Source organism: Sciurus carolinensis, chromosome 11 (genome assembly GCF_902686445.1).
Source record: "Sciurus carolinensis chromosome 11, mSciCar1.2, whole genome shotgun sequence".
NCBI classification, from domain to species: Eukaryota; Metazoa; Chordata; class Mammalia; order Rodentia; family Sciuridae; genus Sciurus; species Sciurus carolinensis.
The window spans coordinates 89,682,767-89,826,945 of record NC_062223.1 but is presented as its reverse complement, the minus strand read 5'-3'; the positions used below and the strand labels follow the sequence as shown (position 1 = coordinate 89,826,945).

The 144,179-nt window shown below is 37.0% G+C and overlaps 1 protein-coding gene across 1 annotated transcript; it reads left to right on the top strand.

Moving 5' to 3' along the window:
* The first annotated feature begins 41,975 nt into the window (after positions 1–41,975).
* On the top strand, positions 41,976–98,549 carry Rab38 (RAB38, member RAS oncogene family). The gene is made up of 3 exons (XM_047517365.1): positions 41,976–42,280; positions 64,432–64,712; positions 96,741–98,549. Exons 1-3 carry the CDS (start codon positions 42,079–42,081, stop codon positions 96,891–96,893), a joined length of 636 nt encoding a protein of 211 aa, XP_047373321.1. The 5' UTR covers positions 41,976–42,078; the 3' UTR covers positions 96,894–98,549.
* Positions 98,550–144,179: the final 45,630 nt, after the last annotated feature.

The following is a 144,179-nucleotide window of genomic DNA, read 5'->3' as shown; positions in this document are numbered from 1 at the left end:
ATTTTAGAAATGATAATGTAAAATATGTAGAGATAGATGCTGCTAATCTTTCCTTCCAGGAAGCAACAATTATGATAGTAAATTGACACTCCCTAAAGGAAGCTTTGATTAGAATTTAGCAAATTCAATAGTGGGGTATTTTCTCTTTTTATATTTGCTTTGTAACAAATTCTAAAAAAGAAAAAAAGTGACTCTTGGGGGTTTTGTGCTTAAACTCTGAGACTTACAATGTATTAGTCATCTGATAAAGCCTTAATTTATCTAACAGATAGCAATCTCTGTTACAAATCCTGAAAACACCATAAATAAACTGCTAGTAAGTAATTAGTGCTTCTTTCTTGACTAGATTAAATTCAGATAGTCAATGGATTTGCAATAAAGAAATCCTTTTCTGCCTTCTGCATAGATAATAGATCTGATTTATCAGAGTTAATTTCCCCTGCATACTTGCATGAACTTTAGAATTATACCCGAGTAGATACATCTCAGACAGGTAGGATGATAATGGAAAACTATAACTAGTTGTCTTAAATTTTGTATATAAGTTAGGGTTTTCTTTAATGACTGAATCAAAAATGTTTCCAATCAAATACAACAGATCAATGTTAGTTCTGTGAAATGTGTTAAAGCAACACACCACAGTTATGCATTAGCATGTACAAACAAGAAAAATAGATTTGAAATTCAGTTCTTTATATTTATCCAGTTTTTTAGGCAAGTATTTCCTCTTCCCCACTTCTCATTTCTTCTTGTTTAATTCCTAGAGGATGCTCAGTTCAACATCCTCAGACCCTTTGAAGATTTTTTTTCCCACAGAGCATGAATATTAACTTTTGTTCTGTGGTAATTTGTACACATTTCCTGTATGAATAGCTTTTTTCATCACTCAAATATACAGATTTAATGGCAGTGATTACTTTTTAATGTATTTTTATAAGCTCAAGGAAGACTCACAGCATCTTCCATCTAGCAGGTGTTCAACGAATGCTTGGATGCTGAATAAACAAGAGGAACAGTAAGATACTTTGAGAAAAAAATACAATAGAAAGCAGAAATTAAAAAAAAAAAACAAAGTAGTCTTCAATTCTCTGTGGGAAAGTATTATTTTTCTTTTTTGCTATTCTGAAAAAAAGGTGCCAATGGAAATGAAAAAAGCCATTTGAGATGTACACACGATAAAATAAGTGGAGTAACAAGAATGGAAGACAATATTTTGTTTGCAAATTATTTTCAGGAAAAAAGGCAAATATTTTCTTTAACAAGTAATTTAGAAACAGTATTCACTTGTTAATCCACATTGTGAATGGTCTGTGACAAATATTTCATCTATAGATATCTTTTTGTTTTCATTACACTAGATATTCTAGATAAAAAGTAATTCCATTAGCTATCCCATCTATCCTTAGGAAAAGCTAACTTCTTTTCATTTAAGCCTAACCAAACACAATTGTATTGTGATCATTCCTTTCTGGATTCATTTCATCTTCCACAGCAAGCACTGGGGCTCTGCCTCACTTTATAGCTCTTTCTCACAAATATTATCCGCTTTTATAAACTCAGCTCACAAACTGTTATTTCTATATTTATCTCGAGCTCCAAACCTTTATCTGAAAGTATCATCAACAGTGCTACTTGCATACCCCACTATCACCACAAAATCAGAAATGGTTAAATAAAATATAATAAGTACTGAATATTTGCTAGGCACTTTCTAGTCATGCCCAACTCTATAATCTCATCTCAAAAAATAAAAATCTAAAATTTAAATTTATAATCTCTCCACCCAACAAATCACATTTTAGTACTATAAAACTTCTATGTATTTATTTTAATTATTTATGTATTTTTTTGTGGTGCAGGGGACTGAACCCAGGGCCTTGTGCATGTGAGGCAAGCACTAACCAACTGAGCTATATCCCCAGCCCAAAATTTGGGACAAACAATCTACTGAGATCTATGTAGTGTACAAGTTACTGTGTATGCTAAGGATCTCTTTAATTTGAAATAAATAAGTTTATCATTTTTTTAAAAAGGATATTTAAACTCAAAACATTTTATGTGTTTAAGATTTCCTATGATAAAGGACTGAAATTGAGGTTATTATACTTCCAAAGTTTAAACTCTTCCCTGAGTCACTCATTGCTTCCAAAGTCCTGTCATATATTCTTAAAATAGAGGATAGTGCTGTAGTGAATAGAATCAGTCAGAGTTCTAGATGTTACTTACACTTGTTATGCTTGTGTCCTGAGGTAAATATATTTTATTTCCCTTTGCTTCAGTTTTCTCATTTATTAAAAGACATACCTTCCTGGGTCATAATAAATGAAAGAAGAAGCACCTAGTACAGCAACTGACACATAATAGGCTCCCAATAGGAGTCATCTAATAGTGTCAGTTAGGATACCTTATCAACGTTTTATTTAAAATTTTACTGTATTCCTTTCCATCTTTTCAGACTTAAAGTCCATGGTATAATACAGGAATCCATCACCTTAAATGATTGTTTCATTTTCTACCCTAGTAACTATGGTTAACTGTGCACCTGCACTAAGATTTTTTGTTTGTTTTATGTAACACTTCCTTCCAAGAATACCCTCCCTGTCTTTCTCTTACTAATCTGATCCTACCCACCTCTTTGGGTGAAGCTCAAATTTGCCACAACCAAATCTTCCTCTGATTAACACAACCCAAATCTATACTTTCTTCTCCTTACTGAGAAACCAGGAGTTGACTCATATTTTAGGTTTGGGTCAAATCTAAAATCTTGGGCAGCCTTAATTATGACCGTGGAGTTCATATATACACTATTCTCCTCTCCACAAAACAGCCTTATGACATAGTTCTTTCCCTCTGTTGATTAAGGGACAGATTTCTTTGATTCTGTGACTATCCTGCAGCTTTCCAGAGAGATTTTTGTATATTTAATTCTTCAAGAAAATTATTATCTATGTTAATATTGTTTTATCATAATCAGTTGTAGGGATGAGACACATAATTGTTAATATTCTCAGAATTTTGTAGAAATAGAGATAGACTGTACATTCATTAGGTTAATTAACTCTAGCTTCTATGGAAAACAAACCAAATCACATTGAATTGAAATAGTAAAGGTTATCTTTTGAGTTTTTTGCTGAGGGTTTTGAGTAGTGCTGGCTTTCAAGCAATGATTCAGGGATATTGATTTCCCATCATACAGCTTTATAATCTCATAGTAATGCCTTTCTAGTAATAAGGTCAGGAGAAAATTACATCAGGAATCATTGAGGTGGATTATAACCATGCCCATATAGTAGTACATCTCCATTCACATTTTGTAGGTCAGATCTCAGTCACATGACTTCAGTTCAACTACAAAGGAAGTTGGGAAATTACTATTCCTGTATTTTCGGAGTGTAGGATCTTTATTTATTTATTTATTTATTTTTTATTATTTTTGTATACAAATGGGTACATGTTGTTTCTCTATTTGTCTATTTATACATGGAGTCAAGGCATACCATTTGTGTAATCATACGTTTACATAGGGCAATGATGTTTGATTCATTATTTTTTTCCCTTCCCCCCCACCCCTCCCACCCCTCTTTCCCCTCTATACAGTCCTTCTTTCCTTCATTCTTACCACACTCCTTATCCCTAAACCTAATGCTAACCCCTCCCAACCCCCATTATATGTCCTCATCCGCTTATCAGGAGATCATTCGTCCTTTAGTTTTTTGAGATTGGCTTATCTCACTTAGCATGATATTCTCCAATTTCATCCATTTGCCTGCAAATGCCATAATTTTATCATTCTTCATTGTGGAGTAATATTCCATTGTATATATATACCACATTTTCTTTATCCATTCATCAATTGAAGGGCATCTAGTTTGGTTCCACAATCTGGCTATGGTGAATTGAGCAGCTATGAACATTGATGTGGCTGTATCTCTGTAGTATGCTGATTTTAAGTCCTTTGGGTATAGGCCAAGGAGTGGGATAGCTGGGTCAAATGGTGTTTCCATTCCAAGCTTTCTGAGGAATCTCCATACTGCTTTCCAGAGTAGCTGCACTAATTTGCAACCCCACCAGCAATGTATGAGTGTTCCTTTTTCACCACATCCTCGCCAACACCTATTGTTGCCTGTGTTCTTGATAATCGCCATTCTAATTGGGGTGAGATGAAATCTTAGGGTAGTTTTGATTTGCATTTCCCTTATTACTAGGGATGTTGAACATTTTTTCATTTATCTGTTGATTGCTTGTAGATCTTCTTCTGTGAAGTGTCTGTTCATTTCCTTAGCCCATTTGTTGATTGGATTATTTGTATTCTTCGTGTAGAATTTTTTGAGTCCTTTATAGATTCTGGAAATTAGCGCTCTATCTGAAGTATGAGTGGCAAAGATATTCTCCCACTCTGTAGGCTCTCTCTTCACATTGCTGATAGTTTCCTTTGCTGAGAGAAAGCTTTTTAGTTTGAATCTATCCCAGTTATTGATTCCTGCTTTTATTTCTTGTGCTATGGGAGTCCTGTTAAGGAAGTCTGATCCTAAGCCAACAAGTTGAAGATTTGGACCTACTTTTTCTTCTATAAGATGCAGGGTCTCTGGTCTGATTCCGAGGTCCTTGATCCATTTTGAGTTGAGTTTTGTGCAGGGTGAGAGATAGGGGTTTAATTTCATTCTGTTGCATATGGTTTTCCAGTTTTCCCAGCACCATTTGTTGAAGAGGCTATCTTTTCTGCATTGCATATTTTTGTACCCTTTGTCTAGTATGAGAAAATTGTATTTATTTGGGTTCGTGTCCATGTCCTCTATTCTGTACCATTGATCTACCTGTCTATTTTGGTACCAATACCATGCCATTTTTGTTACTATTGCTTTGTAGTAGAGTTGAAGATCTGGTATTGCAATACCCCCTGCTTCACTCTTGCTACTGAGGATTGCTTTAGCTATTCTAGGTTTTTTATTCTTCCAGATGAATTTCATAATTGCTTGCTCTATTTCTGCAAGGTACATCATTTGGATTTTAATTGGAATTGCATTGAATCTGTATAGCACTTTTGGTAGTATGGCCATTTTGACAATATTAATTCTGCCTATCCAGGAACATGGGAGATCTTTCCATCTTCTAAGGTTTTCTTTAATTTCTTTCTTTAGTGTTCTGTAGTTCTCATTGTAGAGGTCTTTCACCTCTTTTGTGAGATTGATTCCCAAGTATTTTATTTTTTTCGATGCCATTGTGAATGGGGTAGTTTTCCTAATTTCTCTTTCTGAAGATTCATCACTTATGTATAAAAATGTATTGGATTTATGAGCATTGATCTTGTAACCTGCTACTTTACTGAATTCAGTTATGAGTTCTAAAAGTTATCTGGTGGAATTTCCAGGTTCCTCTAAATATATAATCATGTCGTCAGCGAACAGGGATAGTTTGAGTTCTTCTTTTCCTATTCGTATCCCTTTAATTTCTTTGGTTTGTCTAATTGCTCTGGCTAGAGTCTCAAGGACGATGTTGAATAGAAGTGGTGAAAGAGGGCATCCCTGCCTTGTTCCAGTTTTTAGGGGGAACGCTTTCAGTTTTTCACCATTTAGAATGATATTGGCCATGAGCTTAGCGTAGATGGCCTTTACAATGTTAAGGAATGTTCCCACTACACCAATTTTTTCTAGTGTTTTGAGCATGAAGGGTGCTGTATTTTATCGAATGCTTTTTCTGCATCTATTGAAATAATCATGTGATTCTTAACTTTAAGTCTGTTGATATGGTGAATGACATTTATTGATTTCCAAATGTTGAACCAACCTTGCATCCCTGGGATAAAACCCACTTGATCATGGTGCACTATCTTTTTAATATATATTTGTATGTGATTTGCTAAAATTTTGTTGAGAATTTTTGTGTCGATATTCATTAAGGATATTGGTCTGAAATTTTCTTTCCTCGATGTGTCTCTGTCTGGTTTAGGTATCAGGGTGATATTGGCTTCATAGAACGAGTTTGGGAGGGTTCCCTCCTCTTCTATTTCATGGAATACTTTGAGGAGTATTGGAATGAGCTCTTCTTTAAGGGTTTTGTAGAACTCGGCTGAGAACCCATCTGGTGCCGGACTTTTCTTTGTTGGTTGGCTTTTGATGACCTCTTCTATTTCATTGCTTGAAACTGGTTTATTTAAGTTGTGTATGTCCTCTGTTTTGTATTTCATTCGTGTCTGTTGTGATGTTTCCTTGTTCATTCCGAATTTTAGTAATTTGAGTTTTCTCCCTCTTTCTCTTTGTTAGTGTGGCTAAGGGTTTATCAATTTTATTTATTTTTTCAAAGAACCAACTGTTTATTTTGTTAATTTTCCCAATTGTTTCTTTTGTTTCAATTTTGTGGATTTCGGCTCTGATTTTAACTATTTCCTGTCTTCTACTAATTTTGGTATTGGTCTGCTCTTCTTTTTCTAGGGCTTTGAGCTGTAGTGTTAAGTCGTTTATTTGTTGATTTTTACTTCTCTTTTTGAATGCGCCCCATGAAATAAATCTTCCTCTAAGTACTGCTTTCATAGTGTCCCAGAGATTTTGATATGATGTGTCTTTGTTCTCGTTTACTTCTAAGAATTTTTTAATTTCCCTCCTGATGTAATCTGTTATCCATTCATCAAATAATAGTGTATATTTAATCTCCAGGTATTGGAGAAGTTTCTGTTTTTTATTCTGTCATTTATTTCTAATTTCGATCCATTATGATCTGATAGAGTACAAGGTAGTATCTCTATCTTCTTGTATTTGCTAACAGTAGCTTTGTGGCATAAAATATGGTCTATTTTAGAGAAGGATCTATGTGCTGCTGAGAAGAAAGTGAATTCATTCTTTGTTGGATGGTATATTCTATATATGTCCGTTAAGTCTAAATTTTTGATTGTGTTATTGAGATGTATGGTTTCTTTATTCAATTTTTGTTTGGACGATCTATCCAGCGGTGAGAGAGGTGTGTTAAATCGCCTAGTTTTATTGTGTTGTGGTCTATTTGATTACTGGAATTGAGAAGAATTTGTTTGACGTATGTGGATGAGCCAATGTTTGGGGCATAGATATTTATGATTGTTATGTCTTGCTGATTATGCTTCCCTTAAGCAGCATGTAATGTCCTTCTATACCCCTTCTGACTAGTTTTGTCTTGAAGTCCACATTATCTGAAATGAGGATGGATACTCCAGCTTTTTTGCTTTGTCCATGTGCATGGTATGGTTTTCCCCATCCTTTCACCTTTAATCTATGGGTATCTCTTTCTATGAGATGAGTCTCTTGCAGGCAGCATATTGTTGGATTTTTCTTTTTAATCCAATCTGCCAGTCTATGTCTTTTGATTGATGAGTTAAGGGCATTAACATTCAGGGTTATTACTGTGATATGATTTGTATTCCCAGGCATTTGACTCATATTTGTTTTTTGATATGATTTTGTTTCTCTTTTATTTGGCTATTCCTTTAGGTTAGCGCCTCTTATTGCTGATTTGCATCATTGTTTTTTATCTCTTCCTCATGGAATATTTTGCTGAGAATGTTCTGTAATGCTGGCTTTCTTTTTGTAAATTCCTTTAGCTTTTGTTTATCATGGAAGGATCTTATTTCATTGTCAAATTTGAAGGTAAGTTTTGCTGGGTATAAGATTCTTGGTTGGCATCCATTTTCTTTCAGGGCTTGAAAAATGTTGTTACAGGCCCTTCTAGCTTTTAGGGTCTGGATTGAAAAATCTGCTGATATTTTTATTGGTTTCCCTCTGAATGTAATTTGATTCTTTTCTCTCGCAGCCTTTAAAATTCTGTCTTTATTTTGTATGTTAGGTATTCTCATTATAATGTGCCTTGGTGTGGGTCTGTTGTAATTTTGTATATTTGGAGTTCTATAAGCCTCTTGTACTTGGTTTTCTATTTCATTCTTCAGATTTGGGAAATTTTCTGATATTATTTCACTGAATAGATTGTTCATTCCTTTGGTTTGTTTCTCTAAGCCTTCCTCAATCCCAATAATTCTTAAATTTGGTCTTTTCATGATATCCCATAATTCTTGTAGATTCTGTTCATGATTTCTTACCATCTTCTCTGTTTGGCCAACTTTGTTTTCGAGATTAAATAATTTGTCTTCAATGTCTGAGGTTCTGTCTTCCAGGTGCTCCATTCTATTGGTTATGCTTTCTATGGAGTTTTTAACTTGGTTTATTGTTTCCTTAATTTCAAGGATTTCTGTTTGTTTTTTTTTTCTGTATCTCTAACTCTTTATTGAAATGATCTCTTGCTTCCCGTATTTGGTCTTTTAACTGTTGATTGGTGTGATCATTTAATGCCTGCATTTGCTCTTTCATCTCCTCCTTCAATGCCTGCATTTGCTCTTTCATCTCCTCATTTGCTTCTCTGATTGTTTTAATTATGTACATTCTGAACTCCCTTTCTGACATTTCTTCTGCTGTGCTGTCATTGAGTTTTATTGATGTAGTATCTAGGTTTGTTTGGGACATTTTCTTCCCTTGTTTTCTCATATTGGTCAAATGTCAGTCGGAATCTGAGGTATTGCAGATTTCCTCTATTGGCTTATAGTGTCCCGGTATATTTCCAGTGTATCACCTCCAAGCCTTCAGTAGCCTGAAGTCTTGGAGGAACTTGATAATGCGGTGCTTCTGAAGAAAGCTGCCCCTAGCCCCCTACTGGTTCCAGGGCTTGGAGCTGGCTCTGTGCGGAAAGGCTCTCACTGGGGGCCTGCACTGTGCAGCTGGCCATGTGGGGGGAGCCCACCGCCAGAGTGTGGAAGGTTACCTTGGGAAGACTCTAGCTGCCCTGCCATGCTCTGATAAGCCACCCCTATCTGTGTCTGCTGCCCAGGCCAAGTTTCGCCCAGTGGGGGAGACTCACCCCATGACTATTTTTGTCCAAGTCTCTCAATGCCTACCCTTCTTGAGTCCTGAGTTCTGGAGCGACTGGAGATGCAGTCACCCTCTAGGCCACCATGTTGGATTGCCCCGTGGAAAGAGCCTGCGGCCGGAGTGGGCAGAGCTGCCTGGAGACATCTCTGGCTGCCCTGCCCTGATCCCAGAGGCTGCTTGTGGATCGAAGCTCTCCGTTGGCTCGGGGACTTGTGGCTGGCTCTATGTAGAAAGGCTCTCACTGGGTGGTCTGTTCTGAGAAGCTAGCCTTGAAAGGTGCCTCTCACTGCAGGGGGCCGGGCTGCTTGTGTAAGTCTCTGGCTGCCTTGTCCTGGTCCCTGAAGCTGCTTGCGGGCTGGAGTATGCCGTGCTGGCTTCGGGACTTGGAGCTTGTTCTGGTCAGAAAGGCTCTCACTAGGGGGCCCGCTCCGAGAACCTGGAGAAGCTGGCTGTGTGGGAGGGGCCCAGCGCCGGAGTGCACAGGGCTGCCTGTGGAAGACTCTAGCTGCCCTGCCCTGCTCCGATAAGCCACCTCTATCTGGGCCTGCCACCGGGGCTGAGCTTTACCCACTGGGCAGACTCACCCATGGCTCTATTTTGGTCCGAGTCTCTCAATACCTCCCCTTCTTAACTCCTGGGTTCTGGAGCGGCTGGGGATGCAGTCCCCCTCTAGTCTGCCATCTTGGATTGCCTCGGAGTGTAGGATCTTAATCAGTATCTAGGGAGTCTGAAAAGATACAATTGTCTCCCTTCACACTGACGTCCATTCATTTAACTACTATCAATGTGTTTCTTCCCTGCTATACCTTACAACTGGATCAATAATGACTATTTCAATGATCTCCAGTTTTAAAAAAATAAAAATCACTTTAGTTCTAAGAATAGTCTCGGTGTAGTAATTAAAATATTCATTTTGAATTATTAAATTATAAAATTAATTTGAACCCAAAGCGTCCTTTTCTACGAATTTCACCATGTTGGGAAGCCTGTGATGGGGTAGAAAGCATGATGAGATTCTTTGCAGCTGCAATTCCTGGCTCTCTGGGATTGGTGTAGGGAGAGGGCAAAGGGATTACATTTAGGCCATGTCATGTTTGCATTGTGTGGGGAACTGGTGCTTTCTGGGCATGATGGAACTTCAAAAGGATTATTCTTCCAAGTTTAGTCACATTTGTAGTTCTTTGACGATTTCTTAGTTGGAAACATCTGAATTCCATAGCTTTGAAATAACTTGGCAATTTTTTTCCCTTTGACTGTCCACTCACAGCCCACATACCATTCTTTATTAATCTGACAAAACTGTCAATAGGTTGACTCTTAGAAAGTTTCTTACAAATAACTCTAGATCATGTCGGCTTAGGACCATACTTCCTTAACAAGACTCCCAAAGCACAGGAAATAAAATCAAGAATCAATAAATGGGATGGATTCAAACTAAAAAGGTTTTTTCCTCAGCAAAGGAAACAATCAATAATGTGAAGAGAAAGCCTATAGAGCAAGAAAAAAATATTTACCACAAGTACTTCAGATAGAACACTAATCTCCAGAATTTATAAAAAACTCAACACCAAAAATACAAATAACCCAATCAATAAATGGGCTAAGGAACTGAGCAGACTCTTCACAGAAGATATACAATTATCAACAAATATATGAAAAAATGTTCAACATCTCTAGTAATTAGAGAAATGCAAATCAAAACTACTCTAAGATTTCATCTCACTCCAATTAGAATGGCAATTATCAAGAATATAAGCAACAATAAATATTGGTGAGGATACGGGCAAAAAGGTATGAGTACTAGTACATTGCTGGTGGGATTGCAAATCGGTGCAACCACTCTGGAAAGCAGTATGGAGATTCCTTAGAAAGCTTGGAATGGAACCACCATTTGACCCAGCCATCCCATTCCATGGCCTATACCCAAAGGACTTAAAAACAGCATACTACAGTGACATAGCTAATCAATGTTTATAGCAGCTCAATTCACAATAGTAAAATTATGGAACCAACCTAGATGTCCTTCAATAGATGAATGGATAACCGTGGTATATATACACAATGGAACGTCACTCAGCCTTAAAGAAGAATAAAATTATGGCATTTGCAGGTAAATGGATGGAGTTGGAGAATATCATGCTAAGTGAGATAAACTATTCCAAAAAACCAAAGGCCAAATGTTTTCTCTGATAAGTGGATGCTGATACATAATGGGGGGGTGTGGAGTAAGGGAGGATTGGAGGAACTTTGGATTGGGCAAAGGGGAATGGGTTGGGGCAGCAGGTGGGAAAGACAGTGGAATGAGACGGACATCATTACCCTATGTACATGTATGATTACACCACTGGTGTCACTCTACATTGTGTTCAACCAGACAAGTGAAGAATTGTACTCCATTTGTATACAATGAATCAGAATACAATCTGCTCTCATGTATAACTACATAGAACAAATAAAAAATATTAAAAAAATAACTCTAGTATGCCTATAATCCCCGTGGCTTGGGAGGCCGAGACAGTAGGATCTTGTGTTCAAAGCTAGTCTCAGCAATGATAAGGAACTAAGCAACTCAGTGAGACACTGACTCTAAAAATAATAACAGTAATAACAACTCTAGGCTGGTTGCCTACTACATAATCTACGTTGGGTCCTGGACAAATATGCATCTTCTGTCTGCCATCAGAGGAAAGTAGCTGGCTGTTGATGTAGGCAGCTTTCTTCATTCTGGCAGTAGGATATTTCAGAACAGCATTTTAAATTTAGATTTCACAAGTAGTAGTTCCCACACTCCAAGGGATATGCGTCAAGTCATCTAAGTGGTCCTTTTGAAAACTTTCTCAATGGGATAAAACAAGGAAAATACATCTTTTCCTTTGTTGGAAAGCAAGTAGAAGGGAAAAGTACTGTATCATTCTCCTTCAAAAATTTTCTCAACCTTCAACCTTATTTAGGGAGATAGCTTTATAGTTACATTCTTTGAAAAATCTACAGAGGTATCCTAGCATCCTTTTGGAATTTTGGCAGAGTAGGAATTTGTTTATATTGTTTTATTTCAGCTATGGGTCTGTCAAGGAAAACGGAGGATATTACAAATTTAATACGTTATTAGCTAAGTATTATTTAAAATTTCCAAGAAATAATATGCTTTGGAAAATCAGAATGAATTGACTCATGTCATGGCCTACTCATGTGTATTTTGACTGTGAAAGAAAGAGGAAGGGCTAGAGTCATGTGCTGAGAATTTCTAGGCACCATCACTTTGGGGTGCTTGTGGAATTACTTTGTGTGGGGGAGGATCATTGGTCATATGCATTTGTGCAAAATGGACATTGAGAGCATATGTTGAGGGGACATGAATGTTACAGCCAATGTCATGTCTTTCCCAGCACAGCCATCACATATATGCATATCGGATATGCCACGTAAAATGGAAGACTTTTTAACTCTTTAACAATATGAAAGTACTATACCATATGGTCAATATGAGGGATATTCCTGTGGCTGAAGGAGATGGGTATGTTTGTACTGACCTTAAACTGATCAGAAGAGTCAATGTGATATAATAGTAGCAGACAAAGTAGACACTAGAACATTGAGGTTATTCTTAACTCTGAAAGAACATGGACTATTACCAAAGATGAAGGGAGTCATCAAATAATAGTAAAGAGGACAGTTCACCAAGAACACATGGCAAAACTGACTCCTGGCACTTGAACTGAGTGTGTTTCAGGTCTTTGTTTCTTCAGCATGGAGAAACAGAGCCAAGCATGTCCTTCAAGGATTCCCACATAGCTTCTCAACTTCATACCTCACACAACTTCAAAATCTGGCAATGCATTGAGGAAGAGATTGAGTATGCACTTCATGTTGATCTCTAACCAGTGGTCTTGCTTTATATTTTCACCATCTGAGACTAAGGAAGTTTTTATTTTCCCTCATAGAATCTTTTGCCTAGTTCTCTGCTCCGGTGCAGTCCCAGAGTTTAGGAATTGTCCCACGAGGGCTCTTGAGGTCCTCCAAATTTCCAGTTTATATTATTGCAATCTTGCTTGACTGTCAACAGCTTTCAGATTTTCCTTTTCCAAGCAGAGGCACTAGACCTGGGTCAAGTCCAACCCTGAATGGTCTCAGAATGGATAAATAATTTCTGGGGAAAAAGAAACAAAATTATGAGCAAACTTTCCAAGGGAATTTTTTTCTCTGAAATTTTAATTTAGTGTTATTGTTTTCACATCTTCTCTTGATGTCTTTAAAATAAGGATTTGAATAATTTAACTTTTCTACCAGTGGGATGATAGGGTATGATCTACTCTCCTACATTTGAAAATAAAAATCCTTTCCTCTATTAACTTTACAAAAATTAAATTTTATTTGTTCTAATTAGTTGTACATGACAGCAGAATGCATTTATACATTTTGATAGATCACACATAAATGGAGTGTAATCTTTCATTTTTCTGAGTATACATAGTGTAGGATCACATCAGTCATGCAGTCATACATGTACCTGAGGTAATAAAAATGTCCGTTTCACTCTATTGATGTTTAAAGGTTAAACTTCATTTATTAAATGATCTTCCCTAATTTGATGAATAAGTGCTAGAATTTGGACATTTCTTTTATTTAGAATAATAACTATTAAATGTATTTTTCTAATAGGTTAATTTTATTGTGAAGCAGTGTGAAATTAAAATTACTTCTTTTAGCTTTGATCTCTTTATCTGTAAACATGAATTAACATTTGCAGAGTTGTGAAAATATTATAACATACCTGAAAGCAATTTGGATGATAGAAAAGAATATACAAATATGAAGAATTTTTAAAATTAAAATATGGAGGTAAAGGAACAATCTGAAAAGCAGGATCACCTCTATTTATACTTATTATGTTCATTGAAGCTACAGAGATATGGTGTCCAAAGTATAGTTACAAACACCCTTTCTCTAAACAAAAGCTTCTTAGGCATAAAAAACATTCAAATGGAGAGGAAAAATGTAATTTATTGAGTGTACAATTTTGTTCAGTCATTTTCATGTAAATTATCTCATTGTATTTTCACAAGAATTGGAAAGATATCATCTTCTCCAGTATAAAAATAAATATGGCAATTCAAGAAGAAGAAAAAGAAAACACAACCAGCTGTGTAGCATGGAAAACAATTGAAGTCCCAGCTATTCTGGAGGCTGAGGTAGGAGGAAGACTATTTGACCCCAAGAGTTCAAGACCAGTCTCTTGAGAAAAATAAGGCCCAACACTCCACCATGTTGGCAAAGGAATTGACTTCCTTAACAAGATACCTAAAACACAAGAAATAAAACAAAAAGACAATAATTGGGATGGTATTGGTTTAAAAAACTTCTGCATAGAAAAGAAAATGAGAGCAAGAAGAAAGAGTCTACAGAATGGAAAAAGATCTTTGCCAATCACAAAGGTAGGGCATTAAGATCCAGAATATACAAAGAACTCAAAAAACTTAACACCAAAAAAACAAATAACCCCATAAATAAATGGGTAAAAGAACTAAACTGATGCTTCTGAAAAGAAGGAATACAAATGGCCAATAAATATTTGAAAAAAAAAATCACCATCTCTAACAACTAGCAAAATGCAAATCAAAACTATACTGAAATCTCTTATCACCCCAACTGGAATGGCAATTATCAAGAATAAAAATGATAATAAGTGTTTGTGAGGATGTGCAAGAAAAAGGTACACTCATACATTGTTGATGAGACTGAGTTAGTTGTGACCACTCTGGAAAGCAGTATGGAGAATCCTCAAAAAACTAGAACTGGAATCATCATATAACTCAAGTATTCCACTTCTTGGTATATAACCAAAAGATACAAAGTCAGCATATTATAGGGAGATAGCCACATCAATATTTATAACAGCACAGTTTTATAAATGCCAAATCATGGAAGCAACCTAGGTGTTCTTCAACAGATGAATGGACAAAGAAAATGTTGTATATGTACACAATGGAGTATTACTTAGTTATGAAAAAGAATGAAATTATGGTATTTGCTAGTAAATGGGTGAAGTTGAAGACTATCATGCTAAGTGAAAAAAAAACAAACTCAGAAGTCAAAGGTTAATTGTTTTCTCTGATATGTAGAAGCTAGTTAAAAATTAAGGGTAAAAGAGAAAAATAGAATTGGTAAGGGGAATTCCATCAAAATAGAAGAACTATCAGTGGAGAAGAGGAAGGATATTGAAGGGAAGTAAAGAGGGATGGGATGAGGGAAGAACAGTGGAATGAATCTGATCTCACTTTCTTATGTATGTATATGAATATACCACAGTGAACCTCCCCTACTTTGGTAAATGTATATCCACCTAAGCTCATTTGCCTGGAGGTTGAAAAAAAATCATTTTTTTATATCCAAACTTTTTAAAATTGATTTGTTTTTTTTAATTGGTTCATTTTAGTTATACATGACAGTCCAAAAACAATCATTTTGAAAGCCTCACGTGGAGTGATCTTTTCTCAACTGCTAACTGTTCATTAAACCTAAAATTATACCTATATGCTAGAGAGCTAAAAGCAAGGTCTTAGTAAAGTCATTTTCCAGAATATGCAGATACTGTTCCACAAAGTTAAAGAAGTAGAGAATTTTGATGATGACAGACTGGATATGAGTTCTTGAGGACATAGTGCAAAGATTTCAAACGTTGAGGCCTGTTGGGGGAGGGGGAGTTAAGGCCTTGGTGAGAAATGGGATCAGGCTAGGAGATACAGCCCTTTAAATTGTTGAGGGTCCAGGAGGCAGTGAATGACCTGGGTGTTCTCAGCTTCTGGTGGTGAATGCTAGGAATCACAATAAAGGCACAATTGCAATAGTTTGGAAAGGCTTTAAGGAAGATGGCACTATTGAGACTGTGAATGGTGAGTGTAGGGAGGAGAGGCTAGCAGCTGAGAACTGGAAATAAGTAAAAACAGAGTGGTTCTCCCTTTGGGGAAGCTATCAGTGTTTGGTGATCACAACCATAGAAGAGTGGGAAAAAATGCAGTGAAAGAGTAAGGAACTTCCATGGACAGATCCAAGAAGCCTGAATCAGCAACGTGCCAATTCTTCAGCCAAGAACTCTTGATTATCACTTAAAGACTTTAAATTTAGCAATATATTGCAATTTTTCAGTTTCTTAGTTCTAGTTATTAAATCCAAAGAAATAGCACCAGCTGTCATATGATTAATTAAGTACAATACTTCTTAGGCATTACTCTTTAGGAAGACCCTCTTCTTTACTAAATGTCTATTAGAACATGTTCATCTCCATTTCCATGCAAGCAATCTGAGAATTTTCTGAGTAATTTCAAGGGCACCAAATCAAGGACTCAATTATTAGAAAGTTGGTTTGGTTTAACTGTATTTGCTAATAGTATATTTGAAGATCCATATCTTTGCGTTATTTGCAGTGAATCTATTTTATCACCCTAATTTTAGTGCGGGGTATAAGAATAAATATGATCAAAGTACCAATCAGGAAGTAACCAAATGAAGCATGAAAATGTATTTAATCACTTAATATTAACTTCATACCCCATATAAGAACATAGTGCTTTATAATTTTCCCTTTGATTTTACAAAGAAGGCAAATCTGTTTAAATTAAAGTCTAATATATTCAACTAGACAAATTCAAATATGATATCTATTTCCAGTAAACATATTACTTTTCTAGGTAATTTATTCTGTCACAAAATACAGAATGTATGCTTAGAGCTTTTAAGTCCAGTCCTTGCTTTCCTAGAGTATAGACTGTTTGTCTCTTCTGTCTAGAATGATATCCCTACCCGTACTATTTAGAAAAATCTTTCACCATTTAAAAGTGAATCCAATGTCTCCTCTATAAACGTTTCTCTGACCCTATAACCTCTGATGTTAATTTTTCTATTCTCTGAACAATTTCTGGATGTATATAAAATTATACATATATGTTTAAACATAAATATAAATGTGTATATATTTGTTTTATTTTTATCATACTGTTTTGCAACTTATTTGCATAACTGCTTCTCTTAGTGATTATTCATGGGAATATGCTATATTACTTTCACTGCATGTCCACAGTTTTATAACTGTTCTTAGTAAATGTTCAGTAAAGTTTGTTGAATTGAAATATGTGTGGCTTATGGACAGGTTTGCCACTTCCTTAGTTTTGGTTAATTTTCAAATGTGTTTGCCTAGGGAGGTTTCAAGATGGTGGACTAGAGGGTGGCTGCATTTCATGTTGCTCCAGGACTCAGGATTCAAGAAGAGGAGATATTGAGAGACTTGGGACCAACTCAAAGCCACCGGGTGAATCTTTCCCGTTGGGGAGTCATCCCGGATGGGGTGGTAGTCCCGGAAAGCAGGGAACTTTGCGAAGTAGAGTTGCCCAACGAGACACCACTCCCCCCTTCTGGAGCAGTGAACTCAGACAATTGGGAGCATTGTAGAGGAGGCTGCTCAGCACGATTCTGGGACTCGGAGTAACCCACCGAGTCTCCGGGTGGCTGCCCAGAGGAGGAGGCGTGGGGTGAGCTGTTTGGGCTCAGAGCAACCACTCCTGAACACCTGGGAGCTGCCCAGAGGAGGAGGAGGAGCATGGTGGGTTGCTTGGACTCGGAGTGACTGCAACAGGGCTACAGGTGGCTGTCAGGGGGAGGAGTGACCGTTCAGATCACCGGGTGGCTGCCCGGAGGAGGAGGTGTGTGGTGGGTCGCTGGGACTCGGAGCGACTATATGGGGCTCCAGGTGGCTATTCAGAGGAGGGGCCACATAGCCAGGCGATTAAGTGCAGAGAGGGTCCCAGGACCTAGGAGGTGTCTTGGTGGAAGAGCCGCACAGAGACAAGCTGAGGGGTGGAGTGAAAGTTCCAGGACTGTGGGCAGCTTCTCTGAGGAGAGGCAGCCTAAGGAGACTGGTCTGCGAAGGGTGAGGCTCCCAGGCCCAGGAGGTAAGTCCAGGCCCCTGGGAACATTGCAGAGGAAGGCAGCCCAGCACAGGTGGTAGTGGTGGATTGAGGGGAATCTCTAGGAGGGGAACCGTCCAGCGAGACATCCCCACCGGGTGAGTCTTCCCTGCCGGGTGAGGTTTCCCCACAAGGACGGTAAAACCAGAGACACAGGCCCAAACAGGCTTTGCCTCAGTCCGCAGCCTAGTTCCCCTTTGTATGACCATTGGTCAACAAGTGGAGGCACCTCTGCCCACTAGCAGGGAATATACCCCACCTGAAGGCCACCACCCCTAGAGAGACAGCTTCCTTGTGGAGCACTGCATTATCAACTTCCTCCAAGACTTCAGGCTACTGAAGGCTAAGAGCAGATATACTAGAAATCTTCAGAGACATTATAAGTCAATAGAGGAAATCTGCAATATCTCAGTGGTCCACTGATACCTGAACAATGTGAGAAAACAAGGAAAGAAAATGCCCCAACAAATCTAGATGTTACATCAATAAAATCCAACGACAGCATGGCAGAAGAAATGACAGAAAAGGAGTTCAGAATGTACATAATTAAAATGATCAGGGAAGCAAATGATGAGATAAAAGAGCAAATGCAGGCATTGAAGGAGGAGATGAAAGAGCAAATGCAGGCATTGAATGATCGCACCAATAGACAGTTAAAAGAGCAAATACAGGAAGCAAAAGATCATTTCAATAAAGAGTTAGAGATACAGAAAAAAAAAAACAGAAATCCTTGAAATGAAGGAAACAATAAACCAAATTAAGAACTCCATAGAAAGCATAATCAATAGGATAGAACACCTGGAAGACAGAAGCTCAGACATTGAAGAAAAAATATTTAACCTTGAAAACAAAGTTGACCAAACAGAGAAGATGGTAAGAAATCATTCAAATACTATGGGATATCATGAAAAGGCCAAATTTAAGAATTATTGGGATTGAGGAAGGCTTAGAGAAACAAACCAAAGGAATGAACAATCTATTCAATGAAATAATATCAGAAAATCTCCCAAATCCGAAGAATGAAATGGAAAAACAAGTTCAAGAGGCTTATAGGACTCCAAATACACAAAATTACAACAGACCCACACCAAGGCACATTATAATGAAAATACCTAACATACAAAATAAAGACAGAATTTTAAAGGCTGTGAGAGAAAAGAACCAAATTACATTCAGGGGGAAACCAATATGGATATCAGCGGACATTTCAATCTGCTAGAAGGGCCTGGAACAACATTTTTCAAGCCCTGAAAAAAAATGGATGCCAACCAAGAATCTTATACCCAGCAAAACTTACCATCAAATTTGACAATGAAATAAAATCCTTCCATGATAAACAAAAGCTAAAAGAATATACAAAAAGAAAGCCAGCATTACAGAATATTCTCAGCAAAATATTCCATGAGGAAGAGATAAAACACAAAGAAGCAAATCAGCAAAGGGAGGAATTATTCTAAAGGAATTGTCAAATAAAGGAGGAACCAAGTCGTGTCAAAAAAAATGAATAAATAAAATTTTAAAAAAATCAGTTAAATGACCGGGAATACAAATCATATCTCAATAATAACCCTGAATGTTAATGCCCTTAACACATCAATCAAAAGACATAGATTGGCAAATTGGATTAAAAAGAAAGATCCAACAATATCTTGCCTGCAAGAGACTCACCTCATAGAAAGAGATATCCATAAACTAAAGGTGAAAGGATGGGGAAAAACATACCATGCACATGGACTCAGCAAAAAAGCTGGGGTATATCCATCCTCATTTCAGATAATGTGGACTTCAAGCCAAAGTTAGTCAGAAGGGATAATGAAGGACATTTCATACTGCTCAAGGGAAGCATAAATCAGCAAGACATAACAATCATAAACATCTATGCCCCAAACAGTGGCTCATCCATGTATGTCAAACAAATCCTTCTCAATTTCAGAAACCAAATAGACCACAACACAATAATACTAGGTGAGTTTAACACGCCTTTCTCACCACTGGACAGATCTTCCAAACAAAAATTGAACAAAGAAACCATAGATCTCAATAACACAATCAATAATTTAGACCTAACTGACATTTATAGAATATACCATCCAACCAAGAGCGAATACACTTTCTTCTCAGCAGCACATAGATGCTTCTCTAAAATAGACCATATATTATGCCACAAAGCTAATGTTAGCAAATACAAGAAGATAGAGACACTACCTTGTATTATATCAGATCATAATGGATTGAAATTAGAAATAAATGAAAGAGTAAAAAACAGAAATTACTCCAACACCTGCAGATTAAACAATATGCTATTATATGATGAATGGATAACAGAAGACATTAGGAAGGATATTAAGAAATTCTTAGAGGTAAATGAGAACAAAGAAACATCATATCAAAATCTCTGGGACACTATGAAAGCAGTACTTAGAGGAAAATTTATTTCATGGAGCGCATTTAATAAAAGAAGTAAAACTCAACAAATAAATAACCTAACACTACAGCTCAAAGCCTGGAAAAGAAGAACAGACCAACACCAAAAGTGGTAGAAGACAGGAAATAGTTAAACTCAGAGCTGAAATCAATGAAATTGAAACAAAAGAAACAATACAACAAATTGACAAAATAAATAGTTGGTTCTTCGAAAAAATAAACAAAATTGATAAACCTTTAGCCACACTAACAAAGAGAAGATGAGAGAAAACCCAAATCACTAAAATTCGGAATGAACAAGGAAATATCACAACAGACACGATTGAAATACAAAACATAATTAGAAGTTATCTTGAAAATCTATTATCCAACAAAATAGAAAATTTTGAAGACATCAACAGGTTTCTAGAGACATATGAATTGCCTAAACTGAACGAGGAGGACATACACAATTTAAATAGACCATTTTCAAGTAATGAAATAGAAGAAGTCATCAAAAGCCTACCAACAAAGAAAAGTCCGGGACCAGATGAGTTCTCAGCCGAGTTCTACAAAACCTTTAAAGAAGAGTTCTTTCCAATACTTCTCAAAGTATTCCATGAAATAGAAGAGGAGGGAACCCTCCCAAACTCATTCTATGAAGCCAATATTACCCTGATACCTAAACCAGACAGAGACACATCGAGGAAAGAAAATTTCATACCAATATCCTTAATGAACATCGACACAAAGTTTCTCAAAATTTTAGCAAATCACATACAAAAACATATTAAAAATATAGTGTACCATGATCAAGTGGGTTTCATCCCAGGGTTGCAAGGTTGGTTCAACATCAGGAAATCAATAAATGTAATTCACCATATCAATAGACTTAAAGTCAAGAACCACATGATTATTTCGATAGATGCAGAAAAAGCATTTGATAAAATACAGCACCCTTCATGCTCAAAACACTAGAAAAAATTGGGATAGTGGGAACATTCCTTAACATTGTAAAGGCCACCTATGCTAATCCCATGGCTAATATCATTCTAAATGGTGTAAAACTGAAAGCATTCCCCCTAAAAACAGGAACAAGGCAGGGATGCCCTCTTTCACCACTTCTATTCAATATCGTCCATGAAACTCTAGCCAGAGCAATTAGACAGACCAAGGAAATTAAAGGGATACAAATAGGAAAAGAAGAACTCAAAATATCCCTATTTGCTAATGATATTATTATGTACTTAGAGGAACCAGGAAATTCCACCAGAAAACTTTTAGAACTCATAAGTGAATTCAGTAAAGTAGCGGGATATAAGATCAATGCACATAAATCTAATGCATTTTTATACATAAGTGATGAATCTTTGGAAAGAATAATTACGAAAACTACCCCATTCACAATAGCCTTGAAAAAAATAAAATACTTGGGAATCAATCTCACAAAAGAGGTGAAAGACCTGTACAATGAGAATTACAGAACACGATAGAAAAAATTAAAGAAAACCTTAGAAGATGGAAAGATCTCCCATGTTCTTGGATAGGAAGAATTAATATTGTCAAAATGGCCATACTACCTAAAGTGCTATACAGATTCAATGCAATTCCAATTAAAATCCCAAAGACGTACCATACAAAAATAGAGCAAGCAATTATGAAATTCATCTGGAAGAATAAGAAACCCAGAATAGCTAAAGCAATCCTTAGCAGAAAGAGCGAAGCAGGGGGTATCGCAATACCAGAACTTCAACTCTACTACAAAGCAATAGTAACAAAAACGGCATGGTATTGGTACCAAAGTAGAAAGATAGATCAATGTTAAAGAATAGAGGACACGGACACAAACCCAAATAAATACAGTTTTCTCATACCAGACAAAGGTGCCAAAAATATGCAATGGAGAAAAGATAGCCTCTTCAACAAATGGTGCTGGGAGAATTGGAAATCCATATGCAACAGAATGAAACTAAACCCATATCTCTCACCGTGCACGAAACTAAACTCAAAACGGATTAAGGACCTCGTAATCAGACCAGCAACCTTGCATCTTATAGAAGAAAAAGTAGGTCCAGAGCTTCAACATGTCGACTTAGGACCAGACTTCCTTAACAGGACTTCCATAGCACAAGAAATAAAAGCAAGAATCAACAACTGGGATAGATTCAAACTAAAAAGCTTTCTCTCAGCAAAGGAAACTATCAGCAATGAGAAGAAAGAGCTTACAGAGGGGGAGAAAATCTTTGCCAATCATACTTCAGATAGAGCACTAATCTTCAGAATCTATAAAGAACTCAAAAAGCTCTACACCAAGAATGCAAATAAACCAGTTGACAAATGGGCTAAGGAAATGAACAGACACTTCACAGAAGATCTACAAGCAATCAACAAACATATGGAAAAATGTTCAACATCTCTAGTAATAAGAGAAATGCAAATCAAAACTACCCTAAGATTCCATCTCACCCCAATTAGAATGGTGATTATCAAGAATACAAGCAACAACAGGTGTTGGCGAGGATGTGGGGCGAAAAGTACACTCATACATTGCTGGTGTGGCTGCAAATTAGTGCAGCCACTCTGGAAAGCAGTGTGGAGATTCCTTAGAAAACTTGGAATAGAACCACCATTTGACCCAGCTATCCCACTCCTTGGCCTATACCCAAAGGACTTAAAATCAGCATACTACAGAGATATAGCCACATCAATGTTCATAGCTGCTCAATTCACAATAGCCAGATTGTGGAACCAACCTAGATGCCCTTCAATTGATGAATGGATAAAGAAACTGTGGTATATATATACAATGGAATATTACTCAGCCATAAAGAATGATAAAATTATGGCATTTGCAGGCAAATGCATGAAACTGGAGAATATCATGCTAACTGAGATAAACCAATCTCAAAAAACTAAAGGACGAATGATCTCGCTGATAAGTGGATGTTGACACATAATAGGGGGTGGGAGGAGTTAGTGTTAGGGTTAGAGTTAGGGTTAGGGAGTGGGGCAAGAATGGAGGAAGGAAAGACTGTATAGAGAGGGAAAAGAGGGGTGGGAGGGGTGGGGGGAAGGGAAAAAATAACAGAATGAATCAAACAACATTACCCTATGTAAATTTATGATTACACAAATGGTATGCCTTACCCCACGTACAAACAGAGAAACAACATGTATCCAATTTGTTTACAATATAAAAAAATGTGTTTGCCTAAATGAATACACATTAAGTGAGGTGGAATACAAGATAATCAGAAAAGGAAAATTCCTTAAGACACTTAGAGTCAGAGGTAGAAAAAATAATATATCATGTCTAAAGTGTCTCCATTAATAGAATTTTTGAACATTAAGATTTAAAAAAAATTGTTCTTATTAATTATACATGACAATGCACTTTGATACATCATATGTATTGGAGTATAATTTATTATTCTTCTGGTTATACGTGTTGTAGAACTAAGAGTTTTTATAGTATAAGAATAGTTCCAGCCTCCTAACTTTTTTTTACCTGTTCCCTGGATCCCATTTATTTTGGCAATTTTCTCACCAATGTTTGGGAATTTCAGAAATGTCGAGCAAACTCTTTTACTACATAATTAATTAGGAAAAATGTTCTATGTAGGATCTAAAACTTGAAAATACTGACCTTCTTTAAAATGAAATATTTTCATGTGTTTCTAGTGTTTGCTTAAGTTATTTTTTATTACAATGTTACTGGCATATGTAGACTAAGACTAGGTAAAAGCTTAAAGTTCTTTTAGAACTATAAAATGCATACAACACGTGCATAGATTAAATTCAGAAATCTAGGACTTAATATTTATTTAAAATTAAAATATCCATAGAATATGATAGATATCATTTATGTTTAAATGTCAATATTAAAATTAATAACATGTTATACCTGAAGTATAAATATGCATTACCTTGTTTTGTTTTGCTTTTTGTGTACTTGATTTTGGCAGACTGTTCTTTGGCTGTTTTTTTATTATCACTATTATTTTAATCTCATTTTAATAGAAACATTTTTATAACTACCCAAACATTATTTTACTGTACAAATACAATTAATGGTGCATTATTAAATGCAACAGTGGAAGAATTAATGGCCCATTTAATAAAGACTCCTTCATTTTATATTTACTACTCTGGTGGAAAAAGACAGTGATTCTGTTATCATCAGGCATTGTTCCTTTTAGATCATTCCTTTTCCACCCGTGCTGATCTGTAACTGCTGAACACTCAAGGGGTACCTTCTGCATAACTCCCAACTTCTCTTGCTGAGCAGCTTTTTCCTTTCTGATATGCTGGCCTATGAACTCCAGCTGCCTTGCTTCCCCCAGACTTCCATCTCTGAGTCCTCAATTTAGAGTGTTCCGGCATCTGCCTGGCTCCCCCTTTCCGAGTCAGGTCTTGGAAACACTCCCAAGGCAGTAAGCTGGCACAAGCATAGAGCTCGACATGCTGATGGTTCCTCAGGGTTCACTATCATTCAATGCCTGCTATCTATGCCCAGTCCATAGAAAACAACTGTTTCAAACATTTTGTTGTGTTTATTGATTGTTTTAAGAAGGAAAGTAAATCTGGGCCCTTCAGACCATCTTAATTAGGGGCAGAAATGACCAAACTCCTTACATCCTGTGGCTCCTTCACTCTCAACACACAGTTTGCATAATCTCTGTGCTCTTCTTATCAACTCATGGAAAGAGAAAGAGCTTTAAAGTTCACATGTGGGTAGTCTTTATGAGTCAGGTCTGAAAATGGTTTCTCAGTTCTGTCGCACTTCTCTGGCCAGATATCAGTCACAAGATTGCACTTGACTGAAAGGCCAGTGGGAAATAATAGTCAAACTTCAATCCTAGAAAAAAGTAGGAAGTGGTTTTTATGGTCAGCTTATCTCTGCCACATTGCACCTTTATAGGTACCACACAGCTATTTTGTTCTTCTTCCCACATAATAAAAGATACTCATCCCACGTCAAGGAAGACAACCTGTAGTCCTATCACATTTATGATCTTCAGGTGCTACTCCTTCCTTTCCATCAAGTCTGAATATCATCTTTAATGGTTTTTCAGAACTGGAAGCAAAATAAAGTAATGTGTTTGCTCCTCCATATTCATTTGATAAATAGTATTGAAACAAGAATGGGATAACTTTCATTAAAACTTCCATTCACACAAAGAGTGGGATTTTACTTTAATCAGTAGCCCATAAAATGATGAAAATATTGCCAGGCAAGAATTGTAAAATCAGCATACTACAGTGACACAGCCACATCAATGTTCATAGCAGCTCAATTCACAATAGCTAAGCTATGGAACCAACCTAGATACCCATCAACAGATGAGTGGATAAAGAAATTGTGGTATATATGCACAATGAAATATTTCTCAGTCATAAAGAAGAATGACTTTATGGCATTTGCCAGTAAGTGGATGAATATGGAGACTATCCTGTTAAGTGAAATAAGCAAACCCCAAAAAACCAAAGGTTGAATGTTTTCACTGATACATGGAAGCTAAATCACAATAAAGTGGGGAGGGGAAGAAGAGAAGTTCAGTAGATTAGACAATGGGGAATGAAGGCAAGGGAGTGGGGATAGGAATAGGACAGAAGTTGAATAAATCTAACAATTTTCTTATGTACACATGAAAATACCTAAGTGAATCCCAAAATTGCGTCCACTCACAAGAATAGGGTACTAATTAGACTAAGATATATTCCATGCTTGTACAATTTTATCAAAATGTATTCTACTGTCATGTATAACTAAGAAGAACCAATAGAAAAGTAGGAAAAAAAGAATTGTATGGTCTCACTTTACTGAAAAAAAGAATATTTCATGATTAAACTTTTATTCCATGTTCTAAAAGGAACATTTTTGTCTTTTATTTTCTAAAGACTGACTACTCCTCTGAGAGCCATTTTCCTAATAATTATCCTCCATTACCTTGCATGATGACAGCTGAAGTTAGTTTTGGGGAATGGTAGCGTTTCAGGGGCTGCACAGATTTCATAGTTATTTTCTGCTCATGACATTTTTGGGCATCCAGATTTTAAAACAGGTAGTCTAGGTATTGTTTTTTGGTATTGATTGATTACTTAAGCAAATGAATTTCTTCAAAATGTAGTGGATCTATTTCCTTTCAGGTAGTTTCATCTGCCAGTAAAAATCCTTAAGTTCTTTTAAAAAAATTATTAAAGTATAATTCATATACAAAAATCTAGCCATATTTCACATATAAACCATTAAGTTGTCAGCTTAAAACAGGCCGCAAAAGATGTTTCATATAAGTCTCGTGGGAACCACACCAAAAAACAAACAAACAAACAACAACAAAAAAACTAGTTATATGAGAGGGAGAAAGGGAGAGAGGCAGAGAGAGAGAGAGAGAGAGACAATCAAACTATATTAATGAGAAAAAAATTGGCAAATCAAAAGACAGGAAGGAGCAAAGAAAGACCTGCAGAAAATAATTAATGGAATGAGCACTAGTAAATACCTATCTATCAATAATTACTTTAAATGTAAATGGATTAAGTTCCCTAATCAAAAAAATGTACAGCGATGAAATGTATAAGAAAATTCTATTTAATGATAAGAGGGTCAGTTCAACAGGATGATCTAACAATTATAAATACATAGGTACCCAACATCAGAGTACCTAAATATATAAAGCAAAAATTTAAAGATCTAAAGGAAGAGATAAATGGCAATACAATAAGAGTAGGAGATTTTCAATACCCTACTTCTAATAATAGAAGGTACATTCAAACAAAAAAATCAGTAAGTCAAAAAGAACAACTTTGAACAACACTATAGATCAAATAGACTTGACAGAAAAATAAAGAATTTTCCAACCAACAGCAGTGGAATATACGTTATTTTCAAGGGCACATGAAACTTTCTCCAGGATAAATTATTTTCTAAACACAATCTGGAAGTCTGATTTATTTAGTTTTGCATTATTATTTACATCTCTATCATTCTCAGTTTAAAAGACGGTTATCTGAAACCTTTTTAAAGAACCTGTGAGAAGGGTACGTACTTTTTAATCTTTTTCTATCAGTTCTATAATTGATCGTCTTTTCCAATCCCTTGAGGGTCCAAATTCAGAAAAATATTACCTTTTACTTGTGATTGAAAACTATTATCTAAACTGCTCTCTTTCTTTACAACAACTTGTTAACAAGACAACAAATAATAACAACACACAATAATAGCAACTTACATTCTTGATCTTTTCAACCATTTCCCTTAGTACTCAGGTTCATAATTCACCTTACAAATTGATTAACCATTAATTTTATCAAATAGTTTTCTATTGCACAACATTCATCACTAACTTCTCAGCATGGTTTCTCTATAACCATACTAACAACCACTAGAAAACTTGACCAATCCTGTAAAGTCTAGTATGTTCTCAAGGCATCATTCTTCTGCTATCAATGTTCAATGAAGGTCAATAAAGTAATGGCTCAAACAACATAGCAATTCATTCACCTTTCACATCAAGTTCAAAATGGGTGCTGTTCATCATCAGGTGGCTGTCCTTCAGCTGACTTGAGCCCAGGTTTACCATATTATACCTACACCTTTTAAAATTGCAATGCTGTTTTAGTCAGCTTTTTCGCCACTGTTACCGAAAAGACCCAATCAGAAAAATTGTAGAGGAGGGAAAGTTTATTTGGGGGCTCACAGTTTCAGAGGTCTCAATCCATGGACAGCAGACTCCATTCCTTGGGGCTCAAGGTGAGACTGTACATCATGACCGAAGAGTATGGCAGAGGGAAGCAGCTCACATGATGATCAGAAAGCAGAGAAAGACTCCACTCCCCAGATACAAAATATATATCCCATAGCCACGCCCCCAATGAACCACTTCCTCCAGTCACACCCCACCTGCCTCCAGTTACCACTCAGTTAATCCCATCAAGGATGAATCCACTAATTAGTTTACGACTATAACTCGATTTCCTCCTTCAAACCTTCTTGCATTGTTTCACATATGAGCTTTTGGGGGACACCTCACATCCAAACCATAACAGATGCTATCTTTATCATTTTGGGGAGAGGAGAAAACATTGAGGATTTACACATGGCTTGACAGTGAAGTAGACAAAGCTTTGCCCACTGCCTCTTAGCAAGAATTCAATCACAGTCACGTGGTCAAACTTAACTAAGAAGAAGGCTACAAAATGCATACAAGCCAGTTGTATCAGCTGAAGGACAAGATGTAAAACTTCAGTAAAAAGTCATCCAGCTTCTACACAGAAGCCAATATTGTGAAAACTACAGCAGGAGGACTGAAAAAATGGGTACTTCTTTGAGCTACTGGATCAAGTTTTACCATATTTTACTAAACCGAATGTTGGCTAACATTCCTTTTATTATCAAAGGTCATTTTAGTTGGATTTTCTGGTATTCACTAAGCTGAATATTGTAATTAATACAGTTGTCAAATAAATTTTCCATTGACATAAATTAACAAATCCAATACGTCCTGCTGCTTCCCTTTTATCTATTTGTATAAAGCACATTCAGAATGTTTAATGTTTGGGTTGCCGATAAAGCATCTGATATGTCAGGTCTGCATCCTGGGAGATTCAGTTTCAAGAAAGAGTAAGACTTCAAAATGTGTAAGATAGGAGTTTGGAACAGGTTAGACCCAGGTCTGAAGGAGCCTTTGGAATTCATACTTCTTTGAGAGTAAATCCTGTAGCAGGAATGTGGTCAGTGATAATCCAATAAATCCTCATAATCTATGGCCACACTCCTGAACTTTCCTAGCAGAAGAAAATTCACAGATCAGTACCTGGTTGAAAAGACCTCCTGTGTTTTATTTGTTTGTTTTTCACCTTGAAGATCATCTGAATATAAACGAAACTTCTTGGTGATACCAAATTTGAATTCACACCTTCAACTAAATTCAAATAACCTTGCTTTCTAAGGTCAAAATACAACTGAATATAGTTCTCACCTCCCTTTGTCTGCCTGCTTTTGTTTATTACATAAAAACAAAAAATCATTTTCCCATTTTTCTTCTTTTGGGAATCATTCATTCATTCAGTCAGTCGGGTAACAAAGGCTTATTGAATGTTTACTGCCTGTGAGATTCTGCAAAGAGCTACAAAAAAAGACAGATTGAGTTACTTCCATAAATCAGGCAGTAGAAAGACAATTGAACTTTCAGCCCATTTCTCATGTTGGATATGTAGATATGGAACCAAATACAGGTTTTGACCTTAGATACTTCTGAGGTGAAACCCCAGCTCAATTACTAACAAGTTGTATTCATTATAAAACTAAATTATACATCTCTCAGTTTCATTTCTTCTATAAAACAGAGATAAGACCTGCATTTCATGGTTAGACTGATAGTTAAATGATGCAGTGCTGGTGGTACAAAGTAGGGGCCCAGTGAAATCCCTCCCTTTTTCCTCCTGTTATCTTCTCTCTCTTTGATTTCACTTTTTCTTCTTTCCTTCCTCTTTTTAGGTTTATCTTTCTTCTTTTCCAACTTCTTAGTTTTCTAATTCCCTTTTCTGGTAAACATGGTAAAGGCTAAATTCTTATCCTCCAGGATTACATTGAAATACCAAAAAATACTCCTTGACACAATGCTCCAGATAAAATGCCCTTTGAATAAGGAATATCAAGTATTCTATATGAGATGCATACGACCTGCTTAAAATGCTGAATGGGAAGTCTCTTCTTCTGATTCTAAAAGTAAGGCATCAATGTTAAATTGATGACATTTCTCAGACATATTTTATAAATAAGACTGATAAAGAGAAGTTAGAAATCCAAAATAATAATTGCAGAGGACTGAAAACAAACAAACAAATGACAGAGGGAAATATTTTTAAAGGATGGCAGAAGAGCATGAGGATCTAGTAAAGTCTTTACTTATCTAATTCACTCAGCTTAATTTTAAAAAATTGGATTTATTGCATTTTAATAAATAATTAGAATAGGTAAAAAAACAGCAAAATTGTTTTAAAATTCCATTTGCAGTATATTTTTCTTGAAATATAACATTTATTTTAGTGCTTTAGAAAGAATCTGTAATTACATATTATTACATGTAGTATCTTACATATTTTGGTAGAATTTCTTTGTGAATGTCATTCTAAATTATATCTTTTAAAAGAACTTTGAATCTTTATTAAGATTCAAATGCTTTTGTACATTCAAGATAAGAAGTGCTAAGTATAATTAGATGTAGACAATTTGCATATGCTAAAAATTATGTTCAAAGACCACATTGATTTTCTTTGTGAAATTTGCACTTTGGAGGAGCTCCCAAAATATCTAAAAGATAACTTATATAGCTCAAGAATACTATTTTTATAATTCTCTCTTATTTCAAAAAAGCAGATGTTTTGTTATCTTTTGAGGAAGGAATAGAAGTTTTCTTAAAATTCTATTTCCTGTGATATATCATTTCATATGTAATGTGTTAAAAATCTCATTAAGACTCTAGTGATGTTATATTTGGAAAAATTCTATTGGATTAAAAATTGCTGAGCTTTATCTTAAATGCACTTTTAAGAGACAATGATCTATGTATTAAAAAATATTTCATAATATTTAAAACCAAAGAAATCCCTATTATAAACAAGTGGAATTTAGAAACCAAGCTACGTTTATGGAATTTTTTCACTACATTTGCATACCTACATCTACGCATATACATTATAAAAATAGCAATAAGTAATAAAACACAGTAAATTTTGGCAGCAATTGTGTTAGACAATGAAATTTTAACTGATTTATTTCCCCTATTTTCTATATTTGACAAACTTCATGAAAATGCATTTGTATGAGTTATAATAAAACACATAAAATGAAAAATACACCTATCTGTCTCATAGCGATGAATGATAATTCAGCATTAATATATGTATTAGCAGAAGAATTTATTACTTACTAGTGACTCTCAAAAAATAAATTATTCCTTTTAGTGATTATACTTTGCTTCTTCATAAAATAGACAGTGATACAATATATTTACATTACAGATTGGTGACAAGGTCAAAAAAATTATTGTCATTAAGCAATAATCATTTTTATTGAGTGCTTGCTTTAAGTACTATACATACATTAATTCAGCACTTAGAACAGTCCTGCAGGGTAGGGCTACTCTTATCTCCATTTTACAGAGGAAGAAACTGAGGCATAGAAAGTTTAAGTGTCTTTCTTATGATCACACAGGTAATAATTGGGAGTGCCAGAATAAAATTATGGCATTTGCAGGTAAATGGATGGAATTGGAGAATATCATGCTAAGTGAAATAAGCCTATCCCAAAAAATCAAAGGCTGAATGTTTTCTCTAAGTGGATGATGATACATAATGGGGGTGGGGGGTAAGAGAAGAATGGAGGAACTTTGGATTACAATTTTTATTTGTCAATTAAAAATAATAAACAAATTCCACTTCAAGTATGACATGTGGTGTGTCTTTGGAAAAGGAACTGGCCTCTCAGCTTGAGTTTCTATATAAATAAATGGCAATAATGGTAGTATTTGTTGTTTAAAGAATGATCTTGAATTATACTTTAAATACAAACATGAAAAAGCATGTCTTGACACATTAAGAAACTTCTCCAAGGTCATACAGTTAGTGAGTGGTAGAAGCTAAATTCAAACTCAGGTCTGTTTGATGCAAAGCAGTGTCCTTTAGACAACTTCGGAAGGACTAGAGAATCACTTCTAGTTGGCAATGTTTAGTGATACTTTCTTAGAGGGGATGAAATCTTTTTAGCTTTTTGCATGGACAGTAGATTTCTTTTAGTTTCATAGTAAAGCTGTATGTTTAGTCTTACAGTAGAGCATGTCATCTTCAGTACTTCAATAGAACCATTACTGCCATTAGGTTTAGTCTTAAGGCAGAGTTCTTTTGATCATACAGCATGGACACTAGGAGTAGTCAAAGAACATAACTTAATTTTGCACACATATTCCTTCAATTTCCTAAATCAACCATTTGTCTGATTTGATTTTTTATAGCCAGAGGGAGTAGATAATAATATTCAGCACATGTCACTGCTAATGAATCTGAGACTTATTGTTTCTTTGTCTATTGGCCAAGATCAAGTGCAGAATCTGGGTTGAAAGAGGTACAATGACTGCCCAAGTTCACACTGCAGGTGAATTGTGGAACTGGTACTGAACTCCATAACTTGTCTTTTTCAGTGGAATTTGTTTAAGAGATTTATTGTACATTTATTATGAACTCAAAGTGAAGAGTGGTCTCACAGTAGAGTGTGTCCCAGTGATCTGCTCTAAGACTTTCCTCTCAGGCAAGATGACCATCCATCACTTCTTTGCCGAGACTCATAATTACAACCTTAAGTAATTCTTGCCAGCCTAGGGTTCCAACTTACATTTTTCCTAGTTCTGCCAACTTTGTATAATAAATGCCAGGTAGCACTAGCTAATTAGCAAAGGGCAGATAATGCAAGTTGATACGTAATTTTTACACTCTTTCAATGCCCCTACTTATAGCCAGTAACTTGTGACCTCACTGTGAACCCACGCGGCAGTAGAGCTACCACTATGATTAGGGTTAAAATAGATGTAATCTTCTTAGCCTTTGTTGAAACTGTGAAAATCTCTTTCATCTTCAATTATTACTTATTTGACCCATTTCTCTGGAGGGCAGGGGACTGTCTGATCCCTTAGACTGAGCTTCAGGAGTCTGTTCCAGAAGAAAGGAATGCCAGCCTTGCATTCCAGGAGCTGAGAGACTGGGCCATGACCCCAGTGAGGGTGGAAATGAGGATGCTTCAGGAGCTTGCTTGTCTCATATTTATTCACCAAGGATACTGCTTTAAAAAGACTCAAAAAAAGTTTTTAGCATTGTAAAATTTTCCTAAGTGAAGGAAAATAAAGAAAGGTAAAACCTTTTATTTAAACACACACACACACAACATAGAGTAAACTGAGTCAACTATTGAAGGACCCAGCTGATGAACGTATTGCACTATGACAGCAAGCCAATGCTCTTTCGAGGCTCACAGACTTTGTTCCACAGGTGAGTGTTAGAAAATGTGTTCATCAGGACCATACACCTAGCCAGGTACAGTGGTGCATGCCTGTAATCCCAGCGGCTTGGGAGGCTGAGGCAGGAGGATCATGAGTTCAAAGTCGGTTTCAGCAAAAGCGAGGCACTAAGCAACTGGATGAGACCTTGTCCCTAAATAAAATACAAAATAGGGCTGGGGATGTGGCTCAGTGGCCAAGTGCCCCTGAGATAAAAAAAAAAAAAAAAGACTATATGCCAGATGTGATTACCCTGAAGTACCTTGACTTTAATGAGTCAGTAGTGAAAGACTTGGTTGGAGAACCATTTCTTCTAAAGGAGGAGACAGCAGCACTCAGCAATGTCTATCACCAGGTACATCAAATGAGACTGTCAGTGGAGGAGGAGGCCCTCCCACCTACAACTGCTGCGTAAATTTGTCCCAAGGGCCCTGGAATATTGAATTCCGATATCCCTAATCTTCCTGAGTCTTCTGGTATGGAGCAAACTAAAGGACCTGGTCTCTCTCTCTCTCTCTCTCTCTCTCTCTCTCTCTCTCTCTCTCTCTCTCTCTCTCTCTCTCTTTAATTTATCATGGTACTATCAGCCTCAAGAAACCCAAAAGAGATGTCTGATGAGGGGCCTCTGCTCCTCCCTGCTCTTCCCTACAACACAGGCCAGTTTGTACAATAAAATGCCATACTTGGGGAAGATGATTGCAGCAGTAGGTAAGTGTCTCTTCTCCAAGATGAACCAGCATCTATTATCATTAAGGGTTCTGATTCAGGTGCTAAGCTGTTGGCAAAGATCTGGTAAATAAATCCTGATCAACAGAAGACATTACCATGAATATTTAATGAGTAGACTTCAGTCTGAAGAGAAAAGAGCTAAGATACTTTTTTCCAATTATCAACAAATCAACCAACCAACCAAAGAAACAATATAATCCTTCCATCTTTCCCCATCGCCTGAATTTTCTATCTTTCTTTTGAGTTCTCCATAACAAAAATTTCTAAATCAAAGACGGTCAGGAAAATAACAGATATCTGCCGGATTCCCATCCTCTCAGATTGAACCTAACTGAGGTTAGCTCACTGAAAGAATCTTCCAATATAAATACAATTTGAGAAATCCTGTTGTCCATAGATCAATTATTTCCTTCACTAAAAAACCTTCAGAGTAAAATTTCAAAATACCAAGTATAAATATAAATAATAAAGGCCAAAAGATTTCCAAAACAATTACACATTGATTTTTACGGATTTTAAAATCAACATAAATATGTTGAAGAGTTCGGAAAAGTATAAGGAAGAAAAATCTCATACATTAAGACGATTACCGTATTTTGGGAAGTTTCCTTTCAGTTATATATTAATCATGGAAATAAGTTTATAAAATTGAGATGATAACTGACATATGTATATATACAATTATATGCATCATATACATTTTATATTTTGCTTTGTATATATTATATGTGACATAATATATACACATATTGTATATAAAATTTTATATTTTGCCTTTTTAAAATAATATAGTATCTTGAGCATCAAAAATATTCTTTAAAAACTTATGACAACGAAGTATTTAGTTTTATGTATATGGCATTTTTTATTTAACTAATTTCCTGTTGATATATACTCAGTTTGCTTCTAAAATAATACTGCCTTCATCATATTGTATATAAATCTTTTAAAGATGGCCTATTTTTAAAGAATACATTCTTAAAATAGGCAAAACTGGTTAAAGGGTACTTAAATTTGTTGTATAATTATGCCTATATATAAGACCCTTAATGCATATGATCAAACTCTTTTAAAAGGTCCTATCAATTTAGACAAGCCATTCAAAGGTGGTTGGCAGAGTGCAAAGTGACTCTGGAATTGGTGTCAGAGTCAGAAAAAGAACATAGTGCTTATAACTTTCATTCCAGTGACCTTTGGCTTCATTCTTCCCATTGCTTTCTATGGATGCTGATAGCAATACTCAAGCTTCCCCTCTCCTTCTTTCACTACTAAGGATTGAACCCAGGGAATTGCACTTGCTAGGCTAGCACTGAAGTCCATTCCCAGCCTTTTTATTTTTTATTTTGAGACTGAGTCTCACAATGATGCCCAGACTAGGCTTGAACTTGGAATCCTTCTGTCTTAGCACCTTTGAGTACCTGGGATTATAACGTGCGTCACTGTGCCTGATTGTTCAAGCTTCTTGTAGGAAACAAAACAAAACAAAAGGAAAACATGAGGCTTACCGTATCGCCAGCTCACAGCAGTTGGCAGTAACAGAAGACGTGATCCTGCATGTTTCATATCTTCCATTGTCATTAAAAGATTTACTGAGTGTCTGAGCAAGTCAGGACATCTAGTGCAGCCAGGTCTCAGCAAGTATGGAACATGTCTTGGGCATACAGGTAAGAAAGAAGTGACTGGTACTATACCAGGTGCTGGTAGGGTACATACTTCTGATTTCACGGGTAGAGTCAAAGAGAACAGAGATGAAATCTATTAAAAGAATGCCAGTAGGAGGGGGAATAAGGTTTTTATAGGTGTGCAAGGGAAGGACATAACCTGTTTCATACCCAATGAGGTTTATACTTTAGGATTTGGTTTGGCTACATATAACAGAAAACCCAACCCAATTAAGGGTTAAATAAAATAAAATCTGTTCCTCTCATATACAAAACAGGTTTCAAGTTTCTGAGTAGAGGAGTACCCTGTCGAAGTAATTTGTTTCTGAAGATTGATCTGCAGGTGATGATGGATGTTCAAGTCAGGGGAAACTGAGTCAGAGATTTCCTTAGGAAGTAGCTGCTTGGTGAGCTATTAAGAGAGACTGAAGTCAAAAGAACAGGATGAATGAATGGAAGAGACATTGTAGAAAAGAATTATCAAACTGATGTCGAAGTGGAAAAGTAGGGCATAAGCAGGAAGGAGCAAAGATGAAATCAAGGTTTGGATACCAGTGATTCTGGTGGGAATTTTTGTCTGAATGGAGCTTGTGGGGTTGGCTTCTGTCAGTACCTCCTGAGCTAAGCCTGGGCTGCTGCAGCAAAGTCACTCCAGGACAGCATAAGGACCCTGTCTGACTGGTTCTGGAGTGTCAGACTGATTATGCCACCCATGAAATGGTGCGTTGATTCCCTTGGGACGACACACTTCTCAGCTCTGATAAGATCAATGGGATCAGGATGACAAAGGTTGGCTGGAAAAATACTGAAACTTAAAACTTTGATACCGAGTACTCAGTGGGGAGACTTTAAACATCGTTACCATTACACATTGAACTTGAAAGCCTGGAACAGGAGTTGCTGGGAATCCTCATCTAAGATCCATTCTGTGCACTTAAAAATATTTTTTTCTTTGTTTGCAATCAACAATGTTTCTTGTATGAATGAAGTTGAAAATATATAAAAGCAATAAAAATACAATACACAAAACAGTAATCTCATCATTCGAAGATAGACTTTAATAACATACTGGTATATAATTTTCTGTACTTTTTTCTCTTAACATGTTTGTATTTATAAGATAAAACGATGTATTTTGTGCCAAATTTAGCATAAATTATAATTAATAAGTTATAATTAAATTATAATAAATTATAATTAAAGTATTTTGCATTTGTTTTCTCCCAATTTTAAAATGCTATGAGAAAATATTGTGAACATCTTTCTAGCTTTAATATTTTTCTTCTTTATCATCATTTATAAAGGCTGTATAATGTGCCCTTGTATAGTTACACGATGATGATATTTAACATGATTATATTTAGGAAGTTCCAAATTTTGCTATTTGTTGATACATATTTATACAGGAACACAGTATAACAATATTATTTGGACACTATCACTCCCCCCTCACTTCAGCAACATTGTAATAGGCATTCTTCAAGCTAAATATTCACGCATACAAACCTCTAATGATTTCTTTATCATAAATTCCTATGAATTGAATTGTTGTATCAAAGTGAACTTACATTTTAAGGTTTTTGATTCATTATCAAATTTCCCTCGAAGAGTCCCACCAGTGGTATGTGATAGTATCCATTTCTTTGCATCCTCATCAATTTTGGATAGATCAGTATTAAAATATATTTGATAATTTGAAAAGGGAAAATGGTATCTTATTATTGTTTAATTTTCATATTTTTATTGCTAATGGAAACAACTTTTTATATTATTGACATTTTGTTTTTGTCGTATGATAAATTGTTCATTCATATCTTGTTCCTTTATCTGTTTAAAAATAATTTAATAAGAGTTTATATGCATAAAGCATATTCTATTTTTGCTTCTCTTACATGTTGTAAAACTTCCCCATTTTGCTTTTGTTTTGTTTTTGGTGAAACACACACACACACACACTTAAAATATTTTCATTTTATGATTTTGCATTTCATCTTTAAAAATTCTTTCCCTACAATAATATGAATAAACATTCACCTTCTTCTTCTAATAGTATTTGGTGCAGTAGAGGAAATGCACTTGGAAACTTGTTTGAGATAGAATCAGAGGGTTCAGCTGACAGGATGTGTGGGCAATAAAGAGGGAGGAGTCAAGTGTGACAGTTTTCAGGCTTCGCAGACTGTGGTAAGGGTGGAACCATGGACCCAAAACCAGGAATACAGGAAAAGGAACAAGTCTGTTAGAACAGATAATAAGTTCAATTTTGTCCATGTTGCAGTCGAAATGCCTGCCAGAAGAAAATCATGTATGAACAAGAAAGACAGGAAGTCGCAGTGAAGGGTCTGAGAAGGTCACAGGGTAGGTGGAGAGCCATGTATATTTTAATGCTCTGACCAAAATGGATGCATTTTGATGGTAGAGGTTTATATCTTACACTGTCATCTAGATAAATTTGAGATCCCTCTTTTGACCCTGATCCTCGAAAAACAAACAACAACAACAAAAATCCTGTTACTGTGCTTTGCATATAAATATTGCTTGGTTGATATTCTTAATTTTATGGCATACTTTTATCCTTCTGAGTTAGACCAGTGCTTTGCATATATATATTGCTTGGTTGATATTCTTAATTTATGGCATACTTTTATCCTTCTGAGTTAGACCTTATGTCATCACCTGTATGGGCTAGGAACTCATGCACTGGGGATCCTCAGTATGACACTATTGCCTTCTCTGGGAGCAACATACACCAGGTCAGATCACTACCACAAATGAAAAGCATACCATTTTTACTTGTGTTGACTTTGTGCCTGAGTTGTTTAGTGAGAGTGAGATATATCCTTTTATCATGCAATCACAGGACTTTATAAAATATAAATAGAACCTATTTTCTTTATAACCTGATTATCTAGTAGTATAGCAGAAGGAAATCTGGAATAGAAAACCATCTAGATTTTATCATGTTCTAAAGGATTGTGGCATATTAGAAAAAAGCCTGGATTTAGGAATTTTCATCTTGTCTCTTCATATCTGTGACTTTGGGGAGCTAATTTAAATTCTTCCAGCCCTATTTCCTTCATTATATACAGGAACCCCTGAGACAGGATGGTCGTGAGGGTTAAATAAATTCACCAAGACAAAGAGTATCCAATACAAGGAAGTTGAAGTTCTAGTACATGCAGAATCATTTTGTCCCATATTCATCTTAGTTGCTTGTCTTTTGGACAATCCATAGCTCATTTCCACTCATTCATGTTGGGTAGGTTGGGAGGAAAAAGAATTCGAACTCAGTCATGTCTGTCCTGTGCAAGACTAATAAATGCAGGTATGGAACATAATTCTAGTTGTCAATAATTATATTGCTGAAAATGGTTTAGGGCATCTCTGGTTTTCTTATTAGGAGTTCAGAAACTCACCTGTAGTCAGTTTCTGATAATAATCAGTGAATATCCTATTATATTCTTTCTTTCTGGGGAAAAAAAAGTCCAACATTAAAATTCTTAGATTCAAATGTATCCCTTTGAAGCACTTACCATACTGAATCCATCTTGCTCTCTCCAAATAATCTAAAAGTTGCTTCTTACTTCCAGACAAATCCTGTATTCCTGAATCAATACTGGATGTGACTCCCTTCACAAGTTAGTACAGGATTCAGACAAGCCTAATGTATACGGGGAATGCTTTGAAGATAACAGAGAAATGAACTGCAACCTTAACCTGGCACACCTATTTATTATTTAAGAAGTGATCTATGAGATTTTTCAATTGTCCATTATTTGTAGATCTCATCTGAGATCTCTAACCTTCTGCTTCAGGAATGAATGTTCTCAAGGACATTCCTTGCTTGTCACTGTTGTCTGATGTAATTATTAATAATTCCTCCTTTCACTTTCAAGAGGCTCAGTTTGGATAAATTATATGGTCATTCCTTAATAGGCCTTTTGCAGATTAAAGGCCCATATTCTATGACACATTCATTGTAGAAAAATTAAAGAAAATTAGTTTACCTTTCCTACAATAAAGCCTATGGGACCCAATCTTGCAGTCCTTTAAGTATTTCTTTGAAGCAATAATTAAGAGCTCATGTAAGCCAATGAATAACTCCCTATGGCTCTCTCAATGGCAAAAGCAAATAAGGTAACTTCACAGAAGCTCACCTACAGCACAGGGAAGGGAACATGAGGGATTGTCCTTTCAAGTTCATATTTGCAAAGCAATTTCCAATAGTTTTTAATCAGTTTTTCCACTTAATAAGTGCAAGCATATGTATCCACATTGAATAGCAAGGGAATGAAGACTTAGAGAAATATGATGCTGTGCTTTCTGGGATACCACTCCAGGTTTTAATTCTGAGAACTCTGTAGTCTCGCATAAATTTTATAGACTTGAGTCATCTGCCTTTCTGTTCTTCAGGTGAAGGTGTGCTGTGGTTTAGCGATATAAGGGCAGTAAGAACGTCAAAACATTGCCAGAGATGCTTGGAGAGCTATTGTGGAAGACAAGCTAGCAGGGTACTGTGCAGCTGCTGGGAGGAGTAGCCACTTTCAGGTTCAGAGACCTAGAGATTCTTTCACAAAGATTTCACTGCACTGCTAGTCCACAGAGCTTATTAATTCATGTTAGTCTAAAAGATTTAAAAATATAAGCTAAGAGTAATTTCTTCCCACTGTGAAAACTTATCATGAGACCTAAATGAACACCTCTGGAAACAAATTGCACATACTTCCTGCCTGGCCAGGGAGCTTGCTCACCATTCTTGGCCACTGTCCCTGAGACAGTGACCTCTTACCCCCAGAAACGCAATGAATCTGAAGCTTCAGGACCCTTCCATGCCCCTACACCTATTTTTTAATTTTTTAATTTTACATTTTTTTGCTTAAAAAGTTCCATCACCCAATTTTATAAACTTTGTGCCCAAGAAAATCTGAATTATGCCCTGCCTGTCCTATAACATAAATGAAATATCTAATGTTCTAATCTGCTCCTGATCAGAAGAGGAGATCAGACAAAGATGAGGGTGATCCAGTCTGCACCTGGCCTAGGAAAACCACTTGAGGTCTGCAAAGAAGGTGGGTGGGCGGAGCTTCATTCCCAATATATTCAGGTATAAAATACCTGATTTGGGGTACGGAATGCTTATCCTTAACCTGCACGCCCACCCTCCTACTTCCTTCAGGTCTTCACTGAATTGTCCCCATCTCCATGAGACTTTCCCTGGTCACACTATACCAATTTTTCATACCCTGCATTTGTTCAGGTCAGGAATCTTTGTCTCCATTGATTCCTGTATTATCCCAGCACACAGAGCTGTGCTTAACACAGGGTAGGTTCTCAATAAATGTTGATTAAATGAAAAAATTAAAAAAAAAAGCCTTTTGCTCTGGGACCTATTTAAAGTGTCTAGTCTTTGGCTTCCTCAGTTGTAAGATGGAAAGAATGATGGTACTTATTTTTAAGACTTCTTGAATGACCGAGCAACATATGTATAAAAACTGTGGCACACAGCAAACGTTCTATAAAAGCTTGCTAATGTTATTAGTTATAATAATAAAACCGGTTGTTTGAACTGTGAGTGCTGATCAGAGCTCTTTGAGGCTGAAAGTCATGAATGTACTCAGCATTTTCAGCCCCACCTCCTCCTTGCAAGTTCATTGACAGTGGAATAGATGTGAAAGTGTTCTACGTTCACACCTCAAAGCTGCTGACACTTCACTGAGACATGGAACCCGGGTTGCTAAGAGGACTTGCTCAAAGATCACTCTACTCAAAAACGGGTCTGCAGGACCCAAATCCTGGTATTATGCCTCCTAATATTGCATTCTCTGCTGCCTGTGAACTCTAAGTGTGGGATGGTGATGGGGCCCTGGGTCTCAAGAGTTCTGGGTTCACCTGGGTCTTTCACTGGCTCATCTCCCTCATGGTATTTTTTTTTTTTTTTTCTTCTTTTTTGCGAGGATAGGGATTTAACTCGAGTCTCACGCGTGCTAGGTGAGTGCTCTTTCACTGAGCTACATTCGCAGTCCCCTCATGGGTACTTTTTGACACTAAGTTTTCTAGCACGCAAAACAGAAAATAAAATCCACACCTGCAAGGTTTGTGCCTCGCATCAACGGCGAGAAAATCTCTATGGAAACTCTGAAGCACAGTATAAAACAAGTGTGCAACAGGCAATAAGACGCGAACCCCCGTTTCCAGTACCAGGAGTAGCTCCTGTCTCCACCCATCTCCAAGACCGCGAAGTAGGAAGGAGGATTAACCTCGGGGGAGGAGTTCCGCCCTACGCCCCCGCCCCATCGCCGACGCAGTTCCCTGGCTAGCACATTTGCGCTCCGGGTCTCTCTCCCGCGCCCAGTCCAGGCTGTGCTTCCCTGGCTAGGCTCTGCAGGGCGGGAGGGCCGCCAGGATGCAGGCCCCGCACAAGGAGCACCTGTACAAACTGCTGGTGATCGGCGACCTCGGCGTGGGCAAGACCAGTATCATCAAGCGCTACGTGCACCAGAACTTTTCCTCGCATTACCGAGCCACCATAGGCGTGGACTTCGCGCTTAAAGTGCTTCACTGGGACCCGGAGACAGTGGTGCGCTTGCAGCTCTGGGACATCGCAGGTGAGAGCCTGGGAGGGTGCAACTGGTCTCCAGTCCCGGGGCAGCGGCCTGCGGTCAGGAATGAGATCCAGAATATCCGGAGCACTCCATCATAAGAGACGTTTCCTGGTGGTTTGGAAACGTGTTCACAAAGACTAGAAAAAGTTTCTTGCTCCAGCTGAAACTTAAAGTGCATTCCGCGGCGTTTTAGAGCTTGCTCGCTCTCTCGCGCGCTATAGTATCTCTCTCTCTCTCTCTCTCTCTCTCTGTCTCTCTCTCTGTCTCTCTCTGTCTCTCTCTCTCTCTCTCTCTGTCTCTCTCTCTCTCTCTCTCTGTCTCTCTCTCTCTCTCTCTCTCTCCCCCCCCTCCCTCTTCCTCTCTCCCCTCTCTCCCCCACTTCCCCCCTCTCCCCCTCTCCCTCTCTTCCACTCTTCTCTCTTTCTCTCTCACCCCCTCTCCAACCCCCTTCTTTCCGTCTCTCCCCTCACTCTGTCCCTGTCCCCCTTCCATCTCTCTCAGTTAGTTGTTTTCCCCTGGTGTCTCTTCACTTAGAACAGGCCTCTGCCCAGACCCAAAGTCAGACTCTCAGCAATCGCTGTAGGGGTTTCTCTTCTCAAGTTGATTTTCTGGGCCGGTAGTCTTACTGGTTAAGCGGCTCAGAGTGACACATCGGCCCTTGAGTCTGAGCTGACCTAGGGAAGCCCCTGGCCGAGTTAACAGGAGCAACTAGAGTAGAATCAAGCTAACTGGAGTTTGCCCATTCCTGTTTTTAACAGCTCACTTTATTCCAAATTTTGCCATCCTGCTTTCTGTCCTTCAGTCAGGGAGTTTGCTATTCTTTGCATTGTATAAATGAGGGGCAAAATAACGACCTTGTCCTCCATCTCTATTTTTTTTTAATCGATAAAATGTTGTGTGTGTGTTTTAAAGCAACTTTTATGTAAGGGTCTATGACATTAGACATAAAATTTCTTGATTTGACCTTACAGTTGTCTTTTGAAAGATATGTAAATGAGAAGTCTTTTAATTAAAAATAACCTCTTTTTTTCTTTTTAAGAATTTTTTATTTGTTTTAATTAGTTATACATGACAGTAGAATATACTTTGACACATCATATATAATGGAATATAATTTCTCATTCTTCTGGATATACATGATGTAGAATAGTTATATATGTACATGGGGTAATAATGTCTGATTCATTCTACTATCCTTTTACAATGTTTGAAATCAGTATTTGACAATGAGGGTTTGTACCAGGACTTAGGTGTAATCAAAAGTGAGAATGCAAAGTGTCTATTCAGAAAGTAAGTCTTGGACTAAGACTATTTGCAACCCTGGCATGTCCAATCTCTTATTATAGGTCCTGGCTCTGCCACTCATTAACCTGCTTTGGCTTTGGATGACTCTCTTCAGTTCCATTGCATCCCTATTAAGCAGAAAAAGGTTGGACAATGATGGCTCAGGAACCTTCCTGGTTAAAAGTTTTAAAGTCCTTGATCTTCTTCCTGAACCACTTTAATAGTCCCACTCCATCTTTGACTATTTCATGATCTGGGATACCAGGAACCTTCTTTATAAGTGCTGCACCCAAACTCTCCAATTCTTTTTAAGAAAACAGGTTCATTTCAGCTGGTGTGTTTGAATGGAAATGCTTTTTCATGGCCTGAAGGGAGAACAAATGTGGAAAATTTTTGAAAGGGCATTTCTAGTCTGGGGACTGTAGTGCCTCTTTAATCATGAGCTGCCAGGTCTTATGATAAAGCTCTTGGCATGCAGTCAGATTCATGCATTTGGAGTCTTCAGCCGCTTTAGAAGCACAGGGGTTATCAGAGACCAGAAGATGTCATCAGCCAATGTCTGATTGGGTTTCCATATTTAAAAAATCCACTATGAGTCCATATACTTGGTTGCTGTACGTTTTAGTGTCTGAAAACTTATGAATCCTTAACTCTCTGGAATTGTGTCTAGAAATAGCTTAGTGTTTCAAAGGAGATGTAGCTGTAATTTGTTCTTTTGTTTCAAAGCTAAATAACAGTATTACCACAGGCAGGTTATTGTCTGTAAATCTGTTTCCTCACCTTAACCAGGGAGATAAAAGCATTTAGTGATTATGAACCCAAATTCCAGAATTGAACTGGCTACTTCTGAATCCTGTGGTATTGCATGGGTATTATTAGATCTTAGGCAAATTCCCTAACCTTCTTACTCCTGTCTCCTTATCAATAAACAGAGCGACTTTTTCCTCCCACCAAAATGAGAGATGAGCAATCAATGATGCTATTTAAAGGTGTTAGTTCCTACTACCTAGGATGTCTTCAAAGGTTGCTATTATACTAGCTACTAGTTTTTTTGAGCATCTATATATGCTAAGCAAGTGTCACATGATATACCTGTACTGATGGAGTCCTAATAAATTGCAGTTCCTACACCACATGTATTCTGTCCCCAAACAGCCAGCATCATTTTCAGGCTTACCCATTTTACAACATAAAGTAATTTAACTCCCCAGCTGGGAAATGCCTCCTGAACCATAGATCCAAATGAAGTTAAAATGTGAAAGTCTTGGGAAGTCTATAAGATGATGTTCAGCACTCAGAAAGAAGTTTCTTTTCCCCAAAGTTCCACTATCCTGTGTTTGGCAGCCTCAAGCTCAAAAACCCTGTTGGCTCAGTTAGTGGTTGACAACGGGCAAAAGCTGGGGGGAAGCTGGGCCATGGTGAGATGGGATGGTGGGAAAATAGATATTTTGAGCTGCGTAGGACCCCTGTGGGTTATAATCACATATGAAATTAAGCCTCAACTGCTCACTTACATTTTAGTTTGCTAAGTGAAACTTCTAGTACCTCAAAGTCATAGCTTGTCTTCCTTCATCATGCTCAATTATGCTGTGTTTTGGAAATAAGAGGTAGTAGACGTTAGCAGGCCTAGTTTTAAGAGGGTTGGGAATGTCAATGATATAAAGAGGACTTGCCCTGACCTGACAGGATGTCCGCTATGCCTGCCGTAGAGGGAATCCTTGCTCAGGTAGACTCTTGATACTTCCTTGGTTCTTGCTCAGGTAGACTTCTTGGCCTTCCTTGCTAAGTAGGGCCCTATTTGTTCAACAAATTCCCATGGTATATGTATTGTATTCACCTAGATTTGCCAGTCTTATCCTGAAAGTCTCCTAAAAGTACCTTTAGGAGCATGTGAAGCAAGGCTATGTATCCCTCAAACCCTACAGGGACAACAGTTGCCCAAGATCCCAGGGAGTTCACCATAAAGGAGCAACTGAGTAGCTCTGTGTTCAGAAGCTCTTGATAGAGTCACAGAAGTTAAGTAACTTTGCCTAGGGCCACCCAGCTATAGTGGAAGAGCAGGATTTGAGCTCTTCTGTCTGACTTGGCATTAAGCCATGTTCTTTGGGCCCACAGGCCTGTGGGTGCCTGATGCTCCATTGGCCCATGGGGGTTAGGTCCTCTTCCCTTCTCTAGTTAGTAGGTTCTCCTTACCCTCTCCTTATTTCTAATAGATTTTTTGGATATTAGTACCAATGTACAGAAAATGGGAAGAAAGGAATCAAAATCTATTTCTGAAATAATTCTTAGTTATGATGTGAATTTTTAGGTTTTCCTCTTTTTTCCATTGACTAATTAGGAAAGAAGAAAAAAACAATTTCACATGTGAGGCTCTCCTTTCTTACCACTCTCCAAATCCAGATATTGCAGTTGTCCATTTGCAACTTCAGAGAAAACTATACAATTTGATCTAGAACTCTTGATGTGCTTTGGGACTCGGCTATAGGAATTGGGACAGTTATGGTAATAGAAACTAACATTTCTTAGGTATTTATTTTTATGAATGTCTGGGCATATTTAATTTTCCAGTAAAATAGCTGGTTTTGTGGTGCTAAATTTAAAACATGACTGTTGAATCCAGCAGTCCCCAGTTTTCTAACAGCTTTGTTATACTTTCCTCATCTTAATAATAGAGTACTTCGGACATATCTTGTAATAGAGTACTTCGGAATATCTTGTAAATCATAGATACTTTAAAAATGTAACATTTGGCATTGGGCAAGCCATAAAACCTTGCTGAACCTCTGCTGGCCCATCTTTAATATACTGATTTTATTTTCCTGTGATGTAAGATGTTATTTCTTACATTGTGCATAAACTTCCATATCATTGTTTTACTGTGCCTGGGGCATAGGTAGTACATGACAGTTTATTTCAACTTCTTTGCTGATCAGACTTGTATAGATTACCTATCTTCTATGCCTTGGTTTTATGTCTGTAAATTTGGGACAACAACAGAACTTGCATCTCTTAGCATAGTGATAAGAATTAAATGAGCTAATTCTTGTAAAGCAGTGCCTGACAAATGTTAAATGCTGAATAAATGTAGCTATTACTCTTTTTGTTATAATTGTGATTGTGAAAAACTACTTTCACATACATTTTTCTGCTTGACCTCTGCAGTTTCACTGAAGGTTTAAATAGAGAGAAGATAGTGTTAAACTCATTTTGTATTAGAGAAGATGAAGAATCAGAGAGGTAAGGGACTTGCCCAAGGTCACAAGTGGCAGAGAAGAACAGGAACAGTTTATCTGTTTAACTTCAGTATGACAGATGACGTAGTCTTTTAGTCATCAGAAAACCCAAGTCTGAATTTAACAAATAGAATACAAAACAGTTTATTTGTGCAGACACTTTGGAGAGTGCTTCTTTACCATACAACATTTCTCTTTAGAATTCTACTAAATAACAAATGCCTCTAATAACAAGGTCAACTTACAAGAACCATAGTTCCATTTGGGGCACAGCTATACTAACTGTCCCTATGTAACTACATGTGGCAAGAAAACATAGAACATTATCCCATAGGCAGCATAAGAGGGTGAAAAGTCCTTAGGCAGCTGGCTAACCCTTTATACCAGGGATGACACTGATTTGGGTAACAAGTGATAGGTTATTTTACAAGTTTGCAAAGAATTTCAAATTGTGAAACTCAGCTGAAGAAAAGGTTTGTATTTGACTGTCTATTTAGTACATATTTCTAAAAGCAAGTCTTCAATGAGTTTTATAAGAGGGATCTTAAATATCAGGGTAAATGATTTAGAAATGTAGAAAAAGCTAAATTTGATAACCAGTATTCAGTATGTCAAGCAAAACAAACAAAGAAACAAATAACAAAAAAAAAAAGAAAAAGAAAAAAGAAAAAGAAAAAAAAAAAAGAAAGAAAGGAAAAAAAAAGAAAAAAAAAAAAGAAAAACTCATGTCAAGTCTGGACTACTCACTACTCTTGGCTGGGTAGTTTATTACCTTGTTTCCAACCTGACTAATTATAGACTTTCTAATTACTGTGTGAATAGCATGCTCTTTGCTTACAGGGAAATAATGTGTATGGTAAGCAAAAATGGTGAACTTTCGAAGTTGGGTAAGGGATGTGTGAGGAAGGACCTTGAGCTTATTGCAGAGCAGCTGTTAGAGTTTACATATGTCACAGATGTGTGAGCAAGACATGTGGGACTTGTTCCATCACCTAGGACTAGTTCTGACAGGAAAGCAAATAGCAGCTTCAACAAGGGAAGCTAAGTCATTTGAGAGAAAGAGTAGGCCTTGTATGTGTGGTTGGAGATGTATACATATATACACACACATATATATATACATACATACATACATACACACATATAAATTATATGTTAGATTCTGTGCTAGGTAAAGGGAAAACAAGGATAAAGAATGGGGTATAACTTGACTCTTGATCTCAAGAAGTTCACAGTTGAGTGGGCATGGTGACATGAAAGAAAATCACCTCTAACAGGGAGTAAAGTGCCCTAATACTGGTAACTTCATAATACTCATGTGGTGCAAAGAGGATCCTGACCACACCACATCTTTTCACAAACTGACCCTCAGGAGACTGGACAAAGCCTCTGAGCTAGTATAGTTCCTATGCTTGTACTTAATTCTGTGCTTTTACCAAGAATTATTCATAGAGAGTATTTTAAACTGTGCAGATGACTCAGAAACTGTGCCTGTAAGCTTGACTTCTCATAAATCTCAGACACATAATTCCAATTTCCTGCTGGACATGTTCTTTTATATTATTTTCACATAATGGTTGCTCAATTAAAGAAGTCTCTGGGATTGATACTAGAGTCCTCGCTCACCTGATGAATTTTTGAGAATAGTTGTCCTGAAATTGTCTTAGGGCTTTTTCTCTTCTGATAATTCACTTTGGGGGATCCTTCAAATGTTTGAAACCATCAAGAGCTCTTTTTCTTTCTTTTGATCTTTGGCTCTGGAATATACATTTGCAGAGGAATATGGTGTCTCCACTACTTCAGGGGTGGGAATCTAATATCATCCCCCATCGAATCATCCTCATCTCTAGGTTGGTCTACTAGAGTGGTTGCCATCAGCTGAGTAGGGCCATCTTATACTCTCTCCTGGGGTTTCTACTTACTGAGTTTTACTACTTTCCACTAGATCTTGGGGAATTTTATTAAGAAGATATATGATCTTAAATTACTCAATGAAAATATCTCAGGGTTTTTCCCTCCTTTTCTTTTTTTTTTTTTTTTTTTTTTTGGTACCCAGGGGGATTAAACCCAGGGGTACTTAACCACTGAACCACATCCCCAGCCCTTTTAAAAATTTTTTTTTATTTGAAACAGGGTCTCACTAGGTTGCTTATAGTCTTGCTAAATTACTGAGGCTGTCTTTGAACTTGCAATCCTCCTGCCTCGGCCTCCCAAGCTGCTGGGATTACAGGTGTGTACCACTGGGCCTGGCTAATAGCTCAGGTTTTAACTTTCACTCTTCTCTTCCTTTGGTTTCTCATTCTTAGGCATTACTCGAATCCTATCTTTTCTACATTGTGAAATGGCTATCTCATTTCTATTTTCAATAGCCATGTCTTCTTTTCAAGTCATCTGAACTCAGGTCCTTGGTTTGTAACTCACAGCTCTGATTCTCCTCATCATCATATCATTCTCCAGTTTGATATTCTCCAATTTGTTCTCCTCAGTGGATCCGTACCACTTTCAAAATTAAATGCTAAACTTTTAGCATGAACTTCAAGATATTCATGATCAGGTTTGGGTTCCTTATTACAGTCTCATCTCTCACATCCATGATTATTGACCATGCCCCAGAAATCTTACAGTGTCCCTATTTATTTACCTTCCTCACTACTCTATAGCTCACACAATTCCCTCCGTAAATGTACTTTTGTCTTTTTTACTTAGATATTTCCTGTGGGCCTATCCTCATGCTTTTCATGTGACTCTATCTAGAAAGTCTCTATTGACTCCATAAGACTTGGGGAGACAATATTTCTCTGCTCCCAGAATATTTCATGCTTACCCAAGATTGGGAAACCTCTACTACAGCATTGGAATGTCTTTTCCCTCCAAACTGTGTCTCTGGGTTATGATTTAGTATTTGGCACATGTGTTCAATGAGTAAGTGTTCAATAAAAAGTTTTTCAGTCAACTATCACATCATTGCCTTAATTCTAAGACATACCATTGTTTAAAAATTTCTTAATAAAATAAAAAATAAACTTGCTAACTCACCTATATTCATGATTGAAAGATTTCACGATTTTACAAATATTAACATATCAAAATGTATTTATTTTAGAATTGAAAAATATGGTTAAAACTTTTAAGAAGGAATTATTCTATTACAGTTTTCAGTATAATAATTGAAGAGTGACCTTAAATGTCTTCTTTTCTGAACACAATCTGTACCTGGATTGAACCAGGGACAGTCTATCAGTGAGTTATATCCCCAGCTCCCTACACCCTTTTCAAATTTGAGACAAGTTCTCACTGAGTTGCCCAGGCTGACCTCAAACTTGTGCTCCTCCTGCCTCAGCCTTCTGAGTCACTGGGATTCTGGTTATACACCACTGTGTTTAGCTTAAATACCATTTCTAAAAATTACACTTCTCCATTTGATGAAGTCTCTATGATTTAGAGTGAATTTTTATTTATTTGAAGATCACATGGCAAAAATTAATCTTATGATTTTTGGATGTATTATGTACAGTGACATCTTTTTGAAAGGTAATTTTAAGAGGTAAAAAATTTGACTACTCATCAAAGCCACACTGGTCATTTTAGAGATGAGAAGCTATGCTCTGGAAGTGGGGTGGCATTACTTTTTTAGGCTCACTGAGCATGATAATGATAGAACTAGAACAAAGATGCAGGATTCCTTGGTCTATTGCTATGAAATCTGAAGAATTAAAGAATTTTTTTTAACATCAGATGTTTTGATGCTAAGGTGCAAAGATAATTGAATTGGGTAGTCACCCAGTCCTGGGGTGGTTCATGCTGTGGAGAAGGGAATGATGGTTTATCATGTTGGACAGCCAGAGTTAGCCCAATGTGGCTTACAATAACATTTCTAATATCATTTCCAGTCACTGTTCATTATGAGGCTTACACCTGAATCATTTGTGCTCCTTGGTATTTATTATTAAATCTCATGTGTATGCTTCTATGTCTTTGCTCCTATTCTTCCCACTGGTTCATGTACCCTTTCCTTTATGTCTACATATCCATATCTTACCTAAGGTTTAAGACTCACCTGAAAAGCAGCTCCTTCTACAAAAGCTTCCCTTTGGATTCTCCATCAGTAATAACTTCTTTCTTCCTTGAGTCCCATGCAGCATCTCTTTATCTCCCTTGTAACACTGTTTGCTTTAAAATTTTCATTAGAGTTATTTTGTGCCTGAGTGGATATCTTCACAATTTTTATCAGACCCTACCATGAGTTCCTACACAATTTAATGAAATTATTGTAAGTCCAGCAAGGAAGTAGAGATGGAGAAATTGCTAATAGGAGGAGAACCAAGCAAAGGCATGATTCTGGAAGCAAGAGTTAGAATTTAAGAAGAGCAGGCAATAGTTTTAAATGTCTTATTACTTTTTCCTCTGAGTCTTTACTTTTTGTCGTTTGCGTTATCCTGATGCATTATTTAACCTTTGTTCCTTATCATTTATATTTAGATTTAACTTTTAATTAGTTTTTCAAACTAATTTGTATAAAATTGCTCTCTCTGGAAGAGTGATGAGGACTTTGTTTCCTATGTACCTTTCAATCTAAAGCAGACAAAGAAAATACTTATAGTGTGAGAGATTCAAACAAATTTCCATCCAATTTATAGAGTGAAGTCTAAAACAAATTGATGTAAATTAATTGTTGGGAGATTTTTTTTCCCTCTACAAAATAATGTGTTATAAGTAGCTACCATTTATTTAGGTAAGTCAAGCATGGTGTTATGTATTTATATGTATCATTTCATTCATTGCTCAAAATGAAAATATGTGATACATACTGGAATTATATAAAGATGGAAAAAAAGCTATGCTTAGGCTATTTAACTGATAAGCAAAGAAACACATAAGCTTTTTAAAAGTTACACAGATGAATAGTGCTAGAATATGAACTGATATTTGCATTGATACAAATCCTGTTTGCTGACGAGTCTATTCTACTGTTTTCTAGAGCATGATAAAACCATGCAATAGTTTTCACATTTCAGATCGTTTAAATTGCATGTAGAAGATGAGCTGAAATCTTTGCAAACTTCATTTCTGAGGCCATATGATTGGTTTGGTTTAATAACAACCACTTCCATCTACTTTTAATTAGGAAAACTTCAGAACCTGAGGAATACAGGTCTTCATTTGGGAAAAAAATGAATGGCTGTGATGCTTAATGATATCAGAATCAAAATTAGGTCTACTTGTATTATGGTTTGGATGTGAAAGCCTTAACCCAATCAGCGAATTAATCCTCTGTTAGGGAAGAACTGAAGGATAACTGAAGGTGGGTAGGGTGTGGCTGGAGGAGGTGGATCCCTGGGGGTGTGCCTTTGGGGTTTATATTTTGTATGTGATGAGTGGAGTCTCTCTGTCTGCTTTCTGATCATCATGTGAACCACTTCCTTCTACCATACTCTTCTGCCATGATGTTCAGCCTACCTCAAGCTCCAAGGAATGGAGCTGGCTGTCTATGAATTGAGACTTCTGAAATTATGAACCCCAAATAAGCTTTTACTCCTCTAAAATTGTTCTTGTCAGGTCTTTTAGTCACAGCAGCAAGAAAAAAAAAAAAAAAAAAACTAAAACAAATAGGATGATGGAAGGGACTGCATTGTATGATTGTGTGTGTGTGTGTGTGTGTGTGTGTGTGTGTGTGTATCTTTTAAATATAAAGACAAAAATTAGCTAGACTCTAGAGGCTATAGCAAAAGTTCACAAACCCTAAGTTTAATAAATCTGCAGCAGTGTCAAAGTAACTTTATCATTGGGCCTGAAGACTGAAAGAAATACCCAGTGGTGCTCTTCATGAAATAGCACCAAACAACCAAACACATATAATGTTCTAATCTTAATAGTCACATGAGAAAAATAGAACACATAAATTAAAATAAAATTATTTTTATTTAATTTTTAATAACTACAGTTTGCTCTAGGCATGGTCTTTGGTCATGGAACAATATCTCAAACCTTTGAGACAGAGTGGACACCATCTCCCTCATTTCCTATTTACTTCTTCACATGATTCTTGCTTTTTATCACAGAAGCTTTCAAACCCCATTTTCAAAAAGACATAATGACATCAAAGGAATGTAGTGTTCAAACTGTTAACTACTTCATTGGAAGTTCCTGAGGTGTCTTATTGATCTCGATTATCACTGTGTATAACTTGAAATTTAAAATATTCTGTTGCACCCTGTGAGTTTACTGTGGCACCTTGTCATCTATTTGGGGAATTATAGTTCTAGAGGAATCTGGATATTCTTTAAGGATGAAAGCTTTGGAGTTCAGAGTTTCTTGTGAGTTATTTATAAAGTATCTTAATAGTCTACTTAGAGGTGTTAGCTCAAAGGCCAAATAATTAAATGTAGCTTTTTATTAAATGCATTTGAGCTTATAATTCAGTGCAAGTATTTTATGTTGCCTATTTGCTTTACTAAAAGCAAGATGCTGACCCTTCTATATGAATGATGCCAGTCTCTCACCTATGACTTGGTTTCATTCTCTAGCCCCATCATATTAGATCTTTATTTGCTATATGATCTTATTTGTCCATCTAAATGAATTATTTCACTTAAATGGTGGCATTTGATCCCAGTCTAAAAAATTATAATGTAATATTTACTATGACAATGTACTAGAGCTCTTTTTCAAAAGCATAATATGTGTACAACCTTAAGTTTAAATATAAATTTAGTATTTAATGAAAGTTGAACAATAAAACCCTATAATCCATTACCTTTCTTTCAATAAGACTGCTGTTTATGGAACCTAACAAACAGCATTGACTTTTTATCCCATCTTATTTTCTTGCATTCTTTAGCTTACTTAAATATACTTCAGCTAGTCTTATCTCCGTGTTGAATAGAGGGAAGGTTTGCCTATAAGATGCAAACCAGCAGTAAGAACAAATGAAATTCATTGATTATGGAGGAGGTAAGGAAATTTCAGAAAGAGCTCAGGTGGTTTTGCATTGTGGATAGATTCAGCATAGATCAAAATGAGCAAGCACTCAGTAGGCATAGGAAATAAATGAATTGAATCAGTGATCTTATCTTGCTTTATTTAGTCTCCTCCTTTTCCTTTCCTGCTGGAGTTCCTTCTGGTTTATAAGAATCCATATTAATTGTTGCTTCTTTATGTAAAGAGGACTTGTATGACCAGTTTCATTCTATTACATAAGTCTATCATAAGCATGTGTGATACAGACATAGAAACAGTAATTGAATAATTGAATAGTAGCCAAGTGAGTGATAGAGTCAGTGCTATGGAAATATAGAGGAGTGACATGATGAAGGTAGACTCAGCTAGTCTTACAGAGTCTCCAAGAATGTTGCACTTGGATACAACCTTGAAGGATGGGTGGATTTGATTAGATGGAGGATAAGGAAGAGGGTATATTCCAGTGAAAATGGGGTTACCTTGGAGTGAGGGTGCATCAAAGCAAGAAGCAGAAAGACTAGCCAGGCATAGTGTGCTTAGCCCTTAACTTGTAGATCAAGGTGTGTAACCTCAAAAATCTCATAGAAGACTTAGGGGTAAGATAAATGATCTCATATTTTTCGGCCTGGCAAATACTTGCTCATCTTTTAGGAGTCTTTCTGAAAATTGTGTTACCAATTCTGGACCACCCAACCTTCCCCACAGTTCTCTTTCCTATTTTCTTCTCAACAAAACTCCACGTCCAGCTAGATCAATATACTCTAAGGAACCAGAGTGTGTTAAAATATTGTAATGCAAGAAACAAATGCAGGATCCTAGGTAACCATCAAAAGAACCTTACAATAAGAAAGAATAGACTGATAGCAAAGATTTTTTAAAAAATAAAATTATAGAATATATGTATATTCAAGGGAAATGATGCCTAATTCCTGTGGGCATATAATACAGCAAGGGGCCAGAAGCAGATCCAGTTCATTAATCCATAAGAGGGAACCAAGCAAGGGCAGTGGAAGAAATAAAACGTCCTGTGCCCTGGGGATGAAGGGGTAAAGGTATTTGGAGGCTTCATGGACCAGGAGGCATCTAGGCCATCCAGAATGTAAGTGGAAATCAGTGTAAGTTGAGAGAAATCTTCAAGACAGGAGAGAACAAAACGAGCCAAGACACTGAGCCATAGACCTACTGACTATTCAGCAGACAGTAGAGTGTTTGTACTGTGTATAACAATAAAATCTAATGAGAGAAAGCACAAAATAAAGAAAGGGAAACCTCACCTAATAGGTGGGCTAAATACTTCCCCAACACAGAGGCTCCACATGCTCTCTGGAGGTGTAGTAGCCGAAGCTCACTTTGCAGGTCACCCTTGACCCTGAGTCCCTAGTCCCTTGGAATCAAATCCATGACCCACAATCTTCCTTAATGTCCAAAAAGTAAAATGAAAACACAAACAACTCAGACATCAGAGTAAGCTTTGACCCCTGTACTTCACTTGTATCCCAGCTCTCATGCTAGTGAGAAGGGTCTGCTTCATTCCTTACGCTGTTTGATATCTCTAAGGCTTAGCATATGATGTTCCTAATACATCTTCCCTCAAAACTAGTAAACACCTTGCAAAATATAAACTCATCCCAAACAAAAGACAGCATCAACTTCAGGATCTACTTAATACTTTATACATGACACTTATTACTCAGTTTTGTTTACGTGCTATGTGTATGATTTTGTGTCTGTGGATCTATGATTACCAACCAAAGGTCAATGAGTCTCTTCAGTTAGAATGTATAGAATAAGAAAGCTTTCAAAAGTTATTAAAATTGGTATCCTGTGGCGATAAAGCCACCTCAGTGTTTATAGCAGCACAACTCACAAAAGCTACAAAAGCTACATTATGGAATCAACCCAGGTGTCCATAATTAGATGAATCAATTAAGAAACCATGGTGTATATGTATATATATGTGTGTGTGTATATATATATATATATATATATATATATATAATAGTATAGTATATATTATACACACACACACACACACACACACACACACATACACAATAGAGTTTGACACAGCCATGAAAAAGAATGAAATTATGGCATTTGCTGGTAAATGGATGGAAGTGGAGAATATTATGCTAAATGAAATAAGCCAGACTCAGAAACTCAAAGGTCAAATGTTTTCTCTTATATGGAAGCTAAAGTAAAATAAAGGAAAGAGGGAAGGAAGGGAAGATCAGTGGCGTAGAAGAAGGAGATTGAGAAGTAGAGTGGAGGGGTGGGAAATGAGAGGCAATGCAGAATGAGTTTCTTAAAAATCATGTTATGTGCATATATAAATATACCACAGGGAACTTCACCCTCATGCATAGTTAGAAAGAACCAATCAAATATAGATAAATAGACGAATGAAAGGAAATCTAGTGGAGTAGAAGAAGGAATATGGAAGAGGGGAGGGAAAAGGGGAAGATCATGAACTGACTTTGAATTCTGTGCATGTATGAGTTTGTGGAGATGAACCCAACTACTATGTATAAACATAAAGCTCTAATAAAAAATGAATAAATGTAAAAAAGTTATTTTTACTCACATTATTAGCGTTTAATTGGGTCATCTTATACTAATTAGAAACTCTCTGGCAGCTTTAGACTTCTTGATTAAAAAGCTAAACTGTTTTAGGCAGTCTTTTAATAAAAAGTCTTTGTGAAAATATTAGAAACTATTCTACTAGGTGCTGAGTGAAAATAATTTGAATTTGTGTATATATGTTACTGTCATTTTTTTATATTAATTCAGAAGTTATCTGTCAAATAAATGTTTCACAAAAGTAAAATTATGCAAGTTTCATTCATACACATTTTGTTAGAGTTATTTTTGTAAAATTGGTAGAAATTTAAAGCATTGTTTTAGTGGAATATAAAAATGTGAGAGGAATAGTATATCAGGACACTTTATTTTTCTTTAAATATTAGGAGTTTGGTATTGATCAGCTCAAATAAACTAACTTCTGAAACCTGTTACTAAATGTGCTAAATTTTAAGATATTCCCTTATCTGTATATTTATAACATAGCTTCAGATTTATGATTGTAAGAGAATAGTTCAAATTGTTTTAAATCTGGAATGGATCACAAAACAGTTAACCACCCAACTTCCTTCCAGTTATTGCAGCTGCTGTAGGCAGAGGAGGGTTCCTCAATTATCATGTTTAATTAGGGAAATGATGGGGAGAAAATAGGGCTGTGGAAGATGAACCAGGCAGAGATGCACAGAAATTAAGCAATGCATTAAATCTTTAGCCCTGACTTCTCCTGGAATTTCAGATATTTATCCCACTATCTGCTTAAGATATAGCCCAACAGACATCTCAGACTTAAACGTACCATATCAGATTCTTACACTTCCCCTCAACACACACGCACACACACAGACACACACACACACACACACACACACACACACACATCCCAAACCTGTGCCCCTGAAGTCTTCTCCATCTCAGCCAATGGCATCTCTACTTTCAAAATTTCAGATTCTAGGTATCATGATTGAATCGTCTCATTCTATACAACCCACATATCATCTCTGTCTCCACACATGCCCAGAAAATAACCACTCTTTACCATCTTCACCATTACCACTTTGGTTCAAATCATTATTTTCTTATTTTTTTTAAAGGAGAATTTCAAATGTATCTAATTTCAAATGTATCTAATATTTACTTCTTTTTTTTTGTATGTTGTTTATTTTTTCTTTTCTTTTTTTATTGTAAACAATGGGGTACAACTTGTTTCTCTGGTTATACATGAAGTAGAGGCATACCATTTGTATAATCATACATTTACATAGGGTAATGATATTTGACTCATTCTGCTATTTTTCCTTCCCCCAACCCCTCCCACCCCTCTTTTTCCTCTATATAGTCCATCCTTCCTCCATTCTTGCATCCCTCTCACCCCCCCATTATGTATCATCATCCACTTATTAGTGAAATCATTCGTCCTTTGGTGTTTTGGGATTGGCTCATCTCACTTAGCATGATATTCTCCAATTTCATCCATTTGCCTGCAAATGCTATAATTTTATTCATCTTTAGGACTGAGTAATATTCCATTGTATATATATACCACAGTGTCTTTATCCATTCATCTATTGAAGGGCATCTAAGTTGGTTAAACAATCTGGCTATTGTGAATTGAGCAGCTCTGAACATTGACGTGGTTCATCACTGTAGTATGCTGATTTTAAGTCCTTTGGGTATAGGCCAAGGAGTGGGATAGCTGGGTCAAATGGTGGTTCAATTCCAGTTTTCTAAGGAATCTCCACACTGCTTTCCAGAGTGGCTACACTAATTCACAACCCCATCAGCAATGTATGAGTGTACCTTTTTCCCCACATCCTCGCCAACACCTTTTGTTGCTTGAATTCTTGATAATTGCCATTCTAATTGGGGTGAGATGGAATCTTAGGGTAGTTTTGATTTGCATTTCTCTTATTACTAGAGAGGTTGAACATTTTTTCATATATCTGTTGATTGCTTGTACATCTTCTTCTGTGAAGTGTCTGTTCAATTTCTTAGCCCATTTGTTGATTGGGTTATTTGTATTCTTGGTGTAAAGTTTTTTGAGTTCTTTATAGATTCTGGAGATTAGTGCTCTATCTGAAGTATGAGTGTCAAAAATTTTCTCCCACTCTGTAGGCTCTCCCTTCACATTGCTGATAGTTTCCTTTGCTGAGAAAAACCTTTTTAGTTTGAATCTATCCCAGTTATTAATTCTTGCTTTTATTTCTTGTGCTATGGGAGTCATGTTAAGGAAATCTGATCTTAAGCTGACATGTTGAAGATTTGGACCTACTTTTTCTTCTATAAGATGCAGGGTCTCTGGTCTGATTCCGAGGTCCTTGATCCATTTTCCGTTGAGTTTTGTGCAGGGTGAGAGATAGGGGTTTATTTTCATTCTGCTGCATATGGATTTCCAGTTTTCCCAGCACCATTTGTTGAAGAGGCTATCTTTTCTCCATTGCATGTTTTTGGCACCTGTGTCTAGTATGAGGAAAATGTGTTTATTTGAGTTTGTCTGTGTGTCCTCTATTCTGTACCATTGATCTACCTGTCTATTTTGGTGCCAATACCTTACCGTTTTTGTTACTATTGCTTTGTAGTTTAGTTGAAGTTCTGGTATTGCAATACCCCTTGCTTCACTCTTCCTGCTAAGGATTGCTTTAGCTATTCTGGGTTGTTAATTTTTCTAAATCAAATCATTATTTTCTCTTGCCTGGATTATTGCAATAATTTTCTGAGTGGTTTCTCACTTCCCACCTTGACTTGGCCCAATAAGTCATTTTTCAATGTAGCAGCCATCAGCATCTGTTTTCTCATGCCAGTTCATGTTTCTCATCGACTCACAATCTTTCAGTGCTTTCCTCTCACCCAGAATTAAAGGCAACATCCATATAATGACCTGAAAATGTCTGCAGTCTGGACTCTGTGATCTCCCTGCCTGACCGCACTGCTCTTTGACCCCCGTACCCTTCTCTCCAGTCAATCCAGTTTCCTTACAGTCCTCCAGCTCCTTGCCAGATACATGTGACCTCAGGATCTTGAAGTTTCACTTGCTGTTTCCCCTGTTTAAAACCTTTCCCTCTAAGATAGTGATAGAGCCCACTACTTTACCTCTTTTTGGTCTTCTCTCAAATTTCAGTGGAGCCTTCACCATCTGACCAGTTTGACTCCACCCCCAACCCCAGCATACCTTTGTCTCCTTCCCTGCTTCATTTTTCTCCCTGACATTTTCATCAGATAACATAGTATATTTTACATTTACTTACTTTTTAGCTTGCTGTTTATCTCTTTCCAGGGGAATGGAACCATCATGAAAGCAAGGAGAGTTTATTCTAGTTGATAGGACAGCTCCTAGAAAATTATAGGCAATCGATTTTGTTGTGGTTGTTGTTAAATGAATGAGATGAGATGAGGGATTTCAGTGTGAGTAGAAGAGAATTGATGAGGGCAGAAGACAGGACAGACAATCCTGAAAGACTTGGTAAGCCTGCAAGTATCTGCTGAAAGGGTGATAAAGGACTAGGGGTTATTCCTTCACTCAGCACAGGGACTGTGATGAAATTTCACTGTATACACAGTGTAGTGCTTGCAGTAAGGGCTGTAGAAACTTGGTCATGGTTATGGAACAGCTGGAAATTTTGTGTGAAAAGATTATACAAGGTTAGTTCTAGGATCTATGCTTAGGTCACTTGGAAAAATAGTAATTGACACATTTCTGTCAGTTTGGCAAGGCAAAGTAGTGAAAAAAGAAGATGAAAGAGTTTCAGAACCATTGCCAGAGGGCCAGATGGGCTCCTAAAACCTGGAGAAAACCTTGCTCACTAGAATGACAGCCTGACTCTGATCCTGGTCCTAGGATGTTGTTTCCCCTTGACTTTCAAAACCAGCTCATGTCATTAAAAGTTCAGTGTCCCTTTGACCATTATAGCAATTATATAATTTGATTCTTTTTTCTTTTAGATCATTGTCCAAGATCCATATTTGCTTTTGGTTTTATATTGACTTCTTGATTTTCACATAATTACTCCTAGAAATACAGAGAATATCATTGTAGCACTTTTAGATTTTCTGATTGTTCCAGGACCAAAAAGCATGTATTGTTGGGAATAAGTTGATTCTGAGGGATCATTTCTTCATTGTGAGAATGATTACAAAGCCTAACATTCTAGTCTGAAACTTACCGCAACAGGTATATACATAACCATGTTAGAATAATGTTGATTTTCTCTCCTAATGAACTTCTATTGATTATTTGCTGGGAATGAAAGTTGAATATAGAGTAAGGACATCAGTGTGCAGTAGCAGGTCTTGAATATGTGAGGTTGTACTTTAGATGAAGAGGGAAACTTAATCTCAGTTCATTATCACCATAGTGTCATGAGCTCTTACTCTATCCAAAAAGTGAAGAAAGAGCTGTCAATTTCACAACATCAAAACATGACTAACCTGCTCTCCAAGATATTCAATGCCAGGTGGAGCCCGAAGTATGAAGGCACACCATGATAAATGCTTATGGTGTAGGATAGAGAAAATGCTGTGGAGTCATGCAGAAGGGAGTAAATGATTTCACTCGTCAGGACAGGGAAGGCTGAGACTTCAGGGCACAATTATAGGGCACACTGTTCACTCATCAGAAGCCATGAGGTGGGTATTCAGGATCTGGGAGCAGAGATCTAAATCACAGGGAAATCCAGAGTGTAACTCGGGGTGTGTTTTAGGATGGAGGAGTAGCCAGTGTGGTTGGCCATGGAGCGCTTTGAAGGGAGTGACAGAAAAGTTGGTGGAGTTTGGAAAAGTCTTTAGGAGTCCAGATGGGGAGCAAGTGGGGGCTGAAGTAGAGCAGTGGTAATGCCGATGGGGAGGAGGGAGCAGAGTGAAAAGCCACTTCTGAAGGGGAAGTGTTGGTGGGATGCTGGAGATCCTTTACATGAGGGAGTACAGGCTGAGTTGGAAGGTGGACTGAAGGTACTGTTCTGGGCAGTTGTGTTGTTGGTGATGTCATTTGCTGGTCTGGGGAACAGAGGAGTTGTAGGAGCTGGAGTACTGGATGCCCAAGAAGGGGAATTTTCCAGAGGCAATAGTGGAAATGTCTTAGAGGGTGCAATCTGGTGTCCTCATTTTAAAGTAAGGAAACTGAGGCTTGTAATAGTGAAGTGACTAGTCTGGGAGGGTCAGAATGGTTAAAAAGGTATTCTCAGTTTTATAGAAAATTTGCTATACTTCCTACCATTGCTTTTATGCCTGTCTAAAAGATTCGCTGCTTGGTTGTGTTTGCTGAGAGCATCTATAGAACCCTAATTATGAAGTGAAAGTGTCATTAAATACACATTTGACTGTGATGTTTGTGTGAATTTTTAGCTGAGTCTTTGACACCAGATGGTCCATTTCAGTCTGTTAGAAGAGAACCAGAGTTTGATTTAATCTAAGGAGTGAAAACAGGAAGGGTTCTTAGAGATCAGTCACACCAACTTCATTTAACACATAAGAAAACTGAGATTCAGGGAGAGAACTACATTTGTTTAAGACTGCTTTGATTTGTTTAAGGCTGCCAGTGGTTAAAATTAGGACCCATGTCTCCTGACTCTTCAAGCTAGTAAATTTTTCCATAAGGCTACTGGAACTATTAGTGCAGCCATTGTATTAATTTCTGTGATTTGGTTGATTGCTTGGTTGTTGAATACCTCTTGAAACTGGAAACTGAGTCATGAGGCACATCTGTAGCACTATGGAGTGTGTTTGAGGACTAAGAGAAGTGGTCCTTGCTTGGTGAATTGGATCATTTTCAGTGCTCCCTGTGGTATAGATGTTCCTCCTGGGCAAAAGACTGTATTTGTTGCACAAATCATGGAGCCTGGACTTCATCAGTCATTTGGTAAATGTATATTATACAAGTGATCTAAAGCCAAAGGTAGTTTTTGAATCATAGTCATTTTTTAGGTAAATTTACTCAGGATCAATTCATCCCTCTCCACTCTGCTCTTAAGTAGCCATTCACAAAGTCACATGTTTCTCACACTTTTATTAAGAAACAGCAGAGAGGGCCATCAGCTGATAAAGGAGGGATTAAATATGAATGCTAGAAATGCTCTGATCTGAATGTGACCCCTGACTGGAATGCCCAAAACACAAACTTTCTACGTGGGCTGGCCCAGTGACCTCCATATACAACGGTCTTTTCTTTCTAGAAATGAACTAACTTCTTGATTCTGAACTGACACACGAGTACAAGTGCACACATGCATGTGCACACACACTTCCCCCACTTGTTTTAAACAGTGCTGGGGATTGAAACCAGGGCCTTGCACTAGCTAGACCAACACTCTACCACAGAGCTACATCCCCAGCACTCCTTTTTAAATCTCCACGAAGGTGTAAGACTATCCCTTGCATTTTGCACAGTCTTAAATGCCATATATGGAAATGTAAAATTTCTATTCTTGAGATCTTTCTACTCTGCTTTGAAAATCTCTGGACAAGTAGATTATTGAAGAACCCATGACTTTGCTCTTCATTTGATTAGATCTCTGAAAGAGATCATAAGACATCCTTTAAAAAGCCTAGAGGCCTTTGGAGTTCAGAGTGACCACAGAGGGCTTTTTTCCCGCCAGTCTTCCTGATATGCAGTATCAAAGGAAATTGCTGTTTGCATCAGTCATTAACAAAAAAAAAAGAAGAAAAAAAAAAGAGGAAAAATTCAAAACTCATTTGGAAAAAAATGAAAGTTCATCTGTGGGTTGTATGTCATATGAAAAGTATTTTACCCCTTTCTTTCATTGACTAGATGACTATGGGAAATTTAAAAAATGTTTTTGTGGTACAAGCTAGGTAAGAAATGCTTTAGGAGTGTTATGTGCTGTCCTGAGAAAATGCTCTTCTTTCCATAATATCCAGTTGAGCATTCAGGCACCTAGAACAGGACTGAAACTGTAGATTTTCATCAATTTTCACTAAGTTGCACAGGGATCCCTCACCTCCTCACAATGTACATGTGGACATAATGAACAAAACAGCTTGTTAATTTACATTAAAGTTCACCTTGGTAGACTCTTGCGCTCAAAATTTGTGTATCCTTAGGGGTATATTGACCTGTATTTTCTTGGATATACCTCAGTTTCAGCATTTTGTCCTTTCCAAAAAAACTTTTACTTTATATAATTTTATAAGACTCTTAACATAAATTTCCAAATCAAAAAGACTTTGGTTGTACACTTCTGGGGTTTTGTGTTCAGAAAATATAAACCCAGTTTTCATTAGTTCCTGTCCTCATTTAACACTGGTAGGACAAAATGATATGATTTTGTTAACTTTTGTTGCTCAGTTGAAATACCTGCAGTTTTCCTTTTTGTCAAAATTTCTAACCTGGAATTCTGATTTGAACATCTGTATCATACTTTCTATCATATTTTTAACCTGCTGGAGAAATATTCATGTATCGATCAGTTCTAAGGGACTGAACTGAACTGGGTGCTTCATATCTATTAATTCATTCTATCCATTTAACAACCCTGTGGTACATTTTCTTATACCCCTTTTGCAGATGAGGAGGGCTTTAATTGAAGTAGATTTCAGATGCCTTTTTAACATACTGCATAATTCACTTATTTATTAATTTGCCTTCTCACTAAAATGTAAACTTTATGACAGCAGGGATTTTCATGTTTTAGTCATTGTATCCCAAATGTTCAGAATAATGTTACCCAATAGAACATCCTGTGTTGATTCAAATGTTCTCTGTTGGCATCATCTAATGCCGTAGCCACCTAGCCACAAGTTTTTTCAAACACTTGCATTGTAGCTATTCAGTGACTGAGAAACTGAATTTTAAGTTTTATTTAGTCTTAATTAGCCACACAGCTAGTGAGATACTATATTAACACAGTTCTAGAACATTACATGGTGTATAGTACTTTCTCGATTAATACTTGTTAAATGAACTAATTTCCTTCTTGTGCTGAAAAGGGTAAAAACAGAACTGCATGATTATATATTTAGCACACTCTTTTTAAAGACTGTCAATAAGACTTTATTGAGCGACTTACTCTCCTTGGAGCCCTCATGAATTTCTAATGTTTTATTCAGTTCCAATTGTAAAGAGTTTCTGAATTCTGTTTCTTCTTGGTACAGGTCAAGAGAGATTTGGAAACATGACAAGGGTCTACTACCGAGAAGCTATGGGTGCATTTATTGTCTTTGATGTCACCAGACCAGCCACATTTGAAGCAGTGGCAAAGTGGAAAAATGATTTGGACTCAAAGCTAACTCTCCCTAATGGCAAACCGGTTTCTGTGGTTTTATTGGCCAATAAATGTGACCAGGGGAAGGATGTGCTCATGAACAATGGCCTCAAGATGGACCAGTTCTGCAAGGAACATGGTTTCGTAGGATGGTTTGAAACATCAGCAAAGGTAAAGTGGCATTAGAGGATAAGAATATTATAGGCAAGATTCACAAAGAAAATGGCACATAATCATTATCATCATTATAATAATAATAATAATAATAATATATGTTTGGTGATAAATGTTTCCCAAATTGCTTTATTAAACTCTTTCTTTTCTCAAGGCAGTGAATGGGCAGGGTGGGAATTATTTTTCACATTTTAAGATGATGTGACTAAGGAATCAAAGTCATTTGCACATTTTCATATTGGTGATTGTTAGTAACTATTCAATTTTTGAGTATCTACTATGGGCCAGGCATGTTTTACATGCATTTTTGCATTTAGTCCTCAGAACAGATCTGAGGTAAGTATGATTTTGAAAGAAATTGATCTTCCGTTCAGTGTCATTTCCTTATTCATAAATTTACACCATTAACACCTAATGTGTTCACCTGTATGTCAGGAATTGTACCTTGTCCTAGAAATGAAAAGATGGCAATAATACAGAACTAACACACTGAGAATCTTAGAGTAATGAAGGGACAGAGCAGTACAAATGTGGACAGCATCATGCAGCCTGGTACAGCTGACTCTCCTGGGAGGCAGAGAAAGCAGCAGGATGTGGGAACAAAGGAAGGACTGGAAGATGCAGGATCTTATATGTACATGATGAGGGTACATACTTCCTTTTGTGCCTCACAATGCTGCCTGATTTATTAAGTACCTGGATTTTGTTCTACTCCTTTTTGTTTTTGCTTATATTTTTTAAATTTTTAGTATCTGAAGAAGAAAAACTTTCATGGTAAATTTTTTAATTAATTTTATTTTTTGATTGACATGCATTGCTCATATTTATAAGGTACAATGTGATGCTTTGATTCATATTGGATAATGAGCATCCTGATATTTTTATCATTATTATGATTGCAATCTATAGTTTCACTGATTTGTGGAACACAATTATTTACATATTTGTAGAGCACAGGTACTGGGCTACTTGTTTGGGATTCAGCTGTGAATAAGACACATATTGACTCTTTACTTATGGAACTCAAGGCCTTATTGTGCACAACATTGGAGAATGATTTGAAAATATAATTCAAGGGCATCCTTCAAAATAGGCTGGGTGTTTTACTGCACACTAGAGTGTCTATAGATAATGATAACATACTGTAGTCTTCAAAAAAGCCAGAAGAAAGGTTTTTGGAATGCTTTTATCACAAAGAAATGATAAATGTTTGAGGAAAGATACTTTGTCCAGTATTAAATGTTACATGTGCCCCTCTGGGAAAATGATGATAATACAAATTATAGGGAGTAGAGAGACAAACTTTGAGATTATCACTAAAGTGAGAAAAGCAGCAGAATAAAACAACTGCTTGGATTGGGAGATGATAGAGAGAAGGAGATGATATTGCCACTTTTTAATAACAATGGGCACAGTCTATTGTTTGAGGCATTTCTTGGAGAATCTCAATACCTGTCATCTCTCTGCAATCACTAAGCTGCTCTTAAGTTTAGAAAGTCATTTTCCTCAGTTTCTAGTATTCTTTTCTTCTTTCCAAGGTTCCAGTGATCAAGTACACTTTTCCCACTCTTTCCTTTTAAAGTCCCTTATTTCTCCTATTTCTTAGGATTCTTCCATTGGTTTAGGACATAGTACCTGTCATTTTCTATTTCTTGGCCATCATTCAGATTTTTTTATTATTTTTTAAATTTTTACAGACTGCATTTTGATTCATTGTACACAAATGGATTTTGATTCATGTGTTTGAAGGATTTATTACTGTAAAGACAGACAGGTAGAAAACAACTCAGATATTAAGTGGCCTAAATGTCATAAATATGACATTTGATAGCTTGATTCTTTTCCCTGAATGTTAGCCTGGATTTTCCTTTTTAAATCCAAATGTGGATGAATTCACCTATTTTCCTTTTCCCTTAACTGTATACTTAACTTCACAACTTCTGCATATTCTCTGAGTTCCTTTGTTTCAAAAAAGAGTCACTTTCCATTCAAAAGCCTGCCAGCCTAGGGGAGAAAAGAAGATTTTAGAGAACTGCTTTTCTCAGTTGATTACTTTAAATTTTAAGGGAAAACTAGAATGAATGATATTTATGGGGAAGAAAGGCAGTATTCCTTTATTTATTCACTCAATAAATGTCATTGAGTATCTGTTATGTACTAGCCACTAAGAATACAGAAACTTACAAAACAGAATCTTTCCTTCATGGATAAGAGTAAGTAAAACTTATAGTGTGTTGGATGGTGATTAAATGCTAGCAGGAATGAAGAGAAAGGATGAGGCCTGTGAATGAATGGACGGGAAGGTTGACATTGCTTTGGGGTCAAAGAATTTCTCAAATTTTTCTTTTTACTTCACCCTGACATTCTTTTTTCAGCCACTACAATGTCAAACCCTGTATGCTTAAGGACATGATGTTCATTAACTTGAAGTCTGGCTAACCCTCATAGTTGGATACTGCATTTCTAATCCTCCAAATCCCCACTAGTGTGAACTTTGAAGAGAAGCTTTGTACAGTGTGGGAGAGGTGGCATGGAATTTCATAAGCGAAGAGAGTACAAGACCTTATTGTAAAAGATAGAACTCATATTCAACATCTCTTCTCCTTCCAAATAACTGCTATTGAGGTTGTCTTTCTGAATAACTTAATGAAGATATTTAGCCAGTGCCAGGTTATTATTCAGACTCCACACCTGGAAGCCCAGAGTAATACTACAACAATGACAAAGTGGAGCACTGAGCTGTTCAAAAGTCTTTTCCAAAGTTCTACAGTAAAGTTCTAACTTTATGAGTATAGCATCACAACATTTACAAAATTGAAGCCCAGATAAAACAATCTACCTGAAGCTAAAATAGCAGCATTTGGGAACAGCTACCAATTCCTTCTTTGATTACATTGGGATGAAGGAATATCTCCCATAGAGAGCTTTCTGTTAGAAAGTGAATCTGTTAATAGAGAACTCTTGAGTGATATCAGAATCATGCTGGTGAGTAATACATGATTTTCCTTTTTCATATCTCTGAACTTCTAATGAGCCAAAGGTCATGGCCTCTGGCTTTGTCCCCAAGGGCACACCCTGAGTAAATCCTTTGGGTGCTATCAACAGCATGACCCTCTCTGAAACTGAAGCTCATGAAGCATTAGAGGTGTTTGTTGTGGACACTATCCTCCACCCTTCTGTGGACCCCAGTGCTGAGGAACATTTACCCTTTGTTCTTCCATCTTCTGGAGTAACTTCCCATGAGAGTTTTCATGCCTGTTACTCTTGCTGGAACAATAATATAGCCCCTGACTGGCTAGTGAATTAAGAGAGAAAAAAAAAATAGATGTTTTCTGGTGCATCTGATTTTTCACTTTATCACTTCCAATATTAAAACTAAGGACAAGAAAAGAAAAATAGTATTTCCTAAGTCAGGTTTTCAACTTTTGCATTTTTTTCCCTTTCTCAGCTATGTTTCTTCCTGTCATTTTATGGACAGTAAGTATTTCACTGGAGTTCTTATTTGTCTCAATTTGCCCAAATTGCTTTTGGGTCAAAGAACCTTCTCAATGTTTTCTTTTCACTTTATTCTGACATTCCTGGTTTATGCCTACTGTCCTAGTGGAATTATTAATAACACTCAAAACATTCCTGGTTTGTAATTCACATTTTTATGGTTGTCCTATAGATTAGGAACTTGATTCATTTTACTCTCTTTATCATAGCTTTACTCTAAAAATGAATATTTTGTGTATTCCTGTGCCCATGTCTAGACTTCATAACATGCTTTAGTAGATTTGTCTCTCAGAGTTAGGTTCCTACCCTGTGCTTGTTAATGAATCCTTGAAGTTTGGAGTCTTATCATCTGGGCCCATGTCAGTGGATGACTAGACCCTGATATCTGCCAACCAATTTACTTGGTTCATTCTTGGTGTCCCCTTGTCTGAATCTCCACCAGGTACAGCTTTTGTATTTGCTGTCTTGACATACTTAGGACAAGAAAAGAAAAATAGTATTTCCTAAGTATTTCCTAAGCCTTCTAGAGTTGTAATTGTTGAGAGAATGTATGTCGAGTCCCCAGATGCATTATGTCTGATCCCACAAAATACACACACAGACACACACAATATCTACTGTACCCACAACCTCTCTGCTGACCTGGGTGTCCTCTTCTGCAGTGGGCTCTGATGCACACAACAAGCACACTCCAGTGGAAAGTCTGTTTCTATATTTTAGCCTTTTCCAGTTCACTCCATCCTGTTCTTAAGGTGCAGTGCTTCAGGTGTGGCTGTGCTCAGAAATAGGACACCAGGGAAATACCAGTGTAGCTGGGAAATAATGGAACAAGATATATCTAGTGAATAGTGAGGACAAGAATCAAACTCACAGGAAGAATCTGCCCTGCTCTTACTTCCCTCTACCTCAATCCCTACTCCTGAAAGATGTCCTTGATTATTTCTAATCTGCTTAAACTGACTTTGTAGATCCACCTTCTCTCCCAGAATGTTCTGAGAGCAGTGGGTGCTCTGGGAAGAAACCATCTTACATTAAATTCTACTCTATTTTGGTCTCTCCCCTGAAGCTAAAAGAAAAAAAATATTGATGTGTGTCGTTCTGCTGAGAATAATGAATATGCCCAATTGTGTTCTTGCTGAGATGGCATTAGTTGTTTTAAGGGGCAGAGTGAACATTTTGGACTACAGTTTTTTGACTTTCTAGCAAATTTTAAACACATTTATTGTATTTGGGGAATTTTTAACTTACCTGCACAGGAAGAACCCATAAAACTCTCTTCTTTTGCTTCCTGTGCTGCTTTGGCGCAGGCATATAATCTAGATTCCACCAATAATATGGGTTTGGAAGTAAGTGACTAGATGAAAAAGGAAAATTCTGAATCCCTTTTCTTGGGGAAAGGGTGTCAGAAAAGACCTACAGTTTTAAGCGACAGCAGGGTTTATAAGGTCCTGTGCTAGACACAGAAACATAATCATGGCTGAGCTCAGGAACAGTTGAACTCAAGTTGAGTTCCTTGGAGCTTCACAGGTAACAGAACCTAGTGTTCCATGGTAGCTGGGAGCAATTTTCTTCCTTCTTAAGACTCTTTCCTGTGGATTTGAGTTTCTTTCTGCAAAATTACACTGAAGCTATTTCTCTGGATGACTGAATCATTGTACGAACTACTCAATATCATTTGAATAAACTGTCATATTTAACCAGCAGCATTAGCTTTTTACTTCACAAATTAGAATCTGGATTACTATACATGGTACAATCCATTTGAGAAAACTAATTTAAACCACCACTGTCTTTTCTGCAGGGCTTCCTAGGACTTAAATATACTAATGTGCATTTTCAATCCACAGTAATAATATGACTGTGTTTCTTGAGGTTTGCTATATGTTAGCTTTGTGCAAAAATTTGTATGTACAAGAATGCTTTCAATCATTATCATGACCTTATACAGTAGGTATAATTATTGTTTTAAAGAAAAAAAGAAAGAATTGAAGTTCAGGAGACTTCCCTAAAGATATATAGTAGATACCTTATTGTTTTGATTCTGACATACAGCTTTTAAAATTCCTTTCTATGTTCATCTTTCAAAATCAAGATGTACTCTATAGTCACTATGGATTTCTAAAATGATGGTGTGTCTTTCAAATGATGTCTTGATTTTGTTCTTTGTGTTTTCTTCCATGAGGAGACTATACCATAGAGCAGTTCCTAAATGTTTGGGCCATGTTGAATACTTGACAGAATAATGGGGATTCTGGCCTAGAATTCTGTTGTAAAAGAAAAGTTTTCTGTGTTTCATTAAGCTTAGTGAGCTGTTTTATTACTATTTTTTAAATTGCTCTGCAAGCTAAAACACACAGCAGTTAAAATTGACTAGTTTTCTAGAAGCTACTTGAAGGGCAGTATCACACATCATTTATTTTATAGGCTTCTAGAAAATATACAGTTATAAAATAATGTATTTATACAAACTGGAAATGCATAGATAATTGTGCTCGGGTATGGGTAGATAGTTACTCTAATTCATTTTTTAATGGATTGAGTATGGCGCATTATTTTAAAAATCATCTTATGTTTAAATTGAGTAGTGGTCCATCTCCGATTTTTTCTGTTTTCTAAATGTCAAAATATGAAAAACTTCTTGATAGTTACTTATGCATTCATTGATTAACATGATTTGCATCAAGTGACTTTCGTTTCTGAATCTGTGCTGTGAATGTTGTGTATTGCCTACAGTGTGTTCAAAGAAAGATGCTTGCTTTACTTTTTAGCATGTCACTGTGTAAAACAGATATTCCAGGTTTTAGGTATGTGTCTTCAAAGAATTTATATGGGGTTGTAGGACGTGACTTTTCTAATATACTTGACTACAGCACATTTAACCTTATAATTTTAGCTTATCTGGTTGGAACTGGTGGTATTTAGGGACATAAAAAGGAGAGGCCAATCTGAAATCTAAAATCAAAGCAAAGTTAAAAGGCATAATTTAAAGGAAATTATGGCTGTGTTTAATAGTCATGATCAGTTCATATAATGACCACCAGTCTGTAGTACAACTATTTGAATCATTGCTTATGACATATTCTTAATGCCCTACAAGAAAAATGGAAATGATTTCCTGAAGTCAGGAATAGCTCAAGCAGAAGAGTCTCAAACTCAAGCCACTCATCAGCTTAAGAATCAGTGTAAATTAATAATAACATTTTTATTTATATCTTTTGCTAATTGGTTCTCTGGAGATGATCTAAGTCTATACTTATAATTTACTAGGTAATCTGAGATCCAACTATGAATTAGACATTGAAGGAGAATATACATATAACATCAGAGTCTGTAAACAAATTTGTTGTACAGAAGATGGTGTTATATACGTTACTTTGTCCTGTGTGCTTCACATTTTCATAACCTTGAGCTCATATCTTCTATCTCATGCCTAGACAATTATAGTAATGCATCATCAGACTTCACCAAGACTACACAATTCTGTAGTACATGTTGCTAAAAACTCAACATGCCAAGGGATCATTTTGATTTTGTTACTCTCTAGTTCAAAAATCTTCCATGGGTTCCACTTATTAATTATTAAAATTTTAGACAACTTAGGACATATATCAAGCAATTTTGACCTGTAGGCCAAAGATGGCCTGCCCTATTATAAATAAAATTTTACTGAATCCCCTCTATGCTCATTGGTATACTGCAGGAAGCCATCCATGATGACTCCTATGAGAACCAAGAGTAGTTCAATATCTGACCTCAGGAACTCACAGTGGATATTGACTGTTTGAGAACGCCTGAGTTATCCTGCCTTAGCTCACCACTCAAGTTCAAATATAAGCATTGGATGTGGGAGTGACCCACTAGAGCCAAATGGCTTGCTTTCTTCCCTGCCCCTATCCTGTTTTCTGGGGAAGAAGCTCCTACCAGTCCCTTCTGATCTGTACTGCTATAAATAAAGTAAGCTTGGGCTCCTTCCTTTATTGGAGCCAGACCCTTCTGGACAGCTCAATCGGTTATGCCCCGACTTTTAAGATAATTTTGTCTTCTGTCTTTATTTCTGATAAATAGATTTCATAGCTTTTATTTCACAGCCAGCCCATCCCTCTGACAGGAACCCTTTCCCTTGCCCACGCAACACATGGGGTAAGAGTATACATATTATTAATGACTGCTTTTCTGCTACAAAAAAACAAAAAAATGAAAAACAATCAACTATGGAGCTGAGTAATTTCACGAGAAGCCTTGTGGCCTGCAAAGCCTGAATTATTTACCATCTGATCTTTCACTCTGAAGTTTGCCACTGATGCCTTAGAATAAGAATAGCTTCTCTTTAGCCAGGCACTATTCTATGACTTTATATGCTTTAGCTCATCTCTTAAATAAACTTCCATTAATTTTCCTCTTTACAGATGAATAGACTAAAGTTTAAATTAGAAAGACATTTGACTCTAGTATAGCTGGTATGCAGTAACTTGAGATTTCAAGACCAATGTGCTAGAAGTACTGCCCCACCACCCAGTCACCACATTTACTGCCATGTAGCTTTTCCCTGTCTGACATTATACAGTAACTATGTATTGAGCACCTTGTATAATAGACCAGGGACTGGGATGGGTAGGTGAGAAAAATGTGGAAGCTTAAAATCTAATGAAAAAGAGAGAGAGGTGTAAATAGGTCTTCCAGGACATGTGACAAAAGAGAGCAATTCACCTGGAATTGTTAAAGGGGCAGAACAAGGAGGGGCTTTTGCCCACATGTGCTTTATTCCCAGCTATTGGCAGACACCAGTCTTTTCCTCATCTCTACACTTGTGTCCATGGTACTTTTCCAATATGGAATGTATAAGGCAGTTGATGTTTGTTCTACATTCAGCTTTGCCCAGTGAAGTCCAGTTTGGGTATGAAAGAAGAAAGATTGGAATCTCCACTGACTTTAGAGGTAAGGAGTGTTCAGAAGTTAAACCTTAGTGCACTTGGAGACAAGCCAGCTCACTTTCCAGATGTCTCCTTCCTCCCAGAGACATTTGAGAACAACTCTATGAGGATTCTTTGTTCTCAGAGAGAATCAAGATGGGTTTTTCACTGATCCCGCAGTTCCCAACAAGAAGGAAGCAGATCCAGTGGGGCACAAAACTTTTTTCGATGATGGTTTTCTATTATTTAATTTTGGTCCAGTGGCGGGTAATTTTATTCATCCCATCAGGGGACATTTTCAATGTCTAGGAATATATTTGCTCATTACAACTGATTAGGGTTTGGGGTCTTACTGACATCAAGTGGTAGAGGACAGGGATTCTACATTTACATCCTGTTAAACATCCTTCTTTGCATGGCATATACCCACCCTGTTCCCACTCTCAGCAAAGAACTATCTGACCTAAAGGGCAGTTGAGTTTAGTTTGGAAAACCCCAGATCCTATGCTTTATATCAGCACTTTGCAAACTCTCTGGAAATACTATTTTATAATAAATTTTTTTGTTTCTTAGCATTTTTGTTTTAAGAGAAATCAAGTAGGGCCAACTTTTGATTTTTATATCATTCTAAAAAGCAGTTGAATCTTGGTCTTAGACTTCTATTGTCTATCAGGGATTCTCAGTCTGAGGGGTTCATGCTACGGGACATGGTTTGACGCACAGCAGAGCCTTGCCTTCTCTGTTCCCCACCCACCTTATCCATCATCCTCATTGAACTTTCACATTTTTAGCACTGTTATTTATCACCTCCATGCCTTTTTATATAGTGTTCCTTCTGCTTAGAATACCCTTCCCCTTCCCTCTCTGCCCTTGGGAATTCTACAGACTTTTTTAAGTCTGTGTTTTCCTCCCACCCATATCATATGGCCTCTACAGATTTCCTTAAGGAGTTTCATCTCTCCCATCCATGTGCCTGGGATCAGCAAGGAAATGTGTATTTCAAGCCATCCAGATGGTATAGCTCAGCCTTCTCGTCTGACAGGTCCTTGCCTAGAGATGCAACTGCTGCAGTGTGGATGCCTCTAAGTGACTACATCCTTCTGCCCTCAGGAAAACGAGCTTTTCCTCATCTGGACTCGGGTTTTAGGATCACCATGGAATTCAGAACCTGACAAATAGCACTGAGAAACATGAGGAGAGGTACTTTGTCAGAGGGTGAAAGTGTGGACTTTGACCAAGCAGATATGTGCCAGTCTCTGACACAAGTCAGTGTGGCTTTGGGCATGAACCTTAATCAGGCTATACCTGGTTGTCTCCATGAAAAATGGGAACAATGCTTCATAGTGGTGTTGTTAAATATAGGTAGTTAGTATGCAATAAATTCCTGGTCTCTAAGAAATATACATGCACTAATTGCACACAGATTTCAAGAGCTCCATTACAAGTTTTGCATGAAGTCTCCTGTTCACCTTGGCATTCCCACGTCTGGGAATAATCTTTCCTACTTTTATGCACCTGCCTTTCTCTCTTCCTCAAGGTCTCAACTTGAGCATACTGTTACTGACTCTTAAGTGGTCTCTCCTCCCCATTTCACACTATGTCAAGATTATTTCTTTAAGGGCCTGGCCCCTGAGCTACACTGAGTGCTTCTGGTCATCACCCAGCACAATGGCTTGCACACCAAGGTCAGTCTTTATTGAATGGAACAGGATTGTTTGCTGCACTGCCTTTTAAGGACTCTTTCAAAAGATTCTTTTACTGTGTTATTCTTTCTCCTGCCCTTTGTGGGGTATTTCTGTCCTTAGAGAACCCTGAAGAAACAGAAAAATTAAATTACTGCTATATTTCCCAGAAGGACTCCAACATTATGTAACTCCTTTCATCCAGAAATCTCTGTAGACACATTGTGCAGCAAAGAGATTATAGTGCCCTGCTGTGTCGATGGGGAAATAGAGAAGAAAAATGAATGTGCAGTAAGCAGCCATCCTCTTAATGCCCTCAGTCCTTGATGGGGAACTTCAAATTCTTTGCGTGGTAATGCCACATAGCACCCCATAAGAATCTAACATTAGCCAGTGGATCTGATTACCCAACTTAGTTCACCTTCACTTTTCAGGACCAGAATACTGCAGTTTTCCCTTACTGAAATTCTCATAGTTTTATTTTACATGCATCTCTCATTTGTTTTCAGCTACTATCATTTGAGCCACATACAATGGCTATCATGTTTGCCTTTTTACTAATAAATTAAGTTTTCCAGGGAATCTTTTTGATGTTTTGCATTGAAGAAATCAGGCCTAAACTTCAGATATAATGGAATATTCTATCAAATGACAGTAGTCTTGCACAAGCTTGTGCATCAGGTTCACCTGAGGTGCTTTTTCTAAAATTGCAATGCCTTGGTTCAACTCAGATATTTCCAGAGGGGATTAGAAGGTATGTTTTTGCAAATACTTTTTTGGAGATTTGGAGTGATACATTGGTTAAAATGCATTGTGTTGAATTTTATTGATTCATTCATTCAAGCATGCATTCATTCCCAAAGCATTCCTTGAATATCTACTATGAACTCAGGTAGGCACTTTACTAAGTACTGGGACACTGATAATAAAGGGCACAGTTTCTTTTTTTCTTTTCATTAAAAAGTTTCCAATCTTCTAAAGAAAACCCATTAACAAATAGCCACTGTGATATTCCATAAAACTTGGTGACTTCCATAAGAGCTGTGAGAGCACTTGAAGGAACAGCTGAAACCTCCACCTGAGAGTGAAGCAGTTTCCTTGATGTTCCACCAGGGTCCCTAAGGATAAGAGATGTTATAAGGAAAGACTCAAGGGGCTGCTAAGAAGAACACTTCTTTAATGGATATTGTGCAATGAGACATTAGGAATCATCTTTAGGAGCCCCTGGGTTTTTTAAAAAGCAGATAGCAAGCTTTTCATCTTTATTCTAAGATATCTTAGCAAGAACATGTTGCTGTTGAAATTAACTAGCTTTATGAGTCATCAGAAAATTGTCAGTGCAAGGCTATTGTAATCCATAGTAGTTAAAAATTGCATTTATAAAATGCATGCTTATTTTTAACTAGACCTGGTCCCAGGGTTTTCTTTCTTTCTTTCACTTAGTCCTCACAAACCCTTATTAAGTAGATTTTGTTATTATATCCATCTTACATATTCAGAAACTGAGGCTTAGTAAAGATAAATGGTTCAACTGAGAATATATGGTCAGCAATTTAGAATTAGAACCCAGCTGTCTGTATTTGAATCCCATCTTCTCTGATTTTCTTATTTCTATGTGTCTAAATAGTACATGTATATTATTTTTTCCTGATTTTCTAGATTTAGACATATATTGATAACCTGATAGTCCTCTGATTTGGTATAACATCCTAAACTAAGTCTATGAACCTACTTTTTTTCCCTCACATTTTCAACACTTTGTAAATTTTGTTTTATTCTGTATATTTATTTGACTTGTTTTCCCACTATTTAATGTAATGTTAATTTTAGCATTCATAATTTTAACTTTGAGAAGCTCCTTTCTATTCTTTAACTGTTCTTTTTCATGGCATCCTATTCTTAGTTAAGAATGTAAGAGTCTTTGTGAGGATACTAATTCATTTTTTTCCGAAGTTTCTTTTATAATCTATTTAATGAGTTATTTTTCATTCCATTTTTGTTCTTCTTTGTTATTTTGATAGTCTCTTTTAAATCATTTGATGATCCTTGACAGAACATTCATAGGTAGGAATAAGACCATCAAAAATAGTGGATTGTGGTTGTGTTGATTTTTGCTAAGTGAGTTCTACATTAGGGTAGTAGTCATTGGGGACTTCCAAATGTCAGTTGGAAGTCTTTTCTCTAGAGAAGAACACTTCTTTCCTGGTAGATATAAAGATGCCAGAGTTCTGGGAGTGGAGAGTGTGGTCCAACTGCCATATTGAAAGACTTCTGTTGACTTTTCTTAACCTTACATTATCTACATAGACAATTGATATCTCCTGAGTCTGATGTCTCTTTAGTTTATTCAGAGGATGAAGGACTATTTGATTAGGGGTATAGACAGTCTAGTTGCTGATATTCTATGTGGAAAATGAAGTAGGAATGGGGTTGATAACTCTAGTATGACTTTCAACAAGACCCCCTAATTTCCACTGTTCTTAATATGTTAACCTTGGGGCTCTTGGGTTCTGTCAGTGTGAATCAACTCTCTTATTGCTCACATCTCCCTTTTATATTTTTTGTCCATGTGTCTACTATACACTAGTAAACTCATTACTACTTTTCCATTACTTCCATGTTTCTAAAAGAGTGTTAAAAGACTTGAATACTGATGCGTATTTCTCATTCTCTTAATCCTTGATGTTTTGTTTAAAATATTTCTTTCTTTCTTTCTTTCTTTTATTTATTTATTGGTTCTGGAACTTGAAACCATGGACACTTAATGACTAAGCCACATCCCAAGCCCTTTTGAGACAGTTTTTTGCTGTTACTTAGGGCCTTGCAAATTTACTGAGGCTGGCCTTGAACTTGTGATCCTCCTTCCTCAGCCATCCAAGTTGCTGGGATTATAGGTGTACACCACCCTGCCTGGCTGAAATAATTTTTGAGTTTTGGTAAAGAAAAAAATGAATACATTTTCTTGTTCTGTTCCCTTTACCTGGAAAGTGACCACATTCTTTGAACATTTATTGATTGTGTACCTTACTTCTGACCCAGTCCTAGTCAATATATAATTGAATTTATTATATTTTATTTTTTAAATTAGTGTTTTTTTATCCTCACTTTATAATGTAGGAATTAAAGTATTTTAATATCTTACGCACAGTAATCCTGCTAGTGAGTGAAACTTACTTTAAAACTTACATCTAATTGATTCAGCTTTCTTTCTTCTTTCCTTCTTCCTTCCTTTCTTCTCTCTCTTTTTTCTTTTTTGGTGCTGTGGATTGAACCCAGGGACACCTTTTAACACTTAGCTGACTTCCCAGTCATCTTTTTGTTTTCATTAGTATATTATAGTTATATAAAAGTTGAGTTCATTTTGACAAAATCATAAATGCATGGAATTTAATTTACTCCATATTAGTCCCCAGTGCCTTTTTCTTTCCCTGCTCCTTCCTGTCCCTGTTCTTCTTCCTCTACTTAACTTGACTTACTTTCTCTCATGTATTTATTTATTTTTATTGGTGCTTTATAGATATACATAAATGTGAAAATTTGTCAGATTCATTAATAATGTAATTTTGTCAAATTTTTTCTGCACTTCTTCCCTTTCCCATCATTCCTTCTCTCTTGATCTCCTTCTTCTATTCCACTGACCTTCCCTATGTCTTATGATATTTTATTTCTCCTTACATGAATGAATTAAGAAAATGTGGTATGTATACATCATGGAATTTTACTCAGCCAAAAAGAAAATGAAATTACAGAATTTGCCAGTAAATGAATGAAAATGGAGAACACCAGATTAAGTGAAATAAGTCAGACTCAGAAAATCAAGCCTTGACTCTTTTATCCCCAGTTCTTTTTATTATTATTATTATTATTATTATTATTATTTTGAGACAGGGTCTCACTAAATTGCTGAAGGTCTCACAAAGTTGCTGAGGCTGGTCTTGAATTTCTGATGCCCCTGACTAGCCTCCCCAGTCACTGAGATTATACGTATGTATTACCACATCCAGCAGGACAGCTTAGTGTTTTCTATTCTAACTTTCTACTTTAAAAGAAAAAAAATAAAATAAAAGGGAAAAAACCCTAGCTTCTCTCTCCTGCGTCAGAATTGATGTCCATTTCCCTTCTTTTCAACCCAGGGAGGGTCACCTTCTTGTTTCTGGAGGGGTCTTGTTACTAAGACGGGTTTACCTTCTCCCTTCTTCTGTTACTTCATTGCTTTCTGTATTGATTTTGCTTGTCCTCTGTTTTGTGCTGCTTGGACTGTTCATAAATCTAGGCTGCAGGTATATGTTTGGGTGTTGTGAACATATATATAGTATTTAAAGCTCCATTGAGATTACCTTGGGAGTGAGCATCAGAGTAAAGGAAAAAGGACCCAAGATTTGTCCCTTGGCACTTTCACATTTAGATGGGAAAATGAGGCTACAGTAAAGGGAAGCACAGAAGTAGAAGTAGCATAGTTTTGCAAAAGAGCTAAGATTGGAACTCAGTGGATCCTTCTCACGCTGCAACTCTTAATAAGATCACCATTGAGTTACCTGAGTTTTCACCTTTTTTGGTGCTGTTTTCCTGAGGAGTAAACTGGGAAGATGCTAGAAAAATGCCAGATTATGCAGCATTGACTCTGTCTAAATCATTTGTTTGGTGTGTTTTTGACAATTAGTGGGTCTAACAATCAAAATAGGAAAATAAGGAATTTAAATGTTTGTATCCTTCTATGCTATCACTAGTACACCTTCTTTTAAATTATTAATTGTTCTAACATAGACCAGATGTGTGTAGGGCATGATAGGAACAAGATTTGTACCAGGTTTTAGAATAGAAATAATAAATCTAATTCAGAGTTTGATATGCAAATGGAAGTCTACAAAAGGGCCAAAGTAATCAGAAACCTTGTAAATACACTCTTCATCTAAATCGAAAAATCAGCTTTTGTTATTTGCCAAGAATGTTCCAAATTATAATATATGACACTGGATGGAACTTTCAGAATTTAAGTTTCCAACGTCTATTTTCTTATCTGATTTTCACAAATCCTCAGCAAATAACCATCTTTGGTTCTTTTGTAGGACTTCTCTTTGTTGCGAATTCCTGAATTACTTACTCGTGTGAAATGGTTTTAAGAACCCCCATTCTGGTGCCTTACCTGGACACTCTAATCTGTCCATATGCTGTTTCGAGTGGCCAGATCTGTTGACCAGGTATAGACTGAACAGAGTATGACATAAATAATGGGGTTCCAACCTACTTTGCCTGAGTAACAAAATTTCTATTTTATATAGTATTGTACTATACTAATTTATTTCTGAACAGCTGTATCAAATTATTGACATAGTATGCTTATGGTAAACTAAATAGTACCCTGATTTTTGCAAATAATATACTATGAAACGAAATCTTATATATATAAGCTACGGATAATTTGAACTCAAGAATAGTGTTTTATTTTAGTACCTATCCCCCCCCCTTTTTGTGGTACTGGGAATTTAACCCAATTTTACTTTACTACTGAGCTACATCCCCAGCCCTTTTTATTTCTGATTTTGAGACAGGGTCTCACTAAATTGCAAACTGGCCTCAAACATGTGATCCTCCTGCCTCAGCCTCCTGAGTCGCTGGGATTACTGGCATATGCTACCATGCCCAGAACTACTCACTTTTATTCTGTGATTTTAATGTATTATTCCAGTTTCATTATTAATCTATTATTTTTGTTTATAAAAGTAAAACATCCATTTTTGTTAGGGTGTGTTTATGTACAGTTGGAAAAGACACTAAAAAGCTGACTTAACCAAAGAAGACTTCATTTCAAACTGCAGCCAATCTAGAAGCAACTCCAGGACATCACAAAGGGCTCAACTCCCCGCTTCACTCGCCTTAGCACATGGCTGTCTTCCTCATGGTGATAAGATGTCAACTTGTGTTGGTTTTCTATTTCTGTGTAACAAATCACCATAAACTTAGCAGCTTAAAACAACACACCTTTATGATTTTGGCCTCCTGGCACAGGTAGGCTGGGTTCTCTGCTCAGGTTCTCGTCAGGCTGAAATCCGATGCTGGCTGAGGTTGTGTCGTCATCGGAAGCTTGGGCTCCTCTTCCATGCCTGTTCAGTTATTTGCAGAACTCCATTCCCTGTGGAGAAGGACTGAAGTTGCTGTTTTCTTTCTGCCTGTTACCTGGGGATTGACCTGAGCTCCTAGCCAGGTGTCTTTCAAGCACCTGGCAGCTTATTCTTCAATGTCGGAAGTAGATTCCACTTGGTGATAGTGGAGTCCTAGATAAAGTCACCTAATTAGGGGGTGGCTATTTCATTATGGTCATAGCTCTACCTGTACTCAATCGGCATGTACCCCCGGAGGTGGCAATCATGGGACCATCGAAGAATTCCATTTGCCGTACTGATTTCTGGGCAGGATCATGTGTTCTGGAAAGGTTAAGAGTAAGAGGCCTACAACAACTGAGGTCACTCCCACCCCTTTTCTTTTTTAAAGTTCTGGAGACCTGAGCTAACATATGCTTACCAACAATGAGCAGGGTGTCCATTTCTCCCTGTCAGGATATTCTGAGGTCCTGATTTCATCAATTTTGTCAGTTTTATGTCTCCCTTTTGTAACTAACAAAAATTTGGTTAAGTATGCCTTTTACAACTTTCTCCAATCTTCTTATAAAGAGGAGGTTAGTTCTGGACTTGTTTAATGTAATTAAATACAATCTGGTCCTCAACTTGAGCCCATACAAATAATCATTTTTCTTGGGAGCCAATTCAGTTACCTTGTGTCCAGGAACATTATCAAGGACATTATTCTCAAGATAAATGCACCTAGCAATCTCCTGATTGCTCAGTTTGAAATCTTTATTAGGGAAGAAAATGAAGTTAGTTTATTGTGTATGGTCTTTCTTTTTTGTGTCTTCTGTTAAACTTGTATTACTTTTGTTCTGAATAAACTCAAAACTGTCTTTTCCTGCCATTTGTAGTTTCTTTAAACTTGCCTTTAGATTTGGTTTGAGCTTCCTGACTATTTGGATAAGTTCAGACCTCCTTTGAATCTGTTCTGAGTTCGCTTCCCTTCTTCTATCTTTTGTACATGTTATTTTTAAACCTGTTCTTACCTGAGATGTTCCTGCAGTCAAAATGGTTTTCTTTATAGCTCTTTCCTCTTTCTTCTTTACTGCATTACTCATGATTGTATAGTTAGAATTCCTGTTTTTGAGCTTCCTGTCCTTGTTCTTTCTCTAGACTCAATCCTGAAGACTGTTTTTCACCTATGAGTTGAACCTACATAGTTTTCCCTTCATCATTATATATTACTATTTTCCTATTCATGGAATACTTATTAATGCACTCTTTCTTTCATATTGTCTGGGCCTCAAGATATTAGAACTTCCTATATAACTCATGATTCAAAATTTAGCATTCTTATTTTCTTAGTTCCACACCTTTAAATGTGAATATTAAAATAGTATATTTACCTTTTAGAAACCTTAGAGAATAACCAGGAGTATAAAAGATTAAAATTATCTGTAATCAAACTACTAATTGATTTAACTGCTAATATTTAACTGCTAATATTTCATTTTGTTTCCTACTACTAAGGAAAATGTATATTTAAAAAGAACTCCATCCTATTTTAAAGCATACTTATCCTTAAAGTTTCAACCCATAGAACTGATTGATAATCTCTAGACCTACATGTAGCAGCACAACATGATAATCGCAGGAGGGAGAGAAGAAGTCATGGGTGCCCAGGACCAGTGGCAAAAGTAGTCTTCTGAATAGTGTTTTATGATGAAGAAAGCTTGTGATACACATGTAAGTTGTTCTCAGCAATAATGTTCTAAGTTTTAAAGCTTACATTTGAAGCAGAAGTATCTTTTACCCGGCAAAGGTGTTGTCTTTCTGGATCTACTTGAGTTGGTTGAATTCTACAAGACAACCAGAAAATCAGAACTGAGCTCAGTTCTTAAGTTCCAAGAGACCTTATTTTCCTTTTATATTTTCTCAGAAGATTTTACTGAGTGTCTGCTTTATGCCTTCCTCATTAAGGTAGCTCTTTTCAAGTCATTTATGTTCTACTTTCTTCACCTTCTCTTCATACATGTCTGATTAGATAGTCCCAAACATCCATTTAACCTGCATATTTTAAGATTATCAGATCGTACCTTATATAGTTTATTTCTATTTGTAATGCATAGTTTTGTGGAAAATTTTTTTCTAGTTCTTTTTAATTATATATTGCTTATGTCTATCTAAAACATAAGTATATACATCTACATTGGTGTAGATGATATGTTTGGAAAGAGATTCAAAATCATTCAGCCCTGTTAGGTTGGTACTCCTATTCCCAACTGTCCTTTCCCCTGCCCCTGTCCCCCCTGCCCAGTTGTCCCAGTGGAAGTTGCCACATTTATCAAGTGGTCAAGTTACTGTAATTGGCTAATAGTATACACATGACCAAAGTAAGGTTACTCCTGGTACCTCTGTCTCCTGGAATTAAAGTTGTTCGAGTCTCGTGTGTGAATATGTGACTAAAGCTAAATTCACCAGAGTCCTTCCTCAGGATTCCTGTAACTGGGGTTGAGTGTAGGAAACCTTTTCTCTTTGGTGACTAAACTGTGAACATGTGAGCCAAAATCACTTTATATACAAATAGCGACTGGCAGATAAAGAAAAGAAAACTGACCTGATGGTATTTGCAAGCCTGACTTTATTTTCTAAGGCTCAGGGAGTAAGCATGAGTTATTTTAGCAATTTTGTGACTCCTGGGAGCTGCCCTCCAGATGGCCTAGGCAATACAATGGTTTTCTGATTTTTTGCAACCAAAAACTTACAGCTAATCAAGTGATATAGTACACTCACTTTAGTAAGTGATCTCTTAAACAAAGGCCTTATACTTAAACTCTCAATTTGAGAAATCTTTCCTATTAAGGGATCATTATTCTCAAATCTCTGTGAGTTTAACTATATTAGTCAAGGGATAGAGATAGTCTCAAGGGTCATCTTCAATTCTTAGAAAAAGGCAGAGTATAAATTCTGTCCCTTCCCAGCTACGAAATTGACACCAGAGAGAGGTCTTGATTTGCTCCTAATGACCAACAGAGTTTGTAGCAACATCGGGGCCAAGGCTGAGGTCTACTAATTTCCTGTACTCAGCTGTCCTGAGTTTAAAGGAACTTCACTATAATGAATATGAACATAGAGCAGCTCCCAATATGTTTTTGTAATTTTTAATTGGAATTAGTTCCATTTTCTCTTTTGCAAAACAGTCTGTCCATAAGTTATATTTTGAGGATCTTTGTGCCAATAGACCCTATATTAGCTACAGGCAATACTCGGAGTGCTTAAGTGCCATTTCTTCTCTCTTCAAGCTTATTATCCAGTGAGAAGGTAACTTTCTAAAGGAAATCACAACTGTAATGTAATGTACATGATAATAGCAATTATAAAGCACTACCACGAAGCCCCGAGGAGAGGCACCCAATCCTCCTTTGCCCATACAGGGGGAGGGGAACAATGCCTCATCATAACCAATTAGGGCAATTGTTTCCAACTTTGCATTGAGGAACTTTATTCTGTTAAAGTCATATTTTAAAATATATATGTATTCATCTTAGCATATACTCAGAAAATATGTGTATTTCATCTTAGCATAGGCTTAGAAAGGCAAAAAAAAAAAGAGGTAGTACTATTTAGATAAGAGTACAAAAGCCCAAGGGCAAAGCAAAATCAGTTGATCAACATCTTTATCCCCCAACCCCTCTATCCACAGACACGTCCACACATACCACCACTCATCCAGGCCACTAGTTGCCAAATTGTTTAGAGGAAGACTAGACCTGTGAGATAAAGCATTAGAGAGGGGTTCTGTGAACAGATACAGTTGACTACATGACAACAACCTCTTTGTGTTGGGATGGGAAAGAGAAAGAAAACTGCTGTTCTCTAACCCTCCTATCACAACCTGAAGCTGCCTTTTCCTGGTTCACACATTACGGACGCACATCTTTCTCTATGCTCCCAGTTCTACCCTGTTGCTCTGGTTCCTCTTATGTCATCTCACCAACGATACTAACCCTCTTCCATTTAATGCAAAAAGTTTAATCACATGCCTCTTTCTGTGATCCTCTAAGACTCTGAAACATTTTCTAGAATTATTTAACTATAAGATGCTCTTTTCTCTATATAATCTTCTTAAATTGCAGATCTCAACTTCAGATACCTCACAACCAAAAAGAAATATATTTGCATCTCTAAAAATTCTGGTATAATGATATAATAACTATGAAATGTTGTATTATTCTCTAAGTGCTTATTTTCATTGTCTCTTTTCCCCTCAGTATTGCTAAGTTCTTACACGTATCTCATTCTGTACACACCTCAGCAACTTTGCGAAGTTGGTATTACTGTTGTCATAGATTATTGGTAAAAAAATATTGATGCTTCCCTGAGGTTACATAGCTAGCAGCTGGTAGAACTGGGATAGTTCTGATCATTCTGCTGAATATTTCCCCTTAATGTTAAATAGATACACACAAATAATAAAAATTCAAGATAGAAGAAGATTCCAAAGCTAGAGAATGCACCTGAATTTTATCCAGAAGTTCAAAGAAGAATAAAATGAAATCTTCATAAAACATATCAGCACCTAAATACTTCTAAATGAGATCTGTTTGCTCTGGATAGGCAGGGGATTTAGACAAGGAGATGGAATAAGAAGAACCCAGGAAAAAATATGTTGTGGATCTATAGCTAGAGATGGAAGTTAAGACTAACTCAAGTGTAGGACACAGTGGAAGAATGGCCTATGATCCAGCTCAGTTGGAAACTAGCTAAGTAAAGGAAGTCAGTGGAGATGAGACAAGAGAATTAAGTGTGGCCTTGTTGGTTAGCTCACAGTTTAGTGACCTGTAGTTTTTATGCCTAGGCAGTGTGAGCTGATAAAGTGTTTTAAGCTGGTATTTGAGGATGAAGTATGAATGTAACTACATTACTACATTTTTGTGTGTATGTATGGTACTGGGAATTGAACCCAGGGGTGCTCGACCTATAAGCTGTATCCCCTGCTCTTGTTATTTTTTATTTTGAGACAGGGTCTCACTAAGTTGCTAAAGCTTTCACTAAGTTGCTGAGACTGATCTTGAACTTGTGATTTGCTTATCTCAGTCTCTTGAGTCTCTGGAATCACAGATGCGTGCTACCATGCCCAGCCTATAACTACATTTTAATTAGAGTAGTTAGGAGACAGTCTGTCAGGAATAATGAAAAATGATTGTAGTTGGAAGAAACTGAAAGCACATAGACAGAGAAGAGATTGCATGGGGCCCCAACTAGATTGAAATGTCACAATGACCAGGAGAAGAAAGCACATCACGTCCATCAGCAACTCTAAGAAGAAGCAGAAGAGTCCTGGATTGGCTCCAAAGCGTACCAAGGCACAGAGCAGAAAGCTTTTGATAAATACTGCTTGGGCTATGGAAAGTGCTTAATAATGGTTTGCCGAATAACAAATTATTTCATTTAGTTACCTGATGTTCAAATTTTTAAAGAAGAGTTTAGATTCATGTATCTCCTCTTTTTTTTTTTTCTATTATAAGTTTCTGAAATAAAGAAAATAAACATGTTATTCTTTATCAGAAAGAAAAAACCTACATAGCAAGTGGTAACTGCTGGATCAGGGAGGTATCCCCAGACTAAGAAGGACTTGTTATCTAACTGTGGAATTTAGGACTTAGACATCAGGGATTTGGTAGGGTGAGGCAGACTTAGGGCCTAGGGTTGAGGCCAGAGTTCTGGTAGTTAATTAGTTCATTGACCTTCCAAATACAAAAAGGTAGTTGTTTAAATGTGAATTTGTTTAATCTTAGAACACATCCATTTTTATGCACAGCTCTTGTTCTTATTTGTTTTCATTCATGCTAACATTATTCTTATAACTGTGGCACAGATAGTTTAACTTATGCTATTCGGAAAAGCAAGGGCTTCAAACTCTGTACTAAAGAGTTAGTTGATGGCTGGACAAAAGTGTAGTATATAAAGAAAAAAAATAAACTAAAGACCTAAAAGAAAATTATCAGTCTAGAACTGGCAATTCATTTAATTTCATCAAAGTTCTTAATGGAAAAAGGGGATGTTAAAATAATCATAAAGAGTAATGTAAGCTATATTAATATCTAGTCATATATAGAAGGTGGAGATAGTACAGATAGAGATAGATATCTATATGTATAGATGTGTAGATATAGATATATCTTATACTTTTGCCCCAAATATCATAATTATGAGCATCATAATTCCATCAAGTGGATATTATTATATCTTTCTTATAAGTAATGTCCAAGAAAATTAAATATTTTGTCTGAGTACATCTAACTATTAAATAGCAAAAAAGCTGCCTGAAATAATTTTGGAGCATCAAGCCATAAAGAATTATTTTTAAAAGAGCAAAATCAGGAATCCAACCTAAGTCTGCCTCACTGAAAAGACCTTAATTACCAAGTATATTTCAGTTTAATATTTATAGACTGGTTCAAGCTCTCTTCTTTCTACTCACCTAAAAAGAATGGTGTCGAATAGTAACTGAAAAAAAAAAAAAAGAACTGTTTGACTTGTGAAATAAATTCTGTTGTGAACATGTATTCTTTTTCACTCTACAGAAATCACCCATATTTAAAATTATTTTCAGATTGCATCCTCAACTTTCACTTCTGTGAGGACCTTGTTCACTCACTTATTCATTCAGAAAGTCATCAGTTCATCATTCATTTATGCATTTACCATCTGCAGGAACCATGCTGGACACCGGGCTGTAGCTAAAGAACCCTCAAGATCCCTCAGTCCAGTGGAGGATCCACGCAAGCAAGCCATCACTTGATGACTAGGGATAGGTGTCCAAGTATAAGGGTGCCTGTCTGTTCCAGCCAGGGGGAAGTCAGAGGGGATTTCCCATAGGAGGAGATCACCAAAGAATGACCTAAAGGAAGAGGTACACAGACAGACGCGGCACCTTGTGTTTATTGGATCAGTAATTTAATGTCTAGGGGCTTCAACTGTGTATTTCATTTAACTATAAGAAGAACCCTATAAAATATAGTTATGATTGACCTCATTTTACAGATTGGAGTTGGGGAGCTGAGGCTTTCGATTTGTTCCTGACCCCACAGTAAAACCAAATGATGAAGCTTGACTGTAGACTCTTTCTTTTTTCATTATATCCTGGGACAGTGATGCTCTAGTCTCAATTTGCAGTCTTGACATACAGACATGCCAGAATAAAAACAGTTAATCATGATAGAAATAATTGTAAATCAGATCATTTTTATTCATAGCATTCAATAAATAATACTTTAAATTGAATTTAATCAACCCAGCAAATACTATGGCTAAGTAGTTTATTCTATGTGTCTTGGTCTCCTTTGTAAAATAGGGTTAATAGTGTCTCTACTCTCAGGGTGTGCTAAGGGTTAAATGAGATCATGCATGTAGCAGCATACACAGCATAATGCTGTGTAAATGTTCAGTATTAAGCGTTCAACAAATGTTAGCAATTATTACTATTAATATTGTGTCTGGTGGGTCATTTATCTTATCATACTGACAAATGGGAAAGTATCTGAACTGAATGCTGCTATTCTTCATGAATGGGGTTTATTAAGTCTGGCTAAATGATAGTTTTTGAGCTTGTGTTTATTATTTCTTCTCTTTTCAAAACCCATTATTGGGTGCTCTAGCACAGCTTCAGTAAAAGACTCACAGCAAGAGCAATTAAAACATGACTGAGTTGAAAATGAAGTGTTATTAGAGGAAAATCTGTGAATGCTCTGATTCTTAATGGTCATTCATGCTAAGTCAGACATTACATATTGGCTTTGGCAAATATGTCTCAGGAATGCTAAACTAAGAAAGACTTGGAAACTGTGTCTGCCTAATATTAGGATTATAGGACTTAGTGTATAGGAGGAGAGGCAAGGAGGATAAACTTGTTTTTTCAGGGGCCATGAATTGAACAGGAATGAATAACATGGCATACTAGACAGTACTCATGTATCATTTAAAGATGTTTCAAATTAAAAATCACTAAATTAGTTAATTATATCAACTTAAACATAATACATTGTAGACTGTTAACTTGTCATTTTTGATATGTGGAAAGAAAGCAATAGCCAACAAGTTAGGAGGCCTGACTCCTCATATCTTCAACAAATATTTATGGAGAGCAGCTGTTGAAGGGCAGGGACTCTGAGTTTGAGTCTGGTTCAGCCATCTGACAGCTTCGGAGCTTGCAGGGATTGCATGAGTAGTGGCTGAGGATGGGCTAGAAAACCAAGTGCTGAAAGTTTGATTTGTTGGCTGTTTGCCTTTGGGAAGGTTATTTTGATTTCCTTATCTAGGGTTTTGAGAGGATGATCTTAGTTGATATAGGTGATGTTCTTAAATGATAGCCTGGTTTATAATAAGTTGCCCATAGGTATTAGCTATATTTGGTAATACTGTGGTTTAGAGATCTCTTACCATCCTGGAAGCAAGGAACACAAACCTAATTAGATATAATACTTCAGTTACAGTCTGCATGCAATAAGGTATAGTGATCAGTGTCAACTGAGGTAGGTACTAAGAGCCAGAGATACATTTCATAGTACTGGGAGAAGGCTACTCAGAAAGAACAATCTTTCCAGAGACAGGAGGTATGGAGGCAGCAAGAGCTAAGAGGTCAGATGCACTTCAGCATGTTTCCCTGTGAGGTTCAGTAGACTGTAAGATGCCAGGCAACTCACTTGCCCTCTTTGCCTTAAATTCCTAGTGTGTCAAACAGAGCAGGTTGAATTAGTGATGTCTAAGTTTCCTTCCTGTGTCATACTTGGCGATTCTAATAAGCTTGGGATATTTGATGCCTGAAGTGGTTTACCAGAGGCTGGGTAATGGAAAGAAGATCCATTAGCAGATAAAAGAAAAGGGATAGAGGGTATGAGGCACTGCTGCTGGGTGGAAAGAAGGTTTGAAATGGACTTTATATCTGATGAATAAAGACTGGGACTGCAGTGAGGCTTTGGTGGATGTGGAAGAAGTATTGTCAGAGGGACACTGTGCTAATCAGATTTTTGTTGCTATGACAAAACTGGTGAGAAAGCTAGTAAAGGAGGGAAGATTTATTTAGGCTCACAGTTACAGAGGTTTCAGTCCAAGGTCAGCTGGCTCCATTGTTCTGGGCCTGTGAAGAGGCACCAGCATCATGGCAGAAGGCCATGGTAAAGGAAAGCTGCTCACCTGAGAGTGGCTAGGAACCACAGAGAACAAGAGAGGAGGGGTCCTCAGGCAAGATATTGTCCCCAAGGGCACTAAGCCCTACCTCTTACAGTTTATCTCCCAGTAGTCTGTTCAACTATGAATCATTGATTAGGTTAAAGTCCTCATGATCCAGTTACTTCCTCAATACTACACTGGGAACCAAGTCTTCAACTCATGAATCTTTGGGGGACATTCTAAATCCAAACCATGGCAGACACAATCTTAGTGGTTGACTTTATTTGTGACCTTTTCTGTATCCCATTTCTCCAAGCTGACCATGTGGCTGTGTTCTATATTAAAATCAGTGATAGTGTGGCTCCATCTGTCCTTCCCAATGCCGGTTAGACTAAAATCTGGTAAGGTTCAGATAATAGAGCATCATTGAAGATCTGGTTTGTTAGGATCACACTCTCCACTTATACCTCCCCTTTATGAAGAAAATGTGGCAGAGTGCCAAAATATGGGCTTTAGATGCAGGTGGGCATTGACTCAGGTGTAAACAAAATGTAGGCCATGAACTGTATGTAAGAAGACAACAGGGAAAAGAAAAATGGAAAAATATTGGAGCTTTGAGGAAGAGAGTTTGAAGCCAGTTTCTGACCCTTACCATCCCTGAGACCTTGCACACATCATTCTATGAACTTCATTTTTCTCATGTGTAAAAATAGGGCAATAATGCAGACTGTGGCATTATTGTGGTGATTAGTGCCACATTCTGAGAACAAATGCCTGAGAAATGAAGCTCAGTTTGGGGGAGTCCCAATAGAAGCTCAGGATCACAATGGGAGGCAGCAGTTTCCCATAGGAAATGGAAAGTTGTGGTGATTATTAGGAGGGGGGAGGACAGATGTGCTTAGCAGACAAAATTCCAGATGTCCACTACACTGGCATTCATGTTCGTTTTTAACTTAAAGTAGAGAGAAATCTAACAACATGTTTGCACTTAGTGCTCAGTGAACAAGTGCTGAATCTTCTCAGAAGAATTTAAAACCCCTGTTCTATGCAAGACTTGTTTTAGTGCTGTTAATCTCCAGAAGGCCAGTGGCTCTGATTAAAATATCACAGGGCTGAGGAATTTAGTGCCCTAACCCTGGAGCCTCTGGTACATTTGGTGTTTTGTTTGAGGTTGGTGTATTTGGAAAATTTTGGAAGGATGGATTCTTTGAAAGCCTCTAACTAGGCAAATGTGAAGATTTTCTATTAAGAATTTTTTTCTTCTGTGTGTTACTGGGGTCAAAGATTAAATAATTTGCCTCCAGATGGATGTTCTGAAGAGCTAATTAAAAAACTGACAAAAGTGCTCAGGACCTCAGCTGATTAGATTTATATGCCTTTCTCCACCAAAAGCTCAGAAGCACTGCAGCTGAGAAACACTGTATTAGAGTATATTTTCAGAAACTCAACAATAGAAATAAAAAGGACAGTGTATTTAAAGACATTCTTAATTATCTGAGTGTGTCTCAGAACTGGCTGAATGTCTTAAATAAGTAAAGAATGTTTTTTAAAAATATCCTATGTTGGTATGCCATGCCAAGCCAATTAGACCAAAGTCTGGGAGAAGGACCCTGATAATGTGTTTTTAAAAACTTTTCAATGGCATGAACATTCAACCAGAATTGAGAACCACTGATTTAGGAATAAAACTATTTGAGTTATCTGTTTTAATCCTGGGAGACACTATAACATAATGTATAGGAAGCAGCCTGGGAATTTGTTATCAGGGCCATCTTGGTGGACATGACAGATTGGCAAAAATCACGCTCAGTTCTGACTTTTAACATGTGTCTATCAGTTTTATAATATATTTTTTGTGAGGAGTGGATGTAAACATTATTTCATAAATGAGGCACTTACTTAATTTTGGTAGTTACTATCATTTGTTTTTAGTAAAATGCTTTGTTAGTCATTTTAAACCTGTTTCTCAGGCTTACTTATTTGATATAAATGAAAAGATTCTTAGCAGTGGCACAAACATGAGCACGCATCAACCTAAAGCAGTCAGCACAATAGAACATCTTGTCATATTGCAGATATGTGAATAAATCAAGGTCAGATCCAGTCTAAGTGTACGTGACTTGGAAGTTATAGAATGTGTAAATTTCCTTTCTAGCAAAAGATGCTCCTGGGAATGTTGTTGCTACTGTCTTATAATAAATGCAAATAAGAATTCCCAGGTATTATTTTACACTTGATCTGGCAGCTGTGTTTCTATATAATCACCCAGAAAATGTGAGCCTGGCTATGTCAACCTGGATGCCAAGTAGCTCAATCAATCATACTGCAATCTAATTGCCCACAGGATCTGAACTTGTGGTTTTGTGAGGCAGGGTTTGATTATCCAAGCTAGCCTTGGGATAGAAGGGGAGAGAGGTTTGTTCTGTATTGCCATTCCTTCTCCCAGTCTAGGCCCTTTGGCTGTGACTTCAATGGTGTATAGAAAGTCAGAGAGAGCAGATATATTTGGAAATGTGTCAACAATACAGATCAGCCTTGGCTGAGATCCTGAGTGTATGCTCCTATACTTTTTGTGTTGGAACAAAGAGCCCTGTCCATTCTGTTACTTTGTTAATTTGGGGAAATTTTTTAGGGGAGCTGAAAAGAGAGTTTGGTTCAACCTTGTGCTTTAAGTGCTACACACCTTCCTCATATTTTTGCAGAAGGGATGTGATCGGTCTGTTATTTACTTCTCTCCCTGAGCTCACAACTGGCCCTACCTCTTATTAGTGTGTGATTTGGGGCCAGCCACTTATTCTCTCTCAACCTGAGCTTCCTCAGCTGCCAAATGAAAGAAAGAACACACACATTGTAGTTGAATACACATCATTATTGACTAAGTGAGGTGTTACATGAGGAGAATTATGGAGATAACATGTATCAAATGCTTGCTCTATGCCCTTCACTGATTGATGTAATTCACACTCTAAGTATTAACTTGTATTAATTTATAATCATTGGTGAAGTAGATTTTTAAAAGTTTCCTTTTAAGTATGAGGAAACTGAGGCACAGAGTGATCAAAGTACGTTTTCTCAAGGTCACACAGCCAGAAAGTAGGGAAATTGAGATGAGGGTTTGAATTCAAGCCTCTGCTCTGAAGTATACCCCTTGCCTTTTTCTAGAATGCAAGTGGTAAATATAGGGGTAAATAATAACATCTGCTTTTCTTCATGATTTCCTATTAAAATTCCTAATCTGAAATTGGTGTGCTGTGGCAACCACCACAATGGGAAATATTATAAGTGTTCACTAAATACTTATCAATACATTAATTGTCAAAACATAGTGCAGAACATCTATACAATCCTACCTGGCAATGGATTTGTGTAGTACTGTGAGTTCATTTGACCAACTGAATATTCAGGGGTTTACAGTGGTCCATCCCTGAGATGTCCTTTCCACTCGTTTTAAAAATGTCTTTGCTGTTTATACAAATCTTGCTGGTGTCTAAGTTCAGTGAGGACTGGGACCCATTTTATCATCTTTATCTCTGAGCCTAGTACTTATCAGGAATCTAAATTATATTAATTAAAACCATCAGTGCGACTGATTCACCATGAACTGCTGCCCTGTTCATATCTGCAATATCAACACAGATGCTCCCACTGCTTGGTTTTGCCTGATTTTTTGGTCTAAAGCCCCGTCCTTGGTCCTCAGTCCTCGGAGACCTCACATGTTAGACCTAACACCAACTACCTCTACTTCGTGTAAACAGTTTAACCAGCGTCATCTTATCTTTCACTAACATGATCCTGCTGGGCTTAGGTTTTTCATTGTTTTTCTCATAATGACAATGCATTTTCATTTATTTGCCCATATTAGCATTTAAGTCTGCTCAGAGTAGGTTTTACTGATTTACGCACAATGAAAGAAACCCTATTTAAAGGTACTTTAATATATGGGTGGAGACTTAAAAAATACTACTTACTTGAATGTGAAGGAGACCTTTTTAATGTTTAAAACTTGGGTTTTTCTTCTGTCAATTAAACATTTTATCATAATATATGAAAGGGAAAGGAACTGAAATTTAGTACATATTGAGTCTAACATTGGGAAAAATTGTTTTAATTTCCTTTTGCACATGATTTTAAAAACAATTTTGGAAAAGAATTTGACTTAGCAATAAACAGACTTCAATGTCAGAGAGACCTGGGTGTGAGTTCCAGTCTTCAAGCCCACTTGCTTAGTGATTCTATGGAAGTCTCTACTCTGTCTAAACTTTATTTTTCTTATGTATAATTATATATGATACTATCTCATGTTTGGTATTTGGGGTAGGATTTTATTCTCTCTTTCTCCCACACACAAGCAACAGCCAAATGGAAATCCAGATATTAATTTATTAACTGCTGGTCAAGTATGTTAACGTCATTCCAATCAGTGTAGGACTTCTGCTTGCCTATGGGGCTGAGACCTGGACAGCTATGCCCCACCATACTGATGGTGAGACAGTAGAGGACCATTGAGTGGGCTTCTACTCAGACACATGAACAAGTGGCTGGACTCACGAGCAAAGTGTCAAACTAGGTCTGTCCCAAAGAGCTATGCCCTGCCTAGGTTTCATTACTGCTTCTGAGCAGGCACCTCAAGTGTGAACTCTAGGCATGACAGTAGGAAGAGAAAGACTGGCAGAAGGTGTGTCAAGCACTGGCAATGACTTAAGGCACAGTAACCTGCCCAACAGGGAATAGGGCATAAGCACTGCTAGTCTCTGTGCCTTTTATGGAGTGAGACAGAAAGAAGAAATGCCACTTCTACCTCCACCCAACAATAACGACAAAAATCAGTAAGAACAAAAATCTAATTTTTATCTTACAGTGTTTTATATGAGATTAAATAATATAAAGTGCCTAGCATGTTCCCACTGTGAAGGTGCCAATAAACACAACACCCTCTCAAGAGAATCTAGTTAATTTTGTTAGGGAACTGTTATCAGCAAGACCATTTTATAGTTGGGGAAACAGAGGCTTAAACACCTCTGTACTGTTTGGGTATAAAAACCAGAATAATAACCTAGTACAAACAAAAAGGCAACAAGACCTTTACCTTGTGTTTTAATTTAGCAACCCTCAGAAGCATTTTCATTAAAGCTCCATAGAGGAGAAATAAATAATCAGACTGTTGTCTTGGTCTCTAGGTTACCTTGTGCTCTCAAAGCAGGTAAAATCAGGGTTGGACTTGAAGGCCAGGGAGCATGCTAATGAGTATTCACAGCTAATTCCATTAGCCACAGATGCATTTAGAAGCAATAACTGCCTCTTACATTTTCCATGTAACATGACTTCATGCAATGACCTCAAAATACATCAACATTTTTGACATCCACACAAAAATTAAGGGTAAGTAGTTCTATTTCAGATTGGTTAGCAAGGTACTGCAGTAAACCAATTTGGCAACAAGAAAGTCTTGTCTCCTTATATTGAATATGGGGAAACACATCAGAGAATTTCTAGAAATTGTGAGAAAAACAATACAATTTAATTTTACTAGAGATCTTCACTCTACTACTTTTTACCTGAGAAATGATATTTTTATTTTAGACTACTGGTAGCAAACATTCTGTATTTCTCTTTTCTGACTAGCAGGAAGACAAAGCAATTTGTTCTAAAGTAATTAACTACATAACCTATTTTAGATTCAAATGTCTGCTTCATATTTTCTCCAAACTAAGCTTTTTTATTTCTGGAAACTCTATTCATATTTCTGATTTCACATTTTTCTTTAAAGAGTTATATCCATCCAGATTGTCTAGGTAATGCCACAGCTTCAAATCTCAGTGACTTGGAACAATGAGGTTATAATTCTCACACACACTACACGTAACTTCATGGACTGAAGGGAAATTTGCCTTCACTTGATCCTTCACCATAGACCCAGGCAAGAGAATTCCCTTCTCTGGGTTTCCATGACTGCCGAGACAAAGAAAAGAAGATGAGGAACTGAGCACTCACTTTTATTGCTGCTATGTAATGGTGAGACTCATCACCTCTCACATTTCATTGGTCAGCAAGTCACCTGGCCAGGCCTAATTTCAAGGAGGTCAGAAGTACTGAACTCCTACCATTTGACTGCAGGGCAGAGAGCCAGAAATAGTTTTTAATCCACTAATGACCACTGCAAAAGGTGTTCCCATTATTTCTATTTCATATCAAGGCCACAGAAGTAGAATGTAGCAGAGGACAATAAACCCCTAAGCTAGACAGAAAACTTATGCTTCTCCTACAGTATTATGCTATAATGTGAATAAGAAAATCGCCCTCTAACAAATTCAACCTGCTAAGTGAATCCATCAAACACTACTCCTATGTCGCAAATTAAAATAAGTACATGTACTTTTATGAGGGAACAAAAGGTAAAGTTCTTTGAAGGAATAAATGAGAGTGAGGGAAAATAAGAGAATTCATGGGTCATGTATAAAAAGGGACACTTAAATGAATCATCAAGAATACTGCTCTTTCGGGGTTGGGGTTGTGGCTCAGTGGTAGAGCACTTGCCTGGTATGTGTGAGAAACTGGGTTTGATTCTCAGCACTACATAGAAATAAACATAAAATAAAGGTCCATCGACAACTAAAAAAAAAAGATACTGCCCTTTTGTCACATATGGGCCTCTGCTCCAAGTTCATTTTAGAATGCTGAATAAGAAAAGTTGTTTTTCCCCCTTAGGAAAACATAAACATCGACGAAGCCTCCAGGTGCCTGGTGAAGCACATACTTGCCAATGAGTGTGATCTAATGGAGTCCATAGAGCCGGACCTGGTGAAGCCCCATCTCACCTCACCCAAGGTTGCCAGCTGCTCCAGCTGTGCCAAGTCCTAGTAGGCTCCTCCACTGGCGTGTGATGAAGATAACCCCATGATCCCATGAATTGTGCCTCAATTTTTACCATTTTGGATAAATGTCAGGATAGGGAAACATACGTGGGAAGCCAAAGTGCTATGCCTGTATCTTTACTGTAAAAGAGAAATAAGAAATATTTGTTTTATGTTTGTTCACTACCATCAGCACAGTGTTTACAAGCTTTTTAAATATTTAGTCTGTTACAAAATTGTGTTGCATAGCTGAGCAAAATGTTGCAGGGTCAGAATTAGCCCTGGTGTGTGCTCCTTTAAGTCAGCAAAGGACTCAGGACTTAAAGAGAAGGGGGATAAGAGCAAACTAGCTGTCAAGTTAAGCATTGGTGTTTGCCTTGCCCTGGTGTGTCTTTGTTCAGACTTCAATACATTCTGTGATGGTCTGACAGGCCTATTAAATAGAAATGGTATTTTCTCCAGAGATGACCTCCATTCTTGGCAGACCTGAGAGTTGTCTATGATTTAGCTCTTCAGAGTCATGTACACAGGCTTCCTGTGCTTTTGTTGTCTGCATTGTCATTTACCATGCCCTGGATATTGGTTTAACTGAAAACTGTATGAAAAGACCTGCACCCTCTGTGTGCCTTTCTGTTAGCTTTCTCTGAATCTGTGGGACTCTTCTGTACATGTAATATATATATATATATAATATATATATATTATATATATTCACAAGCAAAAAATAAAACATAAAAGATGCTGTTTCCCTCTTTTCTGAAAGTGCTTTAAGTTTCTTAGTATTGTGAACTTGTTTTTGGCAATGTAACCATGCTTCTCAAGATTCATTTCTAAATATTATTTTATAAAGGACATGAGAAATTGGGATGAGTCTATTCTATCTACATCTACTATTTATATCAATATTTAGGCCAAAAAAACAAGCAGTATATATACATTTTTGATTAATCACAGAAATAAATCCTCTTTTTTTTTTTTTTTTTGCAGTGCTGAGGATTGAACCCAGGGCTTTGTGCTTGTGAGGCAAACACTCTACCAACTGAGCTATATCTCCAGCCTTAAATCCTCATTTATCAAGAAGGCATCAGACCAATCAACATAAAAAGAAATGACTAAAATAATTATGGTGCTGCCTTGCTTATCATAAGGTTGTGGTGCTAATATTCCACAAGGAGCTAGTATTGATATCCTCAGGTACTCATACCAGTGGAGTACACTCACAGCAGCCTTGTCTTTGGTAACAGATATTTTTCCTTACATATTCTTGACATTCACTGTTTTCATAAGTACCAGCAACATGGCTTCCTATGTAAGTCTTTTTAAGCCCTACTCTTTGGACATTCTCTGACTCCTGGAGCAGCTAGTTCACAAGTTAGACAGGTCAGAAGTGTCAGGGAGTCAGTGTCTCCAGGAATAGCTCTTAGCCAATGATAGTAGAGGCTGGAGGACGAATACTCTGGGTCCCGCATCACTCAGGTTGGGCAATTCTGAGGCATGCTCTGTGAACTCTCAGAGGTCCTCAGTGGAATTAAGTCCCTGTTTCCCTCAAGGGTTATCTTCCCATATGATTCACCCTTAAATTGGCCTTGTATCCTTTCATCCCTTATCTCCTTACTCTTTTACAGGTGCTTCTTTGATTCATTTTCCAAATAAATGGCATTAATTCAAATCCTTGTCTCTGGGTCTTCTTACTGGGGAACCTAACTCAATTTAGTTAAGACAGAAGGAAGCAGGAAGCTTCCTGGGAAGCAGATCCTTAATATCAGCTTTCAGAATTCAGTCATTCACCACCCAGGTGATAGCAAGGACCTATTTCTGGTAGATAATGTGATAGAGCTGTTGCACCATTATTACTATGAATCTTGCATGGTGGTAATGCTATTGGCTCTTGTATTTGAAAGATTAAAATATTGTGAAGCTTGTTCACTGCTATAGAAATTATAAAGGAAGAAGGGAGATACTTCAAGATATTTGAATTGACAGTGGTTTTTTGGATAAGAGCTCAAAATCACAAGCAACAAAAGCAAAAATGGACAAATGGAATGATATCAAACCAAGAACTTTATGCACAACAAAGGAAAAAATCATTAGAGTGAAGATCCACCCTACAAAATGGAAGAAAATGTTTGCAAACTATTTATCTGATAAGGGATTAATATCTAGTATTTAAAAATACTAAAAATGTTCAACAACTAAAAAGCACCCCCCCAAAATTAGAAAATAGGCAAATGAATAGACACTTCTCAAAAGAAGATATGCAAATGGTCAACAAATATATGAAAAGTGCTCAGTATCATAAGCCAACAGGAAAATGCAAATCAAAACCACAGTATCATTTCACCCTAGTGAGAATGGTAAAGTCAGAATGCTTTTTTGTCTCAGAAAAAAAAACAAAGCAAAAAAAAAAAAAATGTTGGTGAGGATGAAAAGGTAACTCTTATACACTGTTGATATGATCTAAACTAATACATCACTGTAAAGAACAGAATGGTGGTTCCTCAAAAAACTAATTAGATCTATCATATGATCTAGATATCCCATTTCTAGGTTTATACCCAAAGGAAGTGAAATCAGCAAACTAAAGAGTTACCTGAACTCCAAGTCTTTGCAGCACTTTTTACAATAGGCAAGATGTGGAATGAATGATGATGAATGAAGATGTAGGATGAATGGCTAAATAAAACACTGTATATATGTACAATGGGCTATCATTCAACCATAAAAAATAAAATGTGTTATTTGCAGCAAAATGGACGGAATTAGAGAACATTGTGTTAGGTGGAATAAGTCAGATGTGGAAAGACAAATGCTACTTGTTCTCTCACATATGTGGAAGCTAAAAACTTAGATCTCAAAGTAGGTGAGAGTAAAGTAATAATTACTAGAGGCTAGGTAGGCAGGGTGAATAAAGGGAGAGTAGATAATGGACCCAAAATACAGTTAGGAAGAAAAATTAGTGGTGTTGCACAATGCAGAAAGGCTGTTATAGTTCACAATAATGTACATTTATGAGAAATATATTTTATGAAGGCCCATACATAATAAGGAGATGAAAATGCTTATTATCCAAATTTGATCAGTGCACACTGTATATATGTATTAAAATATCATACTGTACCCATATATTTGTATAATTATTATGTGTTAATTTTAGAAAAGATATATGGGCTAGTGAAGTAGTTTAGTGGTAGACTACTTGCCTAACGTGTGAAGCCCTGAATTCAGTCCTCAGCATGAGCACGTACTCACACACACACACACATACACACACACACACACACACACACACACACAAAGAAGAAATAAAATACATAAAAAAAGAATCTCTGAATGAAGAAAAAAATATTTACTGAGATGCACCAATACTTCAATTAGGTATGAAAGCTGAAGACTTCTAAGCTGCAGCTAGCTCATTTATAGCACAGACAATACTGTAAATCAGGCATTAGATTTCATTTTATATAGGAGGCTAAATTCATAATGCTAGCAAATGTCTACCCCTAAAGTGAGTACATTATAGGAATGGAAGGGGGCACCAAAATATAGGACAATATATTTAGGGGAACATCCTTGAGTCTTGAAACCCTAGATCCTTCTGAAGAGTGGAGAAAGGATAATTGTCCTGTAAAAGCCTCATCTCAGTAGTACGTTTTAGTTATTGCTTGCCTTTGTCAAGTTTTGTTCTCATTTCCCATTATTGCTTCCAGACAAATAATTAGGGCCAAGGTTTGGCAGGACTTGAGTAGAAAGGGACAATGATCTTCTGTAACTTGACAAAATGGATTATTCATCGAATGAACTACAGAATCTGGCTAATAAATACTAGTAGCAACCCAGAGAACATCCCAAAGAATTGACTTTGACATATTGAGATATTGGATCAGAGAGGATAAAATATAAGAACAGATAGTAGAAAATCTATTTATATAATGGCACTCCTCATGAGTTTGCTTTCAACATTTTGGCAAGTCCACCTGTAGTTGATCTTAATATGCTACTGAACTTGAAGTTTGCAAGAGATGTTGGACTAAATTAAATAATGTGGAGATGTAAGAACTACCTTGGCAAAGTATCATAGAAGAGATTCAAGTTCTTACAGAAATGGAAGTATTACAAGGTGTCTCATTTGAAAGGCCAGGAAACCTACCAGCTGGTTATGTTCCCCAGCTGAGTCTAGAAGGTGCTTCCTTTACTAAAGCAATAAGGGGTCATTGAAAAAGAGAGATGCAACATCAAGAAGAAGCTCAGTGATGACTGTTTTCTATAGACTGGGTTTAAGACGGTAGAATTGTTTCTGTGTTTTGATCGAAATGACTCTCCCTACATGGTTAAGAAAAGATGTGGTGCTAAAATGATGTGTTATGTTTCTTATGTCCTGAGAAAGCTAAAAGCAAAAATCAGAAGCACCCAAGAAATAACTATGGAATCTTGAATTCATTGTCTTTTAAAATATGCACTGAAAGGTGTTGTCTGAGTTATGTATTTTAAAAATGAGAAATGTCTTCTACCCTTCTTCCACCACTGAAAATTATATGTATAACATGTATAACAGTCTTCAAAATGAATATTCATTGATCCAGTGACCCCCATACTCCCCAAATACTTATTAAACAAGTACTATAATCCTAACACTTGTGGTAGGCACTGTTGTGGAGATATAAATGACTAAGTCATGATCCCAGATCTTCAGATATTTTGGTCTGGTAGGACACTCAAACATGTAAATAACTCCTCTGTTTTAAGAAAGAAGTCTAATATCTAAACCAAGATATTTCTTCCAAAACAATTTGTTTCTTTTTTTTCTTTCTTTAATTTTTATAGACTGCATTTTGATTCACTGTACACAAATGGGGTACAACTTTTTGTTTGGTTGTACACGATGTAGATTCACACCATTCATGCAATCAAACATGTACGTAGAGTAAAAATTTGTTACTTTAGGCAGGAAGTAGAGCTCCAATTATGCTTCAGGAGAGGAAACATATATTCCTGCCATTCTCTTCCTAGAACAGAGATCAAGCCACACTAGATAATTTTGTTCAGCAGACAATAGTGGAGGAAATACCCATATGCCCTCAGCCCTCAGCATATGGCCTATTGTTTGGAATGTTCTTTATTTTTCCTGAATATTTTAGCTGTCCTCAAGGATGAGCATCCTGACAGTTTGTTCATCTCTGTAGACGGTGAGTGAGTTGCCAAGGCATACACAGGTACCAATGAGCAAAGTAAAGATTCAAACTGCTATGTCCGTGCTCCTTTTATGATAAATAATCTCCTCTTTTTTTTCTCATTTTATTGGTGTATTACAGTTATACTTAATGGTGGGATTTATTGTTACATATTCACACATGCACACAGTATAACAATATAATTTGACCAGTATCATTTTTAGCATTTCCCTTTTCCCTCCCAACTATCTCTAATTAGATTTCTGGAAGGGACAAAAATCTGAATGCAGAACAGAAAGCTCAGCCTAGAAGATGATTATGGAGCTTGCCACGTACAAGACACTGCTTAGTACTTCTCTTGACTATGAGCAGTATTGTCATGAGATAATACATATAAAACATTTAGTATCTAAAACATAGCAAGTAATCAATGTGGTTTTTATATATTGTCTTCTTATTTTAAAAATTGAAATAGTGAAAACAAAGCTATCTCTTAAAAATGGCATATATTTTGGGGTGTGACAAAAATGGAGCCCCAGGGCTAGTCCAGAGGCAGAAAATTGATTAGTGGTTGCATAAACTTGGGGTCATTAATGGGTGACAGGTGAAAATACAGGTTTTCTTCTTTAGGTGATAAAAATGTATAATTAATTGTAATGACAGTTGCACAACTTATGAATACACTAAAATCCGTTGAATGGTGTACTTTAAATAGCTGGAATATACAGTATGCAGATAAATAATAATAAAGCTTTGATATAAAGCAAAACCATAGAGGAAAAAACAATATAAAATTATTGTTTTGCCCAGTTCATTAATTCAGCCTAACTGGAATGTTGTCCTGGTGTTATTCCAGTGGAAGGAATCTAAGAGGTGCCTTTTTACCAAGGCTGTCATCTGCCTCATTAGTCATCACCTCTGAATTCACAACTTGCTCTCAGATGTTGGAACAAGCATTATGCATGGGTTTAAATTCAGCTACATCTGAGCTGTTTCTGTCTGAAAATGTCTTTGACTTTCTGAGCTCACCAAACAAAGAAAATGCCTCGATGTTGGAAAAAAAAAAAAAAAAAGAGCATGAGACATTCCAAAACAAAAGGTCACAAGTGCTGATGGACAAAAGCAGAAGTCTCAGACATGAGGGTAAAATACTTCTGGGAAGTGTGCCTGCAACTATTCACTACACAGATGAGTCTGAAATTTTCCATTTCAACAAATCAACTTATTTCCTTCAATTTGATTGATTTTCACAACATTAATCCCCAGGCACAGGCAGTATACTCCTAAATGGAATGTACTCACTGAAACAGTAATGGTAGACTTAAGACTCTGGAATTTAAAATTCCAGATGGCTCAGATTATGCTTTCCATTAGAACAAAATTAACTTTCAGAGGAACTCAAAGAAACTTTATGGAAGTTGTTTTTAATGTCAAATACCAAGAGTTGTTGTTACTTGTAATAAAATAAAATATTTCTGAGTGGTCTTGAACTGAAATTTTAAGAAATTACCTTTATGCCAGATGTGTAACACCAGTCAATTTGTATTTATTGAACTCTTTAATCAAACGGCTATCAAGTTGCTGCTCTGAGCAACTTGCTGTGTCTGGTGCATTAAGTAGGTCACATGTCAAGGTCTCTAACAGAATGCACAGTACTTAATATATGTTCATTTCTATTCTATTAATATATGTGATAGTTGTTGTCATGGAAACATGAGGAATAAAAAGTCATGGTGCCCTGCTCTTTAAGTTTGGAATTTCCTTGGAGAAGAGGGAGTTGGTTAATAAGATAGACAAAAGATACAATTGAGGATTAAGAAAAGAAGAATGTTTCTGTTTCTACTACATGACATTCTTCATTTTGTTATTTTTATCATTCTAATAATTGTTAAAAGCTATTATTCATAGCTAGATCTTATATTATATATTTTTCAAATATAAATGTCATTTAATCATCACTACCACTCCATTGGGGGTAAATTTCAAACATCATACAAAAGAAACAGACTTATAGAAAAAAAGTCCACATATATCACATAATTCTGGCAGAATTTCTGGTCAGTGTACCTGTGCTTCTGGCCACAAGTGGTATAATCAAAGTATTCCATTCCTCCTGGCAATCTGAACAGATCTGGAGGTACGCCTGTGATCTGAGCTGCACATGGAGTCTTCTGGGCCTTTTCTCCAAAGCTTTAGAAAGGAAGTTCTGGGATGGCCATCATTTTCTTATTCGCTGGGCAGTTTGGAGAACACATACCAATAGAGAGATCTACTTTAAGCAGTGAGAGAGGAGGCAGAGAGGAAAGAAGACCCCCATCTGGGTTTCTATGTATGAATCGTGACTTAACTTTTAGCTTCCTTGCTACAAGAAGAAATGAATTCCTCTTTGGTTTCTTTGTTCACTTGTTCAAGGGAGACTGAGTTGATTCTCTGCCACTTGTAATCAAATGCTCCTGACTAATACTGCCAAATGGCCATTAAAAGTGGAGCTGGAGTTGTACACGGTCTACAAGGTCCAAGCTCTTGACAAAAGTGTTTATTAAAAATAATAACTAACACTGGGGAAAATTTTATAGTTATTGGAGTCTTTATTTCAAGTATTCTGTTAATAGGCATATAAGGTACATAAAGACATGGTCGGTAGATGAATATGTGCCTTGTGATAATATAGATTGCGTGGTCAGTATCACAAAATAAGTAGGAAAATGGTGACAAGTGGCCTATGGAATAAAAACAAAGAACACAGATACTTTTGGGGGAACAAATGACATTACTTTAAAGAAAGGTGTAATAGTCATAAGATTGCACAGACTTTATATCAACTAAGATTTAAAAGTTAATATAAAATGTCTTAAGTAGAGTATATTTGCGTACTTATATTCGAATCAGGAGTCAGTTTTTCTTAAAAGTTATCTAAGTAAGGTCTGGGAATCTATTTTAAATAGGGAGAGAGAGGGAGAGAAGGAGGGAGAGAGAGAGGGAGAGAGAGCAGGAGAGAGAGAATAAGGGAATGTTGGGAGGAATCAAAGAAGGATGAAAAATGCTTTTGTGCAAACACAAAATGATATGGGGAGTGGGTATCACAGAGTACCCAAAAAGAAGCACAGGAAGGAATTTGATAAATGTTTTACACCTAATTAATTTTAAGAAAAGTGGCTTTTTGTTTGTTATTTGTTTTTGCTATTCTCTCTGGCAAGGGAAACAAACTCAGAGATTTCAGAAATGCTCCGCCTAGACCTAAGTACACAAAGAACTGCAGTGAGCATATTGGGGAACACAAGCATTTGAACATGACAAATAAATAAAACAATGTTTAATCATGGTACAGAAAAATCATAGTGATTTAATATTCAAAAACCTATTCATTTATTACTTGTTTTTTTTTTTAATCAGCTACATGGCCTTTATAGCAACACTACAAAATAATCATTAACCTAGTTTTAGAGATGAAGAAACTAAACTTCAGAGATTGTGGGAGATTCTACCAAGGCCATACAGCTAGAAAGTGAATGAGACATTACTCGAATCCCAGACTGGCTAACTCAAAAGACCCTGCTGTATTATGACTCAAAAGACCCATTTTTCAACTTAAGACTAAAAAAAACTCCAAATAACTCAATCAATAAATGGGCAAAGGAATTGAACAGGCACTTCACAGAAGATATACAATCAACAAATATACGAAAAATGTTCAATATCTTTAGCAATTAGGGAAATGCAAATCAAAACTACACTGAGATTCCATCTTACTCCAGTCAGAATGGCAATTATGGAGAATACAAGCAACAATAAATGTTAGTGAGGATGTGGGGGAAAAAGCACACTCATACACTGCAGATGGGACTGCAAATTGTGCAACCAGTCTAGAAAGCAGTATGGAGATTCCTCAGAAAACTTGAAATGGAACCACCATGAGACCCAGTTATCCCACTCCTCCATTTGTATCCAAAGGACTTAAAATCAGCATACTACAGTGACACACACTTATCAATGTTTATAGCAGCACAAGTCACAACTTTGGAACCAATTTAGGTGCCCATCAACAGATGAATGAATAAAGAAACTGTGGTGTATATACACAATGGAATATTACTCAGTCTTAAAGAAGAAAGAAATGATGGCATTTGCCAGCAAATGGATGGAACTAGAGAATATTATGCTAGTGAAATAAGCCAATCCCAAAGAACCAAAGGCTGAATATTTTCTCTGATATATGGATGCTAATTCACACAGGGGAGAACAGAAGTATTTTGAATTAGACAGGGGAGAAGGGAGGGGCATGGGGATAGGAATGATAGTAGAATGAATTGAACATTATTACCTTATGTGTGTACAAAATTATATGACTGTGTAACTCTACGTCATGCACAACTCGATGAATGAGAAGTTATACTCCATATATGTATGATGTGTTAAAATGCATTCTATCATGCATAATTAATTAGAACAAATTTAAAAATTAAAAAAATGAAAAGGCCCATTTTTCAATGTCTCTGCATGACTTCATATTCCCAAGACTATAATTTAGAGGGCACAATTTTTTAAAAAATTATATGTTTATTTTGTATATGTATCAGTTAATTTCAGTAAGACATTATACAGTTACGTGAACAAGGAACAGTTCATATAATGAATTATTTAGTAGTAAATGGATATTAAAAATAGTTGATTGAGGGAAACTCTAAAGGGCGCAAGAAAAGCAGATGTGGGGGAAACTACCACACCTATGCTTGAGGGAAAACATTCAAAGAAAGAAAAAACTTACTAGGACTTTCCCACTTTCCATCCACTGCATGGGACTAAGAGCCAGGCTTTCCTGGGGAAGGTACACTGGATGTTGGGGAAGTTCTCTAAAGTACTTCACTCCAGGGAGAAGAGAAGGAAATCACCTCTGGGACTCACTGACTGAGCCCTGCTGAAACTCACTAGAGGGTGTACACCACTTGATCTCCTGCCTTTGGTGCCAATGCCCTCTGGCAAGAAAGCTGTCTGCTGGTGAGGCTGGTGTCCTTGGGTAACATGCCAAAAAAGAAAGAGAAGAGCTTTCAATCCGAAGAATCCGTCCTCCCTTAGTATCTCTCTAGCACCCTCTACTGACAAGACCTTGCATTGTGCCTGCTGGAAAAGGAGAAATGTTCACAGCAGACACCTCTCAACTGGAAAAGAAGGAAAAGAAGGGTAGGTTTGGGGCAGAAAAGCAACAAATTTATAACCAGCACAGTGTATTGATTAGGGTAAGCTATGATAACTGAAACGAAGAGCTACAGAATGTCTTACTAAAGGTTTCCTTCTCACTTAAATCATGATCTGGTACTAATGAGATGACTTCTATAAGGCTAATCTTCTACAAGCAGAAATTCAATTCTTCAGTTGAATTAAAAAGTCATCTGTGGTTGGGATATTTGGAACTTACATTCAAAGCATGAATTTGCAAGGGGAAGGGAATGGAAGACAGGATTAATACATAAGAAAAGGTAGAAAGGTCTCTGTGTGTAATGACATATCAGAAACTGGCATTTATGAGAGCAGAAGGAAGAAGAGAGTGATGAGGTAATATTTATTAGAAGAGACTGGGGCTAAGGAAGGTTGAGAAGCGTTGCTGCAAGAGCTTATTAGGCACCTGCCTGCCTGTATCATCATGCCCATTTGACTGAACTCACATGCTGAAGATGAAGTGTGAGTACTTTGACTCAGAAATGACTGCCTACATTCAAATTCCAGCAACGCTATTTAATATTCCTGTGCCTTTGAGCAATCTCCTCAGCCACCTGTGGTAGAGACTGTTGGTTGCTGCCCCATAACTTTTTCTCTTTTTACCTGATGATACAATTTTCAGATGGGCATTTGGACACACAGGCAAATAGTACATTTCTCACCTTTCCCTGCAGGGGTATGGTCATGTGATAAAATTTTGGAAAAACTGAAAAGAACAAATACATGCGCAACTTCTGAGTGTTTTCCTCCAAAGAAAGCAATATGTCTTCCATTTCTCCTTTGAAATGTAGATAGGAAGTGGCGAACTGGAACAGGCTTCTTGAACATTAGCACAGAAGCCTCATACTGAGCATGAGAGCATGAAAGGGTAAAAAGGATTCTGGTTTCTGGATAATAGTGAGTTGCTCTATCACCTTCTTGAATATCTTCAAGCTAGAGGAAAAGAAATATATCATGCTGAAGTTTTGAAATGGAGGGGTCCTATATAGTCTAGCATGAATTCTTGCTAAAACATTCATATCCTGAGGTGTCTAGTCTGCAAAATTGAGATGCCCATAATAGTTCCATACTTTCCTGTTCTTGTGAAGATTCCACAGCAACAGCAAGGACAGCAATAGAGATTTCTGGTGTTTATATAACACGTATTCTGTGCTAGGCACATTTCTGAGTACTTTGTAGAAAAACATATCTGGTACTTTCTTGTAGAAAAACATATCTGGTACATAGTAAGTATGGATATTTGTTATTGTTATTTTCCTACTTTCTCCATAGTCTCAAGGATAACCATTCTAATTCATATTTTACTCTATCTTCTCTGAAGAATTACTATTTTCTGGGAATTACTATTAATATTCAGTGTGTTCAATTATTTCTATGTAGATAGCAATATAAATATGCATATAACATATAAAATACAATTGTAAATAAAAATATGGATTATTTAATTTAAATAACAATTATGTATACTATTAAATTTCTTTGTTGGACAGCTGATAACCAGTTGTTGAAAATATAATTATATTTATGAAGATAGAAATAAAAAACATTTTCATTGTAATATGACAGCTTCAATCTTTAAAATAAATTTCTTTTATAGAAAATATAAAACATGTATATTATAGAAAATAAAACTAATGTAAAAGTTACAAGTGATATCACTACCTAATTTTCTGCCTAAATGGAATTGTATTCAATGTGATGGTTTGGGGCCTAATTTTTTCTCTTTAATGAACATCTAACTAATCAAATATTATTATATGGTATGAATTTTGAGGGTGAATTCATAGAAATTGCATTACATTAATATGTACTATGGTTTATTTAACCAAACCTTAAATTCTAGGCATCTATGTTTTCAACAAGACTTTTCCTTTAAATATGTGAAAAAATAATTTTTATGTACATCCATGATTGTTTCCTTAGAATAAATTCCTAGAAATGATATTGCTGTACCAAATTTGTGCAAATTTTTGAAGTAATCTGAAAGTTACTTTCAGAAAACATGTATGAATTTCCACTCTTTTCAGTGATGTTTGAAAATACCCTAAGAGCTCAGCAATTTATGATTCATTCTTCTATACAAATTCCTGATTATTGCATTTACCTTGCAGAAAGCCTTCCCGTGTGTGTGTGTGTGTGTGTGTGTGTGTGTGTGTACTGATACTTGTGTGAGAAGAAAAAAACTTTGCCTACATCAAAAACTTGAAGTCACACATTATGTACATCCACAAGAATGAGGTCCTAGTTAGAATAGGATATATTCCATGCTTGTATCATTATGTCAAAATGAATCCTACTGTCATGTATAACTAAAAAAAACTAATAAAAATGATGATGTTAGATTATAGCAATGCCACTTTCAGTTGGAGAAGAGATTAAATTCAAATTTTAACATGCCCACCCCCCCCCCTGCTATTTTCAGTACCTTTGAGAAAGTTTAACTTCCTCTGTAGCAGTTGGGGAGAAGTTATGACAGAAGTAAATAAAACAGAAACCTAGGTAAAAAGTGTTTCCTAAGAACTATCTTGTTTACTTGAAAGATGTAACCTGCAGCCTCCTGCAAAATCTGCTTTCCCATGGCATTACTGAAATCAATGTCAAACCTTGGTGTTATACTGTATTTATAGTGTATGTTTATACTACAATAGTATTATTACCACCTCGAACTACTAGTAGAATCAACTTTGTTTTAAATCCTTGGCAATAAAATTAATTTCCAAAGTACTATTGAGGTTGTTTAAACCTTACCTTTGTATAAAATAGAATCTAATGATAAATCCAGATATGAAATTTTCTCCCAGAAATATTTAGTATTATATTTTAAATCACAAAAGGAGCCAGGTTATTTGATATATTGGGTTGATGAAATATAAAATATGAAATATCAAGAACTATTAGATATAGAATATAATTTTAATCTGTCATTCTAAAGACAAATTTATATGATTTTCTTGTATAAGGTTACACAGAATCTCACCATCCCCTAGTTCATTTTTATACACTTAGAAGAACACTAAGCTCACATGAAAGGGTCATTCCATAAATATTTTCAATTTATTTTGGTTGACCTTGAATCAGAGTTTATGTTATCTGTCAACGTTGTGCTGATCTTTCCCTTGGATTTGAGGTAAGGGACAGGATGATGTTTTAGGTCTCTTTTCTCTTTTCTTCTTTCATTTTTTACTTTTCTTTGCCTTCTCCTTTTCTTCTGGTGTATGTGTGTGCATTGTATTTAAAATTAAACATTAAAAATTACTCATGATTAAATACTTTCTGATAAAACTGTAAGAATAAAGTTCCTAATCACAAAATTACCAATATAATAAAAGAGATAATTTGAAGCATTTAGAAGCATCCTTGGCATTTGGAACTGAGAAAATGTTACTTAGTATTATTCTGATAAGAACAGAAATTCAAACACCACAAACAAAAGGCGTGCCTTGACCTATGTGCCTATAGTGCATTCTGAAGCAACCATATATTTAGATTTAGAAAAATTAGACCCAGCATCTTGTTCTAAGAGAATATCAGACACTATGAGTGTTGGAAAAGCCTTATCTGGCACATCCTACCATGTTCTATCATTCACGGGACTCTCTCAAATGGAGCTCTGTTTGTGGTGTGTGGCGCACTCCCACGCGTACCCTGTGTTGTGTTTTAATTTAGCTATGCACACATTTTGGATTGATTTCTTCTCCTTAGGAGATTCTTATTGATGATAGTGGAATATTAGTGTAAAAGAATTCCTTCTTGCATCCATATGACATTCTCCTTTTCCTTGGTTGGTTGGCTTTTCATCACTATAACAAAATAGATGAGAAAATCAACTTAATGAAGAATATATTTATTTGGGGTCATGATTTCAGAGATTTCAGTTCAATCACTTGACCCCATTGCTGTAAAGGTTAATTAGGGTCCAACTATAAGGTTAAGGGGAGAGCTAAAAAAGAGGCAAGCACACAGGATGGCAAAGAGCAAGAAGTGGCTTCTGTGGGAAAGCCAGTCCAGTTTGTTATCTATTCCAGGGTCATATCAAGTTACCTAGGTTACATAGTACAGTTAGCTTTGTGCATGTGCAGATCACATAAATTGCTTACTTCTCAGAGTCCACTAGTACCAAAGGTTATTATAATAAGATAATGTCTCCAGGCCTCAAGGACAGAGGAGTTGCAGAGCATCTCTAAGTCATTCAGAGTGCCTTTTGTCCCGAGGAGTGTGCTGGACTTGAAGGACTTTTGCTCCTTTGTACGTTGACTGACCTAAAATTCCTACACATTGCTGTGGGCTTGTGAGGTGCATCATCATAGGAAGGAGAACATAGCAGAGCAAAACTGTGGCCTTCTCATGGCCAGAAAGCAGAGAGCAAAAGAAAGCATTCCCCGGGACAAGGTAGTCTCCAAAGGTAGGCCCCCAAGGCCCTATTCCCTTCAAGTGGACCCTAACTTCTATAGTTTCTACCATCTCCCAGTAGTTTATTCATCTATGAATCCATCAGCTGATCAATTCAACCATGAGGTCAATCCTCATGATCCATCCAATCACTTCCCCAAAGTCCCAACTCTGAACAGTGTCTTCAACTCAAGAGACTCTGGGGGATACTCCAGATCCAAACCATAATACTCCTTCTTCCTTTCAATGTTTGGAAATGTCATCCAAAAAAACAATAAACAACAACAACAACAACAACAACAAAATACCCCTAAGACATAAGAAGAGGTAATTAATTTTGTGAAAATTGGAAAACAAAACAACAAGGAAAGAGATTCCTTCAGTTCTAAGAAATAAAAGTCATTGGATACTTAGTAATAAGGCAGTTTTGATTTTAATATCAGCATTTTTTTCATAATTTTATTGCATTTTATATGTTATACATATTCAGTTTACATAAAAGAAAATTGCAGAGATAAATTTCTCATTCTATTTAGATTGTTTTAATAACTTAAACATGAGGCGTACTTCTATGTGATGTTTTAATAATGATCAAAACAAATGGAAATGATTAAAAAGCTTATTTGAAATAATACATAAGGCAAGATTTTCATTTTGTTTGCTCTACTCCATGATCATTTAGAAATAAAATTATTTAGACTAGAATTAACTTTCCTAAAGTACATACAAATTTACAAGAAACAGACTTGGAAAGATTGAGTAACTTACACAAGATCACACAGAATAGAGATGGGTAAAAAGGCATTACTGAGCATTAGCATAAGTCTTTCCGATACACTGTTCTATTTTCTTCAGAGCAAGATCTCCATTTCATCTTGTTCTTTAGTGCTGAAATAACTTTTATTTCTCTTACCTTATTTGCTGTGTGCCAAATTTCTGATAAGAAGAAACCACCACCACCAAAATGTCTGCATTCATGTATGTATGTATGACTGCATCTTTAGTACAACTGATCTGTATTGATTCAGAAGGATCTCTGGGACAAATTCCAAAAGTGTTTAACCATTAATTTTCTTTTATTATTTTATTATTTTTTAATTTAGCTTTTAATTTTTTACAAACCACATTTTGATTCATTGTACACAAATGGGGTACATCATTTAGTTTCTATGGTTGTACACAATGTAGATTCATACCATTAGTGTAATGATACATGTACATAGGGTAATGATGTCTGTCTCACTCTACATTTTTCATACCCCCTTCCTCTCATTTCCTTCTACATATTCTAAAGTTCCCCCATTTTTCTCTCATTTCCCATCCCCCACCCCCATTTTATATCATTCTCCACTTATCAGGGAAAACATTTGGCCTTTGGTTTTTTTGGACTTGGCTTATTTCTCTTAGCATGATATTCTCCATTCCATCCATTTATTTGCAAATGCCATAATGTTATTCTTCTTTATGACTGAATAGTATTTCATTGTATATATACCAGAGTTTCTTTATCCATTTATCTGTTGAAAGGCATCTAGGTTGGTTCCACAATCTAGCTATTCTGAACTGAGTTGCTATAAACATTGATGTGACTGTGTTACTGTAGTTTGCTGATTTTAGGTCCTTTGGTATAAACCAAAGAGTGGGATAACTGAGTCAAAAGGTAGGTCCATTCCAAGTTTTCTGAGGATTCTCCACACTGCTTTCCAGAGTGGCTGCACCAATTTGAAACTCCACCACCAATGTAAAAGTGTCCCTTTTCCCCCACATCCACACCAACATCTTTTCCTGCACATCCACACCAACATCTATTATTATTGTTTGTGTTCTTGATAATAGCCATTCTAATTGGAGTAAGATAAAATCTTAGAGTTGTTTTAATTTGCATTCTCTAATTACTAGAGATGTTGAACACTTTTTCATATATTTATTAATTGCTTGTGTGTCTACTTCTGTAAAGTGTCCAGTTCCTTAGCCCATTTATTGATTGGGTTCTTTGTACTTTTGGTGTAAAGTATTGTAAAGGCTACCTATGCTAAGCTCACAGCCAACATCGTTCTTTTTTTAAATTTATTTTTATTTAAACAAATGGGATACATCTTGTTTCTCTGTACATGAAGTAGAGGCATACCATTTGTGTAATCATACATTTACATAGGGTAATAGATTCATTCTGTTATTTTTTCCTTCCCCTCCACCCCTCCCACCCCTCTTTTCCCTCTATGCAGTCCCTCCTTCCTTCATTCTTCCCTCCCTCCCACCCCCCATTATGTATCATCATCTGCTTATCAGCGAGATCATTCATCCTTTGGTTTTTTGAGATTGACTTATCTCACTTAGCATGATATTCTCCAACTTCATCCATTTCCCTGCAAATGACATAATTTTATTTGTCTTTATGATGGAGTAATATTCCATAATATATATATATATATATATATATATATATATATATACCAAAGTTTCTTTATCCATCCATCTATTGAAGGGCATCTAGGTTGGTTCCACAATCCAGCTATTGTGAATTGAGCAGCAATGAACATTGATGTGGCTGTATCACTATAGTATGCTGATTTTAAGTCCTTTGGGTATAGGCCAAGGAGTGGGATAGATATGTGACATGATGGTTCCATTCCAAGTTTTCTAAGGAATCGCCATACTGCTTTCCAGAGTGGCTGTACTAATTTGTAACCCCACCAGCAATATATGAGTGTACCTTTTTCCCCACATCCTCGCCAACACCTATTGTTGCTTCTATTCTTGTTAATTGCCATTCTAATTGGGGTGAGATGGAATCTTAGGGTAGTTTTGATTTGCATTTCTCTTATTACTAGAGATGTTGAACATTTTTTCATGTATCTATTGATTGCTTGTAGATATTCTTCTGTGAAGTGTCTGTTCATTTCCTTAGCTCATTTGTTGATTGTGTTATTTGCATTCTTGGTGTCGAGTTTTTTGAGTTCTTTATATATTCTGGAAACTAGTGCTCTATCTGAAGTATGAGTGGCAAAGATTTTCTCCCACTCTGTAGGCTCTGTCTTCGCATTGCTGATAGTTTCCTTTGCTGAGAGAAAGCTTTTTAGTTTGAATCTATCCCAGTTATTGATTCTTGCTTTTTTGTGTGTGCTAAGGGAGTCCTGTTAAGGAAGTCTGATCCTAAGCCGACATGTTGAAGATTTGGACCTACTTTTTCTTCTGTATGATGCAGGATCTCTGGTCTGATTCCAAGGTCCTTGATCCATTTTGAGTTGAGTTTTGTGCAGGGTGAGAGATAGGGGTTTAGTTTCATTCTGTTGCATATGGATTTCGAGTTTTCCTAGCACCATTTGTTGAAGAGGCTATCTTTTCTCCATTGCATATTTTTGGCACTTTTGTCTAGTATGAGAAAATTGTATTTATTTGGGTTTGTGTCCATGTCCTCTATTCTGTACCATTGATCTACCTGTCTATTTTGGTACCAAGACCATGCTGTATTTGTTACTATTGCTTTGTAGTATAGTTGAAGTTCTGGTATTGTGATACCCCCTGCTTCACTCTTTCTGCTAAGAATTGCTTTAGCTTCTGGGTTTCTTTTCTTCCACATGAATTTCATGATTGCTTGCTCTATTTCTGTGAGGTACATCATTGGGATTTTAATTGGAATTGCATTGAATTTGTATAGCACTTTGGGTAGTATGGCCATTTTGACAATATTAAATCTGCGTATGCAAGAATATGGAGATATTTCCATCTTCTATGGTTTTCTTTAATTTCTTTCTTTAGTGTTCTGTAGTTCTCATTGTAGAGTTCTTTCACCTCTTTTGTTAGATTGATTCCCAAGTATTTGATTTGTTTTTTGAGGCTATTTATTTTGTGAATGGAGTAGATTTCCTAACTTCTCTTTCTGAAGATTCATCACTTATGTATAAAAATGCATTGGATTTATGAGCATTGATCTTATATCCCACTACTTTACTGAATTCACTTATGAGTTCTAAACTTTTTCTGGTGGAATCTCCCAGTTCCTCTAAATATATAATATATAGTCATCAGCAAATAGGGATAGTTTGAGTTCTTCTTTTCCTATTCATATCCCTTTAATTCCTTTGGGGTCTCTAATTGCTCTGGCTAGAGTTTCAAGGATGATGTTGAATAGAAGTGGTGAAAGAGGGCATTCCTGCCTTGTTCCAGTTTTTAGAGGTAATGCTTTCAGTTATTCACCATTTAGAATGATATTGGCCATGGGCTTAGCATAGATAGCTTTTATAATGTTAAGGAAAGTTCACACTATCCCTATTTTTTCTAGAGTTTTGAGTGTGAAGAGATGCTGTATTTTATCGAATGCTTTTTCTGCATCTATCACAATAATCATGTGATTCTTGACTTTAAGTCTGTTGATATGGTGAATGACATTTATTGATATCCACATGTTGAACCAACCTTGCATCCCTGGCATAAAATCCACTTGATTGTGGTGCACTATCTTTTTAATATATTTTTGCATGTGATTTGCTAAAATTTAGTTGAGAATTTTTGCGTTGATGTTCATTAAGGATATTGGTCTGAAATTTTCTTTCCTTGATGTGTCTCTGTCTGGTTTAGGTATCAGGGTGATATTGGCTTCATAGAATGAGTTTGGGAGGGTTCCCTCCTCTTCTATTTTATGGAATACTTTGAGGAGTATTGGAATGAGCTCTTCTTTAAATATTTTGTTGAACTTGACTGAGAACCCATCTGGTCCCGGATTTTTCTTGGTTGATAGACTTTTGATGACTTCTTCGATTTCATTACTTAAAATTGATCTATTTAAATTGTGTATGTTCTCCTGGTTCAGTTTAGGTAATTCATATGTCTCTAGAAACATGTTGATGTCTTCGAAATTTTCTATTTTTTTGGAGTAGAGATTTTCAAAATAGCTTCTAATTATGTTTTGTATTTCAGTCGTGTCTGTTGTGATATTTCCTTGTTCATTCTGAATTTTAGTAATTTGAGTTTTCTTTCTCCTTCTCTTTGTTAGTGTGGCTAAGGGTTTATCAATTTTATTTATTTTTTTCAAAGAATCAACTATTTATTTTGTCAATTTTTTCTATTGTTTCTTTTGTATCAATTTCATTGATTTCAGCTCTGATTTTAACTATTTCCTGTCTTCTACTACTTTTGGTGTTGCCCTGTTCTTCTTTTTCTAGGGCTTTGTGCTATTGTGTTAGATCATTTATTTGTTGATTTTTTATTCTTTTATTGAGTGCAGTCCATGAAATAAATTTTCCTCTAAGTACTGCTTTCATAGCATCCCAGGGATTTTGATATGATGTATCTTTGTTCTCATTTACCTCTAAGAATTTTTTTATTTCCCCCTGATGTCTTCTGTTATCCATTAATTATACAATAGCGTATTATTTAATTTCCAGGTATTAGAGTAGTTTCTGTTTTTTTACTCTGTCATTTATTTCTAATCCATTGTGATATGATAGAATACAAGGTAGTATCTCTATCTTCTTGTATTTGCTAACAGTAGCTTTGTGGCATAGAATATGGTCTGTTTTAGAGAAGGATCCATGTGTTGCTGAGAAGAAAGTGTATTCACTCTTTGTTGGATGATATATTCTATATATGTCCATTGAGTCTAAATTATTGATTGTGTTATTGAGATCCATGATTTCGTTGTTCAATTTTTGTTTGGAAGATCTGTCCAGTGTGAGAGAGGTATGTTAAAATCACCTAGTATTATTGTGTTGTGGTCTATTTGATTTCTGGAATTGAGAAGGATTTGTTTGACGTACATGGATGAGCCAATGTTTGGGGCATAGATATTTATGATTGTTATGTCTTGCTGATTTATGCTTCCCTTAAGCAGTTTGAAATGTCCTTCTTTATCTCTTCTGACTAACTTTGACTTGAAGTCCGCATTATCTGATATGAGGATGGATACTCCGGCTTTTTACTGAGTCCATGTGCATGGTATGTTTTTTCCCATCCTTTCACCTTTAGTCTATGGGTATCTCTTTCTATGAGGTGAGTTTCTTGCAGGCAGCATATTGTTGGATCTTTCTATTTAATCCAATCTGCTAGTCTATGTCTTTTGATTGATGAGTTCAGGCCATTAACACTCAGGGTTATTATTGAGATATGATTTGTATTCCTGGTCATTTGACTCATTTTTGTTTTTTGACATGACTTGGTTTCTCCTTTATTTGGCTATTCCTTTAGGCTAGTTCCTTCCTTTGCTGATTTACATCATTGTATTTCATCTCTTCCTCAATGGAATATTTTGCTGAGAATGTTCTGTAGTGTCCACTTTCTTTTTGTAAATTCTTTTAGCTTTTGTTTATCATGGAAGGATTTTATCCTTAACATCATCAAATGTTAAGGTAAGAGTTGTTGTGTATAAGATTTTTGGTTGGCATCCATTTTCTTTCAGGGTTTGAAAAAAATGTTTTCTAGTCCCTTCTAGCTTTTAGGGTCTGGATTGAAAAATCTGCTGATCCATATTTGTTTCTCCCTGAATGTAATTTGATTCTTTTCTCTCGCAGCCTTTAAAATTCTGTCTTTATTTTGTATGTTAGATATTTTCATTATAATGTGCCTTGGTGTGGGTCTTTTGTAATTTTTTTATATTTTGAGTCCTATAGCCCCTTGTACATGATTTTCCATTTCATTTTTCAGATGTGGGAAATTTTCTGATGTTATTTCATTGAATAAATTGTTCATTCCTTTGGTTTGTTTCTCTAAGCCTTCTTCAATCCCAATAATTCTTAAATTTGGCCTTTTCATGATATCCCATAATCCTTGTAGATTCTGTTCATGATTTCTTACCATCTTCTCTGTTTGGTCAACTTTGTTTTCAAGATTAAATATTTTTTCTTCAATGTCTGAGGTTCTGTCTTCCAACTGTTCTATTCTATTGGTTATTCTTTCTATGGAGTTTTTAATTTGGTTTATTGTTTCCTTTCTTTCAAGGATTTCTGTCTGTTTTTTTTTTTCAATATCTCTAACTCTTTATTGAAATGGTCATTTGCTTCCTGCATTTGCTTTTTAAACTGTTGAGTGGTGTGATCGTTCAAAACCTGCATTTGCTCTTTCATCTCATCGTTTGCTTTCTGATCATTTTAATAATGTACATTCTGAACTTCCTTTCTGACATTTCTTCTTTCATGCTGTCTTTGGATTTTATTGATGAGCATCAAGGATTGCTTGGGACATTTTCTTCCCATGTTTTCTCATATTGTTCGGATTTCTACCCCTCTAGTAGTGAAACTCTATTGGCTTATAGTGTCCCTGTAGATTTCCAATAACTCATTTCCTAGCCTTCAGTAGCCTGAAGTCTTGGAGGAACTTGATAATGCAGTGATCCACAAGGAAACTGCCCCTCTAGGGATGGTGGCCTTCAGGTGGGTTGTATTTCCTGCTGGTGGGAAGAGGCGCTTCCACTTGTTGACTGATGGTCACTCAAAAGGGGGACTAGACTACAGGTTGGGGCATGGCTGGTCTGGGCCTGTGTATCTGGTTCTACACCCTGGTAGGAAAACCTCACCTGGTGGGGAAGACTCACCCAGAAGGGATGTCTTGCTGGGCAGCACTCCTCCGAGAAGTTCCCTTTGGTCCAGAACTACCACCTGGGCTGGGCAGCCCTCTTCTGCGATGTTCCCAGGGATCTGGACCTACCTCTTGGGCCAGGAAGCCTCACCCTGTGATTAAGACACTTGCTGGGCATCCCTCCTCTGCGACGTTCCCTGGGACCCAGAACTACCACCTGGTCTGGGGGGCTGGCCCTTGGAGGGACTCTCTCAAAGTGGCCCTCCTCTATGAAGTTCCCTGGGGACTGGACCTACTGCCAAGGTCTGGGACCCTCACTCTGCACCGAAGCCTCTTGCTGGGCAGTCCTCCTCTACAATGCTGCTGGTTATCCAGGTTCACAGTTCCAGTGGGGTAGTCTCACTGGGCAACTCTACTTCACAAAGTTCCCTGCATTCTGGGACTTTTGACCCATCCAGAGAGTCTTGCCCACTGGGAGAGTCTCACCAGCTGCTCTGAGTTGGTCCTGAGTCTCTCAATACCTCCTCTTCTTGAATTTTGAGTCCTGTTAAAGGGCCTCCTGTAGGTGTCTCAGGAAGGGAGCCACCCTTCAGATGATGATGGCCACGCTCTCAGGAATAATTCAAAATGCCTGCACAAGCTTCCAAAGATGCTGGAGACCTGCAGAGATGGTGCATTGAGTCAGCACAGAGGCAAGTGCAGTGTCCCTCAGCAGTAGGGGGGCAGGCAGGCAGGCTCAGCGATTGCGTCCGACCTTGGTTTGGGGATCAGGTGGGCCAGCTAGCTCCACTTGATGGTGTCTGACCTCCCAACATCATTCTTAATGGAGAAAAACTGAAAGCATTCCCTCTAAAAACTGGAACAAGACAGGGATGCCCTCTTTCACCACTTCTATTCAACATCGTCCTTGAAACACTTGCCAGAGCAATTAGACAGACCAAAGAAATTAAAGGGATACAAATAGGAAAAGAAGAACTAAAGCTGTCATTATTTGTTGATGACATGATCCTATATTTAGAAGATCCAAAAAACTCCACTAGAAAACTTCCAGAACTAATAAATGAATTCAGCAAAGTAGCAGAATTTGAAATCAATATGTGTAAATCTAATGCATTTTTATTCATAAGTGATGAATCCTCTGAAAGCGAAATTAGGAAAACTCCATTCACAGTAGCCTTAAAAAAATAAAATAAAATATTTGGGAATTAATCTAACAAAAGAGGTGAAAGACCTCTACAATGAAAACTACAGAACATTAAAGAAAGAAATTGAATAAAACCTTTGAAGATGGAATGATCTCCCATACTCTTGGATAGGCAGAATGAACATTGTCAAAATGGCCATTCTACCAAAGGTGCTATACAGATTCAATGCAATTCCAATTAAAATCCCAATGACATTCCTCATAGAAATAGAGAAAGCAATCATGAACTTCATCTGGAACAACAAGAGACCTTGAATAGCCAAAACAATCCTGAATAGAAAAAGTGAAACAGGAGGTATCACAATACCAGACCTTAAACTATACTACAGAGCAATAGTAACAAAAACATCATGGTATTGGCACCAAAATAGACAGGCAGACCAATGGTACAGAATAGAAGACACAGAGACAAACCCACATAAATACAGTCACCTCATACCAGACAAAGGAGCCAAAAACATACAATGGAGAAAAGATAGCCTATTCAACAAATAGTGCTGGCAGAACTGGAAATCCATATGCAGTAAAATGAAAGTAAACCTCGATCTCTCATGCTGCATAAAACTCAACTCAAAATGAATCAAAGACAAAGGAATTAGGCTAGAGACCCTGTACCTAATAGAAAACAAAATAGGCCTGAATCTTCATCATGTTGGCTTAGGATCAGACTTCCTCAACAAGACTCCCAAAGCACAAGAAATCAAAGCAAGAATCAATAAATGGGATGGACTCAAACTAAAAAGCTTTTTCTCAGCAAAGGATACAATCAAGAATATCAAGAGAGAGCCTACAGAGTGGGAGAAAATCTTTTCCACATACACTTCAGATAGAGAACTTATCTCCAAAATTGATAAAGAACTTACAAAACAACCATTTATTTTGATAAATCAAATCATGAAGATAGTTAATGGCTGATGAGAAGGGTTGACTTCACAAAAAAAAAAAAAGGAGCAACTGAGCATCAACAAAGTGATACTATTTTGTATATTGATCTCATATACATCAAAGTATTTGATCCTCACAACCATCTACTTTACCTATAAGATAACTGAGATCCCAAGACCTTAGCATGTTATTAAAGACCTCAGTTATCTAGAAACACGATCAGGACATAGCCTCCTTTAGAAGTCCCTGTCACTTATACTTTTCCAGGTCTTCCTCCTGTGTAGGAAATTATTTAAATTTGGGAGTGGTACAGTTTGAGTATGAAAATGTAGAACTAAATGGGAATTAAGGGATTAAGGACCTCACAAGCTCCATGCAGTCATAAATGGATTTGGTCCTGGTATGTACATCAGGGCCCATTATATGTCCTCTGTGAGCCACAAAGCTGAGGCTGCAAGACCACATCAAGGGACGTTCCAAGATGGTGGACTAAAGGGTGACTGCATCTCTTGTCACTCCAGAACCCAGGATTCAAGAAGGAGAGGCAATGAGAGACTTGGACTAAAATAGAGCCACGGGGTGAGTCTCCCCAATTGGGTGAAGCTCGGCCCAGGCGGCAGGTCCGGATAGGGGCAGCTTCTCAGAACAGGGCAGGGCAGCTAGAGTCATCCCCAGGTAGCCCTGCTCCCTCCGGCGGTGGGCTCCTTCCACATGGCCAGCTTCTCGGAGCAAGTCCCCCAATGAGAGCCTTTCTGCACAGAACCAGCTCCAAGTCCCGGAGCCAACAGAGAGCTCCGGACTGCAGGCAGCTTCAGGGACCAGGACAGGGCAGCCAGGGACTTCCCCAAGCAGCCCTGCTCCCTCCAGTGGCAGGCTTCTTTCATGGCCAGCTTCTCGGAGCAGAACGCCCAATGAGAGCCTTTCCGTGCAGAGCCAGCTCCAAGCCCTGGAACCAGTAGCGGGCTAGGGGCAGCTTTCTTCAGAAGCACCGCATTATCAAGTTCCTCCAAGACTTCAGGCTACTGAAGGCTGGGAGGTGATGTACTGGAAATCTACAGGGACACTATAAGCCAATAGAGGAAATCGGCAATATCTCAGAGTCCCACTGATATCTGACCAATATGAGAAAACAAGGGAAGAAAATGTCCCAAACAAACCTAGATACTACATCAATAAATCCCAATGACAGCACAGCAGAAGAAATGTCAGAAAGGGAGTTCAGAATGTACATAATTAAAACAATCAGGGAAGCAATGAGGAGATGAAAGAGCAAATGCAGGCATTGAAGGAGGAGATGAAAGAGCAAATGCAGGCATTAAATGATCGCACCAATCAACAGCTAAAAGAGCACATAAGGGAAGCAAGAGATCATTTTAATAAAGAGTTAGAGATACTGAAAAAAACAAACAAACAAACAGAAATCCTTGAAATGAAGGAAACAATAAACCAAGTTAAAAACTCCATAGAAAGCATAACCAATAGGATAGAACACCTGGAAGACAGAACCTCAGACATTGAAGAAAAAATATTTAATCTTGAAAACAAAGTTGACCAAACAGCGAAGATGGTAAGAAATCATGAACAGAATCTACAAGGATTATGGAATATCATGAAAAGGTCAAATTTAAGAATTATTGGGATTGAGGAAGGCTTAGAGAAACAAACCAAAGGAATGAACAATCTATTCAGTGAAATAATATCAGAAAATTTCCCAAATCTGAAGAATGAAATGGAAAATCATGTACATGAGGCTTGTAGGACTCCAAATATACAAAATTACAACAGACCCACACCAAGGCACATTATAATGAAAACACCTAACATACAAAATAAAGACAGAATTTTAAAGGCTGCGAGAGAAAAGAATCAAATTACATTCAGGGGGAAACCAATAAGAATATCAGCAGATTTTTCAATCCAGACCCTAAAAGCTAGAAGGGACTGAAACAACATTTACCAAGCCCAGAAGGAAAGCGGATGCCAACCAAGAATCTTATACCCAGCAAAACTTACTTTCAGATTTGATGACGAAATAAGATCCTTCCATGATAAACAAAAGCCAAAGGAATTTACAAAAAGAAAGCCAGCATTACAGAACATTCTCAGCAAAATATTCCATGAGGAAGAGATGAAAAACAACGATGCAAATCAGCAACAGGAGGAACTAGCCTAAAGGAATAGCCAAATAAAGGAGAAACCAAATCATGTCAAAAAACAAAAATGAGTCAAATGACTGGGAATACAAATCATATCACAATAATAACCCTGAATGTTAATGGCCTGAACTCATCAATCAAAAGACATAGATTGGCAGATTGGATTAAAAAGAAAAATCCAACAATATGCTGCCTGCAAGAGACTCATCTCATAGAAAGAGATACCCATAGACTAAAGGTGGAAGGATGGGAAAAAAAACATACCATGCACACGGACACAGCAAAAAAGTTGGAGTATCCATCCTCATTTCAGATAATGTGGACTTCAAGCCAAAGTTAGTCAGAAGGGATACAGAAGGACATTTCATACTGCTTAAGGGAAGCATAAATCAGCAAGACATAACAATCATAAATATCTATGCCCCAAACATTGGCTCATCCACATACGTCAAACAAATTCTTCTCAATTCCAGAAATCAAATAGACCACAACACAATAATACTAGGTGATTTCAACACACCTCTCTCACCACTGGATAGATCCTCCAAACAAAAATTGAATAAAGACACCATAGATCTCAATAACACAATCAACAATTTAGACTTAACGAACATATATAGAATATACCATCCAACAAAGAACAAATACACTTTCTTCTCAGAAGCACATGGATCCTTCTCTAAAATAGACCATATTTTATGCCACAAAGCTACTGTTAGCAAATACAAGAAGATAGAGATACTACCTTGTATTCTATCAGATTACAGGGCTCAGAAATAGAGGCAGAGAGACCAGACAGAAGACAGCTGTGATCTTCCCCAAGATAGCAGTGACACAGTTGGATCAGGGAGGTCATGGATAACGTGATGGAACTCAATAAGTCTTAATTTGAAGAGAGACCCTGAAAGATTTTCTAATGGGTTGGGCGTGAGGTCTGAATGAAGTCAAGGAAAACCCAAGGCTTTTTGCCTTGAGTAACTGTGAAAGTCACAGGCAAAATGGGAGGGTGGTGGTGATGGAGTGGAGATCAGGAGTTAGATTTAGGACTTGTTAAATTTGAGATACCAAGTGGAAATAGGTAGTTGGCATAAGATATATGACATTAGATTGGAGAAGAAATGCCAGATTTAGTCAAAATTTTGGGAATCATCAACATTTAGGCAGTACTTAAAGTTATGAGCTTAACAGTCCTAGTGAGCCATGACCACATCATTTAATCATGAGTTCTGAAAGTTCTGTGTGTCTCTAGGAATTGGGGTGCAGAGAGGTATGTTGGGAAAAGCACCAAATCTGACTTTATTCATTCACTCAGTATTTATTGAATCTTCCACTATATCATGAAGTGCAGATATGAAAATATGTTGAATAAGGATCCTGCTTCCCTGAGGTTTCTGCTTGGTGGAAAAGACAGGAAACACATCCTTAAAGCATGTCCTGTATGCCCCAGGTAGCCATGGAAATAATTATGCAGGAGTAGCCCCTTCTATTCAAGATCTGGAGTTAGCAAAGAGCCCTCTGAAGGATAAGTATAGTTTTCAAGACTGAAAGAGAAGGTAGGACATCTGGCAGAGACACTGTATGAAAATGAAGTGAAAGTCAAAGAGAGTTACCTGGCATACATGGAAGATGTGTCTATGTACAAGTGTGTGTGTGTGTGTGTGTGTGTGTGTGTGTGTGTTCAATTATCTTGGCTATACTTGTAGGGGAATTGTTGGATTATACAGTAACTTTGTTTAACTTTTTAATGTAATAGAAAATGGTTTTTCAGCATAGGTGTACCATTTTATTTCCCCACCAGCAACCCAAGAGGGTTCCAAGGATTCCACATCCTCACTGACATTTGTTATTGTCTCTTTCTAATAGCAGTCATCCTAGTGAGTGTGACCTATTTAATCATATTGTTTTTCTTTTACAGTGAACTGAATGTTGAGCTTCTTATCATGTATTGATAGGTCACTAGTATACATTCCTGGAAGAAATACATTTTCAGATAACTTGACCATTTTTAAATTGTCATTTCTGTTTTTATTACTAAATTATGAAAAAGTTCTTTATTCTGACAGTTATTTCCCATCAATATATAATTTGTAAGTTTTTTCCCATTTTGTGGCATCCTTTAACATATAAAACTCCAAATTTTGACCAAGTCTGAATTACTTATTGTTTATTTTGTCTCTTGTGTTACTAGTATTATATCTAAGAAGGCTTTGCCTACCCTAGAATCAGAATTCTAAGAATTTATTCCTACTTTGTCTAAGAGTTTTGGTAATTTTAGCTCTTATATTTGAACACATGATTCACTTTGAGTTAATTTTTTTTTTTTTTTTTATGGTGTGAGCAAGGGGTCCAACTTCATTCTTTGGTTAATGGATATCCATTTGTCCCCACATCAGTTGTTATAATCTATACCAGTACCTGATTTTGCCTGAGAGACTAAGCTTCCACTGAGGTCTGATTCCCACTACCCTCAGGGATCATTGCTCTCTCATGGGCAAGCATATGCTGTTGCTATGGGAAAATGTTAGTGGAATGAAAGATGGGGGTGGTGGAATAGGAAAGGGAACATGTTAAAGAATAGCCCTCTTCATACTTTCTGCCCTTCTCTATTTTAGGAGGGTACAGAGAGCACTTGCCCAAGAGATGGATGAATATGGGAAAAAACACACCAAGAATCATGATATGTGGAAGTTGGGCACAGAGGCACTTACCTGTGACCCCAGCTACTTTGGAGGCTGAAACAGAAGAATCATAAGTTTTGAGACCAGACTGGGCACCTTAGTAAGACCCTATCTCAAAAATAAAATAAAAAGGACTGTGGATGTAGCTTAGTGGTAGAGTGTTGCCTAATGTGTGTAAGGCCTTGGGTTCCATCCACAGCAGTGAAAAAAAAAAGGAAGAAGGAAGAAGATGACCATGGCCCACTTGGACATATTAATGGAACACCTGGACCAAATCCAAACTTTACTTATCTCCAACCCCTTCCAAGATAGATGAAATTTCTCTAGGTAGGGAAGGATAATTTTAGGTCCATGGAGAAAAGACTTCCTGAGCAAGGCACTGCCCATAAAAGAGTTCTTGTTTGGCACAATTTTTAATTGTTTGTATTCTGACTTGGAAATCGTGTTTTAAATATTCTAAAACAAGTGATTTTACAGGTAGCCATTGCAAATATTTTCTGCAAATATATTTCTTGCCTTTTCACAATTTAAAAAATGATTTTGGGAGAATAAACATTTTAAATTTAGTTGAGGACGCATTGATTTTTTTTCTTTTATGTTGCATGTGTTTTGTATCCTTACAACTGTTTCTCAAACTCAAGTTCATAAAGTTGTTCTTCTATGTATACTTATAATTTTAGTTTTTTTAAATTTTCAGATCTATGATTCATTTAAGGATAATTTTTGCAAAATATGTGTGGCAAGGGAAGAAACCAAACAAATTTATGTCAAAAAAGTCTTTATTAAAATGAAAAGTTTTAAAAACATCTAAAATATGTTATACTGTACATGAATTATAGGAGCCCTGCTGGTGCTGTCTCAGGAGATGGAAGGGTTTGCAGCAGTCTGGACCATCTTGTGACTCTTGGAGATGGAAGAACAATGGGAGCTTCCTATCAGTTCTCCCATATACACAGAGCTTCATAGCAGCCTTATTTGTAACAGACAAAACTTGATTCAGCCCAAATGCCTTCAGGTAAATGGTGAAACAGTCCGTGGTATAACTATAACATGGAATACTATTCAGCTATAAAAAGGAACTACTGTGGTGAAATTTTAGAGATAGAGTGTAGATGAGTATTTTTCAGGGGTTAGGGATGGGCACAGGATGCAGTGGAGGGCAGGCAGAGGAGGTGAAAGTCATTATAAAGGGGCAATATGAGAGAACCTTGTGGTATTGGATGTCTTCAGTACCTTGACTGAGAATGTGCTAACCTGCTGAAGTGATGAAATTGGATAGACTTTAGCTTACACACACATGCACACAAATACAAATAAGACTGGGGAAATCTACATAAAATTGATGGACTGTATCAATGCAATGTACTGTATGAGGTTCTATTATAATTTTTAAATATGTTAATATTGCTGGAAATTGAAAACTACTGTGTGCAAATCTGTAATTATCTCAATAAAAGTTTCTATTTAAAACAATGAAAAAAAATGAGCCAAGAATTTTAACAGACTTGTCACCAAAATTGTTCTTTATAGACCATGGAAATTAATGCTGTATTTGAGGCGCAGGTGGCAAAGATTTTCTCCCATTCTGAAGACTCTCTTCATGTTATTCATTGTTTCCCTTGCTGTGAAGAAGCTTTTTAGTTTGATTCCATCCCATTTATTGTTTCTTGATTTTACTTCTTATGCTTTAGGAGTCTTGTTGAGAAAGTCGGTTCCTAAACCAACATGGTGGAAAGTTTGGTCTACATTTTTTTCTAGTAGGTGCAGGGTCTCTGGTCTAATGCCTAGGTCCATGATCCACTTTGAGTTGAATTTTATGCAGGGTGAGAGATAGGGTTCAATTTCATTCTGCTTTGTATGAATTTCTAGTTGTCGAAGCACCATTTGTTGAAGAGGCTATCTTTTCTCCATTGTATGTTTTTGGCACCTTTGTCTAGTATGAGATAGTTGTATTCATGTAGGTTTATCTCTGCATCTTCTATTTTCATGTCTGTTTGGGTGCCAATACCATGCTGTTTTTGTTGTTATAGCTCTGTAGTATAATTTAGGGTCCGATATCGTGATGCCTTCTGCTTCAAAGAGAGGATTATCTTGGCTATTCTGAGCCTCTTGTTTGTCCAAATGAATTTCAGGACTGCTTTTTCTATTTCTATGAAGAGCATCATTGGAATTTTAATAGGAATTGAATTAAATCTCTATAGTACTTTTGGTAGTACAGCCATTTTTGACAATATTCATTCTGCCTTATTCAAGAACATGGGAGATCTTTCCATATTGTAAGATCTTCTTCAGTTTGTTACTTTGGTGTTCTGTAGTTTTCATTGTAGAGGTCTTTCAACTCTTTTTTTTTAAGAGTTATTCTCAAGATTCTTTTTTGAGGCTATTGTAAGTAGGATAGTTTTTTCTAATTTCTCTTTCAGTCATTCATCATTGGCGCACAAGAATGCAATTGATTAATGGGTGTTAATTTTATATCCTGCTACTTTGCTGAATTTGTTTATGAGTTCTAGAAGTTTTCTGGTGGAGTTTTTTGGGTCTTCTAAATATAGAATCATGTCAGCAAATAGGAATAGTTTGAGTTCTTCTTTTCCTATTCATATCCCTTTAATTTCTTTCTAATCTTTCTTTTTATCTCTGGCAACAGTTTCAAGGACTATGTTGAACAGAAGTGGCAGAGGGGCATTTCTATCTTGTCCCAGTTTTTAGAGGAAATGCTTTCAATTTTTCACCACTTAGAATTATGTTGTCCTTGGGTTTAATGTATATAGCTTTTGTAATACTGAGGTATGTTTTTACTATCCCTAATGTTGAACATGAATGGATGCTGTATTTCATCAAATGCTTTCTCTGCATCTACTGAGATCATCATGTGGTTCTTGCCTTCAAGTGTATTGATGAGCATTCTAGTATTTCTAACAATGGAGATCTTGGAATCAATCTCCCAAGGATACAGAGGAACTACTGTGTGTGTGTTTGTATGTGTGTGTACACACACACACACACACACACACACACACACACACATATATATGCACACATAAGACAACTATAAATGTATGCATGTACTTGTCAAAATGATGAATTGTATACTTAAAACAAATGGGTTGTATCTTATGTAGGTTAAACAAAGATAATGTGTTTAACAAAGATAAGCTGTTTCAGTTTTCTGTTGCTGTAACAAAATACCTAAGAAAATCAACTGAGAGGAGAAAAGATTAATTTTCACTCAGTGTTTCAGTCCATGACTGTTTGACTTCATTTTTTTTTGGGTCAGTGGAAAGGCACAGCATCATGGCAAGCAGAACATGCTGTTGGAAGGTAGTCATCTCATGGTGACTAGGAAGCAGAGAAAGAGAAAAGGGTAGGGGCCCCAATTTTCCCTTCAAGGGCATGCTCCCAAAGACCTTCCACTATACCCCACTTCCTAAGTTTTCCACCATCTCCCAACAGGGCCACAGTTTGGTGACCAAACCTTTAATGCATAAGTTTTGGGGAGATATTCCAGATCCAAACTATAAGAGCTAATTTTAAAACATCTTTGAGAAAGCCATAAGTGACTTATCCTTACATTAAATGAAGTGCTTCTGAATTATGTTTTATCAGCTCAGTTAGCTTTAAGTATCAGAGCTGGAAATCTTAGAGATAGATGTCTGAGTCACTATCATGTTTTACACAGGATAACACTGAGGTAAAGGGAAAAAAGTGACTTTACTTTGGTATCAGAACTACTTAGTGAAAAACTTGGACTAGAAGTTATTTTATTGAATTGCTGACACATATTCCATATTATACAACAATCTCTGAGGTTACTAATGATGTCTCACCAAACTTTTTAATTCTCAGCTAAACTTTTGACCTCCAGCTGGCCAGCTGTGGTCTTTCTTTTATGATACTCAGTGCTGCATATGTTGGTGAATTAATACAGAAGCTTAAGAGATGGGGGACAAGGGAAAGGACACTGCTAAAGGATAAGGAGGCAGCTCTAGCATCCATCATGCATCTGGTACCACGGTTTCATTGCATTCACATAAAAATGAAGTTGTGTTCCAGTTCTATTTTTTATTTTTATTTTTTTTATTATTGTAAACAAATGGGATACATGTTGTTTCTCTGTACATGGCGTAAAGGCATACCATTTGTGTAAACATAAATTTACATAGGGTAATGTTGTTTGATTCATTTTGTTATTTTTTCCCCTTCCCCCCCACCCCCCCACCCCTCTTTTCCCTCTATACAATCCTTCCTTCCTCCATTCTTGCCCCCCTCCCTAACCCTAACTCTAACCCTAACACTAAACCCTCCCACCCCCCATTATGTGTCATCATCCACTTATTAGCGATAACATTTGTCCATTGGTTTTTTGAGATTGGCTTATCTCACTTAGCATGATATTCTCCAGTTTCATCCATTTGCCTGCAAATGCCATAATTTTATCATTCTTTATGGCTGAGTAATATTCCATTGTATATATATACCACATTTTCTTTATCCATTCATCAATTGAAGGACATCTAGTTTGGTTCCACAATCTGGCTATTGTGAACTGAGCAGCTATGAACATTGATGTGGCTGTATCTCTTTAATATGCTGATTTTAAGTGCTTTGGGTATAGGCCAAGGAGTGGGATAGCTGGGTCAAATGGTGGTTCCATTCCAACTTTTCTAAGGAGTCTCCACACTGCTTTCCAGAGTGGCTGCACTAATTTGCAGCCCCACCAGCAATGTAAGAGTGTACCTTTCTCCCCACATCCTCGCCAACACCTATTGTTGCTTGTATTCTTGATAATCGCCATTCTAATTGGGGTGAGATGGAATCTTAGGGTGGTTTTGATTTGAATTTCTCTTATTACTAGAGATGTTGAACATTTTTCCACGTTTGTTGATTGCTTGTAGATCTTCTTCTGTGAAGTGTCTATTCATTTCCTTAGCCCATTTGTCAATTGGATTATTTGCATTCTTGATGTCGAGTTTTTTGAGTTCTTTATAGATTCTGGAGATTAGCGCTCTATCTGAAGTATGATTGGCAAAGATTTTCTCCCACTCTGTAGGCTCTTTCTTCACATTGCTGATCATATCCTTTGCTGAGAGAAAGCTTTTTAGTTTGAATCTATCCCAGTTATTAATTCTTGCTTTTATTTCTTGTGCTATGGGAGTCCTGTTGAGGAAGTCTGGTCCTAAGCCAACATGTTGAAACTCTGGATCTACTTTTTCTTCTATAAGATGCAAGGTCTCTGGTCTGATTCCGAGATTCTTAATCCATTTTGAGTTTAGTTTCGTGCATGGTGAGAGATATGGGTTTAGTTTCATTCTGTTGCATATGGATTTCCAATTCTCCCAGCACCATTTGTGGAAGAGGCTATCTTTTCTCCATTGCATATTTTTGGCCCCTTTGTCTAGTATGAGAAAATTGTATTTATTTGGGTTTGTATCCGTGTCCTCTATTCTGTACCATTGATCCACCTTTCTACTTTGGTACCAATACCATGCCGTTTTTGTTACTATTGCTTTGTAGTAGAGTTGAAGATCTGGTATTGCGATACCCCCTGCTTCACTCTTTCTGCCAAGGATTGCTTTAGCTATTCTGGGTTTTTTATTCTTCCAGATGAATTTCATAATTTCTTGCTCTATTTCTGAAAGGTACATCATTGGGATTTTAATTGGAATTGCATTGAATCTGTATAGCACTTTTGGTAGTATGGCCATTTTGACAATATTAATTCTTCCTATCCAAGAACATGGGAGATCTTTCCATCTTCTGAGGTTTTCTTTAATTTCTTTCTTTAGTGTTCTGTAGTTCTCACTGTAGAGGTCTTTCACCTCTTTTGTGAGATTGATTCCCAAGTATTTTATTTTTTTCGAAGCTATTGTGAATGGGGTAGTTTTCCTGATTTCTCTTTCTGAAGATTCATCGCTTATGTATAAAAATGCCTTAGATTTATGTGCATTGCTCTTATATCCCACTACTTTACTGAATTCACTTATGAGATCTAAAAGTTTTCTGGTGGAATTTCTTGGTTCCTCTAAGTATACAATCATATCATCAGCAAATAGGGATAGTTTGAGTTCTTCTTTTCCTATTCGTATCCCTTTAATTTCTTTGGTCTAATTGCTCTGGCTAGAGTTTCAAGGAAGATATTGAATAGAAGTGGTGAAAGAGGGCATCCCTGCCTCGTTCCAGTTTTTAGGGGGAATCCTTTCAGTTTTTCACCATTTAGAATGATATTAGCCATGGGCTTAGCGTAGATGGCCTTTACAATGTTAAGGAATGTTCCCACTATCCCTATGTTATCTAGTGTTTTGAGCATGAAGGGGTGCTGTATTTTATCAAATGCTTTTTCTGCATCTATCGAAATAATCATATGGTTCTTGACTTTAAGTCTATTGATATGGTGAATGACATTTATTGATTTCCTGATGTTGAACCAACCTTGCATCTCTGGGATGAAACCCACTTGATCATGGTGCACTATCTTTTTAATATGTTTTTGTATGTGATTTGCTAAAATTTTGTTCAGAATTTTTGCGTCGATATTCATTAAGGATATTGGTATGAAATTTTCTTTCCTCGATGTGTCTCTATCTGGTTTAGGTATCAGGGTAATATTGGCTTCATAGAATGAGTTTCGGAGGGTTCCCTCCTCTTCTATTTTATGGAATACTTTGAGAAGTATTGGAATGAGCTCTTCTTTAAAGGTTTTGTAGAACTTGGCTGAGAACCCATCTGGTCCTGGACTTTTCTTTGTTGGTAGGCTATTGATGACTTCTTCTATTTCATTACTTGAAATTGGTCTATTTAAATTGTGTATGTCCTCCTCGTTCAGTTTAGGCAATTCATGTGTCTCTAGAAACCTGTTGATGTCTTCGAAATTTTCTCTTTTGTTGGAGTATAGATTTTCAAAATAGCTTCTAATTATGTTTTGTATTTCAGTCGTGTCTGTTGTGATATTTCCTTGTTCATTCCGAATTTTAGTGATCTGGGTCTTCTCTTGTCTTCTCTTTGTTAGTGTGGCTAAAGGTTTATCAATTTTGTTTATTTTTTCGAAGAACCAACTATTTTTTTTGTCAATTTTTTGTATTGTTTCTTTTGTTTCAATTTCGTTGATTTCAGCTCTGAGTTTAACTATTTCCTGTCTTCTACTACTTTTGGTGTTGGTCTGTTCTTCTTTTTCTAGGGCTTTGAGCTGTAGTGTTAGGTCGTTTATTTTTTGAGTTTTACTTCTTTTATTAAATGCGCTCCATGAAATAAATCTTCTTCTAAGTACTGCTTTCATAATGTCCCAGAGATTTTGATATGATGTTTTCTTGTTCTCGTTTACCTCTAAGAATTTTTTAATTTCCTTCCTAATATCTTCTGTTTTCCATTCATCATATAGTAGCATATTGTTTAATCTCCAGGTGTTGGAGTAGTTTCTGTTTTTTACTATTTCATTTATTTCTAACTTCAATCCATTATGATCTGTTAGAATACTAGGTAGTGTCTCTATCTTCTTGTATTTGCTGACATTAGCTTTGTGGAATAATATATGGTCTATTTTAGAGGAGGATCCATGTGCTGCTGAGAAGAAAGTGTATTCGCTCTTGGTTGGATGGTATATTCTATAAATGTCTGTTAAGTCTAAATTATTGATTGTGTTATTGAGTTCTATGGTTTCTTTGTTCAATTTTTGTTTGGAAGATCTGTCCAGTGGTGAGAGAGGCGTGTTAAAATCACCTAGTATTATTGTGTTGTGGTCCATTTGGTTTCTAAAATTGAGAAGGATTTGTTTAACATACATGGATGAGCCACTGTTTGGGGCATAGATGTTTATGATTGTTATATCTTGCTGATTTATGCTTCCCTTAAGCAGTATGAAATGTCCTTCTTTATCCCTTCTGACTAACATTGGCTTGAAGTCCACATTATCTGAAATGAGGATGGATACTACAGCTTTTTTGCTGAGTCCCTGTGCATGGTATGTTTTTCCCCATCCTTTCACCTTTAGTCTATGGGTATCTCTTTCTATGAGGTGAGTCTCTTGCAGGCAACATATTGTTGGATCTTTCTTTTTAATCCAATCTGCCAGTCTATGTCTTTTGATTGATGAATTCAGGCTATTAACATTCAGGGTCATTATTGAGATATGATTTGTATTCTCGGTCATTTGGTTCATATTTAAAATTTTATTTATTTATTTATTTATTTTTTGACACATCTTGGTTCCTCCTTTATTTGACAGTTCCTTTAGGATAATTCCTCCCTTTGCTGATATGCTTCTTTGTTTTTTATCTCTTCCTCATGAAATATTTTGCTGAGAATGTTCTGTAATGCTGGCTTTCTTTTTGTAAATTCTTTTAGCTTTTGCTTATCATGGAATGATTTTATTTCATCGTCAAATTTGAAGGTAAGTTTTGCTGGTATAAGATTCTTGGTTGGCATCCATTTTCTTTCAAAGCTTTAAAAATGTTGTTCTAGGCCCTTCTAGCTTTTAGGGTCTGGATTGAAAGATCTGCTGATATCCGTATTGGTTTCCCCCTGAATGTAATTTGGTTCTTTTCTCTCACAGCCTTTAAAATTCTGTCTTTATTTTGTATGTTCGGTATTTTCATTATAATGTGCCTTGGTGTGGGTCTGTTGTAATTTTGTGTATTTGGAGTCCTATAAGCCTCTTGGACTTGATTTTCCATTTCATTCTTCAGATTTGGGGAATTTTCTGCTATTATTTCATTGAATAGATTGTTCATTCCTTTGGTTTGTTTCTCTAAGCCTTCCTCAATCCCAATAATTCTCAAATTTGGCCTTTTCATGATATCCCATAGTTCTTGCAGATTCTGTTCATGATTTCTTACCATCTTCTCTGTTTGGTCAACTTTGCTTTGAGGTTAAATATTTTGTCTTCAATATCTGAAGTTCTGTCTTCCAGGTGTTCTATCCTATTGGTTATGCTTTCTATGGAGTTCTTAATTTGGTTTATTGTTTCCTTCATTTCAAGGATTTCTGTTTGGTTTTTTTTCAATATCTCTAACTCTTTATTGAAATGATCTTTTGCTTGCTGAATTTGCTCTGTTAACTGTCAATTGGTGTGATCATTCAATGCCTTCATTTGCTCTTTCATCTCATCGTTTGCTTCCCTACTCATTTTAATTATGTACATTCTGAACTCCCTTTCTGTCATTTCTTCTGCCATGCTGTCGTTGGATTCTATTTATGTAACATCTAGATTTGTTTGGGGCATTTTCTTCCCTTGTTTTTTCATATTGTTCAGGAATCAGTGGGTCATTAAGATATTGCAGATTTCCTCTATCAACTTATAATGTCCCTGAAGATTGCTAGTATATCCCCTGTTATCCTTCAGTAGCCTGAAGTCTTGGAGGAAGTTGATAATGCGGAGCTCCATGAAGAAGCCTCCTCTCTAGGGGTGGTGACCCTCAGGTGGGGTATATTCCCTGCTAGTGGGCAGAGGTGCCTCCACTTGTTGACCAATGGTCATCCAACGGGGAACTAGGCTGCGGGCTGAGGCAAGGCCTGTTTGTGCCTGTGTCTCTGGTTTTACCATCCCTGTGGGAAAACCTCTCCCGGCAGGGAAGACTCACTCGGTGGGGAGGTCTCGCTGGTCAGTTCCCCTCCTAGAGGTTCCCCTCAATCTACAACTACCACCTGGGCTGGGTTGTCTTCCTCTGCAGCGTTCCCAGGGGCCCGGATCTACCTCCTGGGCCTGGGAGCCTCACCCTTCGTAGGCGAGTCTCCTTAGGCTGCCTCACCCAGAGAATCTGCCTGCAGTCCTGGAAACTTCGCTCCGCCCCTAGGCATGTCTCTGTGCGGCTCTTCCAGCAAGAAGCCACCTAGCTCCTGGGACCCTGCTCTGCGCCTAATTGCCTGGCTATGCGGCCCCTCCTCTGAGCCACCACCTGGAGCCCCGTACAATAGCTCCGAGACCCAGAGACCCGCCACACACCTCCTCCTCCGGACAGCGGCCCGGTTTCCGAGGCAGTCACTAGGAGTCCAAGCAACTCACTTCGAGTTTCCTCCTCCTGCCAACCACCCGTAGCCCTAGGCAGTCACTCCAAGCCCAAGTGACCCGCCCTGTTCCTCCTCCTCCTCCTCGGGGTAGCCCCCCTGGTGTTCAGGAGCGGTGGCTCCGAGACCAAGCGACCCACCGCGCTCCTCATCCAGGCAGGCCACCAGTGTTCAGGAGCAGTTGCTTTGAGTGCAATCAACTCACCATTCGCCTCCTCCTCTGGCAACCGCCTGTGGCTCTGATGCAGTCACTCCTAGACCAAGCAACCCGCTGTGCTTCTCCTCTTCCTCCGGGCAACCCCCCGGGTGTTCAGAAACGGTTGTTCTGAGTCCAAACAGCTCGTGATGCAGCTCCTCCTCTGGCAACAGCCTGTGGCTCTGATGCAGTCACTCCTAGACCAAGCGACCCGCCGCGCTTCTCCTCTTCCTCCGGGTAACCCCCCGGTGTTCGGAAGCGGTTGTTCTGAGTCCAAATAGCTCGCCACGCAGCTCCTCCTCTGGCAACCGCCTGTGGCTCTGATGCAGTCACTCCTAGACCAAGCGACCCGCCGCGCCCCTCCTCTTCCTCCGGGCAGCCCCCCCGGTGTTCAGAAGCGGTCGTTCTGAGTCCAAACAGCTTGCCACGCAGCTCCTCCTCAGGTAGCCGCCCGAAGCCCCAGTGGTTGCTCCGAGACCAAGTGCTGTGCTGAGCCACCTCCTCAACGATGATCCCAGTTGTCTGTGTTTACCACTCCAGTGGGTGGAGGGGCATCTCGCTGAGCAACTCTACTTCACAAAGTTCCCTGCGTTCTGGGGCCACCACCCCATCCGGGACGCCTCCCCAATGGGAGAGACCCACCCAGCGGCTCCGAGTTGGTCCCAAGTCTCTCACTATCTCCTCTTTTGAATCTTGCGTCCTGGAGCAACATGAAATGCAGCTGCCCCCTAGTCCGCCATCTTGAAACCTCCAGTTCTATTTTTTAAATTTTCAGTTTGATACAATTGATTTAATTTCAGATATTAGGTATTCAAGAATTTTCATTTTATTGTCTTTTATAAAATCCCTTTTAAAGAAAATTTTCCTTTTTGTCATTCCTTTTTCCTCCTCTACCCCATGGTAAATGTAATGTAAAGTTCATGTAAGTCAACTCCAGTAGTTATAGTTGTGGGGCTATTTTTGTGCTATGTTTTTTTAAAAAAAATTGTTCTATGGTCATATTGTTCTACACTTTAGTAGTCTTATTATTTAAAAAAAAATTTGATTGCCTATTAAATATATAGAAATTCAGACAATGTTATTTTCTGCCCTTCTCTTCATTGGTAAATTAGGGGTCTTATTCCAGTCATGGTCATTTCAAGTGAAAGCTGACTTGTAACCCTGTTAAGGTTTTTTTTGCTGCTGGTTCTTCCTACCTGTGCCCTAGTTTTTGACAGAGCATGATATACTCTTTATACTTCTCATTATTGAGTTCAGAAATTTCATCTTATTTTCGTGAGACTCTTGAAACCCCTGCTCTACTCTTTAGAAGCTTCCCACTTTGGTCTTCAGCCACCTGCCCCATGCAGCCCTAGTATGAAGCCCAGTTCTGAGGGGAAGGCTGGCAGTTCGTTTGAAGTCTCTGAGTCTCCTCCAGTCCTCTGCCAGGTTTTGTGTACCTTTTGCAGACTCAAAGCCTGAAGGGTTAGCCTTGTGTTCATACCCAGAATTAACAAATGCCGCCTGGGATTAAAATAAATAAATAAATTGATAAACAAAGTGATGAAGGTCAGTCCATGTGCCCAAGGCTCTTTGTCCTCCAGAGTTTCAGCATCTTTAATTCTAGCTGCCTCAGCAGCTCTCTGCTACTTTCAAACAGATACTTTTCCCATCATTAGCTTGCCCATTGTACCCTGAAACAGTAGTCCAGTACTCATTGCATAATACTCAGTAAGTGAAATATTTACAATTACAGTACCTTTAACTGCAAAATACTGATGCTGTGATTCAGGATTCAGTTACCACTCAGTTAATTCCATGAGGGATTAATTCACTGATTAGGTCAAGAATGTCAAAATCATTTCTCCTCTGAATCTTCCCTCATGGTCTTACATGTGAGCGTTTGGGGAATACCTCATATCCAAACCACAACAACCACAAAGCCAACCAGCTCACATACAAACCTCTTTTATAATGAACTTCTTGTTGTGTGATTTGCCACTACTGCTCCTGACAAGGGAGTGAACTTTCCAGGACTCATTCATATGTTGTAATATAAAAGTCAGTTCTTGAGCTGAGCACAGTGGTACATGCCTGTAATTCCAGCATTTCTGGAGGTTGAAGCATGAGTCACAAGTTCAAGTCTACCCCATCTCAAAAAATGGCCAGGAGGTTGAGCATATGGTAGAATTCCCCTGGATTCCACACTCAATACAAGAAAACACACACACACACACACACACACACACACGCGCGCGCGCACACAACATCTCATTTCATAAGGAAGGAAACGAGTTCTAGCAGTTATAGTTCTTGGGGCCTTTGCATTTTTTTGGCCACATCAACTAAAACCTCCATTATAAAAGCTTAACACGCAGGCCTCTAATGAGTTGCTGTTGATCACATTTTCCTGGAATTCATTCATCAAAGACAGGCAGTTCCAGGAAGAAGGGCCCTGTGCATTGATTTCCTGATGGATGCTTCTAGTTTGCAGGGCCCCCACGTTTTTGTAACAAAGTGCTATGAGTGAATTGTTAGGTTTTCTTGAACCTCTTGTGATGCAGGCTCAGGAGAATAGAAGTAGCTATGGAATAGTCTGGGTAGAAGGACCTTAGATAGCTTCTCAGAATTAGAAGGGACCAAATATTTTACCATGTGGCCAGGAGTGGTATGTTCTGTTCAGATGGGGGAATAAAGACATGATTTAGACTACCTCCTGAAGAGATGCTTATAACAGGATCCTAATAATTTCTGTCTGCTATAGGCACATGTCCACACACATGCATACATGCCGTGGTAATATCAAATAAACTTCAGGTAAATGCTGATTTTACTGAAAATAATAGGGGAAGATGGGAAGGTTGTGTTGCCAGAAATGCTCGGAATGTTGAACACATGATTATTTATTTCATGCTTCCAGGAAAATACATTATGTGATAGAGAGAAGCTTGTTATGCTTTGAGTACCTACAGTGCTCAGAGCCTGCAATATCAAGAAATTCTGTAAGTTGGAAGTGATCTGCTCAACATGAATGCACCTCCTCTGGTAATTGCAGATTAGATCAGAGATGAGTTTCTCACCCAAAGACTGTGAGGATGCCCAGTGAGAAGACTCTGACCATGGGGGCACATGGGGACACACCAAACAGTTGCTGTCTCAGCAAACTAATCAGATTTTCTCTTAAGGAATCTAAAGTTGAGAAATAGAAAGATAGTTAATTGGTGGTGCCTGGAAGCAAAACTGTGATCAACCGCAGTGATAATGTGTCCCTCAACAGTCATTGGCAGCTGTTTTTATCAGTACAATCCTCTAGTTTCAGTGTTCTTCAATTCCTTATGAGGTCTGGCTGTATAAAAGAAAGTACTGTCTTCTTTTCCGATCTTCTGTATCCTTAAAATGACCTCCCTTGACTTTAAATACTCTTTCCCAAACTTTGTTTCTCTGAAATATAGGCTATTGAATAGAGTCTTCCAGGTGTTGGCGAATTGCTCTTGAATTAATTATTCCTGATTAGGGTACATCTTATATTAATGCATCACATGTTTGATGAATATTGGGATTGTTCAGAATGCATGTGTGTGTGTGTGTGTGTGTGTGTGTGTGTGTGTCTGAGTATGAAATAAAATGTGGATGTACAGCATACTTCCAAGTTCATGACTAAGGCTGGATCTGCAACAGCATTTTGCTTCATTCTGCACTTCTGGACTGTCCTTAGTTGTTTATATCTCTTCAGTGAACTCACTCATAACCTTGTCATAATAGAATGGGGATTCCTTCTTATTGACTCACCTGCTAATCTTTCATATACCAAACTATAATAACACCATAACTATGTTTTATGCAATTTTGTTAACTGAGAAATGAAGACTTTCTTTATGAAAACAGCATGTGCGTTACTAACTATTCCTATTCCTCATTTTCCAAAGCAAAAGAGTTGATCTTATGATTTAGAACTTTCTAAAATGCATATATTATGCCATTTAATTGCACAGTAACCATATGTTATTATTATTAAATCACCATTCGTCAAGTGAAAAATGAAAATTTACAGAGATTAAATTACTTACTCAAAGTCATACAGTTAATAGCCTGTAAAACTAAAATTCAAACTAGTTTATGAACTCTGATGGTCACAATGCACTCTAAGCTGCCCTCTCCCCTAACTTTACCCTGAATCTACCAAGAAAGTCATGCTCAGTGGGGAGAATAACCTCCACTCTTCTTCTAATTAAGCAGGTGCCAGTGAACTTTGGCTATAGTCAGATAGAAAAACCTTTAGAATTTACGTGGTTTATGGTCTCTGTTTTCACTACTCAAATTTGTGGTTGTAGTGAAAAGATAGCAGACAATACATAAACAAATGGGAATTCCTGTGCTCCAAAAAAATATTATTTATGAAAATAAGTGACAAATAAATTTGGCTGGTGGGTTTCCTTTTATTTAGAACAAGTAAACCCCATTTATTCCTTATAAACTTCTGGATTGATATAATTATTTTTTTAAATACATAATTTATAATTAATGAAGTTTTCCCATTCCACACTGTAATGTTTAGCCTCTCTCTAGCATTCAGTGCTAGATGGTGATATATGGTAATGGAATGTAATTAGCTTTGGAACCAAAAGATCTGATTTTGAATTCTTCTTTTGTCAGTTATGAGCTAAGTGACTGTGGAAAAGTCCCTTCACTTCGTTTATTAGTATTTTCCCTTGATCATTCAATAACACTTCTACTCTTCGGTCTTCAGAAACTGTATTAATGAGTGCCCTTGCCTTTTTACTCTTGGTTAGGTCTGACCCATGGGAAAAACCAACAAGAGGTAACAGCGAGAGAAGTGAGTAAGTTTGGTTCTCTGCCTGCAGGGTTGCAGGGAATTGACTAATTCCTTGACCAGAAGGTCACGACTCTTGCAAAGACAGACCTCATCTTTTCAGAGTCTCTTTCTCCAGGTTCTAGCAACCATTGGGTACTAGGATTGTGTCCTTTCTCTTGTGGTTCTGTTCATTTCTTTTAAATAGTCTTGTTATTCAACTCACATCATATTATTCACCTTAATGATCATCTATTTTTATCAGGCTCAGAATGATATATTTCTCCACACTTTAATTATTCCTTTATAAAATGTAATAAACATAAGCAATATGTCTACTTTACAGGGATGTTTTTCTCATTTTTATTTAGCAAATATTTATCCAATGCTATCATACTCTAGACACTATACTAGCACATGTGCTACAAAGATGGCAAAGATGTGGCTTCACATGCAAGAAATTCCCAAAGAGCTGAGGAAAAACCAAAATAACACACTATTATATATTATTATAATGCTACTATTAAAGAAGGAAGAAAGCAACCTAATGGGAGAGAGAACTGTTATGTGAGGCTGGGGGAGGAAGTAAAATAAGGGTGTAAAGGTCGTGCACGATCAGTGGTACACACCTGTAACCTGGCTTGGGAAGCCAAGGCAGGAGGATCACAAGTTCAAAGCCAGCCTAAGCAGCGTAGTGAGGCCCTGTCTCAAAATAAAAAAAAAATAAAAAGACCTGGGGATGTGACTCAGTGGTTAAGTGCCCTTGGGCTCAATCACTGGTACCAAAAGCAAACAAACAAAAACAAAACAAAAAAGGCACAATGTTTAAGCATGGCCTTGAAGAGTAAAATGGGCACTTGATCAAGAGATTAAGTGATATGAGGATCCTTCTAATAAAGTATGGCCTCCCTGACTAAATGACCTCCTCTTGCTTCATTCTTCCCTTCCCTATCTGATCAATCTCTGAATCCGGAGGTAGGTAATTGTCTTTTCTCCTCATAATGACAGTGACCATTCATTATGCTTTCTACTCTTTCCTCTTCTTGATGTGGACCTCTTTGAGTCCCACTCACTTCTACAAGTCCTGTCCTTTCTGGAGAGATGACATCAACATCCAGACTTGACTTATTGCCTGAACTCTAGCCCAAGAGTTCCAACACAACATCCGCAGGGAAGCTTTTCCTCTCAACTTATCTATTTCTGCTAAGTGTTTGATCACCTAAGTCTGTTAGAGCTGCTATGACAGAATACCATACACTGGGTAATTTATAAACAACAATATTTCTCACAGTTCAGGAGGTCGAAATGCCCAAAATCAAGATGCTGTTAGGTTCAGTGTCTGGGGAACGCCTTGTTTCCTGCTTTCAAGATGGTACTGTTCTGCTGACACTATATCTGCAGAGCAAGAAGGTGAAAGGGTTTAGGAGCCTATACTAACCCCCACTAGCCCTTTCATAAAGCATAAACCATCCATGAAGGTGGAGTACATCAGTTAATCACATTCTAAAAGACCATACCTCTTAATACAAAAATAGATCTCAGTACTCATTTTTTTGGGAATAATTCATAAGTTTAATGTGATTGATTGATTTTCCATCTTTTTTAGCAGATATCAGACCAAGGTTTGATCACGCAGAGCATACATGACTTACATGCAAAAAAAGTTCAATAACTGACATTTAAAATGGTGATCCTGAGTAGTTAGGAAGAGGAAGTTATGAAAACAATAAAATTACTTTGAATGCATCTCTGTTATTATATACGAATGAAATTTCATTTGGTTTGTTCTGGTTTTGGAAGTAGGTAAATGCAAACCAGATAGAAAGATTTATAAGCAATATTCTCAACAGGAATATACTTGGACCATGTTCACATCCTCTGTTATCAATAAGGTTTCTTTCCTGAGCATTCTTGTGGGATGAAGTTTCCCTGTACTTCTTTGAGATTGAAAAGCTTATTTTCCCTAGAATATGAAACTCCAAGAAAATGTTCCTAGAAAAAGAATTGTCAGTAATTAAATTTACATACTATTAATATATCATCATAAAATTATTCCTAGCATTTTTCAATCACCAAGCTGATTTAAAGACTGTTGCATTTGTACTGCCTGATTTTTTTTATTGTTATTTTTTTCTAATATTGTTTTCCCAAGGAATTTCATCTCATATTTCTTAATGCAAATCAATACTCATCTTGCTCTGACTTTTGCTAGTCAGAGATGATTAGAATGTCATTCTTGATCTGAATTCCTGGGGTATTATCCCTTTCACACGTGCATAATATAAAAACTTAGGGAAACATTGCTTGTCATGTTAATAGCATCCATATTTGTCATTTTAGGGCAAGGTTGAACTTGTAATAATATAAAATGCTTACTTGAGTTATTTCATTTATGTAACAGTTTTACAATATTTTGATTTTAATATAAAAATATCACTGAATTTAGCTGGGCATGGTGGCACAGGCCTGTAATCTCAGTGTGTTAGAAAGCTGAGGCAGGAGGACCACAAATTCAAGGCCAGTTGTAGTGACTCAGAAAGGCTGCCTTAAAATAAAAGATAAAAGGGGCTGGGGATGTACCTCAGTGGTAGAGCACCTCTGGGTTCAAACTCCAGTACTAACGGAAAAAAACAAACAAGCAAAAATCACTGAATTGATTTGACTCAAATACATTAAATAATACCAATAGGTATCTGTATTTATCTTTATATTCTGACTTTTGCTATCCAGAGAATGTCATTCTTGACCTAAATCCCCAGAGTACTTTCTCTTTTTCACACATGCATAAAATTTAAACTTAGGAAAACATTGCCCATCATGTCAGTGGTATCCATACTTTTAACTTCTGGGGAAATTTTAATCAAAAAGAACAAAATGAATGCAATCACTTCTCATAGGATCTGGGAATATCAAATTCTCCGTTTCAATTTCCACTTTGCATCCTTGCTTGGGAATGTACTGTGTTACAGAGTTTTCTTTAAGATTTTATAACTTGTTATTTGTTGCTTCATTTGTAGAACCTAATATCAGGTAATAATTTCACATATGAAAGAAATGGCAATTAGGAAACTAGTTACAGAAAACTCAGAGTATAGATGATATAGTATCCAAA

Excerpts from the sequence above, each read along its gene's own strand:
- Rab38 (XM_047517365.1), top strand. The coding sequence starts at position 42,079 with ATGCAGGCCCCGCACAAGGAGCACCTGTACAAACTGCTGGTGATCGGC. Across the intron at positions 42,281-64,431 it reads GCAGCTCTGGGACATCGCAG|GTCAAGAGAGATTTGGAAAC; the intron begins GTGAGAGCCTGG and ends TTCTTGGTACAG. Across the intron at positions 64,713-96,740 it reads GGTTTGAAACATCAGCAAAG|GAAAACATAAACATCGACGA; the intron begins GTAAAGTGGCAT and ends TTTCCCCCTTAG.